Genomic DNA, 144,179 nt, shown 5'->3' on the forward strand with positions numbered 1-144,179 from the left:
TATCATATAAACAAAATATTATAAAACTGAAAATAAAAATTACAAAAGCATTGACTAAGGAAGCATTTAATAAAAAGAAGCAGTTATTAACATGTTTATAAATGTGTGCTCAAATAACTTCATTAACGGTTTCTGAATTGCCATTTTTTTGGAATTCCCATGTATTAATATTATTTCATGAGTTTACACTGTAAATAATTAAAATGGAACACGATTTTTTTTAATTTTTAATTAGTAGTATAATCTGTAAATTTCTTACTTTTTTATTTATCTACTTGTTTGTTTTATTAATTTTAATTTGCTTGCTTTGCAATGCAATGTAAACTATTCAATGACGAATACTATTATAATTTAAAACCTTATTTAAATCAGTTTCTTGATTACAGTAAATAATGATGTATATATATATATATATCTTATTTTGCTGTTTAGGAAAGTTAAAAAAAGAAAAGAATAAGACTTGAAACAGAACGACATATAGCTTTAGTCAGAGAAAAATTGGAATCTGTAATTGATGAAGACGTAAACTCCACAGAGAAATGCACAAGTTTACTCTATTAAAAAGGAGATAGAAACTTATAGAAGATTAAGAAAAAAAACTGTGTATCACTGATGATAGTTTACAGCAAGAAAAAAAAAGGAAATAGAAGAAAAAAAGCAGAATTAAAACATAAAAAATAAAAATGAATTGCCTAATTTTCATCTGAATAAAATAAAACACTTATAAGACAATATGATACTGAATAAAGTCTAAAAATTTTACAATTTGAGTTGGTTGAACTCAGGAAAATATTAATTCTGCCTAATTAATTTGTTCAACTTACATTAAGCATCATTTTTAATTTACACAAGCAGAAACATTAAAATTTATATAATTATATATTCACATTATTTTTTAACATTTTTTCTATCATTATTTTTATTTCTCCATCTTTTATTATTTGTTCATATTTTTAATAATTTAACAGTTCTGTATGTAACGAATATTTTGGTGTTCTAATATACAATTTGTTTTTAAAATTTTTATTAATATTTTTAAATTTACTTGAACACATGCGGATACGGAAATGTGTTCAATAACAAGAAATATTGTGGTGAACTATATCCATTTAATAAAATAAATTAACTCATTACTTTCAGATATCTACAAAGAAGCTTCCAGAAGAAAAGTGGGTATAGAATATTTCCCTAGTGTTCCTCTTGCCAGTCTGAAAGATTAATAGACACTTGAAGATGTTTTTATCCATCTAAAAAGGTAAATAATACTTTAGTGATGAGTGTTTTTTGTTCTTGACATTTCAAACTCATGTGTAATCAAACTGCTAGTAGCATTTAACAATGGATTCCATCAACTTGTAATAAACACAGGAGAAACTTAAAAAAAAGAGAAAACAGATGTAAATAACTGTAGAGGGATTTCCCTCTTTGATATAGAAAATCCTCTCATAAATACTTTAAAATTGAATTGAACCAATCATAGATAAACAAGTTGGAGAATAGGAAGAGCTATTCAAAAAACAAAGCTTTTAGAATAAATCTGTAACCTTAAAACAATAATTGAGAATAGATTTATAATGTATAAAACTATGTAATCACCTTTATAGATTTCCAAAAGGGATAAGATGCAACTGATAAATCTTCCTTATTTATCATCCTACATCACTAATAAACAGCAACATAACATTCAAATATTCTTAAGGAATTATTTCTAATTTTTTCTGTACCTAAAGCTTTCCCTATTCTATCAGTCTGCTATGGATATTTGTTAATGCCATACTTCGTAATTTTTTTACTTAAATAACAAAATTTTCTAAGTCAGGTCATTATGATCCTTCCAACTTAATATTTATTTTAACATTATCCTTTTTAAAATATATTAAAAAAAATCTTATGAATAATATAAGAGAAAGATTTACCACAAAATCTTATAAAATTATGAACTAAGGTGGTGGATCATGTATTAAGATGTCGAGGTTTTTCTTAATTTGTTAATTTATTTATTAATATCTACAGTAACTACAGATTTACACCGAACTAAAATTAACCTGTGCTTATTTTTAATTATTTATTTTTTGAAAAAATGAATTCTGTAAAATGAAATGGAGGGATGTAAAAAAAAAAAAAAACAGGTAAAAACTGTGGCAGAAGTCTGGAATAAATAAAACTGATAAATCACAAAGAAAAATTGCTCCCCCCCTGATAATGTTATGTAAATAAAACAATTGATAGATTTAACAGTTAAAACGTAAAAAAAAATATTTACAAATCAGATTTTTATAGTGGAGAAATAACAAAATAATGGTTAATGTTAATATTTATCAAAGACTTAAAAGATTGTTAAACGTATAAAAAGTTAAACATTACGATAAATGCTTTGCTACAAAGTCATTAAAAATATTCAAATTATAACATTTTCGTCTCTTAGAATCGATAAATTCAAATCTTATTACAGGCAACTTAAAAAAAAAAATAATTGCCTACATTATTTACCTACAGATAGATTATTATTACCTACATGATAGACTGACAAGATATTAATATTATTTCCAACATGAAAATATGCATTCAATTTTTTTCTAATAATAGTGCACAAAATAATAACATTTTATAAATAACATTCAAGTTAAAGGAGGTTTATTGACCTAAAGGTTTTGTAAGAATTATAAAAACAGCATTAACTGCAATACAATATAAATGTATTCGGTTAATACAAAATAAAAAGCAAAGGATTTATCAAATTAGCTGAGCTGAAATAGCACACAGTTTTAATCATCCAGTCTTTCATTTCTGTATACTTATTCTCTTCCATCTGAATGATATAATCCTCTTCCTTCTGAATGACATAATCCTCTTCCTTTTGAATGACCAATTCCTCTTCGCTCTGAAAAAGAAAACAAAATTTCATTTCAATATTAACACAAGGATTTCTTTATAATCAATAAAACATATAGTCATTGTAATATTATATAAAATTACAACTATTTTCTTGGTTAAGTTATACACGAACGATAAATGTTTTAAAATTTCCTTCATTGTTTTTGTTTAACAAGTATATGAATCAAGAATTAAGTGATTAAAAATATAAATAAATGATTAATTAAGATGCGTAATATTTCGCTTTAAATCCTAAGCTTTTACCAATTCACATAATGCATTATAAATTTATCAAAATTTGTAACAAATATTTTTACTAGTGTCCCAGTAAAGATTAGTGATTTTATTTTGACCAAAAAACCTCACCCCTTTTTCCAATTTTTGCAAAAATTTAGTACATTTTTTCCTCCCACAAGGTAGTACTGTCTGTTAAGTTTGAAGAAGTCAATGTAAAATCAGATTTTTTTATTGTTCTCATCCAAAATCAGATTAGACTAGAAATAGGCTTATTTTATATTAAATAATAATTTTTATAAATTTATATTATATGAAAAATCCAATATTTTATTTTATCCTAATCACATTAAAATAATCTGTTTCATTTCCGCTTTACAAAGGGGAGTAGTATTCCATAAGAAAAAAAGAAATACTGATAAGGAATTTGAATTAAAAAAAAAATTACCATTTTATTTAACGTTTTACTTATTTTGATTTAATTTGGACTTTCATTTTTCCAGCTGCAATTATAATATGAAGTATACAGAGAAATCAAAAAATCCGAAACCATATGTTTTTTTTTTAATTATTGCCTTAAGGTGACATTTAAATAAAAAACAAAAAAAAAATAGATTGTAAATAATCGGTAAAAAAATTTTTCTTTCAACATTCCCAGTTCCAAAAAATCTTTTTTGTCAGACAAATGTACATATGCTTGCCTGTGTATTTGGTCTTGTAATTCTGGACCCTGTTCACAAAATCCAAAATCAGATGTAAGAAAATAGTCCAGCTCACATCAAAATAAATAAAACAATAAATAAAATGGTAATTTTTTTAAAATTCAGACAGCCATGTTTCTTATCAGTATTTGTTTCTTCTTATAGAATATTTCTCCTTGTAAATTGGAAATGAAACAGATTATTTTAATACGATTAGAATAAAACAAAATATTGGATTTTTCAAGTAATATAAATATATAGAAATTATTATTTAATAATAAAATAAGCCAATTATTTCTGGTCTTTAATCTGATTTTGGAATGTTGTCTTGCTTGGAAATACTTTGGTAGAATTATTTGGGACATCATAAATTACATCTCGCCTATTAACATTTAAATACAATTTGATTTGAGTTCAGAACATAATTCAAATGAATATTTTATGATCTAGTTTATCTTTTTTATTCACTGGATGAATTCTAACGGTATAACATAAATTTTTACCAGTAGATGAAACATTGCAAACTGCATGGATAGAAGTTTCTTTAATGATAACGAAAGTATCATTAAGTTAAAATAACGCAAACTTTCTGTATGTTTTATTAGATGACATATTCTCTTAGGATGATCAATTTGATTACTCTTGTTAAAAATATAACAATTAATTTCAATTACCAAACCATATAAAAAAAATCCCATAAATTTATTTAAAATACAGTTAAAAGATTTTCTTTTACAGAAATAATATTAATTTGTCAATGAATTTTCAAAAAATAATTTAATTAGAAATTACAATTTAAAACACCCTTAACTTTTTGAATCTCTGTTTAAACGTGTACATAAATGTCTGTTTAAATAATTTCATTAATAGCTTCTGAATTGCTATTCGTTTGGAATTCCCATGTATTAACCTTAATTCAATGATTATTTCAAATAATAATTCAAAGATTATATTATAAATGATAATTCAAAGATTATTTCATGTGTTTACACTGTAAATAATCCATATGAAACGTGACCATATGTATTTTTTATTTTTAATTAATCGTGTATTCTTTCTTCCTATTTTTATTTACCTATTTCTTTGTTTTATTAATTTTAATTTGTTTATCTTGCAACGCAACTATTTTAATTATGAATCTTATAATAATGCTTTATTTTATTTAAATCAACTTCATGATTAAGGTAAATAACAATGTCTAGATATCTCTTATTTTGCTGTTTAGGAAGGATAAAAAGGACAAAAATAAGACTTGAAACGGAACGTCGTGAAACTTTAGTCATAGAAGAATTTAAGTCGCTAATTGATGAAGAAGTAAAACTCCAAGGAGTAACACAAGTTAATTCGACTGAAAAAGGAGGTAGAAACTTAAATAAGATTAAGAAAAGCTGTATATCACTGATGACAGTTTACAGCAGGAAAAAAGAAAACAGAAGTTTTAAAAGCAGGAATTAATATACGAGGGACGTTCAGTAATTAACATATTGATGTAGGGAAAAACGGTTAATTCAATGACAATAAAACACTTTGAGGGTCAAGTTAGCAATCTTGGGAACACGTTTAATTAGCTGTTTGATCATAATTAATCTAAACATAACGTCTTTTTTGATCTCAGAATGTCAGCTGTACTTGAAACATATAAACCAGAACAGCAACATTCAGTCATAAGATTTTCCTATCAAAAGGTGTGAAACTGGTGGAAATTTACTCAGGAATGTTGAAACAGTACGGTGAAACGTGTTTAAACCGCAGTAACATGTATAAGTGGGTGGAAAAGTTTAATTTGGACAGAACAAGTGCAATTAATCTCCATCGCTCTGGAAAACCAGATGGATATTTGACTACCGTACTTCAAAATTGCAGAAATGATCTTATTCGCAAAGACAGGCGAGTTAAAATTTCCCAAATTGTTAGTTTTTTGTAATAATAGTATTGGAACTGTGCATTCAATCATTCATGATGTGCTGAATTATCACAAAACATGTTCAAGATGGGTTCGAAGACAGTGGACTCAAGCCCATAAAAACACCTGGATTCGCATTTGTTCTGAGCACAAAGAATGGTTCAAGTGTAAGGTAATGACTTTCTAGATCGCATAATAACCTGTCACGAAATGTAGATACACCATTTTGAGCCCGAGTTCAAATGGCAAAGTCTTGAGTGGAAACGTCCGGATTCTCCCACAAAAAAAAATTCAAAATTCATGGGTCAACCAGTAAAGTGATGTTGACGGTCTTCTGGGACTCACAAGACCAGTTTTTTTAATATTTAGTATTAATATTTGTATATTTACTTGATCATATGTACGTATAGAAATGTGTTGAATAACAACAATTATCAGTTATTATGGTGAACTATATCCGTTCACAAAAATAAATTAATCATTAATTTTGGGTATTTACAAAGAAACATCCTGCAGAAAAGCAGGTAGTAGAATATCCCTCTAGTGTTTCTTGTGCCAGTCTGAGAGAAGATTAATAGACACTTAATGTTTTTATCTATCCAGAAAGGTAAATAATACTTTAGTGTATAGTGTTTTACATCTGTGAAATTTTGGTCACGTGTGTGACCAAAATATAGATATATGAGGATAGATATCTAATCAAACTGGCCATAGCATCTTAGAAATAAACCTATTCTATCAAATAAACCCTATTTATAACTTATAACAAAAACAGGAGAAATCTATATAAAAAAAAGAGATAAAACAGATGTAAGTAACTGCAGGGGTTTACTCTTATCTGTAATCTTCTCATAAGGACCTCATAATTGAATGGAACTGATCTTAGACAAACAACTAGAAGAATAGCAGGGAGATTCAAAAAACTAAGCTCGTATGCAAAACAAATCTGGATATATATATAAAAACTATGTAACCGCCTTTGTAGATTTCCAAAATGAATACAATACAACTGATAAAACTTACCTATTTAACATCCTTCATCATTAATAAACAACATTCCACTCAAGTATACTTATGGATTTATTTCTAATTTTTTTTTTACCTAAAGTTTTCCTTATTCTGCCAGTCTGCTATTAATATCAGTCAATGTCCATACCTTGTAATTTTTTATACTTAACAACAAAATTTTCACAAGTCTGGTATATTATGATCAGATTATTAAGTCTGGTATACTGATTATAACATAACAAGACTGGTTAATATACCTTTGATATATTAACTTGGTATTAACATACCAAGTTGGTATATTAATACCAGACTTGGTATTACCATGTCTGGTATATTAATTTATGTTAACGAATTTTTATAAATAATAGGAAGGAGAGAAATTTGTCACAAAATATTATAAGTGATGAACTAAGTTGGTGGATAATGTATTAAGACGTCTGGGTTTTTCCTAATTTGGTAATTTATTTATTGATATCTCCAGTAACTACAGACTTACACTTAACTATATTTGCTTTTTTTTATTATTTATTTATTTTCTGAATTCTGTAACATGTAATGGAGGGACGATAGAAACAGGTAAGAACAGTAGCAGAACACAAAGATTGGTATAAATAAAACTGTTAAACCACAAAAAAATGATTATTTCAACTCTGGTAATGCTATAAAAAATAAAAGAAACTGGAAGATTGTAACAGTTAAATAAAGATGTTTAAAAATCATATTTTTATAGTGGAAAAACAACAAAAAAATGTTTAATGTTATTATTTACAATATACTTAAAAGATTGTAAAGTATAAAAAATTACAAAAAGTCTGATAAATACTTTGCTATTACGTCATTAAATGTAATTAAAAATATTCACATTATAACAGTTTTAGCTATTAAAACAAACATTTAAGGGCCTTTTCTATTTCCCCCCAATGGTTTTTTTTACGTTATGTATCAGTAATTTCTCATATTTAAACTAATTGGTCATGTTTAAACATGTCTGGTTACTTAGTACAACATTGCACAATATTGCTAGACATTGGTGTTGCTGGCTGTAATCAGCCTGTGTCTAGTTATTTTGCTGTGAAGATGTTGTTGTTTTATTTATTAAGAGAAATTGATTCAAAGGAAAAAGGCCTTGAAGTTTTGCAACCGAAAAGGATTCTTCATAACCCTCAGCATTGCAAATAATGGGCATGAGATGATATTACATCTTTCTGATAAAAATGATAGATGGATGTATAGCAAAACACGCTGCAGGACTGACTGCCGATTTCAGTCTTGCAGCCAGAAAGACACTAATAGAAAAATGTTAGATTCTTATCTGTGTGAGTTTATGTGAGGACAACATCATCGGAGAAACGATTTGTTTGAGCAATTACAAGATATAAATGCTCTTTGGTCTCCCAAAATATAAAAAGTGTAATATATTTTTTTAATGACAGTGTGTAACAACAGTATTGTTATAAATTTCTTACATGTAAAACATCTAATTTTAAAATGTCAATACAAAATGAAATAACATAGTAAAAACAATTGCTTTGTTAAAAATCTATTACATCTAATTTTTAATGGCATTATGTAAATTACTAAAAAATAACAATTATTACTTTCTTAATGAGTTTAAATTGTTATTCTTAAAAAACCATTGTGGGGGAGAAACGGTAAATACCCAAATTTAATAATTAGATATTTTATGAATTCAGATCGTTTTACAGCCAACTTAAAAAAATAAGTAAAAAGTTGAAACTGTTGAGGTTGGTAAAGTAAATACAATTTTCTTTTTATGACACAGAGATTAACTTTATCAAGATATTAAAATTATCTCCTATGTGAAAAGACACATTCATATAACGTTTATCTAATTATAATAATAATATTAAAACTGAAAAAAGTTTTATCAAAAGTTTTAACTCAAAAGCGTATTAAACATTCAAATTAAAGGGGGTTTTTCTTGACGTAAAGGTTCTGTAAAAGAATTATGACAATACCACCAAGCGCTATACAAGATAAATGTGTTCATGTTATGTGAGATAAGTAAATAAAGGATTTATCAAATTATCCGAATTGAAATTTCGTGCTATTTTAATTATTCAGTTTTCATTTCTTCTGTAAATAACATATCCTCTTCCTTCTGTAAAATAAAACAAAATTTTATTTCTATATTAAGAAAGAGATAGTTCATAATGAATAAAACATTATATAGTCACATTGCATAAAATTCCCACTATTTTCTAGGTTAAGTTTATACATGAACGATAAATGCTTTAAAATTCCCTTGCTTGTTTTGTTTAACAAGTATACAGAATTAAACGAACCTACGTTTTACCAACCAACATAATACACTACAACTTATCAAAGCAAATATTATTACTAGCATCCAAATAAAGATTTGTGATTTTATTTAGGCCAAAACACACCCAGCCCTTTTTTAAATTTTTGCATAAATACCAAGTTTGAAAAAGATTGTTAAACGGGGTCCAGTTATAAGACAAAATATAGGCCATAATTCATACATACATCCATCTCACAAAAATAATTTTTTTGGAACTGGGAATGTTGAAAGACATTCTTTTTCCCGATTATTTACAATTTATTCAAATGTATTTTTTTAAGATTATTTTAATACGGTTAGGACAAAATAAAAGGTTTGATGTTTCTAGTAAAATAAATTTATAAAAATAATAAGGTTGGTAAGGTTGGCTAAGGTTGGTAAAATATATAGAATTTGATAAACTTTACCAAGCTATTAAAATTATCTTCAAAGTCAAAAGACACATTTTTAGAAAAAATAGTTTAAACACTTTTTTAATAATTATATTAATATTGAAAAAAAATAACACTTTATAAAAAAAAAAAAAAAAAAATTGAAAGGAGGTTTCTTGACCTAAAAGTTTTGTAAAAATGATATGACAATAGCATCAGTAACATCATAACTGCAGTACAAGAGAAATATATTTGTTTAATATGAGAAAGGATTTATTAAATTACCTGAGCTGAAATTGATGTTGTTTGCATCCACATATCCACATGCATGAAATTGCCAGTCTTTCATTTTTATACATGTAATATCTTTTTGATCCGTATTTTTTTATTGTATGGAGTATGATGTATATATATATATATACCATATGATAGTAAATATATATTTATATTTACTAAAAACACATGTATTTTTAATTATGATTTTACTATACATTTATCACAGGAGTTTCCTGCATTTTTCGCCACATCAACAAATCAGGATCATCAGGGAATAAAAATATTCACAATTACATTTGGTCAAGTCTTACAAAAACATGCAAGCAAATTTCCATGTTACTCGGTCTAAGTCATGACATAAGTCAATTTCCGGGTAACACTCGGAAATTTTCTGGTTTTTCTGGAATTTTTTCAGGTTTTTTCCAGAAATTTTCTGGTGTGCTTTTTGTAAATATATACTATAATATGTAATACTGTGGTGTGATGTTATTTGTTTTTTGTATGCAAGACTGATTAAATGTAGTTTGAATATTCTCATGCCTACAAATTGATGTGATGAAACATGTAGGAAATTTCTATGACAAATGTATGGTAAGATGGTAATTAAAATTATAGATTTGTTTTTAGTAAAAAATACATATTGTTTAAATGATATATCCTTTTCCTTCTGAAAAAGAAAACAAAATTTTATCTCTCTATTAAAAAAAAAAATGTTACTCCATGTATGTAATAATAATTATATGTTCATATATAAAATTCATGCTACTTTTTTTATAAACGATTATGATTAACGTTTAAAATTATCTTTATTGTTTTGTTCAATAAGTATACAGATCAAGAATTAAACAATTAAAAATATCCAACCCACTTAATACATTATAAAGTATAAAAATTTAAAAATGTCGGTTGATGCTGGTAGGATGGATTGCTGGACCAGTAACTGCAATTTATTCCCTTATTTTTTCTTTTTTTAAGTGGTATTCTTTTATGAACTAGGTTAACCTTTCTTTCCTAGCCAAATTCAGATTATACTAAAAAAGGAGATTGGACCAGTCCTCATAAAAAAAACTATAAATATCTTTAATATTTCATAAAATTTGGTTTTAAAGAAATGTAATAAGGGAAAATTATTAGAGTCAATGATCTCTAAACTTCTTCTACTGAGGTAGTGTAAATATTGCACAGTTTTACCTTGTATAACGACTTGCTATACTTAACAATTTTTGTTTTGTTTAAACTCCGGGACTACCGCTAGGTATTGTTTCAGAGGATGAGATGAATGTTTTGTAGTGTGTGAAAATTCCATGCCTGACTGGGATTCAAACCCAGGGTCCCTGATGTACTTAACAATTTGTTCAATGATATCACCACCATAAGCTTAAAAAGCTTGTGCATGGGATATGAAAATAAAATTTTTTCGGATACGAAAAATTCCATGCCTGACTGGAATTTGAACCTGGAACTTCTGGATGAAAGACCGAGATGCTAACATCCTGTCATGGAGAAAGGCTATTTATTTTTACCTAAATCAGACCTAATGAGAATTACCTTCTATGATAGTAATGATATTCAGTATACGTAAGGAAGACATAAAGAATGAGTACATAAAGAAAAAAAGAAAATGTCATTTAAAGGGCTGAATAGCACCTTCATTTTGATGGCTTCATGTCTTGATATAAAATAGTAAATTTGCAAAATTAAAGAAGGCAAGAAAGATGTAATAATACTTCTTCAAAAAGGAGTGGGGAGATACTTTATTTTTCACTTTAGTAAATCACCACTGTTATTCTTGATATTTTAGATAAAGGCTATACCATTTTTTGTAATGATTTGTGCATGAAATCGATTAGTCTACATGTTACAGCACCTAAAATACAATACATTCACTTATAAAATCAGTTCACTGAATTTGGGGAGCTTACATTTTTTCCCCAAAAAATTGAAATTTGTAGCTCCCTTCGGAAATAATTGCAAGGGAAATAATTTCCTCAGATGGGCATGCAAGAACTGAAGTAAATCTCTTTCTGTAGCACATGGTAACATGCGAGATAGCTACAGAAGAGTCTGTGGTCTATCAATGTGATAGTTGATACATTATTTTTTGTTAGTTGGCTAAGGTACTATCATAGAATGCAAATGTTTCATGATCAACAAACCACAGATAATAATAAGAGTAAGCAGGTTACACACAAGTTTTGAACCCTATAGGTTTATTTGCAGGTAAATTTACTTGAGAACTTTAGTGCTATTGTGCTAGGAGAAGCCTACATGGTGCATGCATAGTCTGATAAAATTTACATTTGGCATCATATATATAAAATTATCAATAAAAAAAGCATATTTGAAATTTTAGCATATAAATAATACCAGGTGGCACAGGGAAACAGGAAATTTTGAAAGTAGTAGTGGCAGCCCTGAGGAGCTGGTAGAAAGATGGGAATCGCATCTTTCTGTGCACAATTATCTGCCACTTTGTAATCATGGATTAATGGGTCGGTACACATTGTGCATTTGCCGTAAAGGCATTTTACAAGAATGGTGACAGTGTGACTGCTGCTCAACAGGACTTTCGATGTCATTACAATTTAGGACGTCATGGTCGTGTTCCATCTTGCTACAGTATCAAGACATGGGTTGAGAATTTCGAGGAGACAGGTTCAGCTCTAAAAAAGAAACTACTAGGAGGTCAATGATCTCAGTGAATAAGACTGTTAGTTCTTCCTTGCGGAAGATTGAATGTACTAATTTTTTGAAAAAAACTTGAAAAAGGGGTGTATTTGCCAAATTATGATTTAAAATCTTACTAAGTAGAAAAGATTAATTTAGGTCTAAAACATATATCGTTAATGGAATAAATTTCAATTACCAGTCAAACAATCCATTTTTCTCCCTGTGCATAAGTTGAAATTTTTAACTCTGATATTTTATAATGTATTATTTGGATTGGTAAAAAATTATGATTAAAAGCAAACTATTATGCAGCCTAATTATATATTTATTTATATTTTTAATCTTTCAATTCTTGATTTACATACTTTTTGAACAGAACAATAAACATAATTTTAAAACATTTATATTTTATCTATAACTTTACCAAGAAAATGGTGTGAAGTTTATTTAATATGTCTACAATTTCATATTCATTATATACATTTTTTTTCCGATAGAGAAATGAAATCTTTTCTTTTTCAGAATGAAGAGGATATGTTATTTATAGAAGAAATATACAAAAATACTGGATAATTAAAACAGCACACAATTTCAATTTGGCTAATTTTATAAATCCTTTTTTTACTTATCTCACAGTAAACAATTACATTTCTCTTGTATAGTGGCTGATGGTATTGTCATATTTCTTTTACAAAATATTTAGTTCAAGAGAAATCCTTATTAACTTGAATGATTGAATATAGATAGTTTTTTTTTGTCCATTCATTTGACATGTTTGATGCAGCTCTCAAAGATTCCCTACCTAGTGCCAGTTGTTTCATTTCAGTATACTCTGTACATTCTAGATCCTAACAATTTGTTTTACAGATTCCAAACATTGCCTGCCTACACAATTTTTCCCATCTACCTGTCCTTCTAATATCAAAGTGAATATTTCAGGATGCCTTAAGATGTGGCTTTTACGTCTGTTTCTTCTTTTAGCTATATTTTCCCAAATGCTTCTTTCTTCATCAATTTGCCGCAAAACTTCATTTGTCTCTTTATCCACCCATCTGATTTTTAACATTCTCACAATATTTCATATGCTTCTAATCTTTTCTTCTCAGGTACTCCGATCATCCAAGTTTCAATTCCATACAAAGCTTTGTTCTAAACATATACTTTCAAAAATGCTTTCTTGATGTTTAAATTTTTTTTGATGTAAGCAAATTATATATCTGACTGAAAGCTTGTGCTATCACTATCAGTCATGCCTGTGCTATTTGTCATTTCATATTGCTTCTGCTTCATCCATCTTTAGTAATTCTACTTCCCAAATATTTATCGAGGTATGTTCCTCTAGATCCGCTATGTTCAGTCTAAACAGGACTACCTCGTGTAGGATGTGTCAACCACACATAGCAGTCTTTGTTTGTAAATAATTTCTCAAACGCTAAGGCTATAAACCTTTTAGTCCCTTGATAAAGCAGTTTTTATCTTGTATTAAACACAAATATAAAAAATTGTAAAAAGAATAAATAAATAAAATTATTATAAAATAAAATAAAGGTTTGGAAGGAGTTAATTGAAGTCATTTGAGTTTATTTTATTCCTTCCTACCACATAAAACGAGATGCAGAAAACACTGTTTTTTTATTTTTATTTATGTATATATATATATATATACATATATATATAAATCAATGTTTGTTTGTCTGTTTGTTCCAACTTAACTCGAGATCTACTGGACAGATTTGTCTAAAATTTTTCACACCTACACTTTGAAGCCCTGCGGTGAACATAGGCTAATTTTTTTGGACCTCTGACATAACGAAATTTAAAACACTTTATTACTTCCTTAAAGCTTATTTAATTTAATTTTCAAAATGACTTTGATTTTCAAGAAAAAAGGGCAATCGCTTCAAGTGTGATGTCCATTTGCAAAATCCATGCTTTTCACACGGGCAACTGTATGTGGCTTGCTCGCGAGTTGGTAACCCCATGGATATTTTTGTGTACGCGCCCAAAGGAAAAACGAAAAATGTTGTGTATTTGAAAGCACTACAATAGTTAAGGAATATTTAATTGCTTTGTTATTAATGATTTTCTTAATTATAATCCTTAAGTATTATTATGGAATCAAAGTAATTCTTGATTATGTTTTTTGTAATTTTTATAAATCTCCATGAAAAGTATCCATGTAGCATTGAAAAATTTAGAATTCGTAGTCTCTAATCCATCAATTTTTCCGTATTAAGTTATTTAAATTAAAATAAAACTATAAAAGCGTTTAAATTGAGTCCCAAAGTTTTCAGTTACAAAATTTAGGTTGAAAATTTATTACAAAGTATAGCTGAGTAAAAATGAACCCTAACTAAGAAAAGTATTGTATTTATTTAAAAGCGATTCATGTAAAAAAAGTTGAAGTTATTTTTCCAGACTGTATGCAAACATTAGAAGGTGGGGGGTTTCCCCCTCAGTTAAAAAAAAATTAAAAATCACGTTGTTTTTTCCAAATTATCTACCGAAAATGTTTTCACAGTTGTTATATGTGAGTTATTTTTTGAGGGGGGTTTGGGGGGCATGGCCCCCGTGTCGGTAAATTAAAAAAAAATGGATTTTCTTTTAATTTACCGAAATCATAATAAGAGTTTGTAATGTGATCTGAATTTACAAAAATGAGATGGGTATAAAATCCATCACTCAGAATAAATAAATTAGTAAATAATCATCAAACAACAATAAAAATAAGAAGAAAAAAGAAATCTTTACAATAATTAAAATATATAAATCGCAAAAATATTAAGGTGGGAGTATAAAAACGCCACCAAAAAATAAATTAAGATTTCCAAAAAAATCTTACTTGAATAATTTTAAATGTTTTCTTTTTAGCCTCATTGTAATCTAAAGACAATAAATCAGTTTTATCTGTTAATATAATTTCCAATGTACACCACTATAGAACGTATACAATTAAGGAGAATATCACATTCTGTTGGTCAGTTGTTTCCAAGGGTTATAATGAACAACAGACTACATGACCAGATATCAGATTATATAAGTAATCCATTTATTAACCTACTGTATGACAAATGAAAATGACAAGTTCTTTCTGGCGATTAGTAACGTTCCATGAAAACCCACATGCTTAAATGTTAAGCAAATTATTGTTGATAATTATCAACCATTCATTCTGTCCAGTACCTTCAGCCATTTTCCAAACCATGTAGAGTCAAAATAAATTAAATGATCCAAAGTCAGTTAGGTGACTTTAGTAATTACACAGTAATTCTTCTTTAGTAATTGCATAACCTTGTTCGTTTTGAGAAAAACATTTTGTTAATTTTCCTGCTACACTATCTCATACTATATTACAATTTCAAAATACAAGTTTTCTTTTTGTTGAATTAAGTAACAAATTATTAGTTGAAGATTAGTTAAATCCTTTAAATGTTCTATTCACATTGTGAAAAATAAAATATTTGATAAACCTTCAAGGGATATAGTCTGAAAATGGTGGCATTTATTTATCCATGTATTACCGTTTTCTAAACCTTCTTGATAAGCGCGTATTAAAATACTTTTTAATAAATAAATAAATATATATATTAAAAAAATAAATAAATCTGAAAAATTAAAAAAAAAAGTTAAATGTAAAAAGTAAAAATAAATTAACAAAAATAAAAATAAATAAAAAACTTAATTCAGTTTTATTACAAAAAAAAACAAAAAAACAGAAAACAAAAACAAATGCAAATAAAAAAATTTAACAACTGCACAATTAAACATAAAAATACTGAAAGCTTACAATATTATTATAGTATTCTATGACATTATTGATATACAAGAAAAAGAAAATTGTAAAATATAAATACTAAATTATAATTAATAAATAACATTAACAAATATTTTTGACTATAAATTTTTATAAATATATATATACACAGTAATTATATTGTGGTTGAGGAAAAGGTTTTTTCATATTCTTCCTGTGGATGATGGCTTTATGATTGGATAACTCTTATAATATTAATTAGATCTGACAAAACTTGCATGCTTTTGAAAGGTGGCGTACCTTTGAGTATTTTTAAAAAGGTTATAGTTATATTTCTTAATTTATTTATAAATTATGCATCTTTTAAGTTCTATCTTAAAAATGAGTGAAAATAAAGAAAAAAATTGATAAATTTTGAAATTTTATTACAAAAAAAAAGGAAGAATGTGACTTGTGATATTAGAAAAAAATTATGATGTTCATGGGTTTAGTGATGTGTTATGTGGCACAAAACTGGTTCAATCATTCTCAATCTGGAGATTCTGATATAAATGATATTGTTCTGTTCAACTAATGATAGAAAAAGTTAATGAAATTATGGAAAAAATTGAGTAAGTCTGGCCTGTTATCATAAACAATATCAGTAATGAACTAATTATTATTGAACACAAAACCGTTTTAAACTTCAAATAAGGCTGGTTATAAAAATAATTGATGTTAGGATGCCACATTATGTTACAATGAAATATTTAATGGATCGAATTTTCCATTTGCAAATCGTTGCTAAAATGGAACGATATAGAACCGTTTTTTAAATTGCTCATTACAGGTAATGAAAAATGGATGATGTACAATAATGTAAGGAATAGATAAAGGCTGAAGCAAAGTGAAGCTCTGTAAAGTAGAAAAAGCCAGGATTGAAGCTAAGAAAAGTGATCTTGTGAGTGTGGTGAAAACGGAAAGGAAATGTTCACTATGAGCTGCTGCAACGCAGTTAAACGATTGATTTTAACAACTGCTGTCAACAACTTTAAAAATTATGTCAAGCAATTGAGATAAAGCGACCAGAATTGATCGACAGTAAGCATGTCATCTAGCATTACAACGCTAGAGCCCACCCATACAAATTTGATGACCTGTCAAAAATTGAAAGAGGATGGCCAGGTGGTTTTGATGCATCCATTGTATAGTCCTGATCTTACATAGTCAGACTACCATTTGTTTCTGGATTTGGATAACACTCTTCAAGGTATAAAGCTGGCTTCAAAAGAGACCAGTGAAAATCATTTATCACAATTTTACATCCAGAAAACTCAGAAGTTATATAACGACAGGATTATGATTTTTATGTCAAAAATGGAAAAAGGTTCCAATCAATATGGAACATATCTGGTTTAATAAACTTTACTTGAAATATAAAAAAAAAAATCTTGTCTTACTTTTGCATTAAATGATGAAGAAACCTTTTCTCCTACCTTTTATTTTTATTGAAAATACAGTAGAAAAATACTTTACAATTATTTAAAAGATAAATGAAATCTTAACAATGTTTGAAAATGAGGAAGTATGAAAATGAATTTAAGAGATAAGACTGATAGAAACATCTAAAATAAAAAAATTTAAATCTATACCAAAATATAAAGAGGAAGAGGGTTTTTATTTGTTTGGAATAAACAAAAAAACTACTTTTTATCAATCGGAACAAAATTTTTACCTATATTTCTTGACATAACATACATATATATTTATATACAAAGATTACAAATAAGTTCTCATATTCTATAGTTCATATTTATTGTGATCTCAATATGCTACATCACACTTCCCGATTATAGATTTTCATTCATTCATCCAGACCACACCTGAATGCATCTAGTTTAAATCAACATGGTTGTACTGTACTTTTTACTTCAGCATGACTTGGAACAAGTGGTTTTATTCAAGTCACTTTAGCTATTAGATTTATATGCCACCCCCCGAAAGGAACAGAGCCCCTAAATTGGTTTTTGGCAAGATACTCAAATGGGTGAAAGAAAAACTGATATGGTAGGATAACTGTCTGAATATGAGCGATGACCATTTGGAGAAGTAATGTAGACATACAGGTAACTAATATGCTTATATGCATAATCAAATTTTCTACAGCCGTCACATCTTAAGGCACCCAGAGTTAGTTAATTAGATCAAATAAGGAAATATACATGATAAAAATCAAAAGAAAATAAAAAAAAAAAAAATATAGTGCAAAGATAAGATAATTGACGATATAAAATGTAGTAAATAATTTGAGATAAAAAGATAACAAAGCTGAACAACAGAAAGCAATAGAAAAAGTGCACAAACCTTTTAATTCAAACTATTTTTTTTTTTTGGAAAATACAAATTTTGATTATCTAAATCAAATCTCTTTTATAGAATAAAGGAGTTTGTTATATTACTGCATTTCATAAATAAATAAATAAAAAATACTGTTATATGAATTTATAATTTATGATATCTATTAACACAAACAATACCTACATAAATAAATAAATAACTGGTAACTTACAAATAATTATTCACACCAACATTTCATTCACCCTAATAAGCAGAATTAAAAATTACAGTATAATCATAAAATAAATAATACAAGAGTTATAATTTAATACTGAATTCATTATTTTATGATAAAACTATAAGAGATAATAGAGAAAAATAATAATGTTATAATATCTACCACAAAATCTTATATTAATTAAAAAGAAATAAATAAATAAAATAAAAAATTAAAAAAACTCATACATGTTAAATTCTTCCTATAAATTAATCATAAGTTATTTCGCAACAATTTTCTCTCTACAAATAAATCTATTGATTTAACAAATCTGTTTAAAAATATATAATATTCCTTAATTAATGTAACTAAGACATGATTTAACATGGTAACACATCTACAGACTAATAAAATGACTGATCAAAGTAAAATAGCATTAAAAATAATTTTCTAAAATTAATATATATGTATAGTGAAATGAAATGAGTAATAATAAAGGGAAATTTTATTTTAAATATGTAATGAATAAATAAATTGATGATGCAATATCAGATGAGTATTATGGCTGGAGATATTAAGATCTTTCTAATTAAAATCGAACTTCTATTTTATATAATAGCATACTAAATCCTAAACTTCATATTTTTAAAGTTAATCTACTTTGAAATACTCGTCAATACAGTTTATTAACAATAATAAATAATCATAAATATTAACAAAATGAAAAATGAATTGTTTATTTTTAATCTAAATTAAATTCTGATTTTATGAGATATTTATGAAGATGCATGAAATAAATACAAGTATAAAATAACTTATAAAACAAACTAGAAAAATAAAAAAACAAATAACTGATAATTTTTATTATTATTCTAAATTTCTCTCATTCATAAACATTTTCTCAACTATCAAATACCTTTCCAACAATATTTAACATTGGTAATCGTAGTTTTAGTTCCGTTTATTTTAAACTTCTGACGTACTCTAAAACGCTTAATACAAGTGTCAATAAAAGAGAAAAGAAAAACAATTAATAATCTTTTGAAAAACATAAATTAAAATTATAATTGTGATCTCAAAAAATATACAGCAAAACGTTTTATCCAAATTTTATTGTGTATAATCGAATAATAATAACATGTAATTTTAATTGTATCCATAATTCAGTATCGTAAGTTATAGTACAAAATTAAAGAAACAGACATTTAAATATTTAATAAAACATTAAATAAAAATAAACTCAAGAAGGCAAAAATAATTTATAAATATTTATTCTTATTTTGAAGCGCCTCAATGAAAAACACTTATGAACCTTAAATTTTGGAGCTATTTAAAAAACTCTTTTTCAAAATACAAATAAGTTGAATATTTTTTTTTTTGCCTTTACATTATTCACTAATAACAAACCAGATAAAAGTATACCATTTTTGCATTATAACCCCTACTATAATCATGTTGCTTCCACGTGTTTAAAAATGGAAATTACTCCAAGGAAGCACGGAACAATTACTACTCTTAAAGATCACACTTCTATGAAGGTGAGAGATATCGACTCTGCAGTTGATATGCTAAATCAAGTGTACCAAAACTTCTGACAACAATCAAAAAATTTGATCATCGTCTCTAAAAAGTAGAGGAAAATTTGGGCACAAATGAAAAACTACTTCAAGAACTGATAAAATTCTAATAAGTAATAAAATTAATCCAAGGAAAACAAGCTCAGACATTAAAAGAGATTTATTAACAACCACTTTTTATGTTAGTGGTTCAACTGTATGAAATAAGACTTCTGGAAGCTGGCTGGAAGGCAAGAAGACCAATGAAAACATAATTTTTAATTCCTAAAATGAAGAAGAAACATTTAGCATAGTCCCAAAAATATAAATCATGGACTGCTGAGGAAGAAGGTAATTTTTAGAGATGAAACTCATTTATTCGTGCAGTGTTACAAAGCAAATATCGTGAGACAAGGAAAAACAAATCTTTGAGACCTAAGCACGTCGAATAAACTGTGAAACATCCTCTGAAATAGATATTTTGGGGTTTTTACACGTCAAATGGCACTGGAACCTTAGTTCCTGTTCAAGATATGATTAATTCAACAGAGAACATAGAAATATTATTTTTGAAATAGGATTGTTCCATTAATGCAACAATTTTGATGGGATATTTCAATATGACTTGGTTCCTTGTCATAATTCAAACTCAGTCAAGACTTTCATGCTGGAAAATCAAATTAATGTGCTTGATCGACAATTCAGCACAATTAAATCTCACTGAGAACTTGTAGAATATTTTGAAGAGATGTTTTGGTAATATGAACTGTATGACAAAAGAACACATGATAACTAATGCTACAAAAGCATGGTTTCACAGTCATCAAATCAAGAATAAGTGCAAAAATCTAGTGGAGTCAAAACGTTTTCAAGAGGTCATTTCTGCTAAAGGAGGTACATACTAATACATATATTTATTAGTGTATATAAAGGCAAAGAATGAATAAAAGCATAGTTTTTTGTTTTTTTTTTTTTACTTTGTCTCAATTAATTTACACAGTAAAGTATTCCAGCCAATGAAAAATAATGACTTTACACTTCCATAGCCATTTTTAATAAATTACATAATGACGTAAAACACTTTCGAACTAAGGAAAATTATATAAAAAGATTTTCTTTTACAAATATGACTCTTGATAAATTTTCAAACACTAATTAAATAACCTTAATTTTTTTCTATATATATTTAATGTGTATTTAAACACACGTTCAAATATGTTTCAAACAATATATTTAAAACTGTTCTATTATTCTATTTTATTAACAATATTCATATAGTTTCATAACTATTATACTGTAAAAGTATATTAATTTGTATTAATGTGGAGCTAAAAATCTTCTCATTTTTATTTATTAATTTTTTTATAATACAATAGTATACTGTTCAGTGTTATTTTCCTTAAACCTCAAAAGTAAATGTAGCATATTTTTTTTTATTCCTTATACCATTTATGTAACCAATAACTGAGCCCATCCTTATCTGAACAAAGTATTATACAATATAATATTCTGATCTGAATACAGTATTTTATATATTTGTTTGTAATATATTAACTTAAATAATAAAAAAAAAAAAACATTTTTTTGATGCCCAAAATTTCACTTGAAAAGAAATTTTACAGTTATTGAGTTTTACATCCTAGCTACATCTGATTGTGAAAAGTCATCAATAATAATCATATTCCACCAACCTCCATGGCGGAGAGATATCATATCTATCCTTCATCCAGAAGATTTTGGGTTCATATTTCAGTCCTATCTGGAATTTTTGATACACTATAAAATTCATCTTTTATAAAATGATTATAAATTAGGTGTAAGCCAGCTAGCTGTTCATTTAAGAATAAATATATAAATTAATAAATAATAAAACTAAACAAATCACATGTGCTAAAGAATGTAAATAAATAAAAGATTACAAGTTTTGATTTTACTGTTTAATAAATAATTTTTTTCTAGTTCTTGAAATATATTTGAAATGAATTAGATTTATTAATTTTAAAAAAATATTAAGTTATATTGTTTCTAAGAATTTGTTTAAAAATTTCATAATGTATTTTAGTTATTTTAAATTTAAATCGTATTCAATATTTCAGTTAAACTTAAACAATTTTACCGTAATAAAATAAAATTAAAAATAAAGAAATATTGAAAAAACTTTTATTAAAGACAAAAATCAATAAATTAAGAATAGAAATTTACAAAAAAAAAAATTGTTCATCCATTTTCTTCCCATAATTTAAGGTAATTATCTAAAACTTGCTGAAACCAAAATCTTTTATTATAATCTTTAAAAGCAAATTCTAAAGTTCTCATATCAACATGTAATAAAGCATTATTACCCATTAAATGATCCATTTCTGTTGATATTTCCGGATTAATATGTAATTTAATTAAACTCGGATAAGAAAAAATTGACATCTGTAATAAAAAATTATTATTAGCCCACGATTCAAGAACTGGACTCTCACTCGCTACCATAATATTACCGACGTGTTCTGAATACCAAGGCGAGAAAAATTTTATAAAATCTTCCGACGATAAATTATCTGTACCATAGATTTTAATTTTTTGTTGTAAGGCTAAAAATGTTGGCGATGAATAAACGAAGACCTGAAATCATAAAAATAATTTATCAAATTTTCTGTAAATTTAACAATAATTTATAATTATCAAGTTTAGTGAACCACGAAAAATAAACTGAAAAACTAATTCATTTATTTTTTTTTATTTTTTTTACGACTACATCATCATTAATAAAAATTTCTTAATTAGTAAAATATTTTATTGTAAAACAATTGTCAACCATAAGACCTGTTCTAATCAAGGCCAGGAGAACAATACATAATACAAAATTTATTAAATGAGTTATTTCATCAGTTCTACACACTTAAATCATGGACTTCGTATTCAACTGTTATTATATACAGGAAGGGATTGATGGGAGGAAGCGATTGATAGATTATACAAACTGGTGTGTAATATTTATGAAAAAGGGGAATTTCCGTCAGACTTCAAAAAAAGTGTTATAGTAATGATACCAATGAAAGCAGGAGCAGATAAATGTGAAGAATACAGAACAATTAGTTTAACTAGTCACGCATCAAAAATCTTAACTAGAATTCTATACAGAAGAATTGAGAGGAGAGTGGAGGAAGTGTTAGGAGAAGACCAATTTGGTTTCAGGAAAAGTATAGGGACAAGGGAAGCAATTTTAGGCCTCAGATTAATAGTAGAAGGAAGATTAAAGAAAAACAAACCGACATACTTGGCGTTTATAGACCTAGAAAAGGCATTCGATAACGTAGACTGGAATAAAATGTTCAGCATTTTAAAAAAACTAGGGTTCAAATACAGAGATAGAAGAACAATTGCTAACATGTACAGGAACCAAACAGCAACAGTAATAATTGAAGAACATAAGAAAGAAGCCGTAATAAGAAAGGGAGTCCAACAAAGATGTTCCCTATCTCCGTTACTTTTTAATCTTTACATAGAACTAGCAGTTAATGATGTTAAAGAACAATTTAGATTCGGAGTAACAGTACAAGGTGAAAAGATAAAGATGCTACGATTTGCTGATGATATAGTAATTCTAGCCGAGAGTAAAAAGGATTTGGAAGAAACAATGAACGGCATAGATGAAGTCCTACGCAAGAACTATCGCATGAAAATAAACAAGAACAAAACAAAAGTAATGAAATGTAGTAGAAATAACAAAGATGGACCACTGAATGTGAAAATAGGAGGAGAAAAGATTATGGAGGTAGAAGAATTTTGTTATTTGGGAAGTAGAATTACTAAAGATGGACTAAGCAGGAGCGATATAAAATGCCGAATAGCACAAGCTAAACGAGCCTTCAGTAAGAAATATAATTTCTTTACATCAAAAATTAATTTAAATGTCCGGAAAAGATTTTTAAAAGTGTATGTTTGGAGTGTCGCTTTATATGGAAGTGAAACTTGTACGATCGGAGTATCTGAGAAGAAAAGATTAGAAGCTTTTGAAATGTGGTGCTATAGGAGAATGTTAAAAATCAGATGGGTGGATAAAGTGACAAATGTAGAGGTATTGCGGCAAATAGATGAAGAAAGAAGCATTTGGAAAAATATAGTTAAAAGAAGAGACGGACTTATAGGCCACATACTAAGGCATCCTGGAATAGTCGCTTTAATATTGGAAGGACAGGTAGAAGGGAAAAATTGTGTAGGCAGGCCACGTTTGGAATATGTAAAACAAATTGTTAGGGAATCTTGGAGAGTTGCATCAAACCAGTCAAATGACTGAAGACAAAAAAAAAATTATATACAATGTAATATGTAGTCTTAGATGATTTAATGTTGGCTTATATTATAGTTATTATCTTTCAGTTAACTTATTTATGAATAAATAAATTAATTATGCAATTTATAATTAAAAAATCAACACAATAAAATATCTAATACATGTTAATAATAGCTAAACAACCAGACATGTAACAAAAAAAAAAGAATGTTATAATAATAATATACATCTAACATTTATAACAAAATTGCTCATGTTTTCAAAAGGAAATAAGTTAAGCTTTCAAAACCACACACAAAAATATATAAGATCAGACAACATAAAAAAGTACAAACAGATAAAAATAGCAATGTGGTAGTATAAAAATGAAAACTGTAGTGATTGTTATGTATATTCACCAACACATTCCGAGAACAAAAACAAGACCTATACCACAATTGCTTTCTTAAAAATTATTTTTTTTTATCACTTACTGCTTTTATTTATTATCTTTAATAATTACTTTTAGCAGAGTTATCCATTTCACCACGATGTTTTATTATGTAATTTAATTAAAAACTATATCAAAATTACAAAGGTACTAACAAGTATATTTACTATGTCAGTGAGTGACCTTTTTAATTTAATTCCAAATAAAATGTTCTGATGAAGCAGAGATCTCTGAAAAAGTATTAAATATAAAAGAGAACAATAAAGTAATGAGTGGAAAAATTAATTATCTTTTTATTAAAAAAAAATTATATTTTCCTGTTACCATGCAATAGCTAAACTAGATATATATGTTTATTATTTCATCTATCATAGAACAAAATTAACTAATCAGCTGTTATATACAACCAGTTGGTTAATAATAATTATTACTTTGGCACCATATTTGAAAATATAAAACATAAAACAATTATTGAATACTGTAATTTAAATTAATTATTTACCTAATCCAATCACTGTATTCAAATTTCTCTTGTTCATTGATTATAAATCCATTGCTTTTTTTTACAAGTGTAATGGATTTAAATCTATTGCCACTGATTTTTAATATTTGCATGTTTTATATACGTAAAAATGTTTTCCCTGATGTAAACATCATAATTAAAAATTATTTAAATAAACATTTGTATATGTTTCTAAAAGAACTTTCGTTTTGTCATTCCTATGTAGAATGGATTTTACACCATTTTGTGCTATTCTCTGCAATATTAAAATAAATGTTTTCTGTGTAATACGCTGGTGGCAAGTTTACAGGCTGTTCTTTTTTGCTGAAGCAAACGTAACAGAAGTTGCTTATTTGGATGTACATGGCTCTTTCCTCGACTGTAAAATGGATCAAAAGATTCTATTTGACAACAAGATGATGCACCTTCTTACTGGCAGAGGAACTGTATACAGGATCGGTTGGATGATATTCTCTCAGACTGCTGGATTGATCAGCATTAACTCGAGATGATGGAACTTGTTTGTGGTGGCCTCCAAAGTCACTCGATCTGATCCCATGTAATTTTTTCCTTTGGGGTTTTATAAAGGATCTTGTGTATGTGCTTCTGCTACCTTCTGAGATTTGAGACACAGGATTGAAGTGTATGTCACATCCATTACTCCAAACATGCTTGTTAAAGAATGCAACAAATTCTCTTATCGGCTGGATATGTGCCATGTGATGAAAGGTACATTGAACACTTGTAGGGAAAAACAGTAAGAGTTACTCTTTCATTTCATTTATAATGACAAAATTAAGAGATACTAAATAGGTTTAGTACTTCGATATTCTTTTCTGTACACCATGGACGAGGGTTACATTTTTTCAGGTCCAATCGGTCACGAAATTAAAACCACAGTGAAATTAAAAAATTTTTTATTTGTAACAACTACTTACATAGTTATGCTATTTCTCTACATAGTCGCCACTCCGATTTAGATATTTGTGGTAGCGTGGTACCAACTTTCCAATACCCTCGTCATAGAACGGAGCTCCCTGTGTTTTCAGCCATTTTTCTACGCTGGTCTGCAGCTCAATGTCTGTGCCAAAATATTGTCCTCCTAGTCAGCGTTTCATGTGAGCAAAGAGGTGAAAAGTCGGATGGAGCCAAGTCCGGGCTGTATGGTGGGTTATCAAACACTTCCCGATGAAAACGCTGCAGGAGCTTCATTGTTACAGCTGCAGTGTGCGGCCGAGCATTGTCATGGAGAAAGTCAATGCCTGATGACAACATTCCTCTCCACTTATTCTAAATTGCCCTTCATAGACGTTGAATAGTCACGTAGTATGAGGCTGCAGAGATGGTCATGCCACATTCCATGAATTCCACCAAGAGAACTTCAATCTGGTCCAAGAACACAGCAGCCATACACTTTCTGTTGGAAAAGGTTCGCTTGAACTTCTTTGGTTTACCGGGAGAATGAGAATGCATCCATTGTATGGATTGTTCTTTTGTTTCTTCAGTTTCGAAATGGACCCATGTCTCGTCCCCTGTAACATTTTGTTCAAAAAATCTTTCCTTCACTGTGGTAGCGCTGGAGAAACGTTAGGGAGGCGTCCATTTTCATTGTTTTATGATGGTCAGACAGCATCTTGGGAACCCATCTCGCACATAATTTGCGGTACTGAAGTCTCTCACTTGCAATGGTGTAGAGAGTTGACCTTGAAATTTCAGGAAACAAATCACTCAATACAGAAACTGTGAACCGACAATTTTCTCCAATTGCCTCATCCACTCGCTCAACAAGATCATTGGTTGACACTCGCTTCCTTCCCTGACCTGCATCATGAACATCTGCACGTCCTGCTTTAAAGTTCCTGCACCATTGTCGCACTTTGCTGTCACTCATTTACGTACGCATTACTTATTCGTCGATGAATTTCAGCTGCATTACACCCCTCAGCCTGAAGAAATCGAATTACCGCACGCACTTCACACTTGGTGGGAGATGCTATTGTTGTAGACATGTTTACGTGCTTGCTGCGTGTTCAGAACTAAACGAAGTGACGCAGCGTGATTGAAGGCCATACTAGAGACACTGTGCAACACATATGTGCAAAGATTCATCCGATTTTTGCGCAGGTTTTTATTTCACGACCGATTGGACTTTGAAAAAAAATAAATAACCTTCGTATTTTACAAAAATCTGATTTATTATAAATATTAAAAAAATTGTAATAAATATTATCAGATCTGTTGTGATAAATTTAAATTTACTATACATTTGTTTTTTATTTTGAGAGTAAAATAAGTAATTATTTACAAAGGTATGCATGATGCTACCTAAAGTTTTCTTGAATACTTATTGCTTATTTAATGGCAATTAACTGAATGATTTGGAATTTTGTATACTTACAGTTAGTATACAATTATCATATACAACACTGAATATGCAGAATTTCATTAAAAAAAAAAAAAAAAAAAAAAAAAATTCTAATTATCCTCAAATCAGAAACTGTTGATTAGATAGCAAAGCGACTATTTAAACTAATAACCGAAGGAAGGTGTCTTAATTATAAATTAAAAGTATCTTAAATAATATAAAATTACATTTAAAAGATCCATTTAAAGTAACATTTTTGTGACAGAAGCAAACAGTCAATTTATTAAGGGAAGAAATTTTTGCAAAAATTATTAAAAAAAAAAGGACTTAATTAATCTAACCTGATATAAAGCATCTCCGGTAACAAATGAAGAAATGTAATGAGAACCAGAAATTGTAAAAAATTCCAGAACATTTTGAACATTTCCTGGCACAACATTTTTGACATTATTATCCAGATAAGAAATTACTATTTCTTCACTACGGACAGCCGGGTCTAATGTAACCGCTTGCCTAAAACGTGACATCCTTAAAAATGCATAACCGTGTGGACCGTTGAGGTATGTTGAATTCAAACCTAATTTTTTACCTATTTTATTTTTACTCCAACCTGTAAATAAAGAAATAAATATTAAAAAGATCTATAATATTGTTATAATTGTAATACAACCAATAGAGATTAAAGTTAATTGACAACTAAAGCAATATTTACCAGATTACATAATAAAAATCCAACTTTTATGAAATCTTTCCAGACATGAATATTTATCAAATTAAACTGTTATTATTTATTACAGTCGTTAGACTGTTTCAGTCAAACAGTGGCAATGAAAGTAAATTAGAATATCACTGATTGGGTGAGTCTACGTTGAGGTGTTCAGCAAGATTGCTGCCTCTTACAGATACTATTCAACATTTCCCCTGAAGATACGAAATAAGGAATTTATCAGAATAAGGATTTTTTTTATTAGAAGGAATAAGTATAGGAGGACAAAAAAAACATGCATAAGGTTTGCTGATGATATGGCAATTCTAATTGATGCTACAAACTTGCTTCAAAGATTGTTAATGGTCCTAAAGGAAGGAATGAAAGAGTGTGGAATGATAAGAAATACAGTTAAAACTAAAATAACAGAAGTAAAAAACAAAGATAATTTAGTGATGACAAGTGAAGAAAAAATAGAAGAAGTAAAAAATTACAAATATTTGGGGACTATGGTGAGAGAGGATTAGAAGAGCGCAATAGAAATAAAAAGAAGGATAGCGATGATAAAGGAAACCTTCAGTAAAAAAAAGTTAATTTCTATATAGTAAATGTCTGGACTTAAAGAGTTTTTACCAAATGCCATGTATGGAGTGTCTTATATAGAACTGAAGCATGGGTGATGAGGAAGAAGGAAAAGTATAACTGGATTAAGGCTTTTGAGACGTAGATATGAAAAAAATAAGATAGTTGAATAAAGTGAGATATGAGAAAGTAATGAAAGGATTAAAGAAGGAAGAGCAACTATGTACAAAAGAGAAAAGGAAACCGGTTACATCATGTGGTTAGGGAACTGGAATCTTGAAAACTACATCAAAAGGGTCAGTAAAAGGAGGATAGAAGCGAGGAAGAAGAAGGATGAAGATTAGGAACTACAAGGGGATAAAGGAGAAGGCTTCAGCCAGAAATGGATGGAGAGAGTGTAACACAAGAGACCTGCTGGCAGGCAGAACACTAGATGATGATGATTCATTACAGTTTGAATTAAAAATATTATGTACATACAATACAAACTTATTAAATTTTTTCTTGAAAACATGCAACATTCAATTATTTAAAAAAAAAAAAGTTAAACGTTTAGAAATATAACCTTGTTTTAAACGTTGACAATATAATTGTATGACTGAGGTATATATAAAGTTAACAAATTACAAGAACTATATGTGATATAAATCACTGGTTTGATGTAAAAGTTATGAATTGACAGAACTATCTGCTAAACATAAATCTCCAAATTATTACTGTTTTAATTTTGCATTTCTAAAATAAATAAATATATATTAAAAAAAAAAAAAATTAAAAAGAAAGTATTCCTAAGTTAACATAAAGTTTGGCAAGTAAAGAATCTTGCAATAATTCTGAAAATAGTAACATAATTGCGACAATAACTGTGAATGTGTAATTTTTTTAGTGATGATCTACTGCCTAGTGTGTCAATAGCAGTTGGGTAAAAAGAGATAAATTTTCTTCGTTTATAAAATTATGAACCATGCCGAAATCACTAAAATTGTAATGAAAATACACACATAAAAGTAAGAATATAATGAAATTCATGTAATTTAAAGTAAAGAAGTAGTAGTCTACTAAGTTATGGATACATTGTTTTTTAAAATATGTATTATTACTAAATCAGACCATCACAGTTGTCTTAAACATAATTTTATTAAACAATATAAATATGTAAATAACATGAATGGTATCTATGATCAATGAAAAGTTTCCAGACTGTTGCCAGGGATATAATCTAAGAACAGTTGATCTAGAAGCCAAGCGTACTAATTAGACGCAGCAGATCTGCATCACTTTTGGTTAATTCTTTATGTAGGTTTTTTAAATATAATTTTATTTTTAATATTTGACCCATTTTTACTTCTTTATCTTAAGTAAAGCAAGTATTGTGATTGTGAAAATTTTTGGTTTTCAGATTTCAATGGAAATATCCATTTTGACCATTCCTGAATCCATTTTGACTAGTTTCGGCGTGATGTCTGTACTTATGTATGTACATATGTATTTTTGTATATATCTCGAAAACATAACTCAAAAACGATTAGCCGTAGGATTTTGAAATTTTGGATTTAGGACTATTGTAACATCTAGTTGAGCACCTCTGCTTTTGATTGCAATCGACTGGACCAAAAGTGTCCAAAAATGCCCAAAATCCAGAAAATTTGAATTTTGGATTTTTTTCTTAACTGCAGTAATAAGCCCTCATTGAGCACTTTTTAATGATACATCATAAGTGGTACTTCTTTTCATTGGTTACACAGTTATAGCCAAATAAAATTTTAATTAATGAAATATTTAAATCTTACTAGGGGAAGTACATTGGTTCGAATTCGACTTCAACTCCTTTTTTTCTTTTAACTTTTTTTTTTAATTTAAATATATTGATTTATTAATAATTATTAACCACGGATTGTAAAAAAAAAATTACCATAAATAATAGATCAATCAATAATAAAAATAAAAAAAATTAATAACTATTAGAAGTTATTAATGAAATAAAATTTTATGTATTTTTAATTTTTAAAATATTAAAATTTTTTTTCAATTTTTAAAATATTTTTCAAATATATACTTTATACAGTGTAGTGTACTGCTCAATTGAAATCCAGCAAAAAACATTCTCTAGTAACATTAGTCAAATCTAAATAAAAAAGAAAAGGAATTATCTTACCTCCCATTTCTTTGAGAAGGTATTAATATTTACCTTTAAAATTGAGGTAAGACTACATATAATTTGATGTTCTATAATGCTTTGATCATTTCTAGTGCAACGTTATGAAAACTGAAGGGTGAGAAATAAGGATGCAATGAAAACGTTCAATTATTGGCATAATAAACATTTAATCTATTTCACCTAAAGACCATAAAAGTGTAATTTTTAAACCACTTCCACCAAATAAAATTCCATAAAATTTTTAAAAACCCCTCTTCCATTTGTTAGCTTTGACAATATTTAATTGAAGGATAAAATTAAAAAGTAACATTCTTTTTATAAAATATTTTAAATTATTTTTAGATTTTAATTTTTTGTTTAGCACTAAAATAAATATTTTAATTTTGAAATTATTTAAATCAATAAAAATTACTATATATTACTTTTTTCTATTATATCTGGAAGTAAATAATAACAGGAAAAATTTAATCATTAATTAAAATAAAAAGTCTTTACAAAAGACCTTTGTTTATTATAGAGATAAACCATTTTGCAATATAAGCAAATTTTGAAACGTTTTATAATCATTCATGAAAACTATGTAACTCATGCTGTTACTACATAAAAATTACAAAGCTGTAAAATAAAACATGTTCAAAATTGATTTAAGCCTTATCCCTCATTCAATACTACACCTGAGATCTTCCTCAAAGTTCAGTTAATTAAATGGTTAAAGTATCATTTAGATTTATCTAGCAATTCGTAAGTTTTTTTTTTAGAATTCAATCAATAATTATAAATAAACACGTGGGCATTATGATTTATAAATAAATAAATATATACACACTACAGATATATTAAAAACTTACCAGCAGAGAATAATCTCCATGATCGTTTTGAACGCTCTACATAAAATGATCTGAAGAAAGCTTCCAATAACTCAGAAACATCACGGCATAATTCAATTTGAAAACCACCTTTTATTAATGATCTACCATCTCCTTCTAACTGTCTGAAATTTAATACAAAATATAAAATTTTATTTTGCATTTCGGTTATATAAAAATTAAAAAAAAATTAATAATACTTTAATTAAATAAAATAAAGTACAATATTATGAAAAATAATGAGAGCGCTGTTGGCGTCTAGATATCGGTACTTCAGTACATCTAAAAAACCACAGTACAAGTAAAGTAGATTATAACAAAGAAATGCAGGTTCATACAGAAATCAGAAACCAGGAACATAGCTTAGGACTAATGTGGTATCAACATATCAAAATAGAAAAAAAGTAGTAGGCTGTATAAATTTTTTATTGCCAAAATTATATGAAATAATTTTATAAGTGAAATATAATGCAATAATTTAAAAATATAATAATACATTTAATTTTTTTTAATACTCTTCATTTTGTTCAAATATTTTTTTTTATTTTAAAAAGAAAAATATTTGCTACTAAATAATTATAACAATATAAAAATATTTCATTCAAAATTATAATATAATTTAAATAAACTTAATTGTAATATATAAGCAAATGAAACACAGTAAATTAAAGTAAAATCAAAAATTAACACTGAAAAAGCAACTTTAACTTTTGTACAATTTTAAGGATATGTACCTTTCCAATCCTAGATGGCGTTTTTAAAAGTGTTGATGACATCAATACTCCACATGTAAAAATCAGCTTACCACTAAGTTTTTATATCAACCCTTTTCTGAGGTATTAAGCAAAATAAAGACCAATACACACATTTTAGTGATACTGATTTTAATGTTTCATGGCCCCCTCGAGTCAAAAAAAATTATATACATAATCAATAAGTGATTTTAACAATATTTTCTAAATACTTTTTTTTATAAATAAACAAATATATACATTTTTTTTTATTATGATTAATGTACGGCAAACCTCAAACGAAGCTTATGCCTTGGGAATATGAAATGAAAATTTTGTAGTGTATGAAGAACGCCATGTGCCAAGCCTGACTAGGGGATTTGAACCTGGAACTTTCAGATGAAAGGCTGAGATGCTACTCTACTCCACTAAAACGATTGTCATTTAACGCATATATTTTTAATTCTCTATTTAATGTTAAATTTATGGGTGAAAGTATTTAATCAAATTTTGTATTTTTTGAAGTAAAATAGCCTGATGGGATTTGAACACAAAACCATCCAGATGAAAGACTAATATACTCATGAAGGTGAAAAAGATTTACTCCGTACATTTTGGGTAAGACATGACTCTAATGACAATTAGGTTTTCACATTAAGTGATGGAGAACTCTTAGGTAAAACCGTGTTTTATTTGTTGGTAAACCATGTCAATGATCATGTTCATTCTTCTATATTGTAAGTTTTAATTTAACCTAATTTTAACAATTAACAAAAGTAGGTTAATGAGACAAGAGAAATGAAAAAAAAACAGATTTAAAATTCAACAAAACAGATGATAAATAGCACTTTCTCACTACTTGACAAAGATAGAACATTTAAGATATTATTAACAATTTCTTGCTATTAAACGTTCCATAACTGACTCAAAACATGTAGATATTATCAAAATTTTTAATTTTCCGTTATTAAACTGTGTTAAACTTAAAAGATAAAATATTTAGTGAAAAAAAAAAAAAAAAATGTTTATACATACATCAAATAGCAAAGGAAAGTAGTAATGTGTATATTTCAGAAAGCCTTTTTACAACCAACAGGTGCTTTAACCATTAGGTTTGCATAACTATTGTACAAAATATATGATTCTTAGATAAATTCAAAAGCAACATTTGCCTACCAGATTAACTTTTAAAAACATCACTGAAACTACAGTTCCAAAAGAAGGATTAAGAAAAGAGGTCAGTGAGAAACACTAATTTAGAACATACTTCAAGGATTTTTTTCAACAGCACCCCATAATATTAGAAAATGATTACTTCAGTTAGAAGCAAGAAATTAATAATCAATGATTTAACCAGTCATAAAATTGTACAAATGCTGCAACAAAATTATTATTCCACTGGAACTAAAAACTTCCACCTGGGGACAGGTTTATGATTTTTAAAAAAGGAACACTCTTCTCCACCGCCAGAATTATGTGGCATATAATAATTACCATAAACTATCCATTAACAGAAACTGATTGATTGCACCTAACCTGATAATTAAATAATGATAACAGATAAAATAGAATTAAAACTCAACAAAACAAACTGAATACTACCATTTTAGATTCAAAGTACATTCCTTCTACATCAATATAGTATATAGCTAGATTGTGAGTAGTACGATCTAGCAAGTATTCTTAAGGTATTGCATTAACATAACAACTTGATATCACATTCTGTTGGATTATAAAGGTAACTTCAATTTTGTAAACGTGAGATAATTTTGTAGATCAAGTTAAATGATTAATGAGCATTTGTTTTTGAGCCAAACAGAATAATTACATTTTATGAGTTGGTACATTTTTTAAAAAGAATCTGACTATCGGTTGCCAACTATTCAAGCCAGTCATGGTGAATACTTTTTCATAAATAAATAGAATATTCAAAATAAAAATATCTCATAAAAGTGGATTCTTCAGGGACAAATTAATTTGCTCTTGTAAAAACAACAAACATTATTTTAATTTTTGACGATAAACTGTTATTTATTTTTTTGGTGACACTGATAACTCAGCAGTTTAACATTTAGTTGTGGAACTGCAATGACGACAAAGCATCATTTCTCTACCACGATCAAAAATCAAGAATTTTATTTTATTTCTACAAGCAGTTTAAAAGTTGCTCTTGTGTACTTTACAAGAGTCATGTCTTTGGTTATTTGATAAGGAGTACAACACAAACCAGGAAGTAACTTTTTTTTTTACTGAAATCTTTCATCAAGGGTTTGATAAACTGTTGTGTTAACAATAAATATGTATGTTATGAATCATAATTGTACAGTTATAGGTAACCTGACACACAAATGACACAGTAATCCTTAAAAATATCAAGCATCCTGTCAGGGTTATTATGAAAATTGAAGAAAAAAGTTGTTCCCCATTCGCCTTCTTCACCAGGCCAAACATACATTCGGATAACAGCATGCCAAAAAACCCAGGTAAAATCCACTCCTACAAGTGATACATTTATTCTGTTCGTTACAAGGAGTGGCTGTATAATGAACATCATTACTTTCAGAGAAAGCAATTCTGCTGCAGCTTTGTCAGACATACAAAAGACTGTGATAAATAGCGTTAAGAAACAATGTTCGTGTTAAGATTAATGTATTCCTATCTTTAAAAATATAATAAATTAAAATATTTTAATTCAGCAGGTTGTTAATAACATATCATCTACAATCATTATCACAGTTCCACAATATTTTCTTTAATTCATTATCTTACTTTGGCAGTAACTCCTCTTTATGAACAGAACATCCAGTCATGTCTTAAGCCAAAGTTTTTTAAAACAATTTTTGAGCTTCCTGAATATTTGTGTATATGATAAACACGTATCCCCACACATTAACCTTATAACTGCATAATCTGGATACACTGTTCCAGAATTTAAAATAGAATTTGATATTCATTATCTATTCCATACAGTTAATATGATAATGGTTTTCCAATATCCACACAACATAGTACCTAAATATTCTTCCTGATATATTTTGCACGTTACTAGATTGTAATTAAACATCAACAGGTAACACTAATTGTTCAGTAGATAGCATTTGTGTTTTTCTTTAGTATAAAAATTAATTCATTATTTAGTTGTAAGTGTGCATTAAGAATTTTATATCAGTGTATGTAAACAGAAATGAAAGTAAGAGATGATAAATAACTTGAAAACATAAGAATGCAAAAAGAATGAAACTGGGAGTGGTTTAAAATACATAGAGTGGTTATAAAGTGACCTGCCAAAGGGTATATATATCAATCATTATGAAATATTAATAATATGTGTAATACATGTGTGATGTACGTATATATAATATACACATGTAGTAGTACACCATGTGTAATAAATAATAAAATAACAGTAAATAGTTTATACTGTTAATTTTATAATAAATTTAAAAAAAAAAATATGTATAACAATTATTTTCACTGCTTATTTGGTAATATAGATATGAACATGTAGTCACAGTTTTCACTTTAATTGCTGCAATTTACTTCTTTTTCTAATTATTTAATATTAAACACATAATATACTCTGTAAAATGCTAGAGTGTTACATAAATTATAATATGACATGAGGCTCTGTTGTGTTGGTGGTGAAAGCAAAAAGCTTTTTTTCTTTATTAATCAGTGCCCTCATTTGATTTCAATTCATAATTATTAATAACTGTAAGACCCAAATAAGGGTACTGATAGCTGTCCCACATATTATTATTTTCTCCTTCCTTAAATAAAACTTTTAAATTATCTAAAATAGTCAATTATTACGATAGAATTAGGATACAGAAACAACTACTTTTTACTTTCCCAGGAGTATATACCACATAAGGAAAAATATTTTAATCTAATCAAATTTTGTAGGTCAGTGTTTTTGTAGATCTTTGTTTCACAACCCCTTCTCTAACCAAAAAACACAATCTTAGCATTAAAAGCTCTTAAAGAATATATACATGTACATAATGCATATTATGTACATATGCATAATACATTTTATGTCCAACAAAAAAACAGGTATACATTTTTACTTTTTTTGTTGGATTGTATTGATTATATCATGATGATTTCTGTATATCAACATCAAATGAGGCATTGATGACATTTAATTTTGGTAACAATCGGTTCACGGGGGCAGAGAAATGTGAATCTTATGGGTCCCGTATCTCAAAAATTTACTCAAAGGGTAGATTTACTTTTTCATGTAATTTAAAACTCCTTAGATAGCTAAGATAACCCACTGTGTTGGTCTAGTGGTGAACTCATCATCACAATCAATTGATTTCGAAGTCAAAAGTTCTAAGATTCAAATCCTAGTAAAGGCATTTACTTTTGTAAGGATTTGAATAATAAATCGTGGATAATGGTGTTCTTTAGTGGTTAGGTTTCAATTAACCACACATCTCAGAAATGATCAACAAGAGACTACAAGACTACACTTCATTTACACTCATACATATCATCGTAATTCATCATCTGAAGTAATACTGATGGTGGTTCCAGAAGCTAAACAGAGAAAAAAGGAAATGATAGCTTAGATACTTTCAGATGGTGTTTGATCTGATTGGAATTCTGATAAAGATACAGGAGAAAACCTTTTATTCTTTTTTATCATTTCTGGACTCTAATTCTTGAATTAATTATTAGATGATTTTTTTTACATGTCACTTTGTTATGTATTAAGCCAGTTTTATTCAAGGGTGAGAAACAACAGGCGAAAATTTTTTACTTTTTTTTTTGCTACAATTGTTTTGCTTGATATCTCCTGACCCTTAAAGCAGTCAGTTATGTAACTGACTGCTTTAAAATGTTCTATGATAATTTCTGGATACTGGCCATTTTATTCTGGTTATAACTAATCAATGGGGTGGGGAGATATGGTCATCATGGGTTAAGTAACTTCTCTGGGAAAGTTATGTGACTTTTTGGCTTTTTCAAAATGTCATGTGTTTGAATACAAATAATTTTTCTATGCACTGATTTAAATAAAATAATTTTTTTTTTCTTGTTTCTTTAAAGTATAAATTAATAATTAAATCAAAATTTGGGTAAGGTACATTTTGTCTCGCTAAGTTTGATTCTTAATATGTTGCCTATCCTTGTATACTCTTTAACAAAAGTTAATTAATTCTTGTGCAAAGTGAATAGATTTTCTTTCAAACTGTTTTGAGCATTAAAAATTTGAAATTGCAAAATTTTTTTTCAGTTTGGTGACTCCCTTACTCAAGGGGGAAGCATTCAAATACAATGACATTTTAAAAAATGATCGCTAAATGGTGATAATAAATTTAAAAAAAATAGCTTTTTATAACTGTCTAAAAATATTAAGCCATAATTATAAATAAACAAAGTTGTAATTTTCTAGAACGGAGGTGAAAAATTCTTATCAAGAAATACTGAAGAGTAAGGGCTCTCAAAAAATTAGATTTTTACATTTTAAATATAATGGATAACTTGCAAGATGGATTTAAATTTATTTTAGATTTAAATCCAACTAACCTCCTTATAATTCTGCTACACACTTTTCTCTCTTCTGATACTTGTCTTAAGACCACTTATTATCTTCTTTTAATACCACATTGAAACACCTCCATTTTCCATTTTGGTTTTGGTTTCCATGTTTTTTTTTCTTCAGTCACTTGACTGGTTTGATGCAGCTCTCCAAGATTCCCTGTAAAGTGCCAGTCATTTCATTTCGGTATACCTCCTACATCCTACATCCCTAACAGTTTGTTTTATGTATTCCAAATGTTGCCTGCCTACACAATTTTCCCCATCTACCTGTCCCTGATGTAGTAAAAGAAGAGACAGCCTATAAATCTGTCTCTTCTTTTACTACTTTTTTCAAATGCTTCTTTGTTCATCGACTTGCTGCAATAGCTCTTTATTTGTCACTTTATCCACTCATCTGATTTTTAACATTCTCTTACAGCACCGCATTTCAAAAGCTTCTAATCTTTTCTACTCATGTACTCTGATCATCCAAGTTTCACTTCCATATAAAGCTATGCTCCAAACATAAACTTTCAAAAATGTTTTCCTGATGTTTAAATTAAGTTTTCCATGTTATGTTATCATAAAGCACTTTACTCTGATAAATATACTCAACAAGTTTTTTTCTAATTAACTCTTAAATCACTATTTAATACTTTTACTTTAAAACTTTTTTTTTTCAGATTAAAGTTCTTCCTCCTTATACCAGTCTGCTTTTTGATATTTACTTATTTCATACATCCTTTATTTCATAGGATATATATATATATGTTATATGGGCAAAAGAAATATTTAATAATGATTAAACAACATACAATTATGTTATTTCAGAGAAACAGATATTATTTGATTTGCCTGCTTAAAATCCCAAAAAAAATTATGCTGTGGCAACAGATGTTATTGAAGGATTATATAATCATAGTTACTGAGAGTTAATACCTCGGGTTGAAAATTACAATCATTTAAACCAGAACTCATCCATTAGTCAAAAAACTATTCATGCTATATTTATATGGAAAAAACAAATTTATGCTTTGTTCTAATAAATATAAGTAATTAAAAGAAACAGGCAATAAACTCTGTTTCTTTTTTATACAACACAATTAAATATCTACTACATGTTCCCTCAGACCAATGAATAAATATTTTGAATATCTACAATTGATTTGAAGGGGAGAAACCCCAACAGCAATTAACTTCTCTACATTCTGTTTTATCTAGGTTGCCACCATGTAGCACACTGCCGATTGATGATCGGCAGTGTAAATGAATCGTTTTTTGGTAGTGTGTAAATGAATGCCATGCCTAATCAGACTCAAACCCAGAACCTCGGATGAAAGGCAGGGACTCTTACACTCCATCATCAAGATCAGCAGACTCTGATTAAATAACATTTTTAATACAACAAAAATTTCAAAATGAAACTTACATGAATATATGTATTAAAATAAAAAAATAATAATGAAAAAATAAAGATACAAAAAAAAAATTAGAGACTGAATTTGCTTTACAATGTACAATACGTAATAAATTTGTAATCAGTATGTTTAAAATAACAACTGTACACATATAAAAAACATATTTACTCTTATTATTATTACTATTATTACAAAAAGAGGACAACACCAGCACGTTTGGTTGTCCTTGAATATTATAATTAACGAGAAAAGTTCAATAAATTTATAAGAAAAATTAACAATGTATTGAACTGAAGTCAATAAAATTAATCGGTCATAATTAGATAAAAACAATTAGCCAATAATTAATCAAAATTCACGTAAATAATCATAATTATTATTATATTATTAATAGAAATATATAAATAAATTTTATGTATATAAAAATAACAGAAACCGTTACTTTTACTTTTTATACAAACACAAATCATCACACATATATGATGTAATTTATATTAAATAAATCATCAGCTAGTAATTTTTTAACTTATTTTGAAAAAAGAAAGGTTCTCAATTCAAGCCATATTATATATATACATACACAAACACGCTTCATAAGGGTGGGAACCCTTAACATATGCTTCAATCTTGAAACGATCTATTTTTCAGTATGACACCACCACCACACTCCACAAGTTGTTACAAGGGCAACTTAAAAATTTTAAATGGAAATGGTATATCTGTAGCATTGTTTTAAAGAGAATTAAAAAAATATTGATGTAAATGACATTTGGCAACAATAACCCTAACCGAAATGGCAAACATTTAATGTTTGAAAATTGGTATACAATACCTCTTACATAACAGTTCAACAATAAGACGCTAAGAAAATAAGTTAGAAAATGCTATTATATCAATACGATCTACTTTTCAGTAGAAGACCACTACTTGGGGTGTAAGCCATTTTGGGCTGCAAGCCAACTGGTTTTAAACAGTTGTGAAAAAAATACGAAATGACCATAATTTAGGGAAGGGTTATTACAGTACAGTGACTTTTACATCAACATTTTTTTATTTCAATGCCCTTTAAAATGTTGTGTTTAGTCTTAGGGTTTGTCTTTGGGACACCTGGTATGTATAAACATATATATATATATATATATATATATATATAATTATAATAGCACAGAGGCGAATATGGACAAATACAATAAAAAAGAATTGGTTTGGTAAATTAATGTATATAATATATATTAGTATACATTCTTTTTTATTCAAGCAATACTCAGATGCATGATTCAGATGGTTATTTTTCATTTTACGGAAAAATTTCCTGTTGTTAGTTCAATTAGAGTGAGATGGAAAAAGTTTTAAATTAATTAAACAATCTGGTTTGACCCAAGTGAGTCCCAGGGTCTCCAGGGGTCATGAGGCTGAGCCAAGGACCGCTCATTTCACTCCTGATTAGCTGGAGGGCTCTAACTCCTGGACCCCTGCATTGTTCATTACACTCAGGGTTGTGACAATAACACTGATAAAATAACAATTAAGGTATTCAGGCTTTATAGAAACTTGAAAAAGAAATTAAATTACAAAAGACAAAATATTAGTAACTATGCTAACTAAAGTACACAGACTTCTGATGAGGAAAACTCCACAACCTACTCGTATTTAAAATTTTGTAATCGTACTTGGATTAAATTTTTTTTCCTTAAAACAAATAAACAGACAAAATTTCAGCTTAATATATAAGATTTATTGTCAACATTACTTAATATTGGATTGTTATAGTATAATAACATACTAATGTACATTCTGATGTCATTTTCTGCTGGATGTATTTTCATACAAAGTTCAAGGAAAGCAGTACAAAAAAATGCAACTGCAATCGTCAAGAGCTGAACATAACCTAAATTATTTATTACTTAAATAATCAAAACATTAATGTTGATTAGTCAAGGTTAGTGAGTGAAGCGAGTGTAGGTTAAGTTTGGTTAGATTATATTATTTATTTTCATGTTTATATCTTTAAATATAATGTTTCACTATGATATAAGTATTTTTTTTCGATTTTCATTGTGTTGTGTTATTTGTATCACTATGTAAATTTTTACTAATTTTCTATTTTCCAACACCAAAATACATCATTAAATGAATAAATATTAATTTTGAATGAATTTGATATGTTTTTTTATGATTTCGGGTGAGACACCTCAACTAAATAATTACCTTATTTTTTAGCAGTGTTATGAGCTATACAAATGTCTATCTTGTTTAGGCTTTAACTATACCCATTCCTCTAGGTCCAGTATTGCATGAAAGTGATAGTAAAGTTTAGATTTAAAGTAAATGAAAAATATACCTTTTGCATAGAAGGGAAATTGGGGAGAGAATAGGATAACTCACCATAATTAGTTGTAGACAAGACATATGTAACCGCTCTTGTAGTCAAGTGATATTCAGCAAAAACTGGATATAAATATATACTGATAAATCAGGAATAAAGGAAGAAATAAAACAAGATTCTCAGAAACATTTTTTTTTTGTTAATTTGCTCTGAATTCAGATAATACCAAAGTGGTCACAGCAGAACTATTTGCAGTTAATACAGATTTCACACAACTATTAATAAAGTTCTTCTTACTTAACAACATTAACTTTACTATGCTAATTAACTCAAAAATCAACTGAACAAACTATTACAAGTAATGACATCAAAAACCATTCTGATATAATCCATCAGATATTGTAAAGCTAACGTTTAGCATTTGTAACCCAATAATTCAGCATATATTATTGAATAGTGTCTTGTAGAAAAAAATGCAATGCACAGAGACAGGGACAATACAACTGAAAGCAAATTTTTATTGTAGAATGAGAACTGGTAAACGTGAAGAAAAATTATTATTCACCAAATCAAAGGTCCAAACGAAACTATATTTTTCTTAAGTTTTGATTAACTGCTTATCCAGGCACTTTATATAAAGACTTTTCATTTTAAACTCAGCAATTTGTAAAAACACTCCATAAAAAAATTGTAAAAGAAAATATTTTGATCTACAAAGCATTATAAAATGATTTGAAAGGATTTCTCTAGGCGTAATATGGAAAGCAAAGATAGTATAAGGTGACATTATCAAAAAACAATAAAAAATCAAGATGGCATTAGAAACATAAACTTTTATAAAATAATACATAAAATAAAACTCATTTTGTAACAAGTTTTTATGATGCAGTTCCTACATCAGTGCTGTTGGAGATATTGCTACTCTTAGTAAAGTAATTAAGTAATTAAAGAAACCTATACAATAAATAGTCAATTATTACATCTGATTTATGTTACATTACATTTAGCATGTTCATTTCATCAATTTGATGTTTGGGTGTATGGAATTATTAAACAAAGATAGTATGCTGAAAATTGTTAGTGGGAAAAGCTTCAAACAGAATACAAAATTGTAGAACAAGATTTATATAGATAAATGAATAAAATAAGATCTGCTGGGAAATGGGAACAATTTAAGAAAAATGATATAAAACAGAATAATAAAGAGAAGTACAAAAGAAAGACAAAGGTCATCATAGGGTGTTAACACTATAAAAAAATTAAAATATCTTTTTCATACTGTTTTAGAGAAAATATAATATAATTAAACAGCAAATTCTACCATTCATGTAAAAATTTAAAAATAACAGTAAATAATAAGAAAAAAATATGTAACTGACCTTGTAATAGCTAGTGGATGTTGATATACAGGCATCATAACATTTCTTATATCATTTCTAAAGAAATGTCCAAGGTCTCCCCAGTATCGAAATATGTCAATTCCATAACCGACTGCAATATCCGCATTTGAATTATTACATTGTAATAAAATAATCATTAAGATGAGATAAATAACATTCTTCAAAAACATATCTGAAAAAAAATTATCATTCAGTTTGTAATATATTGTAAATTGTAAGATTTAAACATGTATTATAATTATACAATATTAAGGGTTTTTTTAAATCTTGTTATAGAGACAGTATAATTCCTCTATTGAATTGAAACATAAATAAGTAAAATTTTTATCCTGATCAATTCATAATAACACATTATACAAATGATATTAATGGTACTCGTATACTATTCCAAGTATAAAAAAAGGAACTGTGCCACTCTTTGCTAGATAAGTCACAGAAAACCATGGTAAAACTTTGATCAGATTAGCATCACAAAATAAGCACTTATATAAGACACATGAAATGTATTTATATTTTAAGTTTATAAATAAGAAAATGGAGATTGAGATTCCTGGGCCATGTGAACAGAATGGATGAACAGCAACTAAATAAAAAAATATTCATTAAAATCTGCAATAAAAAGAGTAACCTTGGGACCTAAAACAATGAAAAAAGAATTACAGAACCTAGGGATCCAAGAACAGGAAATAAAATATAGAAAGCTAGTCTGACAAAAAATACACAAAAATGAGTTTGAAACAGTGATGAAGGAAAAGATTCACACCCAAGTGAAATGGTCAAAAGAAATAGGCGCAAAACACATGGAAAGAATGAAAGAACGTTGGGAGAAATGAAAAAGAAATCAGAAGAAATGATTTTTATGTGGTTCCTAGTTAGCCTGAATGCAAAAAATAAATACATGAAATAATATTATGATATTTTAATAAAGATATTAAATATAAAAAATAACTACAAAGTAAGTAACAATTCAGAAAGCGTTAATGAAAATTAACTGCATATTTATGTACATGTTGAATAGAATACAGAAAATTCGGAGTTTTTTAAACATTTTTAATTATTATTATTATCTAGAAATTCATTGTCATGTCAAATGTTTTAGTGAAACAAAATCTTTTAATTCTATTAAAAATAAATTATTGGGAAAAGTTTTTAAATGATTTGGTAACCGATTTAAAATTGCAACAATAGAATAATACGTTTGTCATAAGGCAAAGTATTGTGTTGAGTTATATGTAACCATTTCTCATTATCAGCTATGGATTTGAATACTAAATCATGAAAACCGTTGATCGATGTGCAAGCTTTATATTCTGTTAGTTCTAAGTCGGTGTGGCGTCTATCTAACCAGTCTGATCTCTCTTGGTAGTGCCCTCACAGCTTCATGCAAGTGTTTAAGGATGAGTTCATACAGAATTCGTGTCGTTCATGAGTTACCGCAGATACTGGAAAACGTGTAGTTTTCTACACCACTCGTGTAACACCACAAGAGTATGAATTTGATGATCGGTTTCGGTCTGTTGAGGCACAGTTCCACCTCGATGGAACCAGCATGAATGCATAGAATTCATGCATTTGGTGTACGGAAAATTCACATCAGCTGCACTAGTCTCCTCTGCATGAACAAAAAATGGGTGTTTTTTATTATGTAGTCGAATCTTCATGACATTCTTTCACGGCACAGTGAATAAAGAGCGCTACATACAGACAGTGAAACAATTTGCAAACAGTATACTTGCAGACCAGCTAGAATACATGTGGTTTTAACAGGACAATACTGCGGCTCATACAGCCAACAGCACTATGACTTTCTTGGATCATGTTTTCATAGTCAATTGATTTCAAAGGGGTTGTGGTGCCCTCAGTCTCCCTTCCTGGCTTTTACTTGTGGGGATAGCTTAAGGATGCCGCTTACAAAACTCATCCTCACACCGTTTCTGAACAGCAGAGGGAAATTAAATGATGTGTCGCTGCAATTCCTCAACAAACATTACAACATGTGTTTAAGAGCATGCATCGTCGTATTCAATTATGTGAATCGCATAATGGAGGCTGCTTTCAACAACTATTGTAATTTACTCATTTCCTCATAAGGTTGCATCACTTTTAGAACATTCTACAATTGAAAAATTTTTTTTATTCAAATCAATATACTCTGTCGATAAATTTTTAAATAAATTATATTTAATTAAAAACCGTAATTATCTGCCTTTCATTGAACATATATGTATGAGTGAATAAATATATGCTCAAGTAAATTTCATTATTGCCTTCTGAACTGTGAATTATTTTATAGTAATTTTTTATGTTTAGAATCTTCATATATTTACCTTAAATTTATTTCATTTGATTAGTTTAAAGAAACTGTATTACCATTAGATTAGGAGGGATAAAGCAGAAGAGACCATAGAGCAGAGATGAGAAATGGGAGAAGGTAACATTATTTGTTGATCCCAACTCAGGAAGACTCATTGCTAAAACAAGTTTTAGAATGGAGCTATTCCAAAACACATCAACTCTGAAGTTAGAGGGCAGAAAATGACACTTAAATCAATTATTTCTTATGTTTATATTTTAAATAATAATAAATTTTATATTTTAGGATGTTGCTCTCATAAAAGTATTACTATGGTTTCCCTTGACTTATCCAGGCAAATTTTGAGGCAGTTCCTTTTTTACCCACTGAGTAACAAATCCATTCCTTACGTAATCAATCTATACAAGGTATTTTTTTGTATCGATCAGAACAAAATATTTATTTGTTTATTCAATTGTGATATGTACATAGTAAATACATATTGAACACTATTAAGTTTGCATAGGACATTTGAAAGATTTATTGAATCCTCAGAGTTGCAGTTTCCAACTGTTAAGATAAAATTTTATATTTGAAATAAATGTATGTTTTCTGTTTTGTTGTATATTTTTCTTAATAAAAAAAAAAGCTGAGAAGACTGATGTAGGACTTTTCCGTCACGCGGTTAAAACACGAGTTCCGTAGAAATCCTACAACTGTGGGTTGATCTTTCTGATCCACGGCTTACACATTTATAGACACACAAATTAATTACTATCTTGTATGTCGTACAAGGAAGTATTGTATTCCCGAAAAATTTTGGTTTTCAGATTTCAACAGAAATATCCATTTTGACCATCCCTGAATCTATTTTGACTACTTTCGGCGTAACATCTGTATGTACGTATATATCTCGCATAATTAAAAAATAATCAAGGATAGAATGTTGAAATTTCGGATTTTGGACTGTTGTAACATCTAGTTGTGCACCTCCCGTTTTGACTGCAATTGACTGGATCGAAAGTGTCCAAAAAGCCCAAAATCCAAAAAAAAAGTTGGATTTTTACTTTTTCTTAACTGCAGTAATAAGCCCTCACTGTAAGCTTTTCAACGATATATCATACGTGGTACTTATTTGCATTAGTTCCAGAGTTATAGCGAAATGATATTTTAATTAATGAAATATTTCGATCTTACAGGGGAAGGCACATCGGTTCGAATCCGCTTTCATTTCCTTTTTTTAATTTAAATATATTGATTTATTAATAGTTATTAACCTCTGATTGTAAAAAATCTTTAACAATAAATAATAATTCAATAACCATAACAAAAGAAATATGAAAAAGATCAAAAGTTATTAATGAAATAAAATTTTATGTACTTTTCATTTGAAAAAAAAGCCCAAAATCCAAAAAAAATTGGATTTTGACTTTTACTTGACTGCAGTAATAAGCCCTCATTGAGAGCTTTTCAACGATATATCATAAGTGGTTTCATTGGTTCCAGAGTTATAGCTAAATAAAATCTTAATTAATGAAATATTTGTGTCTTACAAGGGGAAGGCACATAGGTTCAAATCTGATTTCATTTCCTTATTTTAATTTTAGTTTAAGTAAATTGATTTATTAATAATTATTAACCTCTGATTACAAAAAAATTTTAACAATAAATAATAATTCAATAACCATAACAAAAGAAATATGAAAAAGATCAAAAGTTATTAATGAAATAAATAAAATTTTATGTACTTTTCATTTAAAAAAAAAGAAGTGTATATGTAATTTAATAGGCGTACAAGGAAGTCATGTAGTGTCCCATCATTTTTTTGTTTTTATTCAACATTTTTATAAAAATGTTTCCTTACTGCACGAAACTTAAACAAAAAAACTAATTTTTTTTTATCGATCTATATACTTTTCCGCTATAGCTATAGTAGAAAGTTAAGATTAAGCATCTGCTCTCGTGAAGTACGATAATAAGTATTACCCGTACTAAGTTGATTCCAACGTTTGGTTTAGAGAGTCAGGGTCAACGTACAATTACAACGTAACTTGACCTCTGAGTTACTTCCTGTACTATTATAACGAAGGAGTAAGTATAAGTCGATCCGAGAAAGGGTCATGAGAGGGTCATGCTTAACGTTTTACTTAGATAATCTGTTGAAAACCACGCTAACCGCAATAATAATGTTTTTATTACATTATTACTATCTATTTTATTTGGAATTGTCCATACATGTTTGTATGTACGTACAAACATGTATGTACGTACATCTGTACGTACGTACAGATGTCACGCCGAAACTACTCAATATGAATTCAGGGATAGTCAAAATGGATATTTCTGTTGAAATCTGAAGACCTTAATGTTTCGCGATCACAATAGTTCCTTTACTTCGTACAAGGAAGTAAAAAAGGTAAGGATTTCTTAATCTGTTATATAAATAAAAGACAATCTTCGTTTTGTTTGTGCCCTAATAACTCAAAAACTACGTAACCGATTTCACTGAAAATTTCCCAATTTATCATTATTTGTCCCGAAAGTGTTTACATGTTGTTAGTTCCATATTTAATCATATAATAAGTGTTTGAGGAACTCGATATTGGCACAGATAAGATCGATTTAAACAACGATAATCGATGTATAAGATGGACATATCTTCATATATATACAACAGCATTAAATTTAGTACAGAAGTTTCAGGTTTTTTATTTATTTATATGTTTTATTCTTTTTATGATGTACACAAAAAAAAAAAAAAAACATCGGTGAGGTCTGAACTGCAGCAAACATTCCGGGGGTCATAAGAAGAAATAAATAAAATTAATATTGTATATTTTATTGTTTTCGTAATAGTCAGTTTCATGTTTTCATAATAAGCTCCCGGCTAGACGGAAAAACATGGGTGACCGCTAAACATCTCCTAACCGCGACCTACGGGAAACGTCAGTAACCATATAATGCCGAGCGAAGCTGCGACGGGAGTGGTAGTCAATCATAAAACTAATTAAAAAGAAAATATTTTCAACAGATTAAAGAAAAAGTTATTCGTTTAATATTAACGAAAAAATTTATATAATTTAACCTAGAGATAAAATTAAAAATACTCTATATTCCGACTCTGAAACTCTTTTTATTTTACAGAAAAACGATAAAAAAATCTTCAAAATTTAAAAATGTTAAACAATAAAACAAAAAAACATAATATACGAATAAATAAAACTTCAATTTTTTTTTTAAATGAGGGGGTTAATTGTATTCAATAACAAGAGAAAAATATTACGAATTAAAAAAACATTGCTATTTAGTATAGAATAATTACTTGCGCGCGGATGACAATCTTGAATATAGTATAATTTCTTTTTTAATTTTAATTTATTTAAATATATATATAAATATACACACATATTTATGTAGCCTACGACATTCCCGATAACGTAAGGATTCCCACGCGTGTTATATATTTTAAATCGGTTCAGCCGTTGATCTGCTACGGTAGAACAAATATATATATACATTCATACATCCTAAATTCATTACATTCCGTTCTGTGCAGACGTGTAAAAAATATGATGTGGACACCACACATGACTTCCTTGTACGCCTATTAAATTACATATACACATTTTTTGCTGCACTTCATTTAAACTTATTTAATTTGAAAATGAGATACGATCCTCCAGTTCTTTAACAAAGTCGACAGTTACACAATTGCTGAAATTGTAGAACGTGTATACAAATTAAGATCAGAAGAATTATATCTAATCAAGGAGTTATTAAATGACTGGCAACAAAAACAAGTAAACGAAATGATGATCAACTCCGACTTAAGGAAAATATTGTCCGACAATATCAGAGGAATAATCGACTAAGATAAGAATTTTTTGCAATTTATTAAAGATCGGGCATGTATGCTTCAGTGTATATGTTGTTCTTGTGAGGGTCTATTTTTCAGTCAAAAGTGACTGAAAAATAGACCCTCGCCCTTTCAATAAATAGACCCTTTAATGTATATAATATTAAAAAGAAATTTCAGAATAATTATATAAAATTAAACCGAAATTAAAGTAGAAAATCCAAAAATAATACGATTCTAATTTATAATTTTCAATTAATATTAAATAATCAGATGTTTCACCACATCTATTACATATACACATACGTAATAATGCCTATTAAGTTACATAAACACATTTTTGAAAGTACATAAAATCTTGTTTTTGATTTTTATTCATGTTTTTTTTTTTTTTATCATTGAATTATTAGTTCTTGTAAAACTTTTTTCCAATCAGAGTTTAATAATTATTAATAAATCAATATGTTTAATTTAAAAAAAAAAAGGTTAAAAATAAATCAAAAAGGAGATGAAGTCAGATTCGAACCGATGTGCCTTCTCTTGTAAGATCCAAATATTTCATTGATTAAAATTTTATTTGACTGTAACTCTGGAACCAATGAAAATAAGTACCACTTACGATATATCGTTGAAAAGCTCTCAATGAGGGCTTATTACTGAAGTTAAGAAAAAGTCCAAAATTTTTGAGGGATTTTGGGCTTTTTAGAACACTTTTGGTTCGGTCGATTGCAATCAAAAGGGGAGGTGTGCAACTAGATTTTACGACAGTCCAAAATTTCATCATCCTACGGCTAATAGTTTTTGAGTTATCCGAGATACGTACATACGTACGTACAGATGTCACGTCGAAACTAGTCAAAATGGATTCAGGGATGGTCAAAATTAATATTTCCGTTGAAATCTAAAAACCGAATTTTTTCGCGATCACAATACTTCCTTTACTTCGTACAAGGTAGTAAAAATAAAATTCTGAGCTTAACTAGTACTAATTTTTTATTTTCGGAATGGATCGGTTATGATATTTAAATTGAAGTTAACAGTTTTTTTTTTTTGTTTTCCTGTTTAACCTCCGGGACCACTGTTAGATATTGCTTCAGAGGATGAGATGAACGATTTGTAGCGTGTGTGAAAATGCCATACCTGACCGAGATTCCAACCCGGGGGACCTCCGGAAGTTAACAGTTTAACAAAAATTCATTAAAATTCTATTTTCTCTAATTTTTATTCTTTTTAAAAATTATTTGTTTAAATGTATCCTAAACTAAAAAATATGTATTTCCATGGAAGAAGTTCGTAGACTTATTTAAACTTAAGTAAAATATCTTAATATTTTAGCGTCTCGACCTTTCACCCGGAGGTCCCGGGTTCGAATCCCGGTCAGGCATGGAATTTTTCACACACGCTACAAATCATTCATCTCATCCTCTGTACAGTAATGCTTAACTGCGGCCCCGGAGGTTAAAAAAAAAAAAAAAAAAGAAAGTAAAATATCTTACAAGCTTAACTTTTTTTATTTTCCCCACACCAATTATCAATATAGCCGCTATAGCGGTAAAGGAAAATTATTGTGACTGGTCAAAATCATGGATGAGGAAATTTTTGACCAAATCTTGACGTTTTAGGACCCCCCCTCAATACGGATAAACACCAAACAAAACCTATTGAAAATTTCGTAAGGATGTATGTTAGCTTGTAATTTTATAAAATATCTAGACTACCTGAACATTAAAGATTGAAATCTGCCTTAAATATTTCTATATATAACCCACCGGGTTGGTCAAGTGGTGAACGCGTCTTCCCAAATCAGCCGATTTGGAAGTCGAGAGTTCCAGCGTTTAAGTCCTAGTAAAGTCAATTATTTTTACACGGATTTGAATACTAGATCGTGGATACCGGTATTCTTTGTTGGTTGGGATTCAATTAACCACACATTTCAGGAATGGTCGAACTGAGACTGTACAAGACTGTACGTCATTACACTCATACATATAACCCTTCTTCATCCTCTGAAGCATTATCTGAAATGTAATTACCGGAAGCTAAACAGGAATAAAAAAACAAATATTTCTATATATGGAAAATTTTCATGCTATTTAATTTTGAACTTAATCAGACAACGAAGTAAGGTGTTCATAATAGTGTAAAATGCCAACTTTTTGTGGAGGCATCGTACGAATTTAAAATTTGGTGCAGTGATAAAACTGTATTACTTGTTTATCGCACTGAAATTCAAAGGGATTACCGTTAGGTTTGACTACAGACGATGAGATGAAATAACAATTTTGTAATTTTTTAATATGTGAAAATGCCATGTCTGACCGGGATACGAACCCGGAATCTTCGGATAAAAGACCCAGACCGAAGTTCTGAATTAAAGGATTAATCCTTTTACTTCATTATTATATTTTTGCCTCCATGGCAAAGAAATAAGTTATAAATTTTTCGTCGCAAAGTTGTGCACTTTCGTTACCATAGTTACTATTGTTCTACCCACCGGGTTGGTCTAGTGGTTAACGCGTCTTCCCAAATCAGCTGATTTGGAAGTCGAGAGTTACAGCGTTCAAGTCCTAGTAAAGCCAGATATTTTTACATGGATTTGAATACTAGATCGTGGATACCGGTGTTCTTTGGTGGTTGGGTTTCAATTAACCACACATCTCACGAATGGTCGAACTGAGAATTTACAAAACTACACTTCATTTACACTCATACATATCATCCTCATTCATCCTCTGAAGAATTATCTAAATGGTAGTTACCGGAGGCTAAACAGGAAAAAGAAAAAAAGTTACTATTGTTCTATCTTTTGTAATTTAGTTTCTTTTTCAGGTACCTATAAAGCCTCAATAATTTAATTGTTATTTATCAGTATTATTCTCAGAGCCATGAGCATAACGAATAGGATGGGGATTCAGGAGGCTCCGCTCACTGGGTTGACGGGAATGACGACCGAAGCGAGCTATGGGGTTGTCCAGGGTGCCGGTTTCCCTGGCGATCCTAGGATTGGTTCCGTGGCCCCAGGAGGCTCTGACGAGCCCCTGAGTTGACTCCTGGGTTGGCCTGGGCCGGCTAGTATAATATAGAATATTAACTTATAAATAAAAATATTCATATGTAGATTAACCTAAACAAATTTGCTTAAGTAAAGCTTTCTGTAAATCTAAAATCCCCTTCAATAGAGGCTAAATAAAATAAGAAAAAAAATTCCAAAAAACTTTTCTTTATTTTAGATCCGGGGTGTTACATTTAAAGGAAATTGTAGACATTTCTTGATACTCTATAAATAAAATATAAACTTTAAAACATTTTTTGAAAGATATTTAAATCGAAAGGGGGTAAAGCAAAAAAAATTCAATTTTAAAACGTAGGGGTTGATTTTAAAAAAAATGAATTTTTTTAACCATTATTGGTAACAAATTTCGCTAAATGCCTCCTAAATGATATCTTCCCTTAGAAAATTTTGAAAAAAATTAATACGATCAATGAGCGCCTTATATGGAAATATTTGAGCTAAATTTAAAGAAAATCGGTTCGGTTAATTCTGAAATATACAGGTAAATATGTTTTTTTTTTTGTATATTTCAACTAGTTCGACCCTAAAACAAAATTTTCTAAAAAAAAAATCGATATTCCACTTTTGACATAATCACCCTACTTTCCCCATTAACAAGCAATCCTAATTTTATTCGCCAGGAAATTAATAAAAAATTAGTGCTAATAAATAAATTTAAATCGGACCAGTGGTTAATAAGATTCAGATAAACATCGATATAAACAAACATCGGACAGGCAATATTTAAATAAATAAACGTTCACAAACGGATTTTTCAATAAAACCAATCAGATAAAATGTAACGGGTAAAATATCTTAACCTAGTAAACGGCATTCGTATGAATGTCTGTGTGTGCGCTTCCCTTAGTTTAGCACCGGAATCTACCGATCACTAGCGAAAAATACCGATTCGTTAGTATCAATTTCTAGAATTAAATTTCTGATTTAACGTTCGTTATATCAATTTACAACATTAAAAAAAAAAAAATATATATATATATATATATATATACACACAAGAGATAATCAATTTTGGACACTTAATAATCGCATTCCGAGACGCCGCCCGCCAGGGCAAATCGCCCGGAGGGCCTAGCTGCGGAGGCGTGCTTACGACACACCCTGTAGCTAGTCTTTTAGTATTTTAATAATAAAAGCCGATGACAATAAATAAAATAAAATACACAATGCAAACAAATATATACGTACATCACTACAACATGAATGTGTAACAAAAGCAATAATTAAGCGAACATTTCAAGTGCAAAGATAAATAATGTGCCCTTCACATCAATAATTACGTTATACTTTCACGTAACTGCAACATAAGAGGTAGGAAATATATATATTCTGTTTACAACAATCAAGAAATAAGAGTAAGGACATGTATAGGAAAGGAATTAGCTGCCTACTTGGTAAACTTTGACCTAATTCATGATTAAAGAACTTCCTAGACTACAAATTTAATCGTATCATAAATTGTAGTAATCCATATATATATTATTTTACACATTTCCCTAAAATCGGTTCAGCCGTTTTCATAAATGTATAAAAATACAGACATGTGTGAATGTACATTCATAATTATTTATAATCTATTTAAATCTATTTTTATTTCCTTGCACAAAGTAAAGGAAGTATTGTGATCGCGAAAGATTTTGGTTTTCAGATTACAACGGAAATATTCATTTTCACCATCCCTGAATGTATTTTGACTACTTTCGGCGTGATGTCTATACAAACGTACGTATGTATCCCCTCATAACTCAAAAACGATTAGCTGTAGGATTTCGAAATTGTGGATTTAGGATTGCTGTAACATCTAGTTGTGCACCTCCTCTTTTGATTGCAATCGACTGAATCAAAAGTGTCCAAAAAGAAGCCCAAAGTCCAAAAGAATTTGGATTTTGAACTTTTTTTTTTTAACTGCAGTAATAAGCCCTCATTGTGGGCTTTTCAACGATATATCATAACTGGTACTTATTTTCATTGGTTCCAGAGTTATAGCCAAATAAAATTTTAATTAATAATATAATTGGATCTTACAAGGGGAAGGCACATCGGTTCGAACCGGACTTCATCTCCTTTTTTTAAACTTTTTTTTTTTAATTTAATTATATTGGTTTATTAATTATTATTAACCTCTGATTGTAAAAATAGTGTTACGGAAAATAATAATTCAACAAAAAAAAAAAAAATGAAAAAATATTAGAAGTTATTAATGAAATAAAATTTTATATACTTTTCATTTTAACCCCCTGTCTCCCACTGGTCACTATATTAACTACTGGTAATCAATTTTTCAAATTCAAATTTCTCATGAACCATTTAAGATAGAAAAAAGATTTTTATATGGATTTAATCACAACGCCTGGAGTTATGAGAAAGTGCAATAACCATAACAGTCGTGTATAGTGTAGATATTTCACAAGGGATCAAAAACGCAGTACTTTTTTTTCACTGACGTCATTGTTTAAGTCATAGTATTTAGGTTTTTTTTTGTTTATTTGGTTCTTATATACATTAGCGGTTTGTTATCTTTTATATAATTGCTAAGCAAACATAAATTCAACAGAATAACGAGTGAATGTGACTTTTATGAAAGAAAGCAATAATTTTAAATTATTTTTTTTTTTAAACCATACTGTTCTTTATTCAAAAATTTTTATACATGTATCAAAAGCAATATATATATATATATATATATATATCAAAGTTAGATTTTATACTGGTTCAATGACAGAAACGTACGCACGTACCTATACCGAAATCTCAATTTTTTTTTACAATTGAGTTACAATTTTCTGAAATGTAGTGTTTTTTTTATTTATTTATATAATCAGTTTTTATCGGATATAATTAACTTTTACGTCAAATTAACCAGAAAAGTCTATAGTTTATATAATTATAAGAAGACAAAGTTCACTGATCATTAAAAAAAATAACAAAATGAAAACAAAATGTAATTTTTTTATACGATATTTGTGCGCGCGCAACATAATCAAATATTAACAAAAATAAATTTTTGTTGAACAATATAAATTAATAACGCATTGTTAACATACCCTAATTTTTTCAGATTTTTTGGATGAAAAACAATTCAGTAATAGCGAGATAAACAAACGTTTACCGAAATCTCGCGATTAGCGCGAAATAAAGCGGGAGGTAAACGGTTAAAAGAAAGTCGTGTAGTGTACAGATCAGATCTTTTTGTTAACTTTATTATTAAAAGTTGTTTTTTAAGTTAAGTTTAAAGGCTGACTTTTTTTTCGTAGAATTTATTAAATCAATTTTATTCTGAATGAAATTTTCTACACGTTTTGATAATAAAATTTACACATTTATTAGTCGCTTAAAATAGTTATTTTACTTTAAACCTAAAAAAAAAATGTTTTTCGTCACTAAATTTTTCTGTTTTATATTGGATATTATGAAAATTACGGGAAATATAATTCTGGAACCTCTTTTATTCGTTTGTTCAGATCAAAAAAACATTATTTTACCCTAATATACTGAAATTTTACCGGGGGAACTAAAATTCGCGCGAAATTTTTCGTTAGCCCTAACATGATAATAAAGCGTTTTCAGATATATGTTTGCATACACATTTTTCCTTATTTCTAGCTCTAGAATTAGTTTCCAGATTGTTTCCCTTTATTCCAGTTTTTTTTTTTTTTGAATCAACTGCATATATTTATGTAGCCTTTGACACTCCTAACGTAAGGATTCCAACGCGGGGTTATATATCTAAATCAGTTTAGCCGTTGAGCTGCTACGATAGAAAAAAAAAGTATATATACCCTAATACATAACCCCTTATTATACTTATAATAAAAACATTATTTTACTCTAATATACTGAAATTTCACCTGGGGAATTAAAATCCGCGCGAAATTTTTCGCTAGCTGTAACTCGATAATAAAGCGTTTTCGGATATATGTTTGTATAAACATTTTTCCTTATTTCAAGCTCTAGAATTAGTTTCCAGATTATTTCCCTTTATTCCAGATTTTTTTCCTTTTTTTTGAATCAACTGGGTATATATATATATATATATATATATATATTGCTAACATGTACAGGAACCAAACAGCAACAGTAACAATTGAAGAACATAAGAAAGAAGCCGTAATAAGAGAGGTAGTCCGACAAGGATGTTCCCTATCTCCGTTACTTTTTAATCTTTACATGGAACTAGCAGTTAATGATGTTAAAGAACAATTTAGATTCGGAGTAACAGTACATGGTGAAAAGATAAAGATGCTACGATTTGCTGATGATATAGTAATTCTAGCTGAGAGTAAAAAGGATTTAGAAGAAACAATGAACGGCATAGATGAAGTCCTACGCAAGAACTATCGCATGAAAATAAACAAGAACAAAACAAAAGTAATGAATTGTAGTAGAAATAACAAAGATGGACCTCTGAATGTGAAAATAGGAGGAGAAAAGATTATGGAGGTAGAAGAATTTTGTTATTTGGGAAGTAGAATTACTAAAGATGGACGAAGCAGGAGCGATATAAAATGCCGAATAGCACAAGCTAAACGAGCCTTCAGTAAGAAATATAATTTGTTTACATCAAAAATTAATTAAAATGTCAGGAAAAGATTTTTGAAAGTGTATGTTTGGAGTGTCGCTTTATATGGAAGTGAAACTTGGACGATCGGAGTATCTGAGAAGAAAAGATTAGAAGCTTTTGAAATGCGGTGCTATAGAAGAATGTTAAAAGTCAGATGGGTGGATAAAGTGACAAATGAAGAGAGGTATTGCGGCAAATAGATGAAGAAAGAAGCATTTGGAAAAATATAGCTAAACGAAGAGACAGACTTATAGGCCACATATTAAGGCATCCTGGAATAGTTGCTTTAATATTGGAAGGACAGGTAGAAGGGAAAAATTGTGCATGCAGGCCACGTTTGGAATATGTAAAACAAATTGTTAGGGATGTAGGATGTAGAGGGTATACTGAAATGAAACGACTAGCACTAGATAGGGAATCTTGGAGAGCTGCATCAAACCAGTCAAATGACTGAAACAAAAAAAAAATATATATATGTAATCTATGACACTCCTAACGTAAGGATTCCAACGCGGGATTATATATCTAAATCAGTTTAGCCGTTGAGCTGCTACGATAGAAAAAAACAAAATAAATATATATATATATATATATTATTTTTTTCTATCGTATATATATATACCCTAATACATAACCCCTTATTATACTTATAATAAAAACATTATTTTACTCTAATATACTGAAATTTCACCTGGGGAACTAAAATCCGCGCGAAGTTTTTCGCCAGCTGTAACTCGATAATAACGCGTTTTTGGATATATGTTTGTATAAACATTTTTCCTTATTTCAAGCTCTAGAATTAGTTTCCAGATTATCTCCCTTTATTCCAAGATTTTTTTTTTTTTTAAATCAACTGCATATATATATATACATACCCTAATACATAACCCCTTTATGGAGAGTCGGTGTCCGTATAAAAAATTCCTTAGATTATATTAAGGCCTTATATATACATTAACTGGCATAATAATAATAATAATAATAATCTCATAATTAATTTAAATTACCTGTTTAAATTTATATCATTTAAAAAAAAACTATTTATGACATTTCACATAAAAATAAAGCCTCAAAACGCACCGATTGATTATTTTGTATTATTCATTGAATAATAATTAAACGATTATAGAATATGTAATTATAAAATAATTAGCCGGAGTACACACACAAAGCTCTACTGAAGTAAATAATAATACAACTGCTTATACCACACTAGATATACACAGACCGGACGGAACGCAACCGCTAAATAAATGTACTATAAGGTAAACAGTAAAAGAGAATTTAAAAGTGAAACTGAAATCAGTCGACTCCGACTTCAAATAGCATAAACTTACAACCATACAAACATCCACACCAAGAACAACTGTACTCGTTGTAAAACTGGATAATCGAGTTATGGAACATCCTTTTTTATATTTTGCAACGTTATCATTTTTTATAATAAAAATAAAATTAATTAAAATAAAAAAAAGAAAATTTTCCAAGTGTAACCGAATTAAAACGTTTTATACATTTACTACTTAATTTATAAATAATAACCAGTTAAAATTTGTTAATAAACCAGTATTCTGTACACGATAAAAAATGAATTATTTAATTTTTAAAATATCTAACTGCATAAAATAAACAGTAAGATTTTTATTAAACTGTAAAATTAAAAAAATAATTATTATTACAAAATATAATTAAACTATAAAAAGATATACAGATATTTTTAGAATACTCTTCTCAAACTATCGTAAAAAAAAAATTAATAAAATTCAATGAAAAATTTTGAAACAGTCTTTCTTACTAACTGATTTTTTTTTTTTTAATTTAAGCTGTATACAAAACAAGTAATAAAATAAAAAAATTTAAAAACTCACGACAAAATTAAATGGGATAATTAAATATTAATTAGAAAAACGTTTTTTTGTGTTATCCTGCTCCACTGGGCCGGTTCAACAATTAAGTATTACTCAGCCCAGGGGAGTGTTCTTGCGATTCTAATGAACCTTCCCACCTACCTATGGCAGATCGGACCACCGGTTCCGGGTCGTTTCCTTATCTTCCCTCTGCCTCTAACCGCTAAGGCCAGGAACACCGGGTCCGGCTATGCCGTTCCCGGGCCTCCCCCAGGAGCCCGGTCTCGGCCGTTTTTTTTTTTTTAAGTAACTCCTCCACTTCCTTTGCTCGTATAACCTCAGCCACGAATTTCTCTATTGTCAACCATTTCTCTTTACCTCTCACCATATACTTTGTTTCAGTTTCCGGGGTAATCACTTGTAAGTTACGTCTGGCTTTTAGATTCTCCCAATGTGCACATTCAAAAAAGGTGTGGCAGGGAGTATCCACATGACCGCATTAATACAATTTGGGAGCTCCCTTCTTTTAAACCTGTGTAAGTATACACCAAACCCTCCGTGACCGGAAAGGAATTGTGACAGGTAACCCTCCCCCCACCCACACGTCACCATGTTTCCTCATCATCCACGGTTCTACTCAGGAATAAGTTTCTTTGTTCACGTCCCAGTTGTAGCGGCGTTCACTTCTCTTGCCGTTCTTGCAGCAAGAGATTAGTGGCATCTTCCCTGTTCATGCCCTCATAATCAGTTTTATTTGGGTAGATCGTAACTGGATCGGCGGGTAATTAGAAAGGCTTAGAAACATTAAAAAGCCGTTTTGAAGAAACACATCTACTGTAGCACCCTCTGGCGGCTTATAACCGTAAAACTAACTTAAACACCTGCTCTGAAGTGGCATGTATGTAATGAAAAAAAACCGCTTCGAAATCGGTCCAATAGTTTTTGAGGAGACCCACCGGGTTGGTCTTGTGGTGAACTAGTGATCGCAAATCAGCTGATTTTGAAGTCGAGAATTCTACGGTTCAAATCCTAGTAAAGGCAGTTACATTTATACGGATTTGAATACTAGATCGTGGATACCGGTGTTCTTTGGTGGTTGGGTTTCAATTAACCACACATCTCAGGTTTGGTCGAACTGAGAATGTACAAGACTACACTTCATTCATACTCATAGATATCATCCTTATTCATCCTCTGAAGTAATACCTTACGGTGGTTCCGGAGGCTAAACAGAAAAGAAAGAAGTAGTTTTTGAAGAAAACGTTAACAGACATACACACAAACAAACACAGACGCAAACTGTTATCCCAAACGCATATACCGTCTCCGTTTCGTCGAGGGTAAATAAAAAACAAGTAACTCTATATATACGGATTTTTTTGGAAAAATATCTATAAAGATGAGCATATTAAATTCTTGCAAAAATAAAAATGGTAAATGGAAATTATGGTAATTAAAATAAAGGTTTAAAATAATCAGAGCGATTAAAACCCGGAGGTCCCGGGTTCGAATCCCGGTCAGACATGGCATCTTCGCATACGCTACCGATTTCTACCACCGGGCTAATAATGTCCATAATCACTTCCATTGTTGGAGAATAACAATACACATAATTTGTATATTTAACATTAATTAGACGAGTTTAGAGAGCGTAGGTTATGTTTGGCTTACATTTAAACTTAATTTTTTTTACGAGGGTTTCTCGTAATCTATTTACCTAAGAGATTGGTGTCGGGTGATTTTTTTTAGATTTCCAATTATCGTTTCGACCCCAACAAGGGTTAGTTGTATTCGTCGACATATACCGGTGAACTCCGAATATGCAAATATTTCGGTCTTTCACCGACGTATTCGGTACGTGTAGACATTTACCGGAGAATATCGGCATTTGCCAGATATCGATCTTTCACGGTAACATTTACAAATATGATAACGCTATAATAACTCGCAATACTAACTAAGCGTTAGTGATAAATAAAAAATATTTTCAAATGTTCGTAGGTAATGTAATTTGTTTCTTTAAAGAAAAATATTCCTGTAAATTTATAAGAAAATACTTGTAACGGATAATGTAAAAATACTTGTAATGTACGCTAAAGGACACAAGCCAAATTGTAAACTTTTATGACAATCTTAATTGTTTCTAAGTAATATATGCTATAGCAAGGCGTTTCGTGCCATGGGCACGGCTTCGCAGCTAGGCCACCCGGGCGGGTTGCCATGACATAAAAATATTTTTTTTTGAATGATGCAAATTGATAAAACGAAAGTTAAATTAGAAATTTAATTCTAGAAATCGAAACTAACAAATCGGGATTTTTCGCTAGTGATCGGTACATTCCGGTGCCTACTTTTTGGTTGTAGTTCATTATTTTATGAAGAAAAACAATCACAGAAATAAATTTAAAAAATATGTAAAAAAAATTTGAAACACCAGTCTTAAATTAAACGTACTAAAAGGCAAAAAATAATTTTAAGATGGTATTTCAGAATGGATTTGACAACAAGCTTTGGTAGTGATATATAAGATTATGTGATGGTCATCAAAGATTTGATGTTTTTAATTGGAAGCTATGACTTTCACGTAATTTTACATATCACTATCAAAACTTGTTGTTGAGTGTGAGAGAGAGAGAGACAGAGCGAGAGGGGGAGTGAGAGAGAGGGTGTGAGGGAGGGAGAGAGAGAGAGTGTGAGAGAACTATTATCTACTATGTGTGCAATTATAGTTGTACACCTATTATTCTGTTGAATCTTGCTGTGGTTGATTCTGTAAATCAATATTTTGTTATATTGATTTTGGAGAATACAAAATTATTTATGTGCGTAAAGAAAAGTATGTTTTAAAGTATTATAATATATATGAGAAAACATAAATGTACTTGCATACAGGACTGAATTACTCTACAATAATATTTTTTCAGTATTTTTCAGTATTAGAACGATGTGCACTAAATATAGGAGTATATTTAGTGCGTATCGTATACACTGAAAAAGAGATATAATATTTATACGAACAATTACACGTATAACGAACAACAATTATAAATATATTTTATGTAAAATGAAACGCAGCCGAGCATAAAAGCCACGTACTCGGACAAAATCGGTTTCCCCGACTTTACACGAATGAGTACTTTACATTTTAATGACTTTACACTTCGAAACTTTTTTTTTTGTTTAGCTTCCGGAACCACCGTAAGGTATTATTTTAGAGGATAATATATATGAATCGGCTATGCTCGGCTCGTCCGAGTTTACACGAATGAGGGTTTCACTTCAGAGCCTGACGAAGATCAAGGTTTTTCAATGCTCATCCAATATTGTGCGGCGCGCCAAAAAAGAAAAATCGAGGAAGTCGATACATTTTTGGTAATCTGTAAAGTTAGAAAATATTAGTAGATTAAAAAAAAAAAAAAATATTTAGATCGAATTGAAAATATCCTGTTTTTTTTTTTTTTAATTTCATCAAAAAATAAAATTCTAGATGCCTTTTCGTTTTTTTTCCACAATAAAAATTACTTAATATATCGTGTTTTATAATAATTGATGAATAAAAGAATAAAGAAAACATACTAACACGCTGTTTTATGCCTGTCATTTTAAACATTCTCCGTATTAACATATTTTACATATTACGAATGTAAGTATAACTACTTATAAGTATAATCTAGCCATACTAACCTTACACTCGATTCGCTCGCTAACCTTGACTACTTAACAGTAATGTTTTGATTATTTAAATAATAAATTATTGCAATAATTATTGAATTTACTATTTAAATAAACAATATATTACTGTTAAGTAAAGTTTGCTTTGACTCTATTTATAATTTCTTTCCAAATGCCCACTGATTTGGAAGAATTCTACACAACTATTGTACATTCTTTTTGAAAATGAGGACTCGTTTATTTGAACCATTATTCCTACACTGCCCACCTTTTTTTGGGTTTTTGATAAATGATCAGCACACGCACGCGCGCACACACACCTCGGCACTTTTTCCAATTGGTTATCGTATCACCTACGCTCGCTTCGCTCACTAACCTTGATTAATATGTTTAAAATGACAGGTGTGAACAGCATTTTAGTGTGTTTTCTTTAATAATTTATTCATTAGTTATTATAAAATATGCTATATTAAGTAATTTTTATGTGAAAAAATGCGAAAAAATAAGGGCATAAAACGGAAAATACCAAATTGTAATTTATTTAAAATGTTTAAAATTACGACCAAAAACATTTTGCTTTGAATTATAACACATTATTAACCGAATTTAAATTACGGTAATACGAGGTTAACATAACAGAACGTTATGTATTTGTTACATAAAAGTGCATCGAAAAAAAAAAAGTTTAGTTAACGACTTTCTCTGTTAACTGTTAATTAATTCATGTAATTTCGGTTTAAGCATACAGGATGAAAATGTTATATAGAATTCTTACGTAATCAGTTATGCATTACCTTTCTTTTTTTTAATTTTTAAAGTGGATATTAGTGTTTTATTATTATAAGAGTACGTTACGATAAGATATATATTCTGTTGATATCGTTAAATATTTGTAAATATTTTTTAGATTAATTCATTTTTTATTTTAAACGATATCCTTTACTCATTTAATAAGTAAACAAGAATTATTTTTTTGCTATGTTAATAAAACAGTCATAATATGAAACCCAGCTCGAATGCATCCAATAATATAACTGGATTGTAATCTATCTCAGCTGTCACTATTTAGAATTATTACCTCACGAGTTACTGAAATGAAAAGTAATCAGAATAAATGTATGACTAGTTATCAATCAGTATATACTTTATATCTTTTAATCGAATTTAAAATGCTGCAACTTTTAAATCTTGTGTCGTGTATGAAAGACTTTTAAATATTTTACAAAATAAACTTCATAATTTACTTAAGGTTTACTAAAGTCGAATTCTGACATTAATTTGGCGAAAACTGAACCATATTAAAAATCGTTAACATCGACTCAATCCGTGGCCCTGAAAACTTCAAAACTGGTAATCTTTGAAAAACTTTAATAAATTATTTTATGGAACTCTACGCATTTAATCGGATAGAGATCTATAAGAAGAGCCGGAAATCGTTGATTTTTGGTGAATTTCCCTCTAAAAACTATTTTTCAGCCCGTCAAAACAATACATTCGCGGACACGAAAACGTTTTCCGTAGACGCTCTTTTTTTTTCTGTTTAGCCTCCGGAAATTACCGTTCAGGTATTACTTCAGAAGATGAATAAGGATGATATGTATGAGTGTAAATGAAGTGTAGTCCATTCCTGAGATGCGTGGTTAATTGAAACCTAGTATTCAAATCCGTATAATCCGTAGACGCTCGGCGGTCGTATTTTTACCGCACCGCGACTTTACGGGGTGATATGTTTGTATGGCCCCTCTAGTAAAACGACAAGCTTCTGCGTTTTTATTTTAGATTTATCACATATGATGGAGATTTATAACAGCGAAAGAGCCTAGAAGGACGCTTTTTTCGGCCTCGCGGTTCCCCTAAATCCTTTTCAGATGCACGTATGTCCATATGATTTTAAAAGTAAAATTTTTTCTTCAAAAACACAGACGCTACTGATTACGTGGAATAAATTAAATAAGGCGATTGCCGTCTCCATTCGCGAACGCGCGAATTTTTGCTAAATCAATTGTAAGATCCGAACATCCTTTTCCACCTCAACAAAGCGAAGATTGCACATGGACGTCGATCAATGAGGAGAAAAAACCCAGTAGTCGCCCGACGGAATAGAGAAGTGGCCTACACTTTCCTCCTATCACCCTTTTCAGGGTCACGATACAATTCAAGGTTTACGGTTTGTAAATTATTTACAAAAAAACAGCCCGAGCGAAAAAAGTTTCCTATTTCACCAACCACCCATCATCCTTCCCTAATCTTACAATTGTCACCGCCAGTACATGCGACTCCCTCCGCATTAAATCTTCCAAACACTAGGGCCCCCGAAAAGCGCATTCCTGCTAGTTCGAAAGGCTCTAGCACCGAAAGGACTTCAAGGAATGGACTGAAAGGGAATTACGCCGGGAGATCGAAGCTCATACGCTACTAGTCACCCAAGGTCAGCCCGGTCTAATAATTCTTTCCCAATATAAAGGAGCGGAACGGATCAAATAATTCCGTCCATAAATAAAACAAAACGAATATAACCGCCACTAAATAAATAAATACCCCTCGATAAAAGAAAGGCACAGCAGCAAGGGACTTTTGTCCTGATTTTGCGATCAGTAGGGAAATACATAATTCTCTGCTATCCTTGCATTGCGTTCCGTTCCGAAATTTCCTGTTTCTTTTTTCCTAATTTTTTCCGATCGAGTCATTTTTCTTTTACATTTTAAACTTGTTCCGCTTTCTGGATGATTAAAAATTTTAAACCGTTAACTCAAATTTTATAATATATGTTAGTTTTTTATTTGCATAAAAAATTTATTTACGGTTTTATATTAAATATATAGAATATATTTTATATAACAAGTCCTGTGGCTGTTCTTCCACGGTTTTTTTTTTTGTTATTTGATTTTAACCAGCTTTATACCTCTCTTGAAGAAAAAAATAACTTTATATAACTTAACAAAAAAATAAATTTTGTCATTTAACAAAGCTATTGTTCTACAAAAATAAAAAAAAACCTTGTTTTTTGATACCGAATTATTTTTATTTATTACGTCGGATATCCTAAAAACTACTGATTTTAAATTTATGGGATCTTTTTATCCTATCTTCCAGCTCAAATTACATAAGAAACCACCAAAATTTGGGTCATAAGAATTACAATAAGGCTTCTTTTTATAAGAAGCGTTGAAATCCGGGCGAAATCTTTCGCTAGCTGTACCTCAAAAACAAAGCGTTTCAAGACGTATGTTTAAATGAAATTTTTTCATTATTATCACCAGTTGAACATGTCCTGAAAGTTTCTCAGTTTCTTCCTGGGACATTAATTTGTTTCCTTATTTTTTTATTTTATTTTTCCTTTCATTCTCTATTTTTTTCCAACTCACGATTAAATCGAACCGGTTAAAATCCAACTCCTTGTTTTAATTATATAAGCGTCTGAAATTTCACTTATAAATTTATTTATAGATATTGTATTCGTTAAAATTTATTTAATTATTGTTAAAATCCTTTTTATCATCTACCCCAAATTTTTTGAAAATATCAAATAATTTTCTGTCGATTGAGTTTTAAGATTTTTCTTAAACATACAAAAACAATTACAAAATTTTCATTTCAATAAACGAAGATGATTAATTTTAAAATTCAATTTTTTTTCTGCACATTACCTCACCCTTTTCTTAAAATTCTCATAATAGACTTCAAGTTCATTATCAGTTTTGCTTTCTATTCTGCATTATACAGCTTGAGATTGGTTAACTGGCATTTCTCCCGTCACCACCCCATTCGATCGCCCTAGAGCATATGACTAAATATCCGTGCCAAAAAACGGCTACTATACCTCAAAAACAATTTAGCGACCAATAATCTAATAGTTCTTACTGAGCTTACCTAATAGCGTGAACGGACTATGCGAAGTGCCATACACCACCAGCTTACGTGTTCCAACCGCTCACTTGTCATACAATAAAACTAAATCGGGGAGGCGCACCCCTTGTTATTATATTAAAAAGACAGTAATTTCCTGTCACGCCTAGATCGCTGAAAACCAGCTAGTACAACATTATCTGGCTGGTGGACAGCCATTATCTCTGGATTCTTCTTTCTTTACTGTTTAGCCTCCGGTAACTACCGTTTAGATAATTCATTATCTCTGAATTAGCTTCCCACAGCAGCACGGTAGAAGTCGTTATACTTTACCGTTAACTAATCTACCGATGTCGGTTGAACAACGCAACCTCATCGGGGAATTCCCATACGGTCCGACAATGCGGCACTCGCCAGACTGACTCGCCGTTTATGAGCGGCCAATTTTCCCCTTGACCTCTAAGTTCCAGGGTGGTTTCATACAGCTAGAGATATCATTATATATTTTCCACAGCGTTTAATAACCTAAGTTGTTTAATAATGTAAGGAAAAAGGATAGACTAGAAAGAATATCACCATTTTTTTCTCAGAAATGTGCTTGCGTGTGTGTGTGTGTGTGTGTGTGTGACTTGTGTATTATAATTGCTATGAGGATTACGGATTTATTTATTATTTACAAAAATAGCTTACCATACTAGCAACTTATCGATATACTGAAACACATAATAAATTATCATATACGGCACACAAAAAAAAAGGAATTCTGGTCATAAATACGTCACTTACTTGAGGTCTATAAATATCTTTTCTGACAAATGATATCTGTAAACATGTAACACATATAGATTCGTAATGAATAAGAGTATACAGTAAAAATGGGTTTTTGTCAATCTGAATAGCCTTTTCAGTGGTGGGAATTTTTATAAAACGTACTTTTCTGAATCTACTTTCACTTATACTAACATACGTTACTAATCTGTGATTTATGACACGGATTTTTCATCATATTTTTCCCAATTTTCAACCGATTTGCTTGAAAGTATTATTTTTAAAATCAGCAAACTATGCTTCATAACACAAAGCAAAAAAAAATTTCGCTAATAAAAAACGCGGTAGAAATGCGCAAAAAAATTCTGCAATTAAATTATCGTAATTTTTGTACTGTTTCAATTTTTTTTGTTACAGGCATAAAAAATATCCAATCGTAACGGTTTTTTTTGTCAGAATCTGTTAAATCTCTTTAATATACTGTAATTTTTTGAAATTTTTTTCACAAGATGGTAGCATAAGGCTATGAAGGGAGACAATCAGATACCAACATATTTTCGCGGAGCGCTAATCAACCGCGGATCATTGCGATGGGAAAAGGTTAAAAAGTCTTTTAAAAAATGTAACAAAAAAATAGATTTAAGTAAATTGAAAATAATCTAAGAAAAAATTTATTCCAATACTCCAAAGCCCGATAAATCTATTTTTGTCTAACGAACGTTTGCTGGTACCTACGTATATTGGTCTTATAATTCGTTCACAAATTTCATTAAAACTCAGTTTACAGGTACTACCTTCGGAAGGGAGAGAAAGAATGTATTACATTTCTGTAAAAATTGGAAAAAGGGGTAGGATTTTTTTTGGCCGAAATAAAATCTCAATCTTTACTGAGGAAAATTAGATAAACATATCTTTAAACCAGGATAAATTTTTTTTATTGACATTATTGAGATTTGTATGATCTCGCTAAAAAACACTTATAACTTAAAAACATTTATTTTAACTTTAATCGATCTATCTCGACAAACTCTAAATACAAACACACGAATCACCGCGCTATCACGTCTAAGTTGTGAGCTACACTGAATGGAAATGAGCGAGAGTGCCAGTTTTGGCCGATCTGGGCTGTGCCCCTCCCCGCCAACCCGGTAACCAGTGACGCAAACTCAAAGTTGTATCGGCGAGCCGACCATGTAAATTATAAAATGACACCGCATTTATAGTACAGTCAATTTGTATTTTTATTTGAAAATCCTTACCTAACGATTGATGTTTTTTCCATACGTTAGGGGGTGATGAAGGAAGCTTCTTAACTCCAGATTTTTAACATCCCCCTCCCATAGATTTTTGAAAAACTCAAAAAGTTTTTGAAACGCGTTTTTCTCTGAATCTATGCATTTTAGAGAAACGTTTTTCAAACAAAAAATGTACAGGACATTCTCCTTTACAATTAATGTCTTTGTAGTTATGCCGTATAATTTGAAATTGAAATACTAGGTGGCGCTGAAGTAGTAAAAAACGTGTTCTTTCATCGGAAAAATTGTTTTTTGTCTGTATTGCATTGGAAAAGTTATTAATCTAAAAAAAAAAAAAACAGACAACTTTTATTTAAATAATTTTCTTGTACGACTTACCGTTTTGGAGCTTTAGCTTGTGAAAGTGTGAAAATGTTGTGAATTGGGCACGTGTTTGAAACCGGCCTACTCGTTTACAACTTCAGCGCCACCTAGTATTTCAATTTCAAATATACGGCATAATTTTAAAGACATTAATTGTAGAGGAGAATGTCCTCTACATTTTTTGTTTGAAAATCTTTTCTCTAAAATGCATCGATTCAGAGAAAAACGCATTCAAAAACTTTTTGAGTATTTCGAGTTTTTCAAATATCTATGGGACGGGGATGTTAAAAATCTGGAGCTAAGCTTCCCTCATCACCCCTAACGCATGGACAAAAGATCAATCGGTAGGTAAAGATTTTCAAATACAGCCTATTTTGATGACAAATCGCCTGTACTATTACATCTCTAATAGTTACTAAGTATTAAGGTAGGACGATACAGACCTTTTCATTACGCTATAAATTTCTGCCCTGGTACCCGTATGTTTCGTTATGATTTTACAGTCGTTTAACGTCAAAAAAAAATTGAAAAAATTTATTTTAAATTTCCATTTTTAATTTATTATTCAATTTGTTGATATCCGTGGTAGCGTCTCGACCATTCATCCGGAGGCCCCAGGTTCGAATCCCAGTCAGTTTTAGCATTTTTCATGCGCTAAAAAATTCCATTTGCCACACGAAGAAGTTTCACACTTACGTGGCGAAATCATCAAGCCAAAAAATTAAAAAATAAATTAGTGAATATTTTAATTATTAAAAAAGGTTCTCTGATGTACGACTCCCAAATTTTCAAAATATCGGAAACATTTTTCGAAATTGTGATGTTAATATTAAAAATTTTACATCATTGAAAGCTGTCAATGATAATTTATTACTGCAGTTAAAAGAAAAGTTGAAAAAAAAAAAAATCGAAATTTTTTTTTTTTGATTTTGGGTTTTTTTGGATACTTTTGGTCCAGTCAATTGCAATCAAAAGGGAAGGTGCACAAATAGATGTTACAACAGTCCTAAAACCAAAATTTCAACATTCGACGGCTAAACGTTTTTGAGTTATGCGAGATAAATACATACGTACAGACATCACGCCGAAACTAGTCAAAATAGATTCAGGAATGGTCAAAAAATGGATATTCCGTTGAAATCTGAAAACCGAAATTTTTCGCGATCGCAATACTACCTTTACTTTGTACAAGGAAGTAAAAATCTAAATATAATTAAATACTAATAACTACTTAAATTGGTTTGACCGGTTTGCCTGGAACGTTATGTAATTCTTTGCCGGATCTTTTAGTTATTTGATATAAATTTTTTTTATAGTTATTTGTTTTTGGTCGAAAAAAAAATATACATATATATTTTTAAATCATCAAAATAATGTTCTAAAGATAAAATCGTTGGGGAGAAAACATCGTTACAGATGGTGTAAATGATTCAACGAAAGTCTTCTTACTGCTTGTAATTTTAAGTACGACATGCTTTTATTTTTTGTGAAAATTATTTTCAAAACAAATATAAACAAAGTTTTTCATGCATTTTAAGTAAAAAGACTTCTTTAAATTAAAAACAAATATATACTTGTAAGGATGGTGATGTCTTCACGATATAAATAAATAAATCAAAATACAATAATATTTAAAAATACAAACTAAAATATTTACTTTTTTTTTAATAAAATAAACCTGATAAGTACAGTTATATAATTATGTAGATAAAATCTTAACTGATAAAATAAAAGCAACAATAAAATATTATTAATATTACTGTTATATAATAAGAGAAAAAAATCATTGTAAAATATTATATAAGCAATGTTTAAAAGTAAAGCAGAATTTGGATTATTCTTTCAACAACCGCTTGTTCCACTACTTTCTACAAATTCAGATGTAAAACAAGAAGTTACTATTTCTTTATAACATTATTAACCCCTGTGTGTGTATATATATGCATATATATATATATATATATATATATATATATATATATATACAGGGTGTCCTATATAAAACGCAACCCAACCTTATATTGGTAGGTATTGAAATAATAAAAAGGCATGTGTAAAAAGTAATGTTATTTTTATTATTACCATCCATTACCTTACATTTAGAGTAAATGTTGAAAGTGGCCGCCATCTTCTTGAATACAAGCTTCAATTCTTTTTACAGCGTTTCTTGCAACTTTTTTCAAAGTTTGTGGCAGTAACGGGCTTGATCCTCAATCCGATGCCGACATCTTTACCTCTAATCGTACTGTCACAAACTCTACAAAAACTATTTGCGGGAGCTGACCGGGCTCAAGTAGGTCTCCGTGTATCGCAGACAACTTGATTTTTATGAGTATATCAATTAATTTTGTTCCAGTTTGGTTCCATCGTGATTTTATATTATATTATCATACCCCGTTTGAATTTTGAAAATCGGACAGGTTCTACAATTAATAGGGGGATTATTTATAACCCCTCCGTTATTTTTGCATTCCGTTCCGAACTAGCAGAGTTAAAAATGAAATCAAATAACTGCTTTACGAGCCGGGTCGGTTCAGTTTTAAGTCGCTCACCAGTATTTCACAATAAAAAGAAACAATAAGTTATAATTAAGATTATGAAAAAAAATGACATTCTCGTTGGATGTCAAACCCGGAAAAATTATTTTAGAAACAAATATTACATGCTGTAATAATATTTAAAGAAAAAAATATTCAAATATATTAAAGATGCAATAATTTTTGTCTGTAATAGTGACTGTTTTGTGTGTGTGTGTGTGTGTGTGTGTGTGTGTTTTAAGTAATAAATTATAATTTTTTTATCTACTAACATTAATATTATTAGAATCATCATTTATATATTAGTATTACATATTTTAAAACGAAGAGATAATTAAAGAAAAAAAAAACATTTGTCACAAATAAATGTATAATTAATTTAGATAAAATAATGACAACGATAACTACATTGTTTAATCCAATAATTAGTATATTGCCCCTTTTAAAAAAAAGGAAAAAAAAACAAATGACGCATATGTTTTACCATACTGTTTTCTTCATCAGTTTTTGCGTAAAAAATGTATAAATGCATGTGGTGTATTTTTATGTCGGCGCGTATTTACAATTACAAAGGGAATTTGACCGTTATAGATTTTTATCTTAACTGCGTTTCTCTTCTTTTTTTTCTGTGAATATTTAATAAAATATCTATTATACTGTTAGATATTTATTGCTCAACGCGCTTCTATATCTTCTATTATTATTGCTTACGTATTACTACTACCAGTTGAAAGAACCTCGCCCCCCTCCTGAATAGTTTAAAAATGAAAAGGCCGGCAATTTATTGCAAATCGTTCCCGGCTAAGCCGGTCAAGTGTAATTCATTTAAAAATAATTTTAAAAAATCTTTTGAAAATTGTTTAAAAAACAAAAATACAACCTTAAGTCTAAATGAACAAAATAGTAATTTTTTAGAAAGGGGTGTAAATCTTTGACTATCCTTTTTTTTAATAAATACTAAAGAATACGGGCTACCAAAAAATAAGATTTTTATATTTTAAATGGAACGGTAAACTTTCGAGATGGACTTAATTTAAATAAATTTTTAATTTTACAACTATTTTTTTTTTTTATAACAGACCATTAAAAATGATGGGCAAAAAATGGTTATAGTTGTTCGAAAAAACTCCGATTAACTCATTCTCTGAAGTAAGATATAGCTAAAATAAAATCATTTTACTTCCTTGTACGAAGTAAAGGAAGTGTTATGATCGAAAAATAATTCGGTTTTTAGATTTCAACAGAAATATCCATTTTGACCATCCCTAATTCCATTTTAACTAGTTTCGGCGTGAAATCTATACGTGCGTACGTATGTATTTCGGATAAATCAAAACCTATTAGCAGTAGGATGTTGAAATTTTAGATTTAGGACGGTTGTAACATCTAGTTGTGGAACTATTGAGAGCTTTTCAACGATATATCACATAAGTGGTACTTATTTTCATTGATCCCAGAGTTATAGACGAATGAAATTTTAATTAATGAAATATTTGGTTCTTACAAGGGGGAGGCACGTCTGTTCGAATCAGACTTCATTTCCTTTTGTTTTAACCTGGTTTTTTACTGGTTTGTTTTTTATCTTCATAATTGTAATCTGAATACTTTTCTATTTAATTTTTAACTTGATGTTTATACACTTTTTTCTCTTTAATCTACATCTCATATTTATGTTATATTTTTCATCTATTTATGTGCAGCTTTATAAACAGACAAGTCTCACTTTCTGTTTACTTATTTAATCAATCGTTTATAATTTATATTTTATGTACTTATAGTTAGTTGTATGTATAAAAGAAAGTATAATAATAATTCTATAATAGAATTCATATGAAATTATAGGTCTTATAATGTAGTCTTGTAATTTAAAAAAATTAGTTATTACATTTTTTCGATCTTCTTAAAAGAGATACAATTTATTTAAATTTCTGTTTTTTATTTCCTTGTACGAAGTATTGTGATCGCGAAAACTTTTGGTTTTCAGATTTCAACGGAAATATCCATTCTGACCATCCGTGAATCCATTTTGACTAGATTCGGCATGACGTCTGTATGTACGTATTTACGTATATTTTGCATAATTAAAAAAACGATTAGCGGTAGGATTTTAAAATTTTGGATTTAGGACTGTTGTAACATCTAGTTGTGCACCTCCCCTTTTGACTGCAATCGATTTCACCAAAAATGTCCAAAAAAGCTCAAAATCCAATTTGATTTTGGGCTATTGGATGAATTTTTCTTAACTGCATTAATAAGCCTTTACTGAAAGCTTTTCAATGATATATTATGAAAGGTACTTATTTTCATTGGTTCCAGAGTCACAGCCAAATGAAATTTTAGTTAAAGAAATATTGGGATCTTATAAGGGGAACGCACATCGAAACGAATAAGACTTCATCTCCTTTTTTTAGTTTTAAATATAATAATTTTTAATTTATATATAATAATTATTAATCTGTAATTGTATAAAAAGTTTTACGGTAAATAATAATTCAATAACAAAAAAAAAAAAAAAAATATCAATGATATTAATGAAATAAAATTTTATGTATTTTTCATTAAAAAAAAAAGTGTATATGTAATTTAATAGGCGTACAAGGAAATCATGAGGTATTCACATCTAATTTTTTGGGACATATTAAATAATAGGTTTTGGTAATTTATGAATTCGCTAAAAAAAAACTTCAATATTTATAAGAAAATATTAAATAATTAACATTAATATTAAAAATATTAAATAAAAAATATTTTGTTGAAGTGCACCAGTAAAGAATTGAAATTTATTTTGGTCAAAATACTCCCTTTTTCCAATTTTTGTAAAAATTTAAAACATTCTTTTCCCCGGAAAGTATGTCTGTGTACGAAGTTGGAAGAAAATCGGTCAATAGGGGTCTCCAGAATTAAAAGATTAAATACTGGCCAACATACTTTTTGAGAAGCATTGGATAAAACTTTTTTTCGCAGATTTACATTTTATTTAAATCCACTTTTATTTATTAAATTTTCTTTTTAATGCATCCTTAATGCATAAAACTTAAAAAAAAAAAAATATTAAGAATTTTTTTTACCGATCTACGTACTTTCCCTTTATTGCTATAGCAGCAGAATATACTGCCATACCCGGGAAAATAAAATAAAAACTTCAATATTTACAAAAGAAACGAAGAGAAAAAGTATCATTTAATCTTTCAAAAAAATTTTTAAAATGCTTTCAATAAAAGTTTGAAAAATACTATGAAATCTTTTTTAATTTTTTTTCATGTCGAAAGAAAGTAACGTAAAAATTCTTTTTTTTTTTATTACAACAGAGAAGGTGTACCATCTATAAATATATTGTATGATATAAGAGTTTTAAACTTTAAATTTTACACTGAAAATACTCCATATGAGAGATTTACAAGGAAATAATAAAAACGCATTTTAGAACAAAAAAAATCAATTTCGTTTTATATAAAAAACGTAATTTTCTTTTATAATTTATAGGAAATTATTTATACGTTTATAAACAACTCAGTTATATTATCTTAATAAAGGAAATATGTTTTTAATTCCATTAGTAATAATATTAAATAAAATGGAAATTGCTTTCAACCAATCAAAAAAAAATCTTTACAATAAAAAAATCAATTTCTTATAATGCGAAATTCAGACATAATAAAACACATTTATAAAATCTATAGGTTTTTATACAGAAGAAACTTTAACATTAGATAATCGAGAAAGAATACAGAATATTTACAAAAAGAAAAAAAAATTGTAAGATATTTAAGATAAATATTAGGCCCAAAGTGAAAACAATAAAAATAATTTAAAAATCAAACGAGAAAATTTGAAAACATAATCGACAAAATTAAAAAACTGAGATTACAGTTTTACGACCATTTAAAGAGATTAAATGAAAAAAGATTTTCAACTTTTTTAATAACCTCAATAGCAAAAAAAAAAAAAATGGCTTCTAGAGATAGAAAAAAATGTTCAAGATATTGGAATAGAAGATGAAATTTAACACAGGAAAATTTTCAAGAAAAAAGTACACGAGTTTAAAAAAGCGTAAGTCCAAGGGGTGGAGCCCCTCTGGGTAGACGGTAATGGCGACCGAAGCAAGCTCTGCGGTTGGAAAATTGGGAATGACGAGTTCTGCGGCCATGTGGTAGACTCCTTGGCCCCAGGAGTTCCCTGATTTGGCTCCGGGATTGCTTGGTCTGACCTGAGCCCTGAGGGTTCAGGTCGTGGCTAGAAGGGCCGGCTAGCTTTATATAAATCTACAATGTTATTCAATTTATGTGCATTTATTAAAAAAATTTATAATTTTAAACATTTCTCTTCAGACTCCAGACAGTATGCATGGCTTCAGACAGTATGTATGAAGTCTTCAGACTTAATACTCTTACAGAGTGATTTTTTAGTCCCGTTACCCAATTTTAAATGTAAATTAAAAAAGGGATATTTAGGTGGAATAAAAAAATGTATTTGTTACTTACAAAAGAGAATTAATAAAAAGCTATTACTTACATAATTGTTAAAGAATATGCGCAAAATGACCACCCCTTGCGGTTATACACGCACGGACTCTTTTCAGCATATTAGCAGAGATCTTTTTAAGAGTTCCATTGGAAATATTCGTGATATAAGTCTGTAATATTGACTTTAAGTTCATCAATTGTGTGAGGATTGTTTTTGAAGGCCTCGAACTTAATATAGCCTCACAAAAAGTAGTCAGGAGATGTGAGGTCTGGGGACTTTGGAGGCCATAAGCCCTTGCTTATTATTCGATCATCAAAGAACTCTTGCAGAAAATCCACGGTTTCTCGAGACATGTGGCATGTAGCGCCGTCTTGCTGAAACCAGCAATACCGTTCTTGAGGTTCCAGGAGGGACACAAATTGGCGCACAATATTCCTGTATACTTCACCTTTTACTGTCTGTTCGAAGAATATGGGTCCGACTATACGATGACGAGATATCGCACACCACACACCAAATTTTTCAGAAAGCAAAGATTTTTCTTGTAAAGCGTTAGGATTTTCAACCGCCCAAATTGGATAGTTTTGATTGTTCACATAACCGTCAAGATGGATCCAAGCTTTAACACTAAAGAACACTGTGTTTAAAAATTCGATTCCAATATCGTTTACGAGAGACCTAAATCAACGGCAATATTATAATCGCTTGTTTAAATCTTGTTTATATGGAAGTGAGACTTGGACAATCGGAGTATCTGAGAAGAAAAGATTAGAAGCTTTTGAAATGTGGTGCTATAGGAGAATGTTAAAAATCAGATGGGTGGATAAAGTGACAAATGAAGAGGTATTGCGGCAAATAGATGAAGAAAGAAGCATTTGGAAAAATATAGTTAAAAGAAGAGACAGACTTATAGGCCACATACTAAGGCATCCTGGAATAGTCGCTTTGATATTGGAAGGACAGGTAGAAGGAAAAAATTGTGTAGGCAGGCCACGTTTGGAATATGTAAAACAAATTGTTAGGGATGTAGGATGTAGAGGGTATACTGAAATGAAACGACTAGCACTAGATAGGGAATGTTGGAGAGCTGCATCAAACCAGTCAAATGACTGAAGACAAAAAAAAAGTTTAAATCTGTAGGCTGAAGCTCTTGGACTAATTGTACGCGATACAGATACAATTTCAATTTTTCAGCGGCTTTCTGAACACTCGAATATAACAAACCGACTTGCGTGGAAAGTTTTCGTAAACGTTTCCGTGGAGAATTGAGCAATCTTGTTTTCACATCCTCTAAAACGTCATCTGTCAAGCGAGTTGGTCGACCACTACGTTTTCTGTCTCAAACACTACCTGTCTGTCGAAGTCGATTTGCTAGCCTAGAAATTGACATTTTTTCTGGCAGAAGAACACCAGCAAATTTAATTTGAAATGATTCTTTTACACTAGCGTACGATTTCGTAGCAAAATATTGTTCAAGAATGAAAACTCGTTCTATTGTAAAAGACATTTTATTCGTAACAAGACCGGAGAAACGGCACAAAAGTTTACACAGCTCAAGGAGAATCAACTCACATTGCCGTATCTATACCGGTTGAGTAGTGCTACCAACTTCGTGTCACAAATCAAAATTTCCCTTTCACAGAAAAAAATTACCAGACATTAACAATTAGGTAACAGGACTAAAAAATCACCTGTATAAAAACAACATTATTTTCATCACAACATTATTTTACATATTTATAAAAGAAATGTTCAAGATTTATAAAACTATATTTACAATTCAATTAAATAGGCATAGTATGTTCTAATTAAACAAAAATTGAAATTTGACCCCATACAGTACGAACGATAAACAAATATTGCTTCTGTTATAATAAGTAAATGAGAATAATTTTTGTTCGTTAATTTTATACCGATTAACGACTATTTTTATTAGATTTATGTTTATTTATCTATTTTTCCATTTTTAATGTATTTCTTACATTTCTTTAATGTATTTCCATTTTACATATGTACATGCATATCCTAAGTGAATTTAATTATAAATTAATGAACAAGGAATGTATTAAATTAAATTATTCATAAATACTTTATTTCCTTTATTTTTAACTACCTTCTTGCTATAAAAAGGAAATAGAATTATAATGATCGTAATCGAGGTAATCTTTGTTCGAATGTACAATCAGTACGATTAGAAAAAAAAATATTTTTAATTTTCACGTTAATCGTAGTTGAAAACACAATGAACTTTTATCGTATACAATTTTCCTACTTTTATTTCATTTATTTTTTTCCGTATAGTTCCCAAATACAGAGATAGAAGAACAATTGTTAAAATTTACAGGAACCGAACAGCAACAATAATAATTGAAGAACATAAGAAAGAAGCCGTAATAAGAAAGGCAGTTCGACAAGGATGTTCCCTACCACCGTTACTTTTTAATCTTTACATAGAACTAACAATGATGCTAAAGAACAATTTAGAACCGGAGTAACAGTACAAGGTGAAAAGATAAAGATGCTACGATTTGCTGACGATATAGTAATTCTAGCTGACAGTAAAAAGGATTTAAAAGAAACAATGAACGGCATGGATGAAGTTCTACACAAGAACTACCTCATGAAAATAAACAAGAACAAAACGGGGAATGGAATGCAAAGTTGGCAGGAGTCTATTACTCCCTACTTTATCGCAGAACCTGGACAGAGTCCCTTGCTGCTGGATCATTCTAATCGGGCTTGTTTTTAAAAGGGTTATTTTTTAATCTCGGATCTAATTTTTCAAGTTTTGTCTATTATTATTTTAGTGAATTTAAGACGGATTTAATTGCATTCCAATCCGTTGTTAAACCAGCGTTATCGAACCCATTTCATGGGCCGACCGCGGAAGGCTAGGCTTATAAAGCCTGTCCTCCCGACGTAATTCCCCTTCAGACCGTCCACTGAAGTCCTTTCGGTGCTAACTCTTTAATAGGCTAGCAGGAATACGCCACAACGGGGCACTAGCTATAAGGAGGGAGCAATGCGTCCCCTTTTCCGGAGGAGTCGCAATTGCTGGGATATTTTGTCTTACTGTAAGTTTTTTTTTTTTTAATTTAGACCGCGTTTTTGTTTTATGCGCGACTTACCGTGTTTGACGTCTTCAAACTATATAACTCGCGAAAACTTTTCACTCGCGACCCCGGAAACGCGTCTGACGCACTATTCCGTTTATGGCTCATGCGATATGGAGGCCCCTAAGCCTGGTTTGTCGATTTTCGGCTACCGCACCGCACCATCACGGTGGTTCGTCCAGTACGGCGTGAGGCCGCTTCCTTACAACTGTCGGAGTTGGGTCCTCTCGGCAGATGTCCCGAAGATGACTGTGTTCGGACACAGCCGCTCTCCCGAACAGTCTGCGCGCCTGCGCCACCCCCACCTCGGACACGGATTGAAATCTCGCATCAGATCGGAGAGTGGCGTTCCTGACGAACCACGGAGCTCCAAAGATCGTCCGCAACGCGATGTTTTGGACGGCCTCGATCTTCTTTTGAAGCGAGGAGCTCAACACTGCCCCCCATGCCGGGTAAGCATATGTTAGAATCGGCAGTACGTACAGCCGAAAAATGAGGAGCTTAGTTGCCAGTGGGTACGGGCTGGCACTGTTCAGCACTGGGTATAGCGAGGCTCTGGCGGCCTTAGCCCTCCGGGTCGCATAATTTACATGTTCGCCGAAGGTAAGCCGCCTGTCAAGAACAAAACGAAAGTAATGAAATGTAGTAGAAATAACAAAGGTGGACCGCTGAATGTGAAAATAGGAGGAGAAAAGATTATGGAGGTAGAAGAATTTTCTTATTTGGGAAGTAGAATTACTAAAGATGGACAAAGCAGGAGATATAAAATGCCGAATAGCACAGGCGAAACGAGCCTTCAGTCAGAAATATAATTTGTTTACATCAAAAATTAATTTAAACGTCAGGAAAAGATTTTTTAAAGTATATGTTTGGAGCGTCGCTTTATATGGAAGTGAAACTTGGACGATAGGAGTATCTGAGAAGAAAAGATTAGAAGCTTTTGAAATGCGGTGCTATAGGAGAATATTAAAAAACAGACGGGTGGATAAAGTGACAAATGAAGAGGTGTTGCTGCAAATCGATGAAGAAAGGAGCATTTGGAAAAATATAGTTAAAAGAAGACATATAGGCCACATATTAAGCCATCCTGGAATAGTCGCTTTAATATTGGAGGGACAGTTAGAAGAAAAAAATTGTGTAGGCAGGCAACGTTTGGAATATGTAAAACAAATTATTAGGGATGTAGGATGTAGGGGGTATATATCGAAATGAAACGACTAGTACTAGATAGGGAATCTTGGAGAGCTGCATTAAACCAGTCAAATGACCGAAGACAAAAAAAAAGTTCACCTTGGAACACGTTAGATCATTTATTTATTGCGATTATTTCTTTTTTTTCTATCTGTACCGTACCTCTTCATTCTTTCTGATATCTTTTTCCCTCGTTCTTCAGAAAGTTTACCTCTGTTCTTGAGTTTCGCTGCTTCTTGGAATCTTTTATTATTATCTTTTAATATTCTTTTTAATATTTCTCCTTCTCTTATAATTTCTTCAATTCTTTTAAGTCTTCTTGAACTTGTGTGAACCATTCGCCTTTAGTTTTTTTTTATATTTGAAAAAATAAAAAATTAATTTACTCGGATCTACTGCTATTCATTGTAAATAAACCGGAGTAAATTGCAATTCGTCTTTACCTTATCATGTCTGACATTTTTTTTAAATTTTAGTATAAGTTTTGTTATTTGTAATTAATTTTACCTGACTATTTTGAAATTTAGTACCTAAAAGTTTTCTTATATTTTTTCTTTTTTTCTAGTAGACTTGTTGCACAGCCTTTTAGGGGTTTCTGCAGCATAAAGCGCTTCCGACTTTATCTCAGTTTTATGTGTCAAAATTTTGAATTCCATGATAAAGACTGTTTGTTATATGTGTTTTTCGTTAGCTGGAAAGCTAATTCCATTTTATTAAATCTAACAGTCAACACTTTTTTATGTAAATATTTCCAACTGTTCCATTTTCCCAGATATTTGAAATTCTCCACTTTATTTTTTTATTATTTTTACTACGGAAATTCGGGAATTTTTTATCGTTAGTCAAAATTTTCGTTTTCTCAAACGCGATTTTCAATCCCATTTTTGCAGCTTGTTTTTCTAACTCTTTAATTTGTTTTTCAGCTTTATTACTATTATTTCTGTAAAACCTCACTCAGTTTCTACAGTTTAATAAATTTAAATAATAAAATTAATTATTTTATTATTCTGCTACATTATCTACATAAAATTCAAATTTTATAAAATATGGAAATATTTATATAAAACGCAAAATCACGAAAAAATCGACGCCATATTAAGTACGTATTAGTAAAATTCTGCCTTACAATAACAGAAGAACGATCACAGAAACGAATGTAAATTTTAAACACGGAGCAGAAAATGAAATTGTGAAGTATCTAATGTGTAGCCACTGAAAGATAGACGCGAATAATGTGTGATCCCAACCGAAGTAAAGAGGAGAACGCGAGTTTAGTTACGCCAGCGAAGATCTGACAAAGGAACTGTCCCCTAAACCGCACCACTCCTGCTGTTGGTCTGAAATAAATGGTACAAGTCTTTTTAAAAGATAACATTTTATAAAAATCTAATTATATATCGTTCTGTTGAATAGAAACAGAACCTTACTGAAATTTTGCAAAATTCGATAATTTTGTTTGGTCGTAACTACATCACAGACAAAGTACTAAAATAATTCCGTATTTTAATAACACCTCGCTTTGTTCAGTCAAAAATAAAATAATTCAGAACATAACACTGTTCTGTTCAGAATTTTAAGAAATTTTAAATAATATTTTATTAAAGAGTTTTATTACTATTATTTCCAGAGTGAAAATGGAGAAAGCGTGATAACGGGCATAATCGTACGGTATAATAATATTCGAACCGCATACCACGTAAGAGATACATTATTTTAAGTACCTAATCAAAATTGCAATCAATTAAAAAAATACAAACACAGTTCAGGAATTTTCTGTTATATTTTATAGATTTTTAGCATCTATTTTAGACAGGAGCTGATAGAGTGGTGCGGTTTACAAGACAGTTCCTTCGTCAGATCTTCACTGGCGTAACTAAACTCGTGTTGTTCTCTCCTTTACTTGGGCTGGGATCACATATTATTATTCTAGTCTCTTTCAGTGGCTACACATTAGATACTTCATTATTTATTTTTTGTTTCTCAGTGTTTAAACCTTACCTTTGTTTTTGATAGATTCCTCTATTCCTCATATCAAAATATTGAAAAAAATTCGTACAAATATAGGCGTAAAAATCCGTTGTTTCTTATGACTAGTAACAAATTTCGCCCAGATTTGTGCTTTATAATGCAATAATAAAACTATGGAGAAAAATTAGTTGTTTTTTATGTAATCTTATATGAAAAATTGGAAAAAATTAATCCCAGAATTTTATCTTTAATAGTTTTCAAGAAATTTGTAAAACCCCAAAAAATTGAAGTCGAAAAGCATGATTTATTTGTTAAGTTTGGAATAAATTTACTTTGTTCAATTGTGAATAACCAAATAATAAAACTTTGAAAATTTTTTTTAGATAATTTAATTCTCAGGAATCTGATGTAAGTATAAATTAATAAAACTTTTTAAAAATCAATTTTTATTGAAAAACAAATACAAAAAAAAAAATTCATTTTTTAAAAATGTTAATTTATGACATGTTTTGAGATGAACGCAGATCACCAATATTATCTGTACTTAGCGCTCTTAGCGGCTAAATATTTAAGTAAAAATAAAACAATTAAATACAGTATAGTAGAAATAATTTTTTATTTTTATTTATAACGCATGACTTTAGGAATTTTTTATGCGTTCTTTTCTCCAAAAAAAAAAAGTTAAATATTTTATGATTTTGATTAAGTAAATTTTTTCAGAATTAAATTCTTAAAAATCATGCGTTAAAAGTTTTATTTGGTTATTAATAATCTAACAAATTAAATTTAAGCTAACGCTTAAAAAAACGAACTTCTGAGCTACAATTGTTTTTGGATTTTATAAAAATTTTCTCCCGTCAAATTAGGTAAAATGAAATACTAAAATGGGTCAGAACCTTTTTTGAAAAAAATATGACAGGGGCGCCACATTCTTTTAGTCAGGGGGATTGTTTTTAATTTGTTATTTTATTATTTGTATGAGATTTAAGAAAAAAATTTAATTAAGATTTTAAGAATTTTATATATTTATTATTATTATTATGCTTTTATGGCCATCATGGGACCACTTAAGTCAATTTTAGTTAGATCTTTTCTGAGAAAAGCGTGTTATTTTACTCTTCCGAGCTACCCAGTATTTCTTCATCCGTTCAGATCTTGCTTTCTTTTCTTCATCTGTAAACACCCTCTTCGTTGTTTGTCTGTCTTTTGTTTAAATCTAATGTTTTTGTCTTTTAGCTTTGTAATTTTTCCAGTTTTATTCTGTAGGTCACTCAGGGAAATTCCCAATTCTTTCATATCTTTTCTAATTTCTTTGATCCATCCTACTTCTAGTTTTTGGAACCAGAGCTTTTCAACGATATTTTTTGACAGTCTTCTTTCCGGTGTCCTTATGAGATGACCAAAGAAAGAGATTCTTTTTTTCCGCATAGTATCAGTAACAGGCTCTATTTCTCGATACACCACCTCATTTAGCACAATCCACCATCGGCCTTCTTTTTGGTGTTTTTTATCGATACACGTTCTGACAATTCTCCTCTCTATTTTCAGAATTTTATCGATTCGGTTTTTCTGAGTGATTTTGAAAAGGGTCTCGCTTCCGTAGGTGACTTCTGGCTGAACTATAGTTTTATAATGTTTAAGTTTTGTTTTAGTCGAAAGGCATTTTTTGTTATATGTTGACCAAGTAAATTTTTGGGATTTAATCATTTTATTTGTCCTGTTTATATAAAGTAGAAATGAGTTTTGTTCGAGATAAACAAAAAAACTACCCGATCAATCGCAATCAAATTTTTTACCCATGTTTTTGGCAAAACTGAGAAGGTTTTTAGATATATTTCATCTCGAAAAACATATACATGAGATTTGCCGACTGAAGCACAAACTTTAATAAATTGAATTAACGAATTGTAAACTGTGAATGTCTTTGACTGTGTGAGCTGGGTTTGAACTAAATGACCATGAATATCTAAAAACCAATTTCTGGATTTTTGAACTTCCGAGTTTCAAGGATTAAAATATATTTTTAAATTTTTTTTGAAAACCTGTTATTTTTTAATTTTTCGGTAACAAATGAAGAAATTAACCTGATTTTTGTGAGTGTAATCTTCATGACAATTAACCAATTTCTAGATATTTGAAATTCAACCTTGAAACGGGATGAAGAAAGGTAAAAAAATTTTGAATAATGATTATAAATTTAACCAATCCAACATTAGTCGGATAGTTTACTATTAAGTAAATTAGATATTCAGTAGGCTGGGGCTTGCAAATATGCTTCAAATAAATATTTAAAAACCATTTTTAGCTTTTTTTTATTTTCTAATTTTTTAAGGGGTGCGAAGGTATACGGCGGTGTAGTTCAACCAACACAGCCACTCACCATTATTGTATGTGTGACTGGCTGCATCTACCTCCGGTTATGTGACTAAAAAACGTAAAATAAAAACATTGACCCTACGGGAAACGCAAGTAACCGTATAGCGCGAACGAAGCTGCGACGGGAAGCTTATATATACTTTTTTTTTTTAATCGATTCTTTCGGGAGTATATTCCAGACTTAATTTTAATGTGTAATTTGGAACGAACGATTTGAAAAATTATATAGAGCAACTGATGATGCGAGGACTCGCGAAAGCGCCCTTGCTTGGATTATGAAATAAGGTAGGTGTCATTCTATTTTATTTTATTAATTCTGTACTTTGTTAATTAGATTAATATAATGACATATATATTTTCATGCTTCTCATACCTCAAAACATAAGAAAATTCCTTTTCCACCCCCCTACTCCCATGATTCGACCGAAATTAATACCGTAATTTTTTTTGGAAAGTAGTTAGGTAAAAAGAAGTAAGTCAGATAACTGTATATCTAGTAGTCAATTTATATTCGTTATAAAACTTTGTACTTATTTACGGTTAAATTTAATAAGAAAAAAATGCAGATTAATTCTATGTTTAGAAAAACTAGTATGCGAAGATGGATAAACGACCTTAAACTATAAAATTTATCAAGAAAAAAAAACAAAGGTAATGATCTCCGGTTATTTTAATTTTATTAACTAATTTCATAGAGAAAGTCGTTATAAATCAGCGGGAGATTAAACATGTTTTATAATACCGTTTTGGTAATAATTAATCGTTATTAAATAATAAATATATCAATATAAAATATGTAAATTTAAAACGCAATACAGACACACACACACATACACACACACACACACACACTCACGCGTTTGTATTCGATACGCAGTCATTAAATATTATCCTTTTATACACCTACGTCTAAATGTGTAGGCTTATTTTTCGCGATCCTTTATACAATTAACATTAAAAAAAAGAACAACATATTACAAAATAATAGAAACATAATAATTATTTTAGTTTTTAAGTATTTTTATTTTTAATTATATATATATATATATATATATATATATATATTATCTGGGTTTTCCCAATCGTTTGAATAAATGAATAAAACAAATACAATAAATAAAAATAACTTTGTTAATTTCGCAACAAAAAATAATTATTCAATAGATATATAAATGGTGCAACTGATTACATAAATACTACTGAAAACAATTCACAAAATTACGTTCATTTAATTAAATAAATAATAATAATAAAAAGAATAACCTATATTTGTATAAAAAGAAAAAAACACTATTTAATTCAATTTACTCATTTAGATTTTTTAAAAACAAATTTTACACGAGAGAAATGAGAATATAAGAAAACAAAAGTTAATTTCCCTTATATATATATATATATAAAGGGAAATTCCAATATCATCATTGCAGATGATACAGCAATAATTACAAAAAATGTTGAAGAGGCTAAAGAATCGATAGAGTTACTAGAGGAAATAGCCATAAGGACAAGACTACAGATATCTTACGAGAAGAAGGAATACATGGAATACCGACATCACAAGGAGAAAGAAATAAAAACAAAAGGAGGGAATATCAGGAGAGTCGATAGTTTCAAATATCTTGGAGAAATTATTCAAGCTAATGGACTCGATGAGGCAGTTAACACAGAAAGGACCAGGAAATTAGAAAGAGCATACGGGGTAACAAAGAATATCTACAACAAAAAGAGTATATCATACGGATAAAAAATAAGACACTACATTACCGTGCTCAAACCAGAGGCACTCTACGCATCAGAATGTTTGATACTCAGGAAGAAGAATGAACTGATGGAGATGGAAATACGTGAAAAAAGAATCTTGAGGAAAATATTGGGACCAAGAAAACTAGAAGACGGATCTTACAGACTAAGAAGTAACGAAGAACTTTATAAAGGGAACAACGAACCGCTGACGTCGAAGATGAGAAAACGTAGGGTGAAGTTCTACGGTCATATACTTAGGATGACGGATGATAGGTTAACGAAGCGCGTCTTTAGATTTTTAACAAATATGAAAGCGACTACGGATTGGGTCGTCGAAGTTAAGAAGGATCTCAGCGAACTACAACTGAACGAAGGCGATGAGTGTAACAGAACTGAGTTTAGAGATAAAATTAATAAACACATTTTCCGGAAACTTACAGAGAAGACAAGAACTGGAGGCAGTGGACTGATGAACAAAAACAAGTTAAACGAGACGAAATGAAATTGTATTGGGAAAACAGACGGAAGACATCTGTTGTGCAAAAAGTTCAACGCGGTCCAAAGAGACCATAACGAAAAAAATATATATAAATATATATATATATATATATATATATATATATATATAGATAAATGAATGTTTGTCTGTCTGTATGTCTCTTATGCCTTCCTAAATCATTCATCCGATAGCGATGAAACTTTTCCGAATAAATCCTAAAATAAACTAAAAATGCTGTAAGTTAGGAGTATGGAGCCTTCATATCTCGGGGACCAATAGAGATATAGTAGTGCAATTTGGTGTATAGGTATCCCGTTAAAAATTAAGTAACACTTGTTTCGGGGTTTTCCGAAATTTCCCGAACTTTTCCGAATAAATTCTAAAATAAACTAAAAATGCTGTAAGTTAGGAGTACGGAGCCTTCATATCTTGGGGAACAATAGAGATATAGTAGTGCAATTTGGTGTATAATTTGGTTTGCACAAGTTCGGGAAATTTCGGAAAACCCCGTCGTATTTTACTAACTTAGAAACCTTCCCTGGCATGCGTCCAACCATTCCCCAAAGTCGCTATCTAAACCGTTCATCGCTATCGGATGAACGGTTTAGGAAGCCATAAGAGACAAACAGACAGACAAACATTCATTTTTATATATATAGATTACATGAATATTAAAAAAAATCTGATGTGGATACCATATGACTTCCTTGTACGCCTATTAAATTTTATATACATTTTTTTAAAATGAAAAGTACGTAAAATTTTATTTCATTGCTTAATTTTTATTATTATTATTATTACTATTGAATTATTATTTATCGTAAATTTTTTTACGATCACAGGCTAATAATCTATATAAATAAAAATGTAAATGTTAGTTTGTTCAAAATCTTAAATCTCCAAAAGTTCTTCATAGATTGCTTTGAAATTTTAACGCAACATTTCGTTAAAATACACGCGTGTTTTTATATACCTAAGATGTCACATCTGTAACGGGTGAAAACATTTTTTTTTTTTTTAAACACCTCTATCTGTTGAACGTAAAAGCAACACACGCTATGCTAAATATTTTATGACTCCGTTTCAATGTTTCCAAAATGCGTATCTGCTGTAGACTAAAAAGCTACTGGACCAATTTATGCGCGGGGAAAAAGGGAGAAAGGGAAAAATCGCAAAAGGTAAAAGGGAAGAAGGGGAAAATGGAAAAAAGGAGAAAACGGGGAAAAGGAAAAACCGGAAAATGAAATGGAAAGGGGGAAAGAGGAAAGGGTAAAAAGAAATAAAGGAAAGAGAAATGGTGGAAGGAAAGGGAAAAGGGCAAGGTTAATTTTTTCCGATAATACTAAACGAGATATTCAGTAAAATTAAGCTTGCATAACCTCTTCAAATAAATCTAAAAACTATTTTTGGGTGTTTTTAAATTTCTATATTTAAGGGGTTCGACAGTGAACGCGGCGGCTCAACCAAAACAGCCGCTGTCATTGTTACTGTAAGAGCGATACGACTGGCTAAACATGCCTCCGTTTGCTTAAATAAAAAAAACATTAAAAAAATACATAAAGTAAAAAAAAAATTTTTTTTTTACTTTATGTATTTTTTTAGGTATTTTTTTAGTAACTGATTCAGGACTCATTTTGAGTCCTGAATCAGTTACTGAAGTTCAGATAATAAGTTCCGGAACAATCTGTATATTAAAAAAAAATTCTGACCCGTAAATTGAGAAAATGTCTGCTCAATACATATATATATATATATATATATATATATATACACTCCAGAGGCTAAAAATAACAAAAAAGTTCATATAAACATAGGTCCGAAAACGCTTCGTTAGTGACTTATACAGGGTGAAAGATTTCGCCCGAATTTCAGTTCCTCCGGGTAAATTAAGGATTTCTGAAATTCTTATGGTTATGAAAGCGACAGTGGTAACATAGTTTAATAAATCCTGTGTATGCACGTTAGCGTTTTCTCTGAAGCATTAAGTTATTTTTATTATACGGTTACTACGGCTTTTCTCTACTGTTTTATTCATCAATTATTATAAAACATACTTTTAAGTAATTTTTATATGAAAAAATTCGAAAAAAGTGGGGGGAGTGTAAAATGAAACTACTCGCTCGGATTTCAGCTAACCCGGTCAAATGAGGTCGTACTGAAATTTTTAGGACGTTAACTAAGAGGCAGAATTAGTGATTTCTTATAGTTTTTGAACTGAAAAATTAAATAAAGGAGGTCTCAGTACCGTACCTGCAGTAGTTTTTGAGAAATGTCGGATGAAAACAAATAAATTGAGGTAAAAACCCCTTTTTTATGTTTGACGTACAATAAGAATGTTAAATGGGTAATAAACACAGAAAACTTGTACAGAATTTAATTCTGATGAAATGGCGTACTGTTGATCAGGTGTTATTCTATTACTAACTTTGAAATAATAATTTTTCTCATCATTCGTTATACAGAGTGATTCAGGAAGACAGGGCAATACTTTGAAAACTCATTCTAGAGGCTAAAAATAAGAAAAAAGTTTATATAAACATAGGTACGAAAACGCTTCGTTAGCTAGTTATTCAGGGTGACAGATTTCGCCCGAGATACAGTTCCTCCGGGTAAATTAAGGCTTTCTAAAATTTTGGGAAGGACAATTAAGGGGCAAACTCAATTGTTTCTTATGGTTTTTGAGCTGGGAAATCGAAAAAATAGGTCCCGGAACTGTATCTCTCTTAGTTTCTAAGATATCCCATGTAAAACGCCAAAAATAGGGTCAAAAAACACACGTTTTTTTTACGTTTTACGTACAATAACGTTGTTAAATTGGCAATAGATCATACATTTTTTAAACATTGTAGAGAATTTAATTATAAGAAGACTGATGTAAATAATGTCAACAGCAAACAAATAAAATTTTAAACATGTCGACTTTTATTAACAACAAAACAGATTAATTTTTAACAGATTGAAATAACTTTTTCAATGTTACGTACAGTAGAAAATAACTGGAGGAAGAAAGAATACTTACTGTTTTTTTATGATAATGATAAAATGCTGCTTACAAGTAGTATTTCATGTGCACTGTAAAATGAATACAAAATTACACTTCTTAACAGTTTTCTGAATTTTTTACAATAAGAATTCTACGTAATACTGCAAACACGATTGATCAGGGAAAGGTAATTTAATACATTACCACAATTAACTGACAACAATGAGTAGTATTTAAACAAATTGTGATGAAAAAAATCAGTGTTGCCAACTTTTTTTCCGTAGGTCTAAAATTATTTTTTCTTATTTTTAGCGTCTAGAATAAGTTGTCAAAGTATTGCCCTATCCTCCTGAATCATTCTGTATATGAAGAAATCAAATAAATTAATTTTATCTTTTTTTCGTAATTTTAAAAAGAAAAAATACAGTTTATCGGTTTGGTTTTAAAAATTAAAGCTACATATTTAATCGGTACTTGATTAAAAAAAAGGATTGTAAAATACACCGATGAGGAAGTTCAAAATTAAAAATTTATATTCGTATACTTGAATCAATATTTTCTCAAATATAAATTAAATATATCCAAAGGCATTGCCCAATGTCTAAAACTGTATTTAAATATAAATAAATACAACAAAAACAACTTTATTTTAAAGATATTAACGCTTTCATAGATAGCCAAAAAACATGCTTCGCAACACATGTTTTATATATATATACATATAAAATTTCATGTAACCATAAGATGTTGCATTGAACGTTCTCATTTTATAACATATCTACCTTTGACATTATCCAAAATAGGTGGCCGTCCAGTTTGTAGGATAAACACATATCATCCTACATTTTATACAGCATCCCATTTATAAATATTAAGAAATAATTATTGAAATCATTTAACATACTGAATTTAAATAACTTATTTATCTATTACCTTCAAAAAAATTGTGTAAATTATATTTTTAATAAAGATAAATATTGGGAAATTTAAACAACATATTGCATAAGAAATAAATTACTTTAAAAAAACAAGAATATATTATTTTGAAGAAAGATGTATCTTCCAATTGTGAAACAGTAATATTGCTTTAATAATATAGTGTTAAATATAATAAATTCAAATACACATTCATTTTTTTTTTGTCTTCAGTCATTTGACTGGTATGATGCAGCTCTCCAAGATTCCCTATCTAGTGCTAGTCGTTTCATTTCAGTATACCCTCTACATCCTACATCCCTAACAATTTGTTTTACATATTCCAAACGTGGCCTGCCTACACAATTTTTCCCTTCTACCTGTCCTTCCAATATTAAAGCGACTATTCCAGGATGCTTTACTATGTGGCCTATAAGTCTGTCTCTTCTTTTAACTATATTTTTCCAAATGCTTCTTTCTTCATCTATTTGCCGCAATACCTCTTCATTTGTCACTTTATCCACCCATCTGATTTTTAACATTCTCCTATAGCACCGGATTTCAAAAGCTTCTAATCGTTTCTTCTCAGATACTGCGATCGTCCAAGTTTCACTTCCATATAAAGCGATGCTCCAAACATATACTTTCAAAAATCCTTTCCTGACATTTAAATTAATTTTTGATGTAAACAAATTATATTTCTTACTGAAGGCTCGTTTAGCTTGTGCTATTCGGCATTTTATATCGCTCCTGCTTCGTCCATCTTTAGTAATTCTACTTCCCAAATAACAAAATTCTTCTACCTCCATAATCTTTTCTCCTCCTATTTTCACATTCAGCGGTCCATCTTTGTTATTTCTACTACATTTCATTACTTTTGTTTTGTTCTTGTTTATTTTCAGGCGATAGTTCTTGCGTAGGACTTCATCTACGCCGTTTATTGTTTCTTCTAAATCCTTTTTATTCTCGGCTAGAATTACTATATCATCAGCAAATCGTAGCATCTTTATCTTTTCACCTTGTACTGTTACTCCGAATCTAAATTGTTCTTTAACAATTTAGAAAATAAGTGAATGAAATTTATAGTTAAGATACAATTTTTTTTTAACTTTAATTTTCAAGATTGAAAATTCAACTGTATATTTCTATAATTTCTGACACTTCATCTGTTTTTTCTAGTCTTGGCTGTTATTATAAATGGTGTATGGAGTTAGTTGCCCAGAGAGAGGGAAAAATGGGTCTCAACATTTTTTTACTAAAGTTTTTTTTTTGGCAGTTATACTCTAAATATATACAATTTTAATGATAAAAAAATCATTTGGTCAAGGAGGTCGCAAATATTAAAATGTTACAATTTTTAAATTAAAAACTTCATATAACCAAGGGGGATCAACAAATCGGACCCAAAATGTTTTATTTAACATTTTGATTTTTTTTTCAGAATTGCACTGTAAATATTATATAATTACGTCATTAATATTTAAAAACCGTACTGTTATATTCTAAATAAAAATTTGTCATGGACAAAGCCGGAAAAGTTACGCAGTTTTTTTTTTTAAATATTATTTCCTTACAATAGATGAATTTCAATAAAAAAATACATCATATGAGTAACAATTAAAACCAATAATTCTGATATAAAAACTTTTTTTTAAAGTTTGATCAATGGGTTCTTCTAGGTGATAAGTTATCTTGTTTAAAAAGCTGATAACACATTTGTAGGACTTTACTGTCACTTGGGTAAAGCCGTGTTCCGTAGTTTCCGTTTACCACGGTTGTAGGACTTTCCCGTCACGCAACTAAGCCGCGTTCGGGTTGTTTCTGATGCACGGCTTACACGCACAACTTAATTAAAAATATTTATAATTTTATTTAAATATAATATTTTTCCGTTTATTTAATTAAATAATTTTAAGTAAAGCGCGCGCACATACCGTACTTAATGTGGGGGTACTAGCGGCGACGATTGGAACTAACTAAACTAATGTAATTTCATAACTTACATGGAACAATTTTCGTTTGTATGGTCGGCTACCGGTGTAGCTGCGAGGCTAAACGCACACGGTACTGAATCGACTGGATGACCGAGTTCGAGAACTGTCCAGACAGAGTTATTTTTTTACACTTTATTATTCATTTATTTAATTCTACCGCTCACCTGTGAGTCTCAACATAGCACACAACTACAATAGGATTTTTTTAGGTGGGGAGCGGCGATTTTGTAAAAATTACTTATTGCAGATATTGTTATTTTTTAATCGTTAACAAATGTGCCTAAGAAAAATATGACCTTTATTAGGCGAAATCTCAAGATACTGAAGGTAACCTTGTTCTATAACCTCACCTCGTTGACCTTTTAAGTTGATAATTTAACGGCATCAATGGCCCTTAATCTGACCAAGTTTGAGCAAAAAAACGGTCCAGTAGATCTGAAGATGTAAGGTGATTTAAAGGCTGACAATGAACTTACAGACATACGAACACGAGTTCATACGAATGAACTTATGTACATACGAACAGATCTGGAAAATCAACACATCAACACATTTGGAAACACATCCCTAACATCTGGAAAATTTCCATCCGGAATTTTCGGTTCCTTAGGTATCAAAACGTGAAGATCCGGTGAAAACAGGAAATGCCCAAAATCGGATCGATTATAATACTTTTCCTTTTAGAGCTATAACTCTGCTATAGCGCTATGTAGACGGTAAGTAAAAAATTACTCATTATTTAATAACGACCCCGAGCTGAATTAAAATAATGTAAATTTAAAAGAAAAAATTAAAATTTGACTTCAAAACTTAAAAATGAAAAGATAAAGTGTTATTTTATACATTTTGAAGCGATTTGTTTTTTTAAGTCGGTTCTTTAAATAGATTTATTTTTGTTTATGACAAAACAATACAAAAAAAATCTGATGTGGACACCACATCACTTCCTTGTACGCCTATTAAAATTACATATACACATTTTTAAAAAAATTAAAAGTATGTAAAATTTTATTTAATTAATAACTTCTGATTTTTTTTTATATATATTTTTTATTGTTATTAAATTATTATTTATTGCAAAAATGTTTTTACAATCAGAGGTTAATTATTAAAAACTCAATATACTTAAATTAAAAAATAAAATTTAAAAAAAGGAGATGAAGTCAGATTTGAACTGATATGCCTTCCCCTTGTAAGATCGAAATATTTCATAAATTAAAATTTAATTTGGCTGTTAACACTGGAACCAACAAAAGATTAGTACAACTCACTAGTTGTACTAATAGTACAACTATTAGTGATATACTAGTTGTATATCACTATATATCGTGAAAAGCTGTCAACAAGGACTTATTACTACAGTTACAAAAATTTCCAAAATCCAATTTTTTTTTTTTTGAGCTTTTTTGGTGAAATCGATTGCAATCAAAAGGGGAGATGCACAACTAGATATTCAGTCCTAAATCCAAAGTAAATCCAGTAACAGTCCTAAATCCAAAAATTCAACATCTCACGGCTAATGGTTTTTGAGTTATGTACGTACATACATAAATACGTATGTACAGACGTCACGCGGAAACTAGACAAAATGGATTCAGCGCTGGTCAAAATGTATATTTCCGTTGAAATCTAAAAACTGAAATTTTTCGAGATCACAATACTTGGTTTACTTCATAAAAGGAAGTAAAAAACAGAAATTTAAATAAACTTTATTCGTTTTAAGAAAAAAAAAAATGTAATAACTAATTTTTTTTTAAATTGCAAGAATTCAGTATACGAAACCTATAATTTCAATTGAATTCTATTACAGAATTATTATTATACTTTCTTTTAAACATAGTTATACGTACATAAAATATAAATTATAAACGATTGCTTAAATAAGTAAACAGAAAGTGAGACTGTTTATAAAGCTACACATAAAATAGATGAAAAATTAACATAAATATGAAGTCTAGATTAAAAAAAAAAGTGCAAAAACATCAAGTTAAAATTAAATAGAAATTATTCAGATTACTATTTTGAAGATAAAAAAAGCAAACCACTAAAACGGTATAAAAATTTCTACCAGAAATAGTTATATAATTTATAAATAGAGAAAATTAATTCATCGATCCATTATACTCGTAATTTTTAGTGCGTGTACGTGTGTCTAATAATAATAAAAAGAAAAAACTGGCAACACTATTATTCAACTTTCCTAATATTAGCATAGGAACTTTAAAATATATTCATTCGTAACTTAATAAAAAAATCTAGCTTTATTTATATATATATATATATATACCAGTTTCTCCCACGAAAAATTATACGTTTTAGATTTAGTATCACTCGCCAATACCCCTATCGATCCTGTTGAAACTTTACAACTTTTAACGAAGGTTCTAAAAATATCCTGTGAAAATGTCAACGTTCTAGGATTTATAGGAAAAAAATAAAGGGCGGCTTACAAATAAAATCATCAATTTCAGTAAGCACATTTTTTATTCGTTACAAAATAACTGGTAAAAATGATTAAAATTACAAAATGAAAGCAACTCTTAAAATTACGAGAAATTGTTTTACGAATTAATAAAGAAAATCCTTAAACTGAAATTCATCAACAGCGACAGTGGTAACATAGTTTAAAAAATCCTGTGTATGCTCGTTAGTGTTTTCTCTGATGCATTATTAAGTTATTTTTATTATACGGTTACTACGGCATTTCTCTACTGTTTTATTCATCAATTATTATAAAACATACTTTATTAAGTTATTTTTATTATACGGTTACTACGGCATTTCTCTACTGTTTTATTCATCAATTATTATAAAACATACTTTATTAAGTAATTTTTATATGAAAAAATTCGAAAAAAGTGGGGGGGGGGTGTAAAATGAAACTACTCGCTCGGATTTCAGCTAACCCGGTCAAATGAGGTCGTACTGAAATTTTTAGGACGTTAACTAAGAGAATTAGTGATTTCTTATAGTTTTTGAACAGAAAAATTGAATAAAGGAGGTCCTCAGTACCGTACCTGCAGTAGTTTTTGAGAAATGTCGGATGAAAACAAATAAATTGAGGTAAAAACCCCATTTTTATGTTTGACGTACAATAAGAATGTTAAATGGGTAATAAACACAGAAAACTTGTACAGAATTTAATTCTGATGAAATGGCGTACTGTTGATCAGGTGTTATTCTATTACTAACTTTGAAATAATAATTTTTCTCATCATTCGTTATACAGAGTGATTCAGGAAGACTGGGCAAACTTTGACAACTCATTCTAGAGGCTAAAAATAAGAAAAACGTTTATATAAACATAGGTACGAAAATGCTTCGTTAGCGAGTTATACAGGGTGAAAGATTTCGCCCGAGTTACAGTTCCTCCGGGTAAATTAAGGCTTTCTAAAATTTTGGGAAGGTCAATTAAGGGGCAAACTCAATTGTTTCTTATGCATTTTGAGCTGGGAAATCGAAAAAAAATAGGTCCCAGAACTGTATCTCACTTAGTTTCTAAGATATCCCATGTAAAACACCAAAAATGGGGTAAAAAACACATTTTTTTTATGTTTGACGTGCAATAACGTTGTTAAATTGGCAATAGATCATACATTCTTTAAACACTGTAGAGAATTTAATTATAAGATTGATGTAAATAATGTTAATAGAAAACAAATAAAATTTTAAACATGTTGACTCTTATTAACAGCAACACAGATTAATTTTTAACAGATTGGAAAAATGTTTTCAATGTTATGTATAGTAGAAAATAACTGGAGTAAGAAAGAAGACTTACTGTTTTTTTATGATAATGATAAAATGCTGCTTACAAGTAGTATTTCATGTGGTTTAATAACTTTCAAAAGTGCCACCGTTGTGTTCAATGCACTTTTCAATGAGTTGTACCAGATTTTCTGTTGCCAGTCTAACGGTATCTTTGCGTTCCTCGATTACAGCTGCAGCGTTGAGAATGCGAACAATCGGTTCATCGCGTGTGTCTACTTTTTGCTTGTAAACCTCATTTTTAACCATCCCCACAAACAATAATCCAACGGAGTGAGTGGTCTGGAGATCTCGGTGGCCAATTAACCGGCCATCCACGTCCTATCCATTTACCAGCAAACTTTTCAAGACATTGCCTTACTTCATTAGTGAAATGTGTAAGAGATCCATCAAGTTGGTAATTCATTTCAATTCGTTTTCCTAAGGGGATATTTTCCAGGAATATAATAAATTCATTACGTAAAAATTTTTACGATAAGAATTCGACGTAATACTGCAAACACGATTGATCAGCGAAAGGTTATTTAACACATTACCACAATTAACTGACAACAAAGAGGAGTATTTAAACATTGTGATGAAAAAAATCAATGTTGCCAACTTGTTTTCGGTAGGTGTAAAATTATTGTACCTACTAGACACATCTGTTTTATTTTTTTGTAACATTTTCTTCTAAGTTTTCGTCGGTTTTGTTGTTAATATGAGTCGACATGTTTAAAATTTTATTTGTTTTCTGTTGACATTATTTACATCAATCTGCTTATAATTAAATTCTCTACAATTTATGTTTAAAAAATGTATGATTTATCGCCGATTTAACAACGTTATTGTATGTAAAACGTAAAAAAATGTGTTTTTTACCCTATTTTTAGCGTTTTACATGGGGTATCTTAGAAACTAAAAGAGACACAGGTCTGGAACCTATTTTTTTCGATTTCCCAGCTCAAAAACCATAAGCAGCAATTGAGTTTGCACCTTAATTGACCTTCCCAAAATTTCAGATAGCCTTAATTTACCCGGAGAAACTGAAATTCGGGCGAAATGTTACAATCTGTATAACTCGCTAACGAAGCGTTTTCGGACTTATGTTTATGTAAACGTTTTTCTTATTTTTAGCCTCTAGAATAAGTTGTCAAAGTATTGCCCTATCCTCCTGAATCACTCTGTATTAATGTCATTAATAGAAAAATTATTATCTAAGTAATCTTTTTTATCTATCCGTATTTTAAAATTTTTGTGTAATTTAGTTTTTTAAAGTAGTTATACTGTATAAATAATCCAAAAAAAATTAAAAAAAAAAGAAGAAATCAACACCTTCCTCTAAAATTTGTTTGAAATATATATTTTTTGTTGTTTTTCTCTATTTCTCCTCGACTTAAATATTATTCAAAATTGTTTGAAAGTTTTACTTTGTATATTACAGCAATCAAGAAAAATCTACATTTTTTACAAAATTATCCACCCTGGACCTAAAATATATAAAAAAGTTTCGAAAATTCTTTTTTTATTATTTTTGCCTTGGGGGGGGGGGGTTTAGATTTAAAGAAAATATATTTAATCAAATTTGTTAAGCTTAATTACATATGAATATTTTTAGAAAAGTTTTTATTAAAATTTATACCCCGCTTCTAAAAAAATACATATATTCTGTTTTTTGGCTTGTAACTCTTAATTTTTATAATTAATATCAGGGAAAATCATGTAATACTTTGCCAATATTTTTTCCTTATGAAATAACATAGCCATCCGTTCTTGACGTGATTTATAAAATTTAATGTTATTATTATTATTATTAATATTATAAATTTTCCCTCGATAAAAAATTGTATAAAATTCTCATTTAAATAATAAGTTGTCTCATTAATAATAATTAAAGTCTCATTAATAATAAGTTGTAAAAACTTTGTAAACGACTAGACCGGTTTCGAACACGTGCCCAATTCACAACATTTTCACACTTTCACAAGCTACAGCTCCAAAACGGTAAGTCGTACAAGAAAATTGTTTAAATAAAAGTTGTCTGTTTTTTTGAGATTAATAACTTTTCAAAATGCAATACAGACGAAATACAATTTTTTTACCGTGAAAAAACCGAAAAAAAAAACATGTTTTTTACAACTTCAGCGCCACCTAGTATTTCAATTTCAAATTATACGGCATAACTTTCAAAGACATTAATTGTAGAGGAGAATGTCCTCTACATTTTTTGTTTGTAAAACTTTTCTCTAAAATGCATAGATTCAAAGAAAAACGCATTTCAAAAACTTCTTGAGTCATTCAAAAATTTATGGGAGGGGGGATGTTAAAAATCTGGAGTTAAGCTTCCCTCGTCACCCCTCACATATGGAAAAAACATCAATCGGTAGGTGAGGATTTTCAAATAAAAATACAAATTGACTGTACTATAATTTTTTGGGGAATTTATAAATCTTTAATTGAAAAATAAAACTCATCTAGTAAATTACAATAACGAATATATTTTTTAAAGGGAAGATGGAGCCCTCATTTAAAACTCAAAAATAATTTTTTTTTCATTCATCTGTATTTTTTAAATTTATATTTATTCGTAGAACAAAAAAAAAGGTCTTTTATTTATAGATTATTTTCTTAAATCTAAGTTCCATGAAATCTTTTTACTGAATTATATTCTAATAATGTAAATCAAAATTAATTTTAATCTTATTGTTGTAGTACAGTCTCCCCCGTTTACCTTTTAGACTACATCCAAAAAACAAAAAATTAGTATTTTAACATTTAAAAAAAAAATTGGGATATCATCTCTTTATTTGATGATTGTAAATTTCGGTTATGTAGAAAAAATTTTAACATCAAAATATAAATTACATATGCCGATCTCCGTGGCGGAGTTGTATCCTCTTAGTCTTTCGTCTGATTGTCCCGGGTTCGAATCCCGGTCAGGGATGGAATTTTTCATACGCTGAAAAATTATATTCCATATTCCTACGTACAAGCTTTTGTAATGAATTAATCAATCACACAGTACTATATTTCTGTCGCACAACATTAATAAATATATAGCCTAGAGAAAGAGGCTTATGAAAGTTAAGTTTCTGTATGTATTTTTTTTTTTTAATTACGGAAACACCTTAAAAAATTTTCTAATTTATTTATTATCTTGTTAAAAAAAAGTTTTTTTCAGAGAAAAATAATAATTGTGTTGTAAATTTTTAAATAATAAAAAAAAATCAACCTAAATTTCACGCATCCTCGTTTAAAATAAACGAGGATGCGTAAAAAATATATTTTCCTTTGCATGTATTTATTTATATAACTTCTTATATCTACATCACTGTCTTTGTAGATGACAATTGTTAAATTATTATTTATATGGACTATACACCGCTTTACTTTTTTTTTTATTTGTACTTCGTAACGCTTCTGTAACCAAGGTTTTCCTTAATCTTTCCAAACTTTCCAAATATTAGAGCAGTACTGAACCGCCAGAAGTATATTACACACATGATGTAATTTATATAAATCTGTATAATTATGTTACGATCTAAATATATAACTTATTTATTCGACAAAAATTTTTTTATAATTAATGAAAATAGACATATGAAAATGTACCGGGTTCGAATCCCAATCAATTGTGAATCATTCATTAAAAAAAATAATAAATAAATAAAATAGTGGTTCCTACTTAAATTTCAATTCATTAAAGTTGGTGAAAATTTGATTCTATAAAGTGGATCCTTAGCGTGAAACAAGAAATATATATTAAAAAAAAACGACTTAACAAAATAAAACAATGCTCATACGGGTGACAACTTTGTAATTAGTACTTGTATATAGTAATTTTTTTCTTCAATTTTTTTAAGTATATTTAATACACACACAAAATATATCCTTATATATATATGGATTCCCACATGGATTCATACACCTAAATCGGTTCAGCCGTTGAGTTGCTACGGTGGAATAAACATACATACACCCTAAATACGATTATAATTTTTTCGGGTAGTCGTGTATAAAGGAAAGGCTTGAGTTTAGATTAAGCTAAGATTTCAATTAGGATTTTGTTAAAATCGGTTCGGTCGTTTTAATTTGATATATGGACAAATAAACACATTCTTAGCTTTAATTCTAAAAATATTAACTCAATATTAACTTAAGTATAAAATGAGGATATAAAATTAATTTTCAAATCTTTCTAAAAAATCAGATAAATAATTAAATTCAGTTCTCTAAAAAATTAAATGTTTCAAAAAAAAATTAAAATAAAACAATAATAATATTTTACAAAACATAAAAAATATAACTTACTTTTAAAAATAAAATGTAAAAAGAAAATCGACTTTCAAAACAAAAAAAAAAAAAATAATAATGTTACTTTCACTCGATGTATATACTGAAGTCCGCACGTTTTTTTTTTTTTTTTTCTATTTTATACGTATCAAATTAAATAATAAATAAACTAAACTAAACTAATCTTGTTAAACTGGCTGATGTACGAATAACTTGGTTGCCGGTGCCCCGGTCGCTAACTGTAAATAGATTAGTTAGAACCTCTTATGTTATGTATTTAAGCTGACAACTTGCTGATTGGTTACAGTTCATTCACCACCAGTGGCGCTAACATGGAGCGCTTATAGTGGTCATTTATCAAATTAATACTACTCATTTCTTAAAGCAACATAAATTAAACCGTTTGTATTTTACGACTGACAAATTTAAATAAAAATTAAACCTACTAAAAAAAAATGTTTCCTGTTTAAATTTAATTTATACTGTAATATATATATATAATTATTTATGATAAATAAATAAATATTTAAAAAAAAATACAAATGAAAAGATTGTTAACTAAATATAGTACGATATCTAATTAATACCTTTTTGTTTATAAACAACACTTTTCGGGCTTTTTAATCAACAATCTGATTTGTTACTGTTTTATTGGACTTCGTATTTTTTTACGTTTATTTGATATCGTAATCTTAAATCATCATATCATTTTCAGTCCCCTTTAATCCAAGTTTCCTCTCGGGTTGGGCCTCCAAGATTTTTCCACCCGCCTCGATCCATGAACCATCTCTCTTCCATTGCTCTCGCCACATCCCCTCTCTTGCCCGCTTCCACCACCACCGTATTTATCCATACCATTCTCGGTCTACCCCTTGGTCTTCTACCGGTATTTTCTGCATGCAGCATCCTGTTTGGTAATTTTTCCACATCCGTTTTTCAATATGTCAAACCACCTGAATTTTGATCTTCCGATCGGTTCGACAAGGCTTTCCGATTTCAGTTCCTCTGTAATGACACTTTTCCTTACCTTTATCTCTTCGTATCTTCACAAGAATGCTTGTCTATTTTAAATAATATTAAATATTTCATTACGAATAAATATATATAATATTATCTACTCAATTTTCTCCACATCAATTATTTACTTCTTTGATTTAAATTATAATACATAATCATGAGGTTCTAAGTTTTATTCAATTTCTATCAGATCTGGCAAAACGTTCTTGTCACCTTAATATTTTACTTATTTTACTCGATAAATAAATTTACATTCAAATGGACACATAATTAGGCACGGTAATCTACATATAATGAAAAAGAAGTGATCCAAGTCAAATGAAGTCGGATTCGAACCGATGTATGTATAGTTAGAAATCCGACACGTTCTCACTTATACCACATAACATGAAAAATCCCCACCTTTATGAAATCCAAATATTTCATTAATTATTATTTGGCTATAACTATGCTACCCATGAATATAAGTACCACTTATGATATATATCACTTATATATATATATATATATATCACTTATGATATATATCGTTGAAAAGCTCTCAATGAGGGTTTATTATTACAGCAAAGAAAAACTCAAAAACCCAAATATTTTGGATTTTTTTGAACACTTTTGGTCCAGTCAATTGCAGTCAAAAGGGAAGGTGCACAACAAAATGTTACAACAGTCCTAAATCCAATATTTCAACATTCTACGGCTAATACTTTTTGAGTTATGCGAGATACATACGTACAGACGTCACGTCGAAACTAGTCAAAATGGATTTAAGGATGGTCAAAATCGATATTTCCTTTGAAATATAAAAACCGAAATTTTTCGCGATTACAACACTTCTTTTACTTCGTACAAGGAAAAAAACTAGAATAACATATTAAAAGTCACTAACAAAAAAAAAATTAATCCATATAAACCCAGTAGAAAAAGTACCATCGCCTTATTCATCGAGCTAAAATATACTATTGTTCATGTTATACCAAGCCCGAATGAAAAGCAAGTTATAATAACAACACCTAATAATATAATCAACATCATTAATTTCAGAGAAAGTTATTAAATAATTGTTCCTTTTCAACCGAAGGTGCTTTATGTGCGACGAAACCATAAGAAAGACCGGTATAAAAGTGTAAAATAAATTAATTTACCTAAATTAAATTACAGTAATAATAATAATAATAATAATAACAAAAATAAAATAAATGAAAATATTTTATGCACATAAAAAGTAAGCGAATAAAAAAAAATAAGAAATTAACACTATTCTTGTTTTTTAAATAAAAATAATTAGAGAAATTATACATAATTAATGAAAGAAAAGTTGTCAATCTAAAACAACAATTTCATTTTTTTTTTAATGAACAGATAAATAAGAAAATTTAATATAAAAAAAATTTATAAATAATAAAAACTGTAAAACAACTTTCTATTACATAATTCAACTGATTTCTTTAAAAAGTAAACTAGTAAATTTAACGTACTAGTACGTAACCAGATTTACCGTATAACTGTTTACGATGAAATTATTTAAGAAAAAATTCTAAAATGTAAAATATTACTCGGCATTTACGCAATTGTTTTTATTTTTTTAATTTATTACCCGTAAGGAGTAAAGAGGAGAGGAATCTCCTCTTCTCGTGAGAAGTAAAGAGATTCCAGTCAAAATTACGAAATTTTTACTGATATTTTCCCCCAACAAATATGACTTTGATCGAAAAATAATTTTTATAAAACTGGAAGAAATATACAAAAATGGATATATACAAAGTAAAATAAATCTTCAAGACCCAATTTGGGGTGTAATGTAGGCTACATTTGAATGTAGTTGTGAAAAAAAAAATAACGGTGGTTATTTTTGTAAAATTATTCATTACTTAAAGTTTTTTACGTAAAATATTTTGTTTTTCAATAATGCATCACCACTCCGTCTTTTAGATTTAATACTTTTTAGGTACACTTTCCATAGAGCTTGAGGTTCAGTGATTACAAAATAAAAATTGTCTTGAGATATAAAGCATTCGTTAAATATCCTTTTTCTATGTTTAAGTTTAGAATAATTACATAATGGTTGTCATAAATGTGTGCTTTTATATATATATATAGAAAGGGAGTCCGACAAGGATGTTCCCTATCTCCGTTACTTTTTAATCTTTACATGGATCTAGCAGTTAATGATGTTAAAGAACAATCTAGAATCGGAGTAACAGTACAAGGTGAAAAGATAGATGCTACGATTCCCTGATGATATAGTAATTCTAGCCGAGAATAAAAAGGATTTAGAAGAAACAATGAACGGGATAGATGAAGTCCTACGCAAGAACCATGGCATGAAAATAAACAAGAACAAAACGAAAGTAATGAAATGTAGTAAAATAACAAAGATGGACCACTGAATGTGAAAATAGGAGGAGAAAAGATTATGGAGGTAGAAGAATTTTGTTATTTGGGAAGTAGAATTACTAAAGATGGACGAAGCAGGTGAGATATAAAATGTCGACTAGCACGGGCGAAACGAGCCTTCAGTCAGAAATATAATTTGTTTACATCAAAAATTAATTTAAACGTCAGGAAATGATTTTTGAAAGTATATGTTTGGAGCGTCGCTTTATATGGAAGTGAAACTTGGACGATCGGAGTATCAGAGAAGAAAAGATTAGAAGCTTTTGAAATGCGGTGCTATAGGAGAATGTTAAAAATCAGATGGGTGGATAAAGTGACAAATGAAGAGGTATTGCGACAAATAGATGAAGAAAGAAGCATTTGGAAAATATAGTTAAAAGAAGAGACAGACTTATAGGCCACATACTAAGGCATCCTGGAATAGTCGCTTTAATATTGGAAGGACAGGTAGAAGGAAAAAATTGTGTAGGCAGGCCACGTTTAGAATATGTAAAACAAATTGTTAGGGATGTAGGATGTAGAGGGTATACTGAAATGAAACGACTAGCACTAGATAGGGAATCTTGGAGAGCTGCATCAGACCAGTCAAATGACTGAAGACAAAAAAAAAAAATATATATATATATATATGAGTGTGTGTGTGTGTATGTACATACAGAGCTTATATATATACAAGAATATGTCCTGGAAGTTCTTCCAGGACTATCATACTTATTTTACTCGTGAAAATAACGAAAAAAAAAAATCATATAAATATATGTTCTAAAATGCTTCTTTTTCGAGTTACGGCTAATGAAAGATTTCGCTCGTATTTCAGCTACCCTGGTGAAATGAGGTCGTACTGAACTTTTTAAGACCTCAATTAAGGAACACAATTAACGATTTCTCATGGTTTTTTGGGTCTTGCGTTCAACAAACGATTAGCGAACCTCAGCCCTTGTTGCTAGTCGACTGTCTTCTGCTGCACTGGCTAATATGACTGGCTCGTTCCACCACCAACCACTCGCGCATGTGCGAAATAAATTGCCAGCTCTGCCTACCACGACAAATTTATTACCTTACACTAAACTACACATTAGATTAGTGGATGTAAGTCTTTTTTTTTTTTTAGATATTATTTAATTACAAACAGTAAGTACATTTTTTTGGACCCCCCCCTCTTACACTATATATATATATAACTAAAAAAGTTAGAAAATTATCCAAATTAATAGAAAATTTTCTAATGCAATTCATTAGGTCAACAACTAAACAAATAAATTTTTTTTGTACTGTTCCTGTACATGTTAGCAATTGTTCTTCTATCTCTGTATTTGAACCCTAATTTTTTTAAAATGCTGAACATTTTATTCCAGAGTCTACGTTATCGAATGCCTTTTCTAGGTCTATAAAATGGTACAAAAAATGTACCATTTTCATAGATACACCCACCACCATACCAATGATAACATTAAGTTACCCCAAACAAAAAATTTCATTAGTTAACCCAATTAATTTCATTAGTTAACCCAAACAAAAAATACTAATCCTAAATTAATAAACCAAAACTACCCAAAAAAAACTAAAACACTACAAAAAATTTTTTGTAGTGGAGGTTTTGTTTTGTATTAGATTAGGTAGTGGGGGGATTTATAAATGTTTGCTGGTGTTATTTTTTGTCATTTGTGGTTTGTCTTGATAAAGTCCTACATCTTGGACGAAACGTCGAGGTTTCCTGCTTTTGTTTTTGTTATTTTATTTGTTTGGTTGTTGACGTAATGAATTGCGTTAGAAAATTTCTTATAATTTGGATAATTTTCTAACTTATTTATTTTTTTTATATTTTTCTAACCAAAGAATAGAGTTTGGTTATTATATATATATATATATATATATATATATATATATATATACACATATACATACAGAGGTGTCCCGGGAAGTGTTGATCAAACTTAAGAAACTGATTCAGACCATCAAAGTAAATAGAAACGTTCATGTGGACTAATGCCCTAACTAGATTCATTTCTCTGCTATCTGCCGTTTTTGAATTTAAACATACATCAGAACGGAATGAGATATTTTATTAACATATACCGGATAAAATGCCTTACAATATCATTAAATTTAAAAATTCCAAATTGTCAGCTATTAAAATTTATTTATTATTAACAGCTCCGTAAAAATTAGTTTTATCTAATGTTTTATAACATAAAATGTTAAGCCTTTTATTTTGAACAAAATGACACTACTCATTTATTTAAATCGCTTGAAAACAGCTGAAATATGTTTAAAAAATAGGGTAGAAAATTGGGAACACAACTATCGAGACTGCATAATTTTTGCAATTTACTTTAACAATTTCAATGATATCGCAACTGTTTAAGAATCGATTTTAACAAATAAATTAATAAATTTTCAACAATTATTCTTAAAAACTTCTCCAAAAAAATACTTTGAACGATCTATTTTTTCAGCATGAGAACACAATACATAACTCTAACATGATATGGAGGAGAAACTAAATAATTTTAAATAAAAGGGGCAAGATTGTAATAAATCATTTTAAAGGGCATTGAAAAAGAAAATTTCTGGGGTAAAAAAACTTCGGAATACAGTATCTCTAACCCAAATGACGGCTATGTAATTTTAATGATTATATATATATATATGGTTGTAATAAAGATAAAATCAAAACCTAAACCGACAACGATTGTTAACGTCTATATGCCTACAAGCGCCCATGATGATGATGAGGTAGAGTGTGTATACGAAAAGATTGATGAAGCAATTAAACACGTAAAAGGAGATGAAAATTTAATAATTGTTGGAAATTGGAATGCAAGCATTGGAAAAGGCAAGGAAGGAAATATAGTGGGTGAATACGGGCTGGGCAAAAGGAATGAAAGGGGGGACCGACTTATAGAGTTTTGCACGAAGTATAATTTAGTAATTGCCAACACCCAATTTAAAAATCATAATAGAAGAATATACACTTGGAAAAAGCCAGGCGATACTGCAAGGTATGAGATAGATTATATCATGGTTAAGCAAAGATTTAGAAATCAACTCGTTGACTGCAAAACTTACCCTGGAGCAGACATTGATAGTGACCATAATTTGGTGATAATGAAATGTAGATTGGGGTTTAAAAACCTGAAGAAAAGGTGTCAGATGAATCGGTGGAATTTAGAGAAGCTTGAGGAAGACTCCTCTTCCTCAAAATCGTCTTTACCTCCGTAAAGACGATTTTTGAGGAGGACATCGCAAGAGGTCTGAGTAAAAAAGATAAGGTAGAAAATGTAGAAGAAGAATGGGAGAAAGTTAAAAAGGAAATTCTTAAATCAGCAGAAGCAAACTTAGGCGGAATAAAGAGAACTGGTAGGAAACCTTGGGTTTCAGACGATATATTGCAGCTGATGGATGAACGTAGAAAATATAAGAATGCTAGTGATGAAGAAAGTAAAAGGAACTATCGGCAATTAAGAAATGCTATAAACAGGAAGTGCAAACTGGCGAAAGAAGAGTGGATTAAAGAAAAGTGTTCAGAAGTGGAAAGAGAAATGAACATTGGTAAAATAGACGGAGCATACAGGAAAGTTAAGGAAAATTTTGGGGTACATAAATTAAAATCTAATATTGTGTTACACAAAGATGGTACACCAATATATAATACGAAAGGTAAAGTCGATAGATGGGTGGAATATATTGAAGAGTTATACGGAGGAAATGAATTAGAAAATGGTGTTATAGAGGAAGTTGAGGAGGATGAAATGGGAGAAACAATACTGAGATCTGAATTTAAGAGAGCATTAAAAGATTTAAATGGCAGAAAGGCTCCTGGAATAGACGGAATACCTGTAGAATTACTGCGCAGTGCAGGTGAGGAAGCGATTGATAGATTATACAAACTGGTGTGTAATATTTATGAAAATGGGGAATTTCCATCAGACTTCAAAAAAAGTGTTATAGTTATGATACCAAAGAAAGCAGGGGCAGAAAAATGTGAAGAATACAGAACAATTAGTTTAACTAGTCATGCATCAAAAATCTTAACTAGAATTTTATACAGAAGAATTGAGAGGAGAGTGGAAGAAGTGTTAGGAGAAGACCAATTTGGTTTCAGGAAAAGTATAGGGACAAGGGAAGCAATTTTAGGCCTCAGATTAATAGTAGAAGGAAGATTAAAGAAAAACAAACCAACATACTTGGCGTTTATAGACCTAGAAAAGGCTTTCGATAACGTAGACTGGAATAAAATGTTCAGCATTTTAAAAAAATTAGGGTTCAAATACAGAGATAGAAGAACAATTGCTAACATGTACAGGAACCAAACAGCAACAATAACAATTGAAGAACATAAGAAAGAAGCCCTAATAAGAAAGGGAGTCCGACAAGGATGTTCCCTATCTCCGTTACTTTTTAATCTTTACATGGAACTAGCAGTTAATGATGTTAAAGAACAATTTAGATTCGGAGTAACAGTACAAGGTGAAAAGATAAAGATGCTACGATTTGCTGATGATATAGTAATTCTAGCCGAGAGTAAAAAGGATTTAGAAGAAACAATGAACGGCATAGATGAAGTCCTACGCAAGAACTATCGCATGAAAATAAATAAGAACAAAACAAAAGTAATGAAATGTAGTAGAAATAACAAAGATGGACCGCTGAATGTGAAAATAGGAGGAGAAAAGATTATGGAGGTAGAAGAATTTTGTTATTTGGGAAGTAAAATTACTAAAGATGGACGAAGCAGGAGCGATATAAAATGCCGAATAGCACAAGCTAAACGAGCCTTCAGTAAGAAATATATTTTGTTTACATCAAAAATTAATTTAAATGTCAGGAAAAGATTTTTGAAAGTGTATGTTTGGAGTGTCGCTTTATATGGAAGTGAAACTTGGACGATCGGAGTATCTGAGAAGAAAAGATTAGAAGCTTTTGAAATGTGGTGCTATAGGAGAATGTTAAAAATCAGATGGGTGGATAAAGTGACAAATGAAGAGGTATTGCGGCAAATAGATGAAGAAAGAAGCATTTGGAAAAATATAGTTAAAAGAAGAGACAGACTTATAGGCCACATACTAAGGCATCCTGGAATAGTCGCTTTAATATTGGAAGGACAGGTAGAAGGGAAAAATTGTGTAGGCAGGCCACGTTTGGAGTATGTAAAACAAATTGTTGGGGATGTAGGATGTAGAGGGTATACTGAAATGAAACGACTAGCACTAGATAGGGAATCTTGGAGAGCTGCATCAAACCAGTCAAATGACTGAAGACAAAAAAAATAAAAATTCAATTTACTCAAAGACCTCTGGAATAACTTAAAAATCAAGAAACAGATTTACAAATTCATAACGCTCTAATGAAAACACACCCTTCTGTCTCTAATCTTGTCCGATTTCGGGAGCAAGGTCAATGCTTACACCCTCCCACACCGCAGCTCACAGTTTTCTCTACATATCCACCTCATCGAAACAGCGAATATCTAAGCTAACCAGAGCTCGATGCCAAAACGGCTAACGCCTACGGCGGGCCCCTATAGCCACCCGTTTTCCTATTCTATTTATATACTCAGCCATCCTCCGCAGAGCTATTTTTAACAGTGCAGCAAAGAGAACGCTAGTGAACTCTCATTGTCTAGAAGCTGTTTATGGCGATAAAATTGTTTATTAAAGTAGGGTAAGTCGGAGTACAGAGGACCCTCTAAGGTATTTTCGCGTGTATCTTGTTTTAATCAATTTTTTAAAAATTGTAAAAAATAGCGTTTTAATACTTGTACTTTGTACTAATGGATTGGAACGCAATAATCAACAACATTTTCCGAAAAAAACAATGAAAATTCTACGTAATGAAACAGATCCTTTCTGCCCCATGCTTTAGGATACATAGGACCACCCAGTCCCATGTGCCCCAAACTGTAAAGTAAATAAACTATATATAATTTTTTTATTGTTAAATGTTTTCATTTAGTTATACAGGGTCCGGCATATAAATTTGACGATTTTGTAGTAATTGTTATGTTGGCACCATTGTCAATGACAAGGCTGGAGTGTTGTACATCGACAGGTCTGTTCATGCTATTTCAGTAGTTAGTATGTCGTGGTCAGGTGAACAACGAGCGTTTGTGATTGAAGCCTATTTTAAAAATAGGCTTATCGATTATTGTAACAGCGTTTATTTCGCAGATATTTCAATATAAATCGAAACGCGTCTGTTTCTAGTAGGAATACGATATTGTTGCGGGTGAAGAATTTTAGGAAAACATCGTCTGCTTTAAAAATTAAACAGACAGGACGAAAACGGACTGTGAGAACGCCTGAAAACATTAACGCTGTAAGGTTAGCTGTTACGCGGTCTCCACGACGTTCAGCAGCGAGACATGCTACTGGGCTAACCATTTCTGATCGATGTATACGACGAATTCTTCATGTCGACCTGAAATTCCATCCGTATAAGATGATGTTAGTGCAGCAAATGATCGGGCGTCTCGCAAAGCAGCTTACGAGGTCATCCTCGAAAATGTCCACCGGGATGCCGTTATTCTTTTAAGTGACAAGGAGCATTTTCATCTGTCAGGATTTGTGAATAAACAAAATTACCGTTATTGGGCTTCGCATAATCCACGGCAAATTCTTGAAAAACCACTTCACAGTCGATATGTTACAGTGTGGTTTGAGGTTTCAAAGTTCGGCATAATCGGCCCGTATTTTTTTGAGGAGTTAAATCGCAGAGTAACAGTAACATCTCATCGATACGTAAATATGTCGAATGAATTTCTGCGACCGAAACTGAATGACTTTCAAGGACGTGAAATTTGGTTTCAATAGGATGGTGCCATCGCCCGTACTGCGAGAATCGCAATGGATGTTCTGCGAGAAACCTTTCCTGGACGTTTGATTTCCCGATTTGGCGACATTCCTTTGCCAGCGCGTTCACCTGATCTAGCTGTTTGTGATTTTTTTCTGTGGGGGTATCTCAAACGTAAAGTCTTCAGTAGTCGACCACAGTCGAATGCAGAACTCAAGGAGACCATTCAACGAGAAACTGAAGCAGTTGCACAAGTGATGATTGAGCGAACAATGTCAAATTTTAGAATGAGGTTAAGTGAGTGTTTGAGGAGTAATGGAAAACATTTGGACGACATAATATTCAAATAAAAAAAAAAAATTATGTAAGTAATTCACTATAAATTGCAAAAAATGATCATAATTTGATATATTAAATGTTTTAATAGTACGAAACACAGTTTAATTATTATCCCTCAAAAATTGTCAGGTTTATACGCCAGACCCTGCCCTGTACTTATATAAACCACTTTATTACAAGTATATTATTTATTTTTATTATTACACTTATTACTAAATTTGTACAGTTCCATACGATTTATTTTTTATTTTCTTCTTACAAAGTCACATATAATACTGTCTCTACTTCTTCTTCCCCAGCACATGCATCTTGTGCCCAATTTTTACAAGTTTTGCACATTATCCATCTTTCCGGTTTCGAACATAAATAGCTTTACTGATGATGCAAAGATAATAAATAATTATCCTAATTGTCATCATTTGAATCTTCAACCGGAAATATTTTTTTCCTGCAACTCGTCTTAAAATTAGGCTTTCCCGTTCGTACAGACGTCATGCCGAAAATAGTCAAAATGGATTCGGGAATGAATAAAATGGAAATTTCCGTTGAAATCTTAAATCCGATATTTTTCGCGATCACAATAATTTTTTTACTTCGTACAAGGATGAAAAAAATCAAGATTTACAAATAACAATTAATTATTTTAATGGGTCCCAAATTATTTTTATTGGTAACTGGTCCCTGGTTATTCACTGCAATAACAATTCGATTTCGCAGATCTTGTAGAGTAGAAGGTTTAATTGGTAAACCCACCGGGTTGGTCTAGTGGTTAACTCGTCATCGCAAATCAACTGATTTCGAAATTGAGAGTTCTAAGGTTCAAATCCTAGCAAAGGCAAGAATAACGTTTTTACGGATTTGAATACTCGATAGTGGATACCGGTATTCTTTGGTGGTTGGAATTCAATTAACCACACATCTCAGGAATGGACATCCCAAGACTGTGTTTCATTTAAATTCGTACATATCATCCTCATTCATCCTCTGAAGTAATACCTTACGGTAGTTCTGGAGGCTAAACAGAAAAAAATATATATATAATATATTATATTTTATATAATATTATAATAATAATAAAATATATTATATTATACATATTTGTTTTTATATTTTAATGTCGACATATTTCAAAATAGAATTATTAACCAGTGTTCCCGTCTAAAGTAAAAAAAAAATGATTAAATTTGCTATTTAAAAATTAAAAGAGAAAACATTTCATTTAATAGAAGGTAATAATATTAAAAATGCTTATTGTATTAAAAAAAAAAAAAAACATTTAATATTTAAATGTCTTGTAAATAATGAGGTGGTATTTAATAATTAAAGCTCCATCTCTCTATTTAATTAAGATGAAAATAATGAAGTGGTATTTAAAAATTAAATGTCCGATGTAATATAAACGAGGAGATTTAAATGGACTTTTATTCACAATCAGTAAAAGATCTTTAATAATTAAAAATAAATTATTCTTTTTAGTTTTACGTAAACTGCCTATTTTTCACACAGAATGAATTATCCAATTTTAAGGGGTTGTAAATGGGTAAACCCCCCGCCAAATTACAAAATAGTTTATTTCATTATATTTTTGGACAATATAATGTTTTAGATAGATTTCATAAGAAAGCTACCTATTGTAATAGGTACCATGATTCGACTTCCGGAAAATTTCGACGTATCTTCGCGTTTCACATCCCCCAGACCCCAAAAACCACCATCAGCTAAAACGTTTATATACAGGGTGATTCAGGAGGATAGGGCAATACTTTCTAGAGGCACTAGAATACTTTCAAACTTCATACTTTCTAATAATACAAGATACTTTCTAACTCATTCTAGAGGCTAAAAATAAGAAAAAAAGTATATATAAACATAGGCCCGAAAACGCTTCGTTAGCGAGTTATAAAGGGTGAAAGATTTCGTCCGAGTTTCAGTTATTCTGGGTAAATTAAAGCTTTCTGAAATTCTCGGTCAATTTAAATAAGGTCAATTTTTCAACAAAGTTTTTGTCGGTTTTGTTGTTAATAAAAGTCGACATGTTTAAAATTGTATTTCTTTTTTGTTGACATTATTTACATCAGTCTTTTTATAATTAAATTCTCTACAATTTATGTTTAAAAAATGTATGATTTATTGCCAATAACAACGTTATTGTACGTCACACGTAAAAAAATGTGTTTTTTATCCTATTTTTGGCGTTTTACATGGAATATCGTAGAAACTAAGAGAGATACAGTTCTGGGACCTATTTTTTTCGATTTCCCAGCTCAAAAACCATAAGAAACAACTGAATTTGCTCCTTAATTGACCTTCCCAGAATTTCAGAAAGCCTTAATTTACCCGGAGTAACTGAAACTCGGGCGAAATATTTCAGCCTGTATAACTCGGTAACGAAGCGTTTTCAGACCTATGTTTATATGAACTTTTTTTCTTATTTTTAGCCTCTAGAATGAGTTGTCAAAGTATCCCTATCCTCCTGAATCACCTGTATATATACAGGTGTCCCATATAAAACGCAACCCATCAATCACTCATCCATGAAATTTAAAAACTCAAGCTTACACCCCTACTCGTTACTGAAATGGACTCGTCCAGCATCTGAACATCGCGGCGACGCAGTAGAACACTACCGATAGTAACAACAATGCAATCATAACGTTCAGTGTATTGCTAGAGACAAGATGGTGTTTTCGCTAGATTAACGTGTTTTCATTGTCGAGTCGTACTTCAGTACGAAATCAGCGGTTTCAGTGCAAGATCTGGTTACTTATGTTTCGCCATAAGTACCCAGATAAACCAGCTCCTAACAAAACATCAGTATTAAGGTTAGTCGCAAAATTTAGAGAGACCGGTTCTGTTAATAACAAAGAACACAAAAGATCTGCGTCAGTGCTGAATACAGATACAGTCACTGAAATCAAAGACCGATTACTCGCCTCGCCAAATAAATCGATCAGACGTTTGTCTGCTGAAATTAATTTGTCTGAATCAACCGTTCATCGGGCGACCAAACAATTACAATTACGACCTTATCGCATTCAAACGGTTCATCAACTTCCTGAGCCCGACAAAGAAAAACCGCTACAATATTGTCAACAATTAACGTTATGGATTCGTTATTTTTCACAAATGAAGCACGGTTTCATTTGGATGGCTACGTAAACAGCCAAAACAGTAGAATTTGGAGTGCTGAAAATCCCCACGTTTATCACGGAAAATAATTACACCCGCAGATGTTGGGCGTGTGGTGCGCGATATCGCGGAAGAAAATAATCGATCCTATTTTTTTCGAGTACATCATTAATGCAGAACGATATCAAAATATTTTATTTCAGTTCATTGCACGCACTCTTGGAAGAGGAAGACGGACACTGCTGGCTACAACATGACGGTGCGACATCGCACTACGCAGGTTCAACTTCTGATTTCGTCGAGGAATTCTTTGGTAATCGTGTTATCGGTCGAGGCTTGTGGCCACCAAGATCTCCAGATTGGACTGCGGCGGATTTTTTTCTACGGGGTTACCTCAAAGAAAAAGCCTACAGCAACAAACCACGAACACTTGAACAATTGAAAGTCAATATTGAACAAGCTGTATTAAATATCCAGCCACAAACTTTGAAAAAAATTGCAAGAAAAAGCTGTAAAATGAATTGAAGCTTGTATTTAAGAAGATGGCGGTCACTTCCAACATTTACTCTAAGTGTAAGGTAATGGATGGTAATAATAAAAATTACATTTACATTTACACATGCCTTTTTATTATTTCAATACCTACCTATATAAGGTTGGGTTGCGTTTTATATGGGACACCCTGTGTGTATATATATATATATATATATATATATATATATATATATATATATATATTTCACTTTCTTGTGGACACGATAACTGCCGTAATTTTGCTCCTATCACTTTAAAACTGTTCTTTTAAAATAACTCTTCCGAAAATCTCGGTCGAGTCCATTAACGGCCAAAATCGGACCATGGGAATGGAAATGGGAGGACTTTTTCGAAAAAAACAAAATATCACTATAACTTTCATATTAAATAAAATATCGAATTCGTTCCTACTACTTTTTTTTTTTTGTTTTGAAGAAATTCGCAGGACAGGGCGTCCTGCGAATTTCATTCCTTTCCACGATTTACGGTTCTTTATACATTTGAGGATGATGATTTACCCGAGTGAAGTTATGGATCAAGGAAAGACCACCAGCAATCTTCATAGACGGAATGAGATAACTATTTCACGTTGAGGGAAACGTGGGTATACTTTTCCGTTTTAAGCCGTCCACTTTTTGCATTTTTTTCATAAAAATTACTTAATATAGCACGTTTTATAATAATTGATAAATAAAATATTAGAGAAAACACATTAACATGTCTTTTTATACACTTCATTTTAAACATATTTTTCATATTAACATATTAGTCAAAGTTAATTAGTAACGTTAATTAGTTATAGGTTAATTAGTAAGGTTAATTAGCAAAGCGAGCGTAGGTTACGTTTGGTTAGATTATATTTAAAATTATAAGCAATAATGCTTATGTTTTTAATACGTTAAATGTGTTAATATGGAGAATGTTTAAAATGACCGGTATAAGAGTGTTTTCTCTAACGTATTATTGGGTTATTTTTATTAAGTTATAGAGTTACTATGGTATTTCTTTAATGTTTTATTCATCATCATGCTTTTTCTTTTTCCTGTTTAGCCTCCGGTAACTACCGTTTAGATAATTCTTCAGAGGATGAATGAGGATGATATGTATGAGTGTAAATGAAGTGTAGTCTTGTACAATCTCAGTTCGACCATTTCTGAGATGTGTGGTTAATTGAAAACCCAACCACCAAAGAACACCGGTATCCACGATCTAGTATTCAAGTCCGTGTAAAAATAACTGACTTTACTAGGACTTGAACGCTGGAACTCTCGACTTCCAAATCAGCTGATTCGAGAAGACGCGTTCACCACTAGACCAACCCGGTGGCATTCATCATCATGCTATATTAAATAACTTATACGTGAAAAATGCGAAAAAAAGTGTGGGGGGCGTAAACGAGAGTATCGAAACTTGTATCTGTAAACCATGATAAGTCGAAAAAGAAATGAAAGTTTTTGTAACAAATTAAATGTACACCTATGTCATACTAGTGGACCCGGCAATGCGCTTCGGTATTGCTAAATTTGAATGTATGAATTAGACAGTAAGTTATAAAAACAATAAAATGCGCAATATTAATTCACTATTAATTTTCTTTCTTCTTCCAAACATCGGGATGTTTACCACAGTTCAAAGCTCACCAATCTTACTACTATATATCATTAAAAAAAAATTTGGTGTGGACACTAAATGACTTCCTTGTACGCCTATTCAATTTTTTATATTGATTTTTTTTTATTATTATTGCATTATTTATTGTAATTTTTTTTACAATCAGAGGTTAATAATTGATAATAAATCAATATGTATAAATTTAAAAAAAAAATATTGAAAAAGAAGGAAAATGAAAAAGAAAGAAAAGGTTGCAAACAAAAAAAAAAAATAAATAGAAAGAAAATGTTGCAAACGATGAAAGAATAAAAAAATTAAGAGAATATGATAAATATAAAACGAGAAAATTTCAAAACTAGACAACGAGTACACAAATTAAGATCAGAAGAATTATGTCAAACCAAAGAGCGATTAAATGATTGGCAACAAAAAAACAAATAAACGAAATAACGATTAACTCCGATTTAGGGAGAATAATGTCAATATCAGAAGAATAATCGACTAAAAGATAAGCATTTTTTGCAATTTATTAAAGATCGGGCATGTATTCCTCAGTGTATATGTTCTTCTTATGAGGTATATTTTTCAGTCACTCTTTAGTTAACGTTAATGTAGTAGATAAAATTAAACAGAAATTATATTAGAAAATCCAAAAGTAATACGATTCTAAATTATAATTTTCAATTAATATTTAATAATCAGATGTTTCACCAAATCTGTTACTTATAAAACTATATAATAATGCCTATTAAATTATATATACACATTTTCAAAATACATAAATAAATACATAAAATTTTATTTCGCTAATAATTTATTTTTTTATTGTTATTATTGAATAATTATTTATTTAAAAAATGTTTTTTCAATCGCGGGTTAATAATTATTAATAAATGAATGTATTCAAATTTTTAAAAAAAGTTAAAAAAAAAATGAGATGAAGTCTGATTCTTCCCTTGTAATATCCAAATATTTAAATAATTAAAACGTTATCGGGGTGTAACAATAGAACCAATGAAAATAAGTAGCACTTACGATATATCGTTGAAAAGCTCTCAATGAGGGCTTATAACTACAATTAAGCAAAAGACCATAATCCAAACTTTTTTTTGGATTTTTTGAACACTTTTGGTTCAGTCGATTGTAATAAAAAGTGTAGATACAAAACTAGATGTTAGAACACTCGAAAATCCAAAATTTCAACAAACTACAGCTAATAATTTTTGAGTTATGCGAGATATATACGTACGTACAGACGTCGCGCGAAACTAGTCAAAGTGGATTCACGGATGGTATGAAAATGGATATTTCCGTTGAAATCTGAAAACCGAAATACTTCGCGATCACAACACTTCCTTTACTTCGTACAAGGAAGTAATAAAACGTATAAATAAATGACCTAAAAGTTCTTTTATTAAATTTAATGTTGTTGTACACATTGAGAGATGTCTAGATCGATCGTTGTCTATACAAATATCGATTTACTCAGACAATTATTTTATTTGATTAAATATTATGGAACTAATAAACACTCCCGGGACAAATAATAAATTGGTAAATTTTCAGCGAAATCTGTTAAGTAGTTTTAGAGTTATTACGGCGCACCCAAAACGAAGATTATTTTTTTATCTATATAGATTTGTTTCAATTGAATATCTCTTTTCGTTTGCAAATCATGAGTGAATGTGCATCACATTTGAACCACACCCCCAAGTAACAACAAAATAAACGAACAATTGAAATAATTAATTTAATATTTGACTTTGTATCGCAAGATTAGGAATAAACTTTTTAAACTTCTGAAACGTTTTCAGTAGAAAACTTAACAATATATATTTTTCCCATAAAAAGGATGGTGCGTGGGTTTATTTGATGTCTGCACTCGAATTCTTATTTTAGCTGCTATTGTCAAAGAGCGGACCACGTAGTGCGCCGATGCCATGAGATCTCTCTTTTTCTGTTTAGCCTCCGGAACCATCGTAAGGTATTACTTCAGAGGATGAATGAGGACGATGTATATGAATTTGAATGAACTGTAATCTTGTAGAATGTCAGGTCGACCATTCCTGAGATGTGTAGTTAATTGAAACCCAACCATCAAAGAACACCGATCCACGATCAAGTATTAAAATTCCGTCCAAAAGCAACTGGCTTTACTAGGATTTGAACCGTACATCTCTCGACTTCGAAATCAGCCGATTTGCGATGACAGTAAACCACTAAAACAGCCCGGTGGGCTGATGCCTCGAGCTGCGCGTAGAACACGAACGATTTATACATCCCGAACGATTTACCTGTAATTATATTTGAGTTTTTGGGATAAAAAAGGAAAACATTACAGCTACGTTAAAAAATCCCGACTGAAGTAACAGCTAAAAATGATCAGAATTTTGAAGCGTTTCGTTGTAAAAGATTTTGTTGTTAATATGCTAAATTCATAAACGTTATTTAGTTACAATTGGTAAAAACATTTAACAAAATCATGTGTAATGAAAGAAACCGTTAAACATTTTCGCGGCGGGCCTTAGCTTTCGGCCCGCCTTTTATTTTCTATTTTAAAAACAGCTTATGATTCATAGATTTCATTGAAAAATTACGAAAAAAAAATGGCTGAAAACAAGGTTTCCTCCATTTATTAACTTATGAAAAACGTAAAAATAATTTTTACGATATACTAAGACAGCTGTATTCAGCAAAGAACGTTACGTAAAATACGTCTTACATCATAATTTATCAATTATTTTACACTGATTAAATGTAAATCACCATTATTTTTCCTCGTACGCAGTTTAATAAAATAATAAAATTTAATTTTAATTAGATAAAAACTATTTATATATTATAAAATATTAATATTATTTTATATTTGAAAACAAAAACTAAAAAATCAGTACAACTACATTTACGTATTTGGGAATTTTATAATAGTATAGCGTAAATAATTAAAGCAATTATACAATAAAATCACTGACACGTATCTTCAGACACACGTGTAGAAATAATATAAAAAAATGTAATGATAACATATTGTATAAATAAGCAATTAATTTGCAGTCATAGAGATAGAGGACGATTTTCAGAGTGTGTGCGTGTGTGTGTGTGTGTAAATGACAAACATCGATGTTGATAAAGTACTAATTTTACAAGGGAAAAATAATTTAAACGAATTGTAATATAATAATCAAATGATTGAATAACAGTTTAGACATTTCCGACTGTAGTTCAATATTTAAATGTTTGTAAAAAACTTATTATTTTATTCGATGATATGAAACTAACATTACTTTTCAACAGTGGCGGCTCGCGTATAGGCACTGTGGAACTACAGCACTCCCTATTTCCACTTGATAGTATCGATGAAATTTAAAATGAGTCCTTTTTTCTTTATACTTGTATAATATATAATCCTTAAGCTTAATGTAGCCGTCCCCCAGTTTATAAAAACGATACAAAAATCTTTGTACGGAACTGTGCGCTTCACAGTTCCAATAATAATATTAGATATTATCTAATAATACTAAAAAATATTATCTATATTGGTATTCTATTGTTTATTCGGTTAAACCGATTACGGTTTTTAAGCACGCTTAAATGTACCATGTTTTTGATTGTGCTAAAGTGTAGAATTAGATTATTATCCTGCTTCTAGCTACTCTATTCATTTTTTCGGTTCTTTTATTTTACAGAATGCCTTGAAAAGGCCGAGAAAAAAAATTTTCTGGAGCAACACCACCACTAATTTTAGCCACCAGCCGCCACTGCTTTTCAACATAATCCTCTGAAAACATTTAAACATTTATCCCATCTTTTTGTGAGCTTTCTTATTCCATTAATAAACAATTGATATCGTAGCGTCTCAGCCATTCTTGTATTGCATTATTGAACCTCGCATTGTTGACAAGTAAAACTCTGAGAATACTAAACAAAAAGCACCTGATGGTGCGAGAACGGGACTGTTAGATAAATATGGTAACTCATTCCGATCGACTTTTAAATAGCTTTTCGTGTTTTTTAAGCGGACGTTATCGTGTAGAATAAATGAGCACTTTGAAAGAGAACCGATACACATTACCTCCTATTTACGGATTTCTTTATTTTGTAGTACTTCGCAAAAGTAGTCGTTGTTGATTATAAGTTATCGTCCAAATAATCCCAATAAATTAGGTCTTTATAGATCCAAAACACCGTTAACCAGGTGACCCGTAGGTTTCGAAACATTTCCAGATGCTTAGGGCTCGAAATAATGAATCAAAATTTCATCTGAAGTAATTACGGGACGTAAAAAAACAATTATTTTCAGTTAGACCCCTCTCCGGTACACTCCGTACAAATACGAATAAAGATGTCTTTGTTAGAGTCAACCGTGTCGGAATCCACCTTGGAAACGTTTTGCGGTAATAGATTACCGATTACAGACTATAAATTTCATAAATTTCCAAAACTTATATTTTACTAGCTGGAAGACTTTCCAGGTGGTGTCTCGGAATGGGATTATTAGGGGTCCAAAATTGATTTCCTGTTGCATAAAAATATATATTTTTTTTGATCGATGAAAATTGATATAACGAGAGTTAAATTAGAAATTTAACTCTAGTAATTGATAATAACGATTCGGGATTTTCCGTTAGTAATCGGTACATTTCGGTGCCTACTTTTTGGTTACAGTTCATTATTTTATGAAGAAAAACATACAGATAAATAAAACATGTGTAAAAAAAATGTTTAAAACACCACTCTTAAATTAAACGCACTAAAATATAAAAAATCATTTTAGGACGGTATCTCACAATGACTTTGATGGTGCCGGGTACCCCCCACTCTTTATGCCATTCATCACGGATATGAAAAAATTGGCAAAAACATCAAATTTTTAATTTGAAGCTATGACTTACATAATCTTACATAACATTAAAGATTGTTGTCAAATCCATTCTGAGATTCCTCCTAAAATAATTTTTAACATTTTGTTGCGTTTAAGATAGGTGTTTTAAAATATTTTTAAGGTTTTTCAAAAAAAAATTTTGTAATTTTTTATTTTCTACTTTTTGTCTTCATAAGATTATACTTTACAGCTGCGTTAGCGCACAGGTTTGAAAGTACTTAGGGATAGAACGGATCGGTACGTTTTACGGTGGGTGAGTCCGATTAAAACACAGGACTAAAGATTAAATTTCCGGATAACCAAGATCCGGTCGATCAAGAGTGTAACCGATGCGTTAAACAGTTAGCGCTCGACCTGCTGATACATACGCCGCTTGAATCGTGAAAATTGGACGAGCGGTTGCCGAGATACTTTCTTTTTCCTGTTTAGCCTCCGGTAACTACCGTTTAGATAATTCTTCAGAGGACGAATGAGGATGATATGTATGAGTGTGAATGAAGTGTAGTCTTGTACATTCTCAGTTCGACCATTCCTGAGATGTGTGGTTAATTAAAACCCAACCACCAAAGAACACCGGTATCCACAATCTAATATTCAAATCCGTGTAAAAATAACTGGCTTTACTAGGACTTGAACGCTGTAACTCTCGACTTCCAAATCAGCTGATTTGGGAAGACGCGTTATCCACTAGACCAATCCGGTGAGTTGGTTGCCGAAATACTACTGTGGCACTCCCTCCCCAATTTCCGAATGGCGCCCCGGGGGCACTTAGAAATATTATTATCCGACGGGTACCACTGGGAGCAGATTGGGTTATCGTCTAGGGGATCGAAAAAAATTTTCAGAACGCTAGGACCAACCGTTTTTTTTATAGATATTTGCATTTTCAACAGAACATTCAGATCCGGTTAAAAAGTACTAAATTTTCCCAAAATTTCGTAGAAGGTAAAGAAGGTATTTCGTAAGAAGGTATATATAAATATATACCTTCAAAATAGTTATTTTAATTTTTAATTGTATCATTTATTTGTAATTTTACTGTTATTTAAGATATCCATTATTTTTGCTTTATTATGATCTTTAACCTTTTATTCTTAAAAAATAAAAATATCTACTAACAAACTTGACAGACATAAATGTTTTCGTATTATACATTACGAAATACTTCGGCTTACGAGCATTATCATTTTTTTGCCATATTTAACAAGTTACCGAACAAATTAGAAAATATTCCCAACAATTTATTTAAAATACAGAGTGATTTTTTAGTCCTGTTACCCAATTTTATATGTAATTTAAGAAAGGGAAATTTAGGTGGAATAAAAAAATGTATTTGTTACTTACAAAAGAATTTTATAAAAAGTTATTACTTACGAAATTGTTAAAGAAATATGCTCAAAATGCCCACCCCTTGCGGTTATACACGCACGGACTCTTTTCAGCGTATTAGCAGAAACCTTTTTAAGAGTTGCACTGGAAATACTCGGGATAATGTGTGTAATATAAGTTCATCAATAGTGTGAGGATTATTTTTGAAGGCCTCGGACTTAATATAGCCCCGCAAAAAGTAGTCAGTAGATGTGAGGTCTGGGGACCTTGGAGGCTATAAGCCCTTGCTTATAATTCGATCATCAAAGACCTCTTGCAGAAAATCCATGTATGTAGTATATTCCTGTATATTTCACCATTTACTGTCTGTTCAAAGAATATGTGTCCGATTATACGATGACGAAATATCGCACACTACACACCAATTTTTTTCAGGATGCAAAGATTTGTCTTGTAAAGCGTTAGGATTTTCAACCGCCCAAATTCGACAGTTTTGACTGCTCACATAACCAACGAGATGGATCCAAGCTTCATCACTAAAGAACACTGTGTTTAAAAATTCGATTCCGTTATCGTTTACGAGAGACCTAAACCGACGGCAATATTACAATCGCTTGTTTAAATCTGGAGGCTGAAGCTCTTGGACTAATCGTACGCGATACGGATACAATTTCAATTTTTTAGCGGCTTTCTGAACACTCGAATATGACAAACCGACTTGCGTGGAAAGTTTTCGTAAACTTTTCAGTGGAGAATTGAGCGATCTTGTTTTCACATTCTCTAAAACGTTATCTGTCAAGCGAGTCGGTCGACCGCAACGTTTTCTGTCGCAAACACTACCTGTCTCTCGAAATCGGTTTGCTAGCCTAGAAATTGACATTTTTTCTCCCGAAGGAACACCAGCAAATTTAATTTGAAATGATTCTTTTACACTAGCGTACGATTTCGTAGCAAAATATTGTTCAACTCGTTGTTCTATGGTAAAAGGCATTCTATTCGTAACACGACCGGAAACGGAACAAAAGTTTACACAGCTCAAGGAGAATCAACTCGCACTGCTGTATCTATACCGGTTGAGTAGCGTTACCAACTTCGTGTCACAAAATAAAATTTCCCTTTCTTAGAAAAAATTACCAGACATTAACAATTGGGTAAATGGACTAAAAAATCATTCTATATTATTGTAAATCTTTTTTACAGTAACCAATATTTTATACAGATGATGAATTTCTAAAAAAATACTAGCTTTAAAAAACCCGTAAATTTCCTGTATCCCGTTTAACTTACACATAAATATCTAATAAAAAAAAAAAATTCCATCAACTCTTTGTGAATTATGAATTATTTTCTTTTTTCATTATTACTTTTATGCAATTTTACCTTAACATTCAGTTCATAGGTTTTAATTTTGATTTTTAATAACACTTTTACTTACCCGTCTAGATAGTGCTATAGCTCTAAAAGGTAAATTATTGTAATCTGTCCAAATTGGGCATATGCGGTTTTCATCAGATCTTGACGTTTTGACACCTAAAAAAATCCAAAAAACTGGATGGAAATTTTCCGGATGTTAATGTTCGTATGTGTATGTTCGGTGTTGGCCTCTAAATCGCCTTATATCTCCAGAACTACTGGACCGATTTTGATCAAACTTGTTCAGATTACTTCTATATACGGGGCATTGTTGCCATTACATTTAAAAACTTCAAAGGTCAAGGGGGTGAGGCTATAGAGCAAGGTAACTCTCACTATCTCGAGATTCGCCTAATTAAGGTCGTATTTTTCTTAAGCACATTTGTTAATGATTAAAAAATAACAATACTTGAAAAAAAAAATTTTCGAAACTCTCACCGCTACCCCAAAAAATGATGTAGTCGTCTGTTGTGTTGTAACACGAGCGGTACGCGAGCGGTAGAATTAATTAAATGAATAATATTTATAGTGTAATTAAGTATCTCGATCTGGCTGGGTCTCGAATTCGATCGTTCGGTTAACTCGGTACGCGATGTGTTAAGCCTCGCGGCTATACCGGTCTGCCGACCGACCATACAAGCGAAATTTGTTCTATGTAAATTGTAAAATTACATTAGTTTTGTTGTACCGACCGTCACCACTAGTAACATGATATGAGCACGCGCTTTAGTTAGAAACATTGAATTTAATAAACTAAAAAATATTATACTTAAATAAAATGATATATATTTTAAATTAAGTTGTTTGTGTAAGTAGTGCCTCAGAAACAACCCACAGTTGTAGAGAATGTCCTACAACTGTGTTGTCTGCTTTTTTTTTATTTAATAATTAATTCTGTATTTTATGATAATCTTCTGATCAATGTTTTCTCATGGTTTCCCTTAATCCATTCAAGTAAATGCTAAACAGTTCCTTGTATTACCGTAGAATAGCCTATCTAACCTTCCATGACATGTGAGCTATACAGAATGTCCATGAAGTCTAGAAACGTCTTAATATTATAGAAAACCAAGTGTGACTACATTCTGACTCCGTAGGGAAAGTGACAGTTTCGGTTACTCGGAGGCACTGTCCACCCCAGTCCCTCCGTACCTAGTCCTTATGGGCTTTACTGGAGATCAACTTCAGAACCTCGGCAAAAGGCATCTTTCGGCCTTGTTCTTGACTCAAGTCAGGATACCACCGATGCGAATCCCACACGTGATATTCCCATCGGTGTACTACTAGGAAATGAACTCTTTTAAACCAAAACACATCGAGTCTTTACCAAAACTGAGTGATATGAAGGAACTGAAATTAAAAACCCACGTCGACTAGAATTTGAGTTCAACAAGCAACCAAAAAGTAACACAAAATAAAAATAAATAAACCAAACACTACATAAATATCAAACCTTATAACACAATAACAAAACTAAAACACAAGAAATACCAGGCGGAACCCTAAATTCCCTCGCCGATCCGTTCTATTGCCACGTACCCGATGAAATTTTCGATTACCCATTCGGCTCGGTTTTTCAAAATCTCACGGAGATCTAATGTCGACCCGACAAATAGTCTTCGTGCGCATAAGTTCGTATTTTGCGGATTCGTAAATTTCATGGTATGAGTCACCTAGTTGTCCGCATCTGAATCCATCAGGCCAAATCGCTGGAGTCTGTCTCGGAAGGCGCCGTGACCAGAAAGAAATTGCGTCACGTACTTGTTAGGGTAACCCAAGGGGCGCCCCGCAAACCAATAACGTCTAGGATGAGATCATGCGTATAACGCCCACTCATCAGAATATATGTAGTCGATTACTGTATAAAACAAACTACTCTGAGTTGTGTTTGAAATTATTTTCGGCCATTTTGAATCCGCCATATTGTATTCAACTTTATTTTTTTTAAACGGCATGATGGTCATATTACATATACATGATTTCAGTGTAGATTTGAACGGGAAAAACGTTAGTGAAAACCTTGCATCGATAGTTTCATTCGTGTTTTAGATATTGACCGTTAAAGTGTTCTGATCCGGGTAAAACAGTAGTCCCCAACTACCATTCAATATAAATGTATTTAACGATACTCATTGATATGAATTAGCGATGAATCAGAGGTTTCTAGTTTTGTTAGAAATTTCGTTATCTAATTTCATAATAAAAAATTTCCAATAATTAAATAAGGAGAAGAAATTTTGGAAAACGATTAGCAGAATCGTCTCTAGTATGAAACTGCTATGTTACATGATATACAATTACCCCCCCCCCCTTTCTACCGGAAATATTTATGTTGGATGGTGGTTAAATTACTTTTACTCGTTATGCAGACCTTTCCCTAATCCCTGATCTCATTTTACCCAAGAATCTTTTGTTGGTTTTTATCTAGATCCGTGCTATGAATGTATAACTTTTTTTTTGATTGGGTTTATCTTTGCTTGTAGGATTATCCGGGGGGAATCTGCTTATTATACTGTTGCAATACAAAAAAATACCTAACGAGACTTGAAATGCTATCGGGTAAAGGTTGACTTTGTAATTAAAACTAATAAATATAATACCTTCAAAAAAAGTAACATATATTTTAATAAGTGTGCACTATCTGTATTTTTCTGTTTTAGTCTCGAGAACCATCGTAAGGTATTACTTACGGTGAGGATGATATGTGTGAATGTAAATGAAGTGTAGTCTTGTACAGTCTCAGGTCGACCATTTCTGAGATGTGTGGTTAATTGAAACCCAGCCACCAAAGGACACCCCGGTATCCACGATGTAGTAATCAAATCCAAATAAAAGTAAGACTGCCTTTACTAGGATTTGAAGTTTAGAACTCTCGTTATTGAAAACAGCTGATTTGCGATGACGAGTTCACTATTAGACCGACCCGGTGACTTAATAAAAAAAATATGTAATGATATCATTATTTATGTAATAAAACCATGTGATATTTTATGTTTTATTATGTTTACCAATAATACTAAGATATTTTTCACAATTAGAATCATTATACTTATTTCAAGTTCTTAACAAAATGTAAGTAAAAGAAATGAAAAAAAATCTGATGTGTACACCATATGAGTTCCTTTTTTTTTTTAACCTCTCCGGGGCCGCAGTTAAGCATTACTGTACAGAGGATGGGATGAATGATTTGTAGCGTGTGTGAAAAATGCCATGCCTGACCGGGATTCGAACCCGGGACCTCCGGGTGAAAGGCCGAGACCCGGGTTCGAATCCCGGTCAGGCATGGCAGTTCCTTGCACGTCTATTACATACACTGATTTTTTTTAAAAATAAAAAGTACATGAAATTTTATCTCATTAATAACTTCTAATATTTTTATTTTATTTTATTTTATTTTATTGTTATTACTGAATAATTATTTATCGTAAAACGTTTTTACAATCAGAGTTAATAATTATTAATAAATCAATATATTTAAATTAAAAAAATGTTAAAAAAAGGAAATGAAGTCCGATTCGAACCGATGTGCGTTCATTTTTAAGATCCAAATATTTCATTAATTAAAATTTTATTTGTGTATAACTCTGGAACCAATGAAAATAACTACCACTTAGATATACATCGTTGAAAAAGCCCTTGATTTTGGATTTTGGGCTTTTTTGGACACTTTTGGTCCAGTCGATTGCAATCAAAAGAGGAGATGCACAACTAGATGTTAAAAAAGTCCTAAATCCATAATTTCAATATAATACAGCTAATCGTTTTTGAGTTATGCGAGTTACATACACACGCCGAAACTAGTCAAAATGGATTCAGTGTTGGTCAAAATGGATATTTCCGTTGAAATCTGAAAACCGAAATTTTTCACGATCACAAGACCTTTACTTCATACAAGGAAGTAAAAATGTATTTAAATATTTTAAACAAATAATCAGTAAACACGGAACAGATAAAGCGGCTTTAGAAATAAAGAAATGAAAATTTAAAAAATTAAATTTCCAATCCGAAGAAATTTATAACAAAAAAAAATTCTTCTATAAATGGAAAACTGAAACATTACAATAATTTAGTCAGACCATCTTATACGGAATTAAAACAAAAGATCTGACTGGCCTAAAAAATTTCTTCAAAATTGAAAGGAAAATCCTAAAGAGAACCTATGAATATGATTTTCAATCTCCAGGTCAGATTTCTTATAAAATCACTGTTTACCTCTTAATTTGGGTCCCAAAAATTACATCCTGGCTTAATTTTAACAAAGACTAACACAAAACCAGAGCGAAATATTTCGCCGACACTCGCTAACGAAGCCTTTCCAAATCTATGTTAACAGGAAATTTCTTCATTATTTTCACCAGTAGAACATAACCTGAAAGTTTGTTACATTCTTTGTGAATCACTCTGTATATTTATAGTTCAATAAAAAATAATTATTTTAAATTTATTAAGATAAAGATAATAAGTTGAATGTTTAGTTTTGTCACTAAGATTGACCTTTGACCCTATCAAATCTCATTCTATCATATACACACGCGCACAATTACCCTTTTCTCCTAATCGTTGTAAGGTTTACCGTAAACCGTAAATTGTATTAATATATATATAAGAAATCAATTTGTCACCCGTTTAAACAATCAGTAATCGTTTATTATAATTTTAATAAAGATACAATATTTATAAATAAAATACGGAAATGATAAAAAAAAAATATCACACGTATACAAAACAAATTAGTAATTATTACTAATACAAATAAATAAAAAGTATATTATTAAAGTATGGTTTAAATCAGTTCATTGACACTACTTATAAATAAATAGTATATTGTAATTAAATACATTTATTACCGATAATCGCTTCAAACTCGGAAACTAACACGCCGAATTGAATCAGTTTTAACCATTATACTTAACAATCTTTAAAAATCGTTTACCGTGTATATTTACCTACATAAATCCATTACTAAATAACCAGCTCCGAGATCGGGACGATCGGCCATTGTCAGAAGACCTAGCGCTCTTCTGTCTTGAACGTTTTTGTTTTCACGTGAAACATCTTAAAAATGACACCGAAACATACGGGTACCAGAACAGAAATTTGTAGCGTAACGAAAAGGTTTATATCGTCCTGCCTTAATAAGTCTCAGAGGCGTATATGCGGTGTCATTTTGTAACTTACACGGTCATTTCGCCGATACGACCTTGAGTTTACATCACTGGTGAGGAAGAGGCATAACGCAGATCGGCCAAAACTGGCGCTCTCGCTCATTTCCATTCAGTGTAGCTCACGACTTGACGTAACAGGGCGGTGATTCTTGTGTTTGGTTTAGAGTTTATAGAGATAGATCGATTTAACTAACAATACGAGGTTAAGTCAATTATTATCCGCAATGTAGTTATAAATTTTATTGCAATACAAATAGGAAACTTACACGTACATCATTTTTCAACATAGTTCCCTTGCATTTCAACACACTTGGTCCATCGTTGCTCAAGCTTCCTGATGCCCTCATAAAAGAAGGTTTTCGGTTGAGCTGCGAGCCAGGAATACACCGCTTCTTTTACTGTTTCCTACGAGATAAATCGACGGCGCTTTAATGCCTCTTTGAGTGGACCAAACAAGTGATACTCAGAAGAGGCAAGATCAGGACTATACAGAGGATGAGCCGGTACTTCAAAGTTGAGTTTCTGGAGCGTTTCAGCAGTATGTGGACGGACATTATCGTGCAACAACACAACACCTTTCGACGGCAGTCCTCGGCGTTTGCTTCGAATTGCAGGCTTCAATTTGGCAATAAGCATTTCACTGTAACGCGCACTGTTTATTGTCGTGCCCCTTTCCTTATAATGTTCCAGTACTGGGGCTTGTGAGTCCCAAAAAACCGTATGCATCAGTTTTCCTGCGGACGGTTGGGTCTTGAACTTTGTTTTGCAGGGCGAATTTGGATGTTTCCATTCCATACTCTGCCGTTTAATCTCCGGCTCGTAATGATGGATCCGTCTTTCGTCACAGTGATGATTCTGTCTAAGAAGATGTCCCGTTCGTTACCGTAGTTACTGTGGTTATGTCTGTGCAGGTTTGATGCTGCTAGGTTAGTTCTGTTATCGCTGCCCTGCTGTAACCACGGCTACCCGCTTTCTGTTTGGACCAAAGAAGAGCAACGTCCGGTGATCCGTTTTTTGTGATCGGAAGGTGTATCAGGGGCCGAGATTCATCGGATCCTGTTACACCTTCCGATCACTGTTGCGACAACACACTGTTGCCGCAACGGAGTGTCTACAAACGGATTGAAAAATTCAAAAACGGCCGCGCAAGTGTTACGCACGACGAAGAAGCCGGACGACCGTTTACCGCCACAAATGAGGAAAACATTGAGCGTGCACGTGACACGGTTTTCTTAGACAGACGAGGAACTATCGATGAAGTGGCACATCGTCTGTAAATTAGTCACGGTTGTGCATACGAAATCATCCACAACAGACTTGGGTTTCATAAAGTCTGTGCAAGACGGGTCCCAAAACAACTCACACAGTCGCATAAACAAACGCTCTTCGACATCTGCCAAAAACATTTGGATCGCTACGGTAACGAACGGACATCTTCTTAGACAGAATCATCACCGGCGACGAAACATGAATCCATCATTACGAGCCGGAGAGTAAACGACAGAGTATGGAATGGAAACATCCAAATTCGCCCTGCAAAAAAAGGTTCAAGACCCAACCGTCCGCAAGAAAACTGATGCTTACGGTTTTTTGGGACTCACAAGCCCCAGTAGTGGGACATTATGAGGAAAGGGGCACGACAATAAACATTGCGCGTTACAGTGAGATGCTTACTGCCAAGCTGAAGCCTGCAATTCGAAGCCCAGGACTGCCGTCGAAAGGTGTTGTGTTGTTGCACGATAATGCCTGTCCACAAACTGCTGAAACGCTCCAGAAACTCATCTTTGAAGTACCGGCTCATCCTCCGTATAGTCCTGATATTGGCTCTTCTGACTTCTGTTTGGTTCACTCAAAGAGGCATTAAGGGGCCGTCGATTTACCCAAAACAGTGAAAGAAGCGGTGCATTTCTGGCTCGCAGCTCAACCGAAAACCTTCTTTTGTGAGGGCATCAAGAAGCTTGTGCAACGATGGACCAAGTACGTTGAAATGCAAGGGGACTATGTTGAAAAATTATGTACGTGTAAGTTTCTATTTGTATTGCAATAAAATTTATAACTACAATGCGAATAATAAATGACTTACACTCGTATATCAGTTAATACAAATCAGTACAGCTACAGAAGTAATAGTGATTACCTGCTCGCAGGACCGTAACTTACGTACTAAAATAAAATGAACTTGTGTACAAGGATATCTTATAAATATTTCCTATAGTAATAACCATACAAGCAGAGAATTCAGGAAATGTAACTAGGGCACTTCAACAAGTTAAAGCGCCCTGTTGAGTACTTAAAAAAAATATAAAACTTATATATTCAATCTAATCCAATCTAATTTAATCCTAATCTAATCTAATCCTAAGTTTTCTGCTTGTGGTACGCTTATTTCCTTATCTTTCGAGATCATTTGGCAGTAGATTAAATATTTCTATAGCTTTGATACTGCTTTTGAAGAGAATAGTCTCATTTACTCTCAGCATTGGAATATATTTATTTCTTATTGTACTATTGGAATTGATAAATTTATTTTGTAAATGTATATATATATTTTTCCCCAGACGAAATATACCGAAAAACGTTTCCGATTACGCCAAGAAACACGGGTAAAAATTCGGTTGCGATTGATTGAGTAATTTTTTTGTTTATCCCGAACAAATAAAAACCCTCTTCCTCTTTATATAATAAAATAAATGGTATGAGATGTGCAAAATAATTTAATACTAATATTAATATATATTTATATATTTTATTATTACGATTTATTATTCATAAAAATTAAAAGAAAATAATAATAATAGTAAAAGAAAGATATAACTGACCGTAACGAACTTTGACTTAAAATACTAACCTACATTGACTAAATAACATTTTTACTATTTATATCAAAATGAAACAAAAAAAAAATAGGTCACATTCGTGCTAATGACAAATCGCTTCCACAAAATAGTAGCTTTAACACGTAACATGCAGTAAAAAAAAAAAAAAAAAAAAAAAAAAAAAAAAAAAAAAAAAAAAAAAAAAAAAAAAACGGTAGACTACTGCGTAATAATTTAACAAACAAAAAATAATTATTTAAGTCGCAAATAGTAAAAAATAGGTTTTATAAAATAGCAATAATAACAGACTATACAAATATTATGGAAATTTATATATTTAGAGGCCTAATAATATTAGAAGCAACGTCCATGGCCTTCATTTAACAGTGATACATTTATTAAATGGTGTTTATTCTGACAGATAGTGTGTATGTATATATATATATATGCGAGGTGTGATCAAAAACTAGGGTGAATGAATTTTTATAGCGGCAACTGCCGACGCTACATCCATATGCTGTAATTTGTCCAATAGTGTGATCAACTGAGACAGGCAGGGACAAGTTGTAACACGTTCGAGCTTGCCAGTCAGCTGCCAGAGTAACTTGAGTGATGTGTTTATCGTGTCTGTCGCGCAATATGGATTTTGAACAACGCATTAAGTTTTGTTTTAAGTTACAAAAGAGTGCCAAAGAAGCTCACGAAATGTTAGAATAGGTGTACGGCGATAATGTGGTAACTTTGAAGACTGTGTACAAGTGGTATGACCGATTTAAAAACGGAAATGAGTCTGTTGAAGACGAGCAGCGTGCGGGACGTCCAGTAACCTCAAAAACAGTTGAAAATGTGCAAAAAGTGGAAACAATGGTTCGTTCAAATAGGCGAATGACTATTCGAGAGCTATCGGAAGACCTTAACATCTCGTACGGATCCGTTCAAAGCATTTTAACTACTTGCAAATGAGACGAGTGGGTGCAAAATTTGTTCCCAGACTTTTGAGTGATGAACAGAAGGAAAATCGTGTGTCAATTTGCACGGAGTTGAAGGGTCGTCTTCATGCAGATCCGGACTTCATGGCCAAAATTGTAACTGGAGATGAAATTTGGGTCAACGTTGGGATAAGTGCATTGCTAGCCAAGGACAGTACTTTGAAGGAGATTAAATCGAATTCTATGTAATCTTATTACTTTTTTTAATAAAAAATTATTCACCGTATTTTTTGATCACACCTCGTGTATATATATATATATATATATATACACATAAAATAACAAGACATATTTTACTTAAAAATATTATCTTTATTAATCTCTTCGGTTAACTAATCAACTATACAAACTAATAAATTAAATTCACTACGTTTCAATTAGAATTCCTAGGTGACAATACACATTCATACAGAATTCTCTTGCATACTAAGAAATTAACTGATCTACTCATCTTAGATAACAATATTTTGTCCCCCCCCCCTTATTGCAATTGATCCTCCTATTCACCCTTGACTCATTTTATCTTTAGATAATTATACGTATCTCTTTATATAACCTAACTGCTATTTCCTGTGTAATGAAATCATTTACAACGCACACATTTTTTCTGAAAAATTATAAAAATTATTTACTTAAAACTAAATTTATAATATAAATATATGATTAATATAAAAGTCACTGGTAGTGACTTATTGATTTCAAGAAAGCATATGATTGTGTACATCGAGAATCCCTGCTAAAAATCCTGAGAAATTTAGGGCTTCACCCAAAACTAGTCAAAATCATCGGACTAACACTAACGGATACCAAATCCAAGGTTAAATTCAGGGGAAAAATATCTGATCCATTCGACATCAAAACAAGACTGAGATGGACTGTCACCGCTTTTATTCAACTGTGCCCTTGAATTTATAATACGGGATTGGAAAAAATTAAATAAAGACAACGTTAAAATAGGAAAAGGTATCTCAGTAAATCGCCTAGGCTTTGCGGACGATTTAGCCCTACTATCCCAAAATAAAGAAGAGGCCAGATACCAACTGCCAACACTGAAGAGATTGCAGGAAAAATTGGTCTAAAAATTTCATACGAAAAAACCGAAATTATGGTGAGAGACCCGCTATGCATAAGCAAAGTAAAAATAAACAATAATGACATAGAACTAGTAGAAAACTTTAAATATTTGGGGGAAAACATCACACACAACCTCCAAGAAAATCCAAACTGGAATGAAAGAATAAATAATCTCATCAAAGCCACAATAAAAACACAAAACATCTATAACAAAAAATGCATGTCCATAAACACAAAAATAAGACATTATAACTCAGTTATCCGACCAGAAATACTTTACGGATGCGAAACCATATTTGGACCGTACCAGACAAGGTTAACCGATAAACTGGAAAAGATTGAAAGACAGACGATGCATCGGGAAAAACATTAAAAAAGACGGCATTTGGAGAATTATTCCAAACGAAGAGATTTACAAAACGATCATCCCGATAACTAATAAATTTAGAAAGAAGAGAATTTCCTTTCTAGGACATATTTTCAGAACGGAAGAGACCAGACTTATCAGACGGATAATCGAACTTTTCTGGAACAAGAAAAGCAGACCGAACTGGTTATACGAAGTACAAAAAGACATGGAGGAATTAGACATAACCTAAACACCATGAAAACCTAAAAACGAAAACCGGAAACTATGAGAAATTAATATATAAAGAAACAAGATTCCTATCAAAACCCAAGAAAACAATAAGCCGGGTGTACTCTGAACAAGAAAGGGCAAGAAGATCTGAAACCCTTAGAAATTACTGGCAAAAAAGAAAAGCTGAAAAACAACAAATCAGCAAGAAAAGAACTTGCAAAAAAAAATAATTAACTAAAGTGATCCATTATGGTCTTAAAAGTAAAAAAAATAAAAAAAATATATGATTATTTTTTTTAATTAAATTAACATATATGTTGCTTAATCCGTTTTATTGTTGGCAGCTTTTGTAGTTTTCTTGATGTATAACATTTCTAGAGTAGTCCTTTTATATGTATTTTGTTCTTTTTCTAATATTTTGGTGCTATTGAAAGCGAACGACTTTTATGTTCTATTATATGCTTTGTGAGCGCTGTCATTTCCTTTTTTATATATTTATGGGATTCTATTTTTTTTTTTTTAAGGTATTGAGATGATTGTTTAGTGTACAACGCGTTACAATCTTTACACGGAATGCTGTATACTTCGTTGGCTTGTTCATTTTTTTTCTATGGGCGATTTTAATTTAGAAAACTTATTATTCAAGTTGTAATTTTGATGGGCTATTGCAAAATCCTTTAGTAGCAATTTTTTAATCTTTTCCGACAAAGCACCATAATCTAATTCTTATTATTTTTATTAGGATAGTTGACTGATATTATTATAATGTTTATGAATTGTATTTTTAAATATTTTATTTATGATATTATCCGGATAATTATTATTTATTAATTGATATTTTGCTTTTATTATTTATTTAATACAAAATTTTATCGTACAATTTGGTTTGGTGTGTCATTAAAAAAGTTAAATTCCAAATTAATATATATGTGAATTATGGAAACCATGATTTTTTTATTTCATCCTCTCAGATTATGTGTTAAAAGGTATCCAAACTACGCCTCATACTACCAGTAAATGTTTGATAAATGTTTACACCTCCTACATAAATAGTATTAAATCTAAAAATGATGGTCTAATTTATAATTATTGAAAATAGAATACAGTACAAGATCAAGCTGAATGTACAAAAAATATAATTTTTAATCGGTACAGAGTCCAAATAAAAACTGAGGTATAACATTGTAAAAGATAAAAATAAGAAACATTAAATTCTCAAATACAACTGTACAACTGTAAAGATAAAGTACAATGACTTCTTTAACTCTGCTCTTGGTTCATAATTTAATTAAAATATGAAACTATCTAGATAAACAAAAACTGCATGGCAAATCTTAAATTCTAAAAGAAATCCAGTAGCTGTTCAGAATCCAGGAATATCAGCTATCTATTTCAAAAAAAAAAAAAATAATAACCTCCTACTACCACTTACCAAGCCACATTGAGAGCTAATGAAGAACTGCGTATGATTCATCACTCAAAGAAACTAGCAACTATTTTACATATTACAGAAAATCAATCTTATAAGTTACTGACAAGTAGTATAGAACTGCAAACCCACCGGGTTGGTGTAGTGGTGAACGCTTTTTCCCAAATCAGCTGATTTGGAAGTCGGGAGTTCCAGTGTTCAAGTCCTAATAAAGTCAGTTATTTTTACACGGATTTGAATACTGATCGTGGATGCTGGTGTTCTTTGGTGGTTGGGTTTCAATTAACCACACATCTCAGGAATGGTCGAACTGAGAATGTACAAGACTACACTTCATTTACACTCATGCATATCATCCTCATTTATCCTCTGAAGAATTATCTAAACGGTAGTTACTGGAGGATAAACAGGAAAAAGAAAAGTATAGAACTGCAAGTTGGAAATTTAAAAAGAAATTTCAAAACTTATTTTTCATTACAAAAAATTTAACAAATTCATCTATCCAATAGACTGATTCTTAAACTTTTTATGAAATAAATTTTCATTTCCAATATATTCAATCAAGTTAGAAATTTTCCTTGTTAATTAAAATGAAAGTAATATTTCCATGCCAAATTGAATGTTAACACCACTTTTTGTCCGTGCAGAGAAGACTCATGCAGTCGATGTCGATTTTGGCTGTATCTGCCAAATTCCCTATCTCTTGGAATTTGTCGTTCAGCCGTTTGGTGCATCCACACTATACTTTTGTATGAAGACATTCTGGATCTGGACATAACTGGCACATCTAATGTATTGGGAGACAATAAATATTCTCTGCTGTATTATGTAACCCATTTTTTCTCAATTTCCCTGAATTAAATTAGCAACAAAAGGGAAACGCTCTTCCATAATGTTGTGTCACTTTTTGAACACTGTATAATGCTGACGTATTTTATTATTTGGTGTAGGTAGCTTCTTCATCTTTCTTGGGGATCTTTCAGTGGGAATATTTAGGAATGCTATAACCCTTTCCAAGAGTTACACAAAAAGTCAAGCTATTGACACCAGTGTCTAACAAAGTAAAGCTGTAACCCCCTTTTGAATCTAAATCTAAATGTACATTAATTATGTAATAAATATGAGTACATTGTATATTATGTTATTCCTTTTAATATACTTTATTTTAAAAACTAACGACAAGATAAATTTTTGTAATTATAATTCTTTTTTATTATTGTCCTTGACTGTTGTAATATACATTGACACATCTCATTCATTATTGCGTCTAATAGTTTTATTTGAATCTATGTTTTTATTTAACACAACCACTGTTAGGCCTGTTAATTTTATTTAACAGTTTTTAAATCAGGTTAAAGTTCACATAATATAAATACTAGTAAACTATTTTAATCGTAACTTTGTGTGTGTGTTTATGTGTGTGTAAATGTGAATCTGATTTTAATAACTAAACATTTTTATTTGGTTATTATTATTATTATTAGTGTAATTTTTTTTTAATTTTTAATCATTTTATTCTAATTTTTTAATTTTTGGCTTTTTTTTTAATTTGACATGGTTTTTATTTTAATGTTCAAATTGATTAGAATCATGAAGCGTTCATTCGTTACAACTCAAATAACCAAATGATGAACTGAAAAATAAGAGTTCAATGTAATACATTAATTTAACCTTCAAACAAGCGCGTGTAATGTTGATAATTAAATGAAAAGAACAAAAAATCTTTTCAGTACAGAGTTGTCTGTAATTCAGCAAACACAGCAGTTTTATATAATGATAAAAAAGATGGTTTTCGCTGATTGTAATTTGGACTTCATATCGTGAAACTTGTATTTCTGTTACAAATATAGTATAAAGATCCTATTCATGTTTAAGTACAGTTTGGTAAATTAAATCATTTTTGGAGAAAAGTCATGGTTGTGGATTGATGTCTTCAATGACAAATTGTTTGATTATGTTGTTAAATGCATAGACGCACACACTTGTGCAAGGTGAGGAAATGGTGCACAATTTTTATCCTTTTAAGACTTGTTTTAAATTGCATGAATGTTGTGCAATCTTTTTCTATTATTGTTTCACTCTACATATGTATAAGGATTTGTTGGAAAGTCTTTAAAAGGTCCAGATTTGTCCAAAAGACTCCGGAAAAGTCACAGATTCAGTCTATAGGGCGCTAAAAATCTCTAGTAAATAAAATCAAATGATTCATATACAAACGTGTACAAAGTTAGATAAATATTTTTAACACTAATACTTCTAGATAAAACCAATAATGTACTGGCTCAATCATCCCTAACATGGAGAATCTAACAGTCAGATCTACAACCACATATGATAACAAACTTGTGTAAGTAAATACAAAACAATTATTTTCATAAACAGGAGTGCAAGACCTTCTGTTGAGGTTGAGACGAATAAAATGTATTAGCGTATAGAAAGACAAAAATAATGGATTAAAACCTCACCTGATACTTAAAATAGATTCTGATGGTATCAAAATAAAGTTTCTTAATACAGGAAATTGGAACATTTTGCATTTTTTCTTTAAATGAAGAATATTGTACTTTAAAAATGAAGGATAGCAGTTGTCTTCTTGAAAGACAACTATGGTTTTTTTCATGAATCCTGAAACAAAAAAAAAGTAGGTTAAGATACTACAAGTAAACATTAAACAAAAGGATACATCCCAATAAACAAGCAAGCAAAATAATAAAATTCAATATACCCTCTTCGTACGCTTAAAAAAAATCCAAACTTCATGTCTTCATTTTGTATAATCACTAATTCCATAAGGGTTTAAGGTTTAAGATAATAAAAATGAAACCTTTTAGTATTCTTCGGAAAGTGCATTATTTTTTATTTTTTTGCTATATCCACGCAGTTTATGTCAATAATACAAAAGCAGAATGACGAAAAATCATTTAGTTCATCGTACCAATAAACTTAATAAGAACAAAAGCACTTCATTTTAATCTTCATAATTACCTTTAAATTCTTTGTAAGTAACTAAATTATATAAAAAACTAAGCTTCCAAGATTATTTTTATTTTTTGATGAAAATTATCCTAAATTTCCATTTCAAACACACTCTTACAGAAAAAATGAAACAATTATTATTTATCTAAGTGAGAAAGGAATTCTATGATCGGATACAAATATAGCATGTATTTTAATGTGTATCCTGGGAAGGGCAGATTGTCTTATATTTATACAAGAGGTACTTCAGCCAATAAGCTTAATGTTCAGCCATCAAACTAGAAATGAGTTCCTGCACCACCGCAATCAGATATCCTCCTCATTACAGGGAACCAGAAGGTTCATACCTGTACCTACACAACTAATAAAGAGAAAAATGGGATTTAAGAATAAGTAAATGCGTGATAATGAAAAAGAGGAAGCAATAAATTTCATAACTTTCTTGAAACATCAATTCACTATTTTGAAATGTTTTTGATTTTTTGAAAATTTAGAGCCACATGCATCAAAGGGAGCTTTTTTTAAAGATTAAAATATGACAGGATTAATTTTAAATAAATTACCGAAATTAAAAAATGTATTATTTTTTTTTAAATTTGGAAGCTCCACCATCTGGAAAGGGTATCAATTTATTTTAATGCCTTTATTGTTTAACGAAATACATTTTGAGAATTAAAAATCTGAAATTGCAAACAATTTTTTTTTCATTTTGGTGGCTCAAATTCTAGGGCATTGATTCTCAAACTTTTTCGCCCACCGCCCACATTGAAAATTACAAATTTTCTAGCACCCAAAAATTGTTAAACTTCAAATCTGTTAAAAATAACAATTGCAATTGCTGTTTTTAGATGCGCTCTTAAAAACAGCAATTGCAATTATTGTTTTTAAATGTGGCATATCCTATTAATGAGTTGAAACTTACATTTTAAATAAGAGCAATTAAAACACATATTTAATCATATTTGGAAGTATTTTTAATAAAATTGCTTTCAAAAAAATTACAATTGTATCTATATAGTTATACAACAATAGTGATAGCACACTCAATATAACAATAAAATAATTAAAACAGTAACTTTTTTCTCTTTAAAGTAGAATACTTCGGTTCAGAAAAATCGTAGATACATACAAAAATGAAATTAAAGCTAAAGTCTTATGTTTTTAAATGATTTTAATGGAGTTTACTGAAAAAATTTCATTTTCCCCATACGCTTGATCAAACACACAGAAAAACTTTCAAATTTTTGAAACTTTTCGACTCACTGATTTCATTTTTTTTAATTTGATCATTTAAGTTATCTTAAGTATACTGTCAAAAAGTAGAGTATTCAAACTTAGCCTCTTGGTTGCAAAGTTAAAGTAGTGTGAATAAAATCATTTTTTATCATAAAATATAGATGACCCTTAAATTTTTTTTTACTAGTGTAGTAAGTAATTTTAGTTTGAAATATTAGGAAAACATAATTTATGCCTTTTTTGTACTCACCTGCAATTTTTATTAAATTTGGAATATACCTTATTTAGGAAATAATTTATTTCTCAGAAATGAAATGATTAGTTGGAAACGCCTTTGACCCGAAACGTCCCTCGAAGTTACACAGTACCCTCGCCAAAAACTTCTTAATTCAATACTGTACAAGAGTAATATATATTATTTTTGGACTAAATAATTTGGTTAAGTTTGTTAATTAAATTAAGAATGAACTGCAATTTCTCATCCAGAAACACCCCGAGATACTTCTGAGCCTGAACGTAATTAATACGTTGGCCTGCCATCGAAACGCGGACTTGCCGACTCACAGCCAAACGGTCCTTGAGAAGCATAATAGTGATCATATCCGGGCTGAACGTAATCTTGTGTTGACGACAAGACAGCTTCAATATCCTGCACGCACAAGTGACCCTGAGCTCAACCTCCCTTCGCAAGCATCCTTCGATCAGCAGAAGACCGTCATTCGCATAAGCTACCACGTGACACCCACTGGGCAATATCAGCCGCAGAAGAGAATCAAACTCGAGCACCCACAACAGAGGAAGCAAAACACTGCCTTGGGGGACAACCCTTAGACACTGTCTTACTGACCTCGTGGAGCAACGCATCGCGATGACTGAAATAGCTTTGCTGTACCTGCATTCGCTATCAGTAAAATCTCTTCTTTGTAATTGGTAAATAGCTGAAGGCCACCACAGATTATCAAAAGCATCGGAAATATCCAGAAAAATTCCCAAGACATATTCCGCCGCGGTCATCGATATCACACTCAACTCATCACACGGAGTATGGTGTTCCCGGTACCTTTTCCGGGCGCTGGTTCTCCATCAATAACCCGCGCGATGTCAGCCTCCCATACATACGAAGATACAAGATCTTCTCAAAGACTTTACCAATAACCGGCAACAGCGTCAGGGGCCTGTAAGACAAACAAGAGCGGAATCCTTGTCGCCCCCTTTAAACAACAATTTAACAATCCCTTTCTTCCAACATACATGGAAGGAATCGCCAAACAACAATTTATTAAACACCCGTGTGATAGTTCTCATACTTACCCCTACCGAGCGAACAAGAAGCTCCGCCGTTATTCCATCAAAGCCCGGGGTCTTACCCCTGCCTAAACTACAAATAGCCTGACGCACTTCGGAAAAACCAGATGGAAATTTTCCGGATGTTAATGTTCGTATGTACGTGTATGTGTTCGGTGTTGGGCTCTAAATCACCTTATATCTCTAAAACTACTTAACCGATTTTTACCAAATTTGGTCAGATTATGGGACATTGATGCCAATAAATTTTCAATTTAAAAGGTCGAGGGGATGAGGCTTTACAACAAGATCACCCTCAATATCTCGAAATTTCGCCTAATTGATGTCATATTTTTCTTAGGCATATTTGTCAACGATTAAAAGATAACAATATGGGCAAAATCGCACCCCCATCCCAATAAATGCTGTTGTAGTTTTCCCTATGTTGGTGAACGGTAGAATTAAATAAATTAATAATATTTAAATTGTAAAAAAAGTAACTCGGTCTGGCCGGGACTCGTACCTGGTGGATTAAGCCACGCGGCTACATCAGTCTGCCAACCGTACAAGCGAAATTTGCTCTATGTAAGTTGTGAAATTACAGTAGTTTAGTTAGTGCCAACCGTCGCCGCTAGCACCGCAACACTCGCGCGAATTAAATACGATATGCACGCGCGCGTTAGCTGGAATCATTGAATTAAACAAACGAAAGAGTATTATATTTAAATAAAATGATAAATACTTTAAATTAAGCTGTGTGTAAGCCGTGCGTTAGAAACAACCCACAGTTGTAAGACTGTGTTGTCAGGTATTTTTTTTTTTTTTTTTAAGAATAATTTAAAATAAAAGCATATTACTCGAATTTAAATAATAATGAAGAAAAGATTTTGCGTCCCTCAATAAAGTTATTCGTTTTCTTAAACAAATAATACAACTGCTTGTTCTTGTTGCTAAAAAAAAAATCAATATTAAAAAAAAAATAGGATCTTTTAGATTAAATTAAACACATTTTGTAATATATACTAGCAGACCCGGCAACGATTCGCTATTGCTAGATTTGAGTGTATATATATATATATATATAGTCTCGGAGTTTCGAAAACACATTAACAAAAAACTATTTCACTCATAAGAATAAAACAAGTACTGTACGAAAGAGAACTACTTCAAATAGTTTTTTTTTCACATATACTAGGCAGTTAGTAAACCATTTGCTCGCTAGGCGACGACAGTAGAGAAAATGGCTGCCACGGAAAGCGAGAAGTTGTTTTGTGTTAGAATTTCACTTGTCTAAGTCAGTAATTTCTGTGCAACGTGCGTTTCGGTTGAAATTTCATAAGGAGCCACCATTCAATTCGTTCACGGTACAAACAACTCAGTGAAACCGGTTGTTTGTGCAAGCGAAAATCAACTGGTCGTCCATCAACCTCAGAAGTCAATGTCGAACGTGTGCGTGCAAGTTTCATTCGCAGCCCGTCAAAATTGACTGCGGCTGCAGGCAGAGAATTAGGAATTCCGAAAACAACAGTGTGGAGAGTTCTGCGTAAACGTTTATTATGCAAACCGTAACGTCTTCAATTAATCCAGCGTCTTTCTGATGGAGATAAAACACGTAGGCTCGATTTTTGTTTACAGTTACAGGTAAAGATGTTGTTAGATGAAGGTTTTCTAAACAAGATAATTTTCAGCGATGAAGCTACGTTCCATATCAGCGGCAAAGTAAACCGCCATAACGTGCGAGTTTGGGGAACTGAAAACCCACACGCTTACGTGGAAACCATTCGGGATTCTCCGAACGTAAACGTTTTTTGTGCGATCTCTCGTGAGACAGTGTATGGGCCGTTCTTTTTTATGGAAACGACAGTAACCGGCATGATATACCTGGATATGTTACATTTATGGATTGAGCCTCAGCTACTCAACCACTTCATTTTCCAGCAAGATGGTTGTCCTGCCCGTTTTCATAACGAGGTTCGACAGTACCTTAACACAATACCTCGGCGCTGGATAGGACGTGGGTCTGAAGAAGACCAACACATTATGCTGCGGCCACCAAGATCACCAGACCTCACGCCATGTGATTTCTTTCTCTTGGGTTACGCGAAAGATAAGGTGTTTATGTCACCAATGCCGCACGATATCGCTGAGTTAAAGGATCGCATAATCGATGCAATCAACTCTATCGAAAATGACATGTTAGAACGAGTTTGGCAAGAGCTAGACTTTCGTGTTGATGTGTGCCGTGTTACCAGAGGAGCACATATTGAACATTTATAGATTTTAACAAAAATTGTTCGAGTCCTTGCATCACCTCGTACAACTTTCATT

General features: G+C 30.5%; 1 protein-coding gene across 2 annotated transcripts; it reads right to left on the bottom strand.

The window, feature by feature from the left end:
* Positions 1–2,593: 2,593 nt before the first annotated feature.
* On the bottom strand, positions 2,594–101,138 carry LOC142332159 (torso-like protein). 2 transcript variants are annotated; one of them, XM_075378431.1, is made up of 6 exons: positions 100,881–101,138; positions 43,484–43,676; positions 32,080–32,222; positions 28,127–28,395; positions 22,546–22,816; positions 2,594–2,881 (listed from the first exon to the last, which is right to left on the bottom strand). In XM_075378431.1, the coding sequence occupies exons 2-6, from the start codon at positions 43,672–43,674 to the stop codon at positions 2,796–2,798; spliced, it is 960 nt and encodes a 319-aa protein (XP_075234546.1). In that variant the 5' UTR covers positions 43,675–43,676; positions 100,881–101,138; the 3' UTR covers positions 2,594–2,795. The 2 variants fall into 2 exon arrangements, with proteins under 2 accessions (XP_075234546.1, XP_075234545.1); XM_075378430.1 differs by lacking the exon at positions 2,594–2,881 and having other exon boundaries at positions 22,421–22,816.
* Positions 101,139–144,179: the final 43,041 nt, after the last annotated feature.

The sequence above is a fragment of the Lycorma delicatula genome, chromosome 11 (genome assembly GCF_047948215.1).
Source record: "Lycorma delicatula isolate Av1 chromosome 11, ASM4794821v1, whole genome shotgun sequence".
Taxonomy (NCBI): Eukaryota; Metazoa; Arthropoda; class Insecta; order Hemiptera; family Fulgoridae; genus Lycorma; species Lycorma delicatula.

Bases quoted from the DNA above. Each gene is read 5' to 3' on its own strand.
- LOC142332159 (XM_075378430.1), bottom strand. From the start codon at position 43,674: ATGTTTTTGAAGAATGTTATTTATCTCATCTTAATGATTATTTTATTA. The intron at 32,223-43,483 runs GTCAGTTACATA...ATTAAATTTCAG, and splicing joins CATCCACTAGCTATTACAAG to ACAGTTAGAAGGAGATGGTA. The intron at 28,396-32,079 runs GTAAGTTTTTAA...CTTTATTTACAG, and splicing joins ATGGAGATTATTCTCTGCTG to GTTGGAGTAAAAATAAAATA.